We start from the raw sequence: 144,179 nt of genomic DNA, 5'->3' as shown, positions 1-144,179 counted from the left end.
ATTGTGTGTTTAGTGATCATAGCAACTAGAATTGTTGGATAGGTGGCTTGCAACCCTTGTAGAGCTAGAGTAAGCTTGTATTTCCCCATTTGTTATACTAATCAAATTGCTCTAGTTGGTTTGTAGATTTTTAAATAGGCTATTCACCCCCCTAGCCATATTAGGACCTTTCACAGGGTCCAGGATCAATCTTTTTCAGACAAAGATGATGAAAGTCCCTATTCCTATCGCAGAACCGACCAATTTATAAGAATACAAGTACAATGGCAATCCGCAAGCGGTCGCACTGTCATACTTGAACCCATATAAACCCGGTAGTCCGTCGAGTACCACGACGGGTCTTGATAAACGATTTACAACAACCAAGATCGTACAGGATTCAACATACATGCCACATATTACATAAAGTTCACAGATACTTTTCATCATCAGAGTACGAATAAAAGTTATTACAAACCGAGTTTGATAATTAAAGCAGAAGCAAATAAGTTCGAAGATAAGTTTCCAACATAGTTTGATACAGTGCCAAACCAGATCATGGTCCACAAAAGCAAGGATAGGAATTACTAAAGAAGCCCGCCCAAGGCTTACTCCTCATCCACAGCGGGATAGAAGCAACTCTTGCAATACCCATGATACATAGTGCCATCTGCAACAATAGGAAAATAAACCCTGAGTACGAGAAGGTACTCAGCTAGACTTACCCGTCATGAACCAGAAATAAAATGACTCCAAGGATTATGCAAGGCTGTATAAGTGGACGTAACTCGACAACAGTTTGCGTAAAAGCAATTGAGTCATGGTACAATTACAATTTCTTTATCAGGTTAATTATAACTATCCATTTCTAGGTTAGCAACTATCCTGTGCCAAACATGTGGTATATTATTTAGAAGCATACAATAGTAACCATAGCAGGTATTGTAATTCCATTTTCATCCGAACCATCATGTTTCATAACACAGTTACTACGATGTTGGGACTAGCCAAGTTTCTCACTATCCGGGAGAGACGGCGATTCGAATCAATTTCTACCAGCTGGGAATTTATTCCTAACACAAACCCAGATCTACCAGTCACGATACTCTTAGGTCACCTTTGGTACAACTCAGGTACACATTTCACGGGTCTGTACCATGCCGCATAATCTGGAACACCAGATGCCAGGATGCTCAGGCCAAGCCTGCCCTTGGGCTCAGTCTGATCGTTCCCCGAAAGGAGCGCACAACAGAACGGTTCCCGGCCTGAGTTGAATTACTTGGCTTCGCGGTCGGAATGAGTTATCCGGCCAGCTAAGTGAGAGGCATGCGTTCAATCTTGTCAGAAGCGCCAACAATAGTACGGTCCTTAATCGACACAGACGAGGATAAATCCACACCCAAGACCTCCATGTCTTGTTGCTTCTCTATCTACTTCCCGTCCGGTCTCGATTTACTTTTACCACATGGTTCTGTTCCACGATAGCAGATATAGCCAACCGTGCTTCGGTATCCACCTACCTCTCACAGGTGACAGGACATCACCCGACTTCTACCAGTCTAAGCATGGCTAAGCATATATTCGATCCTGGACCTATACCGGTTAAAGGGTTAATATCTGGACAAGGAATTGACATGCATCAAGTGGTTTCATTCAACTCTTATAACCTAATGCATCAATCATAAGTACGTAAGTAAACATTTGTAAATTACTAGGAGACCTATAATGCTCCAGGGCTTGCCTCGCAGAAAGGAAGTAGGGTGGTGGTCAGGACACTCCAGAAGCTCTTTAGGGTTCTGCTCCACGCCTTCGGGAGCTGCGGCTTGCGGATCCTCCTACTGGTTCCCTTCCTCTGCTTCTTCGAATTCTAGCAACGTGATCTCTTCCTCCGATCCTAGATGCATGAGTATGGTATAAGTATTACGAATGCATGTATGTTAACAAGTGCATCATGTTTATTGAGTAGGTGCATATCTCTTCTCGATTATTACTTAACTACTTCTACAATGCATCGACTATGCCACAACAGTAGCTACTTGTTTCACTTATAACTGGAGTTCTACTAATCCAAAAATAGTGATCCTAGACTTTCTAGAAAGCTTATCAAATTCTCTACAACTTTGTTATTAACCATTTTTACAGTACACATTAGTTTCAACATGCAACTCATCAAACTCTAGAATCAGTCCGGAAACTATTTAATATGCAACATAAAGTAATAATACTTCTACTTCATGTAATCATGCAAAATTTGACAACATAGAATCCACCAACAGTTTCAGCATACCAAATACATTTAAGATAATATAATGATGAAGTCCAAACTATTTATTTAATTGCCTTTATTATTTTATTTAGATATCTAGGTTAAATAATAAACATATATCAGATGTACTTCATAAATTCTCAAAAATTTACAGTGCCTTACTAATGCTATCAAATGACTACTATAGAAATTTCATGTCATTTTACTAAGCAGAACATTCTATACAAAAAATGACAAGGAAGCAAGGCTTGAAATAGCATAAATGGAAAACCCTATTGAAAGGTGTCAAGCAACAGATTTCCTATTTTTATTAACATCCCTATGGTACTAGGATTACCTCCAACAAATTTCATGAATTTTGGACTCATAAATAATTTATAACAATTCATGCAAGGATTGACTAGCCATAAAAGAAAAATCTATAACTATAAATCAACCCATGCACTGGTCCTCAAATTTTTACCAGAGCTCAATTATGCTAAGACTAGCTTACCACAAAAATTTCATAATTTTTGGAGCCTAGGAACTCTAGATACAAAATAAACAAATTTGAATGCATTCAAAAGCACATTTCAAATCCCTATTTAAATCTACAAAACTTTCTACTGTAAATGTTAAAAACATATTTTTCCTAAATACTACACCTCCTAAGGAACACTACAAAATTTATTTCACAAATTTAGAAGCTACCAAATTGGAGGTATGAAAATCACAAAAGAAATCAAAAATTGGAATCAAATGAGTTAGCCTTCAAACACGGAGTCGCTGACCGGTGGGACCCGGTGGTCAGGGGACCCCACATGTCATCGACTCGAAGCAGGGCAGCGGCGCTGCTTGGCACTGCGCGGCTACGGCTCATCGACGGCGAGCTTCGCCGGCGATGACAACTACGCTACGTGATCTACGTGACCTAGCGAACCTATTGAGCCACTTGGCCGGACCTATTGCCGACTCTAGAGACGACGACGGTGGCAATGGCAGAGCGGCGGGGCTGGACCACGGTGGTACGCCGGTGTGGGCTACGGTGGCTTGAATGAACACTGCGCTAAGCATCACCGAGCTGCGGCGGAGCTTTCTAGTGCCCTAACGTGGCCTGGGATGGACGGTGGCGACGTGGCCACGGAGACGGGCCTCATGGCGGAACTCCGATGAGCTTGCATGCGCTGCGGTGGCTTACCAAGTGCTGTCAATGGGCATGGGAGGAGTCAGTGCGCTGCTGGGGTGGTGGTGGAGCTATGGCGGTGGTGCTGGAGTGGCTAGGCGCGAGCTGTGCGTGGCTATGGCGACGGCGGAGCTGCGAGAGCTCGGCGGCTGCTGCTACGAGGAAGAAAGGCCGAGGCGAAGCGACAAATGGAGCGCGGCTGAGTGCGGGCGGGTGCGGGGGTGCTAATGCCGCGCTCTAGCTGGCCTAGCCACGGTGGGCGGGGTGTTGGCGATGCGTGGCCAGCCACGACATCCACGTGGTGGCTCTGTCCTGTCGGTGTCGGCCACTGATGACTGAATCGAATGGCCAATTCAGCTTAATCAGTTAAGCGAAGCCGGCCTGACGACGAGTTTTCACGGTTGTTTAACTGCAAATCCGTAGCTCCTAAGCGAAAACGATCTACATGATTTTTGTAGCCCGAAGTACCAGCTCCAACTATTGTTCAATAACCTCATGCTAATTCACAACCGAACTGAGAAGAAAACATCCCCAAAGTGAGCCTGTCAGTCGATCAATTGAAAAAGACTTGGTGAAATTTGCTAAGTGTGGAAATCAGTGATTTGATGATTTTTGAAATCCAATTTCACACATGTTAGGAGCTGAATCAGTCAAAGGCCCAAAGATCAAAGTTGTTCCTTATGTCAAACACTACAACATTGCTATAGTGAACTCCTCCATGCAAGGTTTCTAGCATCTAGTTCAACTTTAGTCAAACATGTCACTTTGAAATCATGATACATACTCAAACCATGACTAAATGACCAAACTAGCCCTAGCCCTAAATACCAAAGTTGTTCATAATGATATCCTAAGTATGTTTAAGCAATTTGCAAGGCCATTTAATCATTTCATGTAGTAGTCACTCATAGAGCTATTTAAAGTAATCACATGAAATATGCCTTAAAGACTTGACCATGAAAAATGACATTCATGATCCATGCTTCATTTGTGAACCTAAGCATTGCCAAATATTTTTGGTGACTCAAATCTACCAAGTACATGTTTACATTCATGAACATTTGCATATGTACAAAGAAACATGCAATAACAAGCAACGTTGCATATGTTTCAATTCAATGTTCCAAGTGTAAATGCTTGTTTATGAATGCGTGATGATCATGCTCATGTTATGCAAGTCAAGTTATGCAAGGCTAACACCCGAGGTGTTACAGCCCCTCCCCCTTATAAAAATCTCATCCCGAGATTTGCAAGACCTACCATTCTTGGAAAAAGGCAGGATAAACTTCTCGCAGATAATCTTCTCTTTCCCACGTAGCATCTTGTTCACTATGATTGTTCCACACCACCTTATAAAACTTAATAATCTTACTCCTTGTCACTCTCTCCATCTCTTCTAATACTCAAATTGGCTTTTCTTCATAGGTCAAATCCGATTGAAGCTGCACGTTGGTGGGTGCAATCGCTTCCTCAGGTACTCGAAGACATTTCTTTAACTAAGAAACATGGAACACATCAAAGATTGCACTCATCTCTGGTGGTAGTTGTAGCTTATATGCAACATTTCCTTTTCATTCCAAAATTTTGTATGGCCCTACATATCTTGGTGAAAGCTTCTTTTTCATCCCAAATCTTTTCACACCTTTCATGGGTGATACTCTCAAGTATACATAGTCACCCACTTCGAAAGTTAGTGGTCTTCTTCTTCTGTCGGCATAACTCTTCTGTCTTGATTGAGCTGCCTTCATATGTTGTTGGATGATATGTACTTGCTCTTCGGCTTCATTAACAAAATCAATACCAAAGTATCTCCTTTCCCCAGGCTCAATCCAATTCAATGGAGTTCTGCACTTTCTGACATACAAGGCTTCAAATGGAGCCATTTTGATACTCGCTTGATAACTGTTGTTATAGGAGAATTCAGCTAAAGGTAACCATTTCTCCCATGAACCTTTTGAAGATACAACACAAGCTCTAAGTAAATCTTCTAGGATTTGGTTCACTCGCTCTGTTTGTCCTGAAGTTTGCGGGTGATAAGCTGAACTTCTGATTAGCTTGGTTCCCAAAGCCTAGTGTAAGTGCTCCCAGAAACGAGCTATGAACTATGGTCCTCGATCTGAGATTATAGTCCTGGGTACTCCATGCAGTCTCATGATCTGGGAAACATATATCTCAGCGTATTTCCCAACTATATACCATGTGTTCACGGGTATAAAGTGTGCTGACTTGGTGAGACGATCAACAATGACCCAGATTGAATCGTGACCTTTCGGCGTCATTGGAAGGCCTGTGATAAAGTCTATGCTGATTTCCTCCCATTTCCATCCTAGAATAGGCAATGGCTGAAGTAATCCAGCGGTTTTCATATGGATAGCTTTCACTCTACTGCAATTATCACACCTAGCAACATAGGCTGCGATCTCTTTCTTCATCTTAGTCCACCAAAAACGGGTTCTTAAATCTTGATACATTTTACTACTACTCGGATGGATAGACAATTTGGATGAGTGAGCTTCTTCTAAGATTTGATTTCTTAGCTCATGGTCTTTTGGTACCACTAATCGGTCCTCAAATCATAATACACCTCTTTCGTCCAATCTAAAATGTTTGGTTTCCTGCTCTTGCATTTTTCTCTTGATGTGACTTATTCCTACATCTGTCTATTGTAGCTCTATGATTTTGCTCTTAAGTGAACAACTAATCATGATATTGTGTAGCACAGCAGGGTGTAGTAAGTTGAATCCATCTTCCAATAGTGCTTCCACAGTGTTGTAATGGGACTTCTGACTAAGTGCATCGGCTACTACATTAGCTTTACCCGGATGGTAGTGCACTTCTAGATTGTAGTCCTTAATCAATTCTAACCATCTCCATTGTCTCATGTTCAGTTCTGGCTGGGTAAAGATATACTTGAGACTTTTGTGGTCAGTATAGATATAACATACATTGCCCAACAAGTAATGTCTCCATATCTTTAATGCATGCACAACGGCTGCAAGTTCCAAATCATGTGTAGGGTAGTTGACTTCATGTTTTCTCAATTGCCGTGAGGCATATGCAATTACTCTCCCTTCTTGCATAAGCACACATCCCAAACCTATTCTTGATGCATCACAAAATACATCAAAAGGCTTTTCAATGTCTAGTTGTGCTAGCACAGGCGCTGTAGTCAACAAAGTTCGGAGGGTGTGAAAAGTTGTTTCACATTCTGGTGTCCATTTGTATTTCTCATCTTTCTGAAGTAGTCTGGTCATAGGCTTAGCTATCTTTGAGAAATCTAGAATAAACCAACGATAGTACCCTGCTAACCCTAGAAAACTCTGAACTTCATGAACTGAAGTTGGGGCTTTCCAATCCATGACCTCTTGTACTTTTGATGGGTCTACAGAGATTCCATCTCTTGATAAAATGTGACCTAGGAAAGGTACTTTGCTCATCCAAAATTCACATTTGCTAAACTTGGCATATAGCTTATGCTCCCTCAGTCTGGATAGGACAATCCTCAGATGCTCTTCATGATCTGACTCATTTTCTGAATAAATCAATATGTCATCGATAAACATGACCACGAACTTGTCAAGTTCGGGAATGAATACCGAGTTCATCAGGTACATGAAATAGGCTGGAGCATTTGTTAGTCCAAAAGACATAACCAAATACTCGTATAAGTCATACCTAGTAGAGAAAGCAGTTTTAGGTATATCCTCCAGTCTGATCTTTATCTGATGGTAACCTGATCTCAAGTCAATTTTGGAGAATACCTTTGCCTTTGCTAACTGATCGAACAAAATGTCGATGCGGGGTAATGGATATTTGTTCTTGATGGTCATAGCATTGAGTGGTCTATAATCTACACACATTCTCAGTGACTTATCCTTCTTTTTCACAAACAAGGCTGGACATCCCCACGAAGATGAGCTAGGTTGGATAAGACCTTTGTCCAATAGATCTTGCAATTGAACCTTAAGTTCCGCTAACTCATTGGGTGGCATTCTATAGGGCCTTCTGGATATGGGTGCGGTACCTGGCACTAATTCAATCTTAAATTCCACATCCCTATTTAGTGGTAGACCTGGTAATTCCTCTGGAAATGCATTCAGAAACTCACAAACCACGGGGATATCACATATGGTGGTGGCTTGGATAGCACAGGCTAAATGTTGGGGTTCGAAATCGCGGGAGAGTGGAACTAGAAAAGCATTCCCTCTCGTGGGTTCTCTCAACATAATAGTGCATGTGCTAGTGTCAATAAGAACACCATGATCCTTCATCCAATTCATGCCTAAGATTACACTTATCGACAACCCCGGCAATATTATCAAATCTGTTGTGTACTCCCTCCCTTGTATCAAGATGAGTACATTTTTTACTATCTTTTTGGTAGTAACAGTACCCCTTGCTGAACTTATGTTATAACCCCCTTTACTTACTTCTATTATTTCTTGATCATGTTTAGATGCAAATGCTTGACTCATAAATGAATGAGAAGCTCCCGAATCAAATAAAACAACAGCGGGATGCTTGTTGACGAGAAACATACTAGCCGTGACAACTTCTCCGGCGGGCACTTCCTCCACAGCGGTATAATGCACTTGTCCCTGACATGCCCTGGCATTCACCTACCTCTGATTATTCTAATTTGGGTTGCCATTCCTCTTGGGGTGGGGGCACTCCTTGGACCAATGACCCAGTTGGTTGCAGTTGAAACATGGTTGATTACTTCTGAATCTGGTGGAGCTGTCCTGATTGCCATTTCCTTTTGGTAAGGCAATAGTGAACGCCTTACGGAAAGGTTTCTGTGGCCTATTATTCTGAGCTTTCGGTGGTGGAGGCCTAAACTTGGGTGTAGGTGGACGGAATTGTGGCCTAGCTATGATAGGCGCTTTTGACTGGAAAGATCCGGAAGCACCGGCTTCATACGTCCTTTTGCGACCTTTAGCAACTGCATGCATGTTGTTGTGGTTTTCTTGGGTCAAGGCATCACTAATAAACTCATTGTACGTGGCACATCGAGAATTTGCCATAGTCTTCATCAGTTTGGTACCCAAACCTCGCTTGAAACTCTCTATCTTTTTCTCTTCAGTATCCACGAAACTGGGAGCATATCTTGACAAGTTGTTGAATGCGTGCATATATTCTGTGAGTGACTTTGTTCCCTGAGTGAGCCACATAAATTCGGCTGCTTTCATGCGCATTAGGCCCGGGGGAATATGGTGTCCCCTAAAAGCCATCTTGAACTGTTTCCAGGTAACTCGCGCATTAGCAGGCAGAGACGACAGGAAGTGTGTCCACCAGATCCCTGCCGGTCCTTGCAATTGATGAGAAGCATACTCTGCTTTCAGATGTTCTGTGACCCTCAGCAGGCGGAATTTCTGCTCAATGGTATTCAGCCACTCATCGGCCTACAGTGGTTCCTCAGCCACCTTGAAGATCGGAGGCTTCGTGTCCAGAAACTCCTTGAATGAACTGTGCTGATTTGGCTCGGGCCCTGGTTGATGTGGGTGGCCACGAGCAGTGTTTTGCGCGATAAGGCGCAAAGCCTCTTCCATTGTCCTCTGGCTACCCAGGAACTGGGTAAAGAATTCCTGAGCAGACGGTGGCGGTGGGGGTGGCAAGTCATCCTGGTTGCCATCCTGGCTGCCACCAGCTCCAGCACGGGTGCGCGTCATCTGCGAATTTGCAACAATAAGCGATTATTGGTTGATGTCAAGAGATTGCAGATGAATTAGGTACTCATGCCAAACTGAAATTACTGGAGAAAATTCTCAAAAGCACAATAAAAATAGAGGCATAATAATTCATTCTCGCAACATGACATCCCCAATTTGACCACTTATCGTGCTCATAACGCATGCAAATTTAATCGTGATTACCAACAAAGGACTGGAATTGCACTGATATTCATCCAAACGTGTGATTAATCGATATTACATGATAGTCTGGTTACTAATGCCAAATTCGAACTACAGGTCCATTACATGAATAAAGGTGACACATTAGTCCTTCCACAAAGTGCTAAACGATCTAATCCTCATCATGATCACTATCGAGGTCAGACGCAGAATCATCTCCTTCCTCAGGTTCTACTTCTTCTTCAGGCTCCACTTCTTCTTCCTCGTACCCTTCTAGATCCATTTCTATAGCTCCAGGTGGGACATAAGGGTGGAGCTGATTGTTCAGTAGATGAACCTCTTCATGCAGATTATCATTGTATTCTTCCGCATTGGCCAGCTATTGTCCTAGCTCAAACTGTCGAGCTCTCAGGACATCTTCTCTGGACCAAGCTACATTTCGCTGGTGAGTTAACCGAGTCATTTCTTCAGTGAGCCTTTCAATCTCGGCGTCATGCTCCCTCTGAAGCTGACGTCGGTCCTCGCGGGCATGACCAAGAGCACCAGACACACGTCTGAGGCTACCTTCAACTCCATCTAACACTCTCATCATTGTGAACATGGCGCTCATTGCAGGGTTATCACTGTTCTACCCTTCTGTTGCACCAATCTCCAAGGGTCTTCCTCTTGCCTGCTGCCATGAGTCAGTGGAGGGATTGCCCCTCGGAAAAACTCCAACCAAAGTGGCTGCCAGCTCCTAAGGAAAACGATCCATGATATCCCTCAGGATCCCAAAGGCTGCCCTGCCAGCTGCTTCTTCAGCAGTCCTGCCAGTTGACTCATAACACCAGCCTGTCCACTCAGAATCGTCACCTCGGGGATGAACAACGGCCTCCACAGTAACTAAGAGACCTTCTCCCAACCGCTCATTCGCCCAGAAGTAGCGGGGTTCCATTCCATCAGGATAGCCTACATAGCTGAGCACTCTCCACAAGAGTGTAGGCATCCCAAACTCTCCAAGGAATGTGTGACATTGATGGGTACGTGGGGCAAGCTGACGGGTAGGAGCTCTGCCTCCGATGGACTTGCGAGCAGTCTGCTTGGTGCGTGCCATCTGCACCATCAACATGTACCCTTTGGTGAGACAATGCCATAATGGATAAGAGTTACATAACTGAGTAACAATTTTATAAGGGGAGGAACAATGTAATTATGTGAATGGTAATTTAACATGATGCATGCTCGTTCCGTACGTCCTCACAAACTTAGGAAAAATTTGTTTCTAACGGTAGACACGGTGGCATACATACGTTCTCTCATAAATAGCATAACTAGTCGAGCTACATGTTTCATTGTTAGTGTACCTGCATAAAATTTCATTTCAGCCCTAAACCCATACTGAATATGCAGAATGTAATTGTAAATACTTCCATATATGTATACCCATACATATACTTCCGTATCAATCTACCCGACAATAATTTAAACCCACAATTAAATACGTACCATATACACATGCAAGCATGCATACATAGCCGTACCAAAGCTAACTCTTCCCGACCGCATGCTCACATCTTGCGGTCATACACTCATCTTACCTTGGCGTAGAGGCATTTGATCCATACATTACCACTTAAGTGAATGGCATCCATACTATAGCACGCCGTATGGACGACGAAGTAAAAACCCCCATGTTAGTACTTAAATAGCCACCTAATAGTCCTTAATTTGGGCATAAGGAAAGTGATCATTGGCACACTTTAGATTTCAAATACCTATTATATAACTATTAGTTGCTAGAGAAGGGTTTTTGGAAAACAAAAACTTTTGTTTTTAATTACACTTGTGACAATTAACGTTGAATCTTGCTCTGATGCCAGCTGTCGCAGAACCAACCAATTTATAAGAATACAAGTACAATGGCAATCCACAAGTGGTCGCACTGTCATACTTGAACCCATATAAACCCGGTAGTCCGTCGAGTACCACGACGGGTCTCGATAAACGATTTACAACAACCAAGATCATACAGGATTCAACATACATGCCACATATTACATAAAGTTCACAGATACTTTTCATCATTAGAGTACGAATAAAAGTTATTACAACCCGAGTTTGATAATTAAAGCGGAAGCAAATAAGTTCGAAGATAAGTTTCCAACATAGTTTGATACAGTGCCAAACCAGATCACGGTCCACAAAAGCAAGGATAGGAATTACTAAAGAAGCCCACCCAAGGCTTACTCCTCATCCACAGCGGGATAGAAGCAACTCTTGCAATACCCATGATACACAGTGCCATTTGCAACAATGGGAAAATAAACCCTGAGTACGAGAAGGTACTCAGCTAGACTTACCCATCATGAACCAAAAATAAAATGACTCCAAGGATTATGCAAGGCTGTATAAGTGGACGTAACTCGACAATAGTTTGCGTAAAAGCAATTGAGTCATGGTACAGTTACAATTTCTTTATCAGGTTAATTATAACTATCCATTTCTAGGTTAGCAACTATCCTATGCCAAACATGTGGTATATTATTTAGAAGCATACAATAGTAACCATAGCAGGTATTGTAATTCCATTTTCATCCAAACCATCATGTTTCATAACACAGTTACTATGATGTTGGGACTAACCAAGTTTCTCACTATCTAGGAGAGACGGCGATTCGAATCGATTTCTACCAGCTGGGAATTTATTCCTAACACAAACCCAGATCTACCAGCCACGATAGTCTTAGGTCACCTTTGGTACAACTCAGGTACACATTTTGTGGGTCCGTACCGTGCCGCATAATCTGGAACACCAGATGCCAGGATGCTCAGGCCAAGCCTGCCCTTGGGCTCAGTCTGATCGTTCCTCGGAAGGAGCGCACAATAGAATGGTTCCCGGCCTGAGTTGAATTACTCGGCTTCGCGGTCGGAACGAGTTATCCGGCCAGCTAAGTGAGAGGCATGCGTTCAATCTTGTCAGAAGTGCCAACAACGGTACGGTCCTTAATCGACATAGACGGGGATAAATCCACACCCAAGACCTCCATGTCTTGTTGCTTCTCTATCTACTTCCCGTCCGGTCTCGATTTACTTTTACCACATGGTTCATTTCCACGATAGCAGATATAGCCAACCGTGCTCCGGTATCCACCTACCTCTCGCAGGTGATAGGACATCACCCGACTTCTACCGGTCTAAGCATGGCTAAGCATATATTTGATCCTGGACCTATACCGGTTAAAGGGTTAATATCTGGACAAGGAATTGACATGCATCAAGTGGTTTCATTCAACTCTTATAACCTAATGCATCAATCATAAGTACGTAAGTAAACATTTGTAAATTACTAGGAGACTTATAATGCTCCAGGGCTTGCCTTGCAGAAAGGAAGTAGGGCGGTGGTCAGGACACTCTGGAAGCTCTTCAGGGTTCTGCTCCACGCCTTCGGGAGCTACGGCTTGCGGATCCTCCTGCTGGTTCCCTTCCTCTGCTTCTTCGAATTCCAGCAATGTGATCTCTTCCTCCGATCCTAAATGCATGAGTATGGTATAAGTATTACGAATGCATGTATGTTAACAAGTGCATCATGTTTATTGAGTAGGTGCATATCTCTTCTCGATTATTACTTAACTACTTCTACAATGCATCGACTATGCCACAACAGTAGCTACTTGTTTCACTTATAACTGGAGTTCTACTAATCCAAAAACAGTGATCCTAGACTTTCTAGAAAGCTTATCAAATTCTCTACAACTTTGTTATTAACCATTTTTACAGTACATATTAGTTTCAACATGCAACTCATCAAACTCTAGAATCAGTCCGGAAACTATTTAATATGCAACATAAAGTAATAATACTTCTACTTCATGTAATCATGCAAAATTTGATAACATAGAATCCACCAACAGTTTCAGCATACCAAATACATTTAAGATAATATAATGATGAAGTCCAAACTATTTATTTAATTGCCTTTATTATTTTATTTAGATATCTAGGTTAAATAATAAACATATATTAGATGTACTTCATAAATTCTCAAAAATTTACAGTGCCTTACTAATGCTATCAAATGACTACTATAGAAATTTCATGTCATTTTACTAAGTAGAACATTCTATACAAAAAATGACAAGGAAGCAAGGCTTCAAATAGCATAAATGGAAAACCCTATTGAAAAGTGTCAAGCAACAGATTTCCTATTTTTCTTAACATCCCTATGGTACTAGGATTACCTCCAACAAATTTCATGAATTTTGGACTCATAGATAATTTATAAAAATTCATGCAAGGATTGACTAGCCATAAAAGAAAAATCTATAACTATAAATCTACCCATGCACTGGTCCTCAAATTTTTACCAGAGCTCAATTATGCTAAGACTAGATTACCACAAAAATTTCATAATTTTTGGAGCAAAGGAACTCTAAATGCATTCAAAAGCACATTTCAAATCCCTATTTAAATCTCCAAAACTACTGTAAATGTTAAAAACATATTTTTCCTAAATACTACACCTCCTATGGAACACTACAAAATTTATTTCACAAATTTAGGAGCTACCAAACTGGAGGTATGAAAATCACAAAAGAAATCAAAAACTGGAATCAAATGAGTTAGCCTTCAAACACGGAGTCGCTGACCGGTGGGACCCGGTGGTCAGGGGACCCCACATGTCATCGACTTGAAGCAGGGCAGCGGCGCTGCTTGGCACTGCACGGCTACGGCTCATCGACAGCGAGCTTCACCGGCGATGACATCTACGCTACGTGATCTACGTGACCTAGCGAACCTATTGAGCCACTTGGCCGGACCTATTGCCGACTCTAGAGACGATGACGGCGGCAATGGCGGAGCGGCGGGGCTGGACCATGGTGGTACGCCGGTGTGGGCTATGGTGGCTCGAACGAATGCTGCGCCGAGCATCACCGAGCTGCGGCGGAGCTTTCTAGTGCCCTAGCGTGGCCTGGGATGGACGGTGGCGACGTGGCCATGGAGACGGGGCTCACGGCGGAACTCCAGCGAGCTTGCATACGCTGCGGTGGCTTACCAAGTGCTATCAGTGGGCATGGGAGGAGTCAGTGCGCTATTGGGGTGGTGGTGGAGCTATGGTGGTGGTGCTGGAGTGGCTAGGCGCGAGCTGTGTGCGGCTATGGCGACGGCGGAGCTGCGAGAGCTCGGCGGCTGCTGCTGCGAGGAAGAAAGGCCGAGGTGAAGCAAAAAATGGAGTGCGGCTGAGTGCGGGCGGGTGCGGGGGTGCTAATGCCGCGCTCTAGCCAGCCTGGCCGTGGTGGGCAGGGCGTTGGCGACGCGCGGCCAGCCACGACGTCCACGCGGCGGCTCTGTCCTGCCGATGTCGGCCACTGATGACTGAATCAAATGGCCGATTCAGCTTAATCAGTTAAGCGAAGCCGGCCTGACGATGAGTTTTCACGGTTGTTTAACTACAAATCCGTAGCTCCTAAGCAAAAATGATCTACATGATTTTTGTAGCCCGAAGTACCAGCTCCAACTATTGTTCAATAACCTCATGCTAATTTGCAACCAAACTGAGAAGAAAACATCCCCAAAGTGAGCCTATCAGTCGGTCAATTGAAAAAGACTTGGTGAAATTTGCTAAGTGTGGAAATCAGTGATTTGATGATTTTTGAAATCCAATTTCACACATGTTAGGAGCTGAATCAGTCAAAGGCCCAAAGATCAAAGTTGTTCCTTATGTCAAACACTACAACATTGCTATAGTGAACTCCTCCATGCAAGGTTTCTAGCATCTAGTTCAACTTTAGTCAAACATGTCACTTTGAAATCATGATACATACTCAAACCATGACTAAATGACCAAACTAGCCCTAGCCCTAAATACCAAAGTTGTTCATAATGATATCCTAAGCATGTTTAAGCAATTTGCAAGGCCATTTAATCATTTCATGTAGTAGTCACTCATAGAGCTATTTAAAGTAATCACATGAAATATGCCTTAAAGACTTGACCATGAAAAATGACATTCATGATCCATGCTTCATTTGTGAACCTAAGCATTGCCAAATATTTTTGGTGACTCAAATCTACCAAGTACATGTTTACATTCATGAACATTTGCATATGTACAAAGAAACATGCAATAACAAGCAACGTTGCATATGTTTCGATTCAATGTTCTAAGTGTAAATGCTTGTTTATGAATGCGTGATGATCATGCTCATGTTATGCAAGTCAAGTTATGCAAGGCTAACACCCAAGGTGTTACAATTCCCACCTAAATGAGTTTGAGCAAACCTGTGCATGCCTACGCATAGCAAGCATGTCAGATGAAACCTTACGATGGAAGCTCTTTCCTTTCTCTTTGATGGGAAAAGCCAAACGTTGGTACACGCTCACCATAGGGAGTAGACAAGGAGATTAGGAAGCCCAGTGTTCTAGCTTTTCCCTACATTTCTTTCCCATCTCTAGAGTAGTCAGCCTTTGTTTAGAGGTTCTATCTTTTAAACAAGAAGAAAAAGAATCTCTAGGCATGGCATGGGAACGTTTTAATGCCCTCATTAATACTGGCCCTGATCTTGCCATTCAAGACCCCATTCTCCTTCAACACTTTTATATGGGCCTTGATAGAAAAACATCGAAGCGTCTTGATACGGCCTCAGGAGGCTCGTTCCTCCATGTTTCTGCCAATTCGGGGAGAAGCATTCTTACTAAAATTCTAGAGAACACCCCTAAAGAAGTCGAAAAGAAGCCGCTAGAGGAGGAACACCAGATAGCTAAACCAGAACCTTTGCCTAACCCATCACCAACCTTAGCTATCCCAAATCCCAAACCACCGGAAAAAGGAGGAAACTCTAATTTTGGATTTCATGCTTGAATTCGAGGATGAACTTTTTGATGAATACAGAGATACCTCGAATTACCATACTATGAGGAGACCCCAGAAGCCTAGGAAATCATCATCCAATGAAGAACCTTTAGACCCTTCTGAGGAAGCTTTTCTTAAAAAGACTACAAAAGAGCTACTGTCCATAATAAGCAATGAATGGTTAGAAGAATCAGAGCTTTCCTCTGATAAGATTTGTCTAGATTCACCTTCTATTTCCATTCATTACCAAATCAACAAAGCTCCTTTCGATGCTCTTTATAATCTAGTTGTGGGTGTTAACATCATGTCTGCATCTTTTGCTCATGATTTATTGAAACACATGCCATTAACCCCAACAACAAAGTTATTGAAAAGTCTTTCAGGACACATTCTCCCAAGAAAACTGCTCATGGTTGTTAATGTCAATCATAAACCATCAATATAACCTACATATATGCTAAATTCCATCACCAAACATAGGTCTAGGGGTTTAAACTAATGAATTCCATGAGCTTTGGTGAACATGTAAATGCAGGAGGATTTAGCCAGAAAACAGCTCCCGGGACCACTGCCATACACTCTAAATAGGCAAACTGACATCAACAAGTGATTCAACCCATGGAACCTACAAAAGATGACTCAAGACGAAGCCCAAGCCTTGCCACCAGAAGAAGGAGCCCACCTAGCACCATAGTGGGCCAGCCGGCCCAATAAGGGGGCTGCCCGGCCCATGAGGGTGGCCCCTCACCCTCCACCGCCACGTACACCTTCCTAAGCTCTGGACCCTTGATTTTAAGGCGGTTTTAGGTCGGATTACCCAATGGTGATCAAGGGAGTTGACGCAGATCGATGATGTGGCAATTCCTTGACCCCTACTCCATCTCGATTCCTTGCTCCCTACTCCACCTCAGCCTATATATAGCAGCCCCTACCCCCCTCCCTGGGGGCATCCCTGAAACGCTAATTCATATCCTCCTCGTCAAGATTAGAGCCAGCTCTCAAGATGTAAAAGTAGAATAGCTCTAGTTTAGAGTTAGGGAGAGTTGAGCCATGCTTAGGTTCTGGAGAAATCTTCGGAGGTCGGGTATATCTTTGTATCTCACCTTTGCAAGACCTATGCTTTAATATATTTATCTTCTCTATCTATTTTTATGCCTTTCATGTGTATGGTTAGTATAGTTATCATACCTTAGCATGGGATCTCCACTCGCATCGAGTGCTTTAGTTAACATATGTGACTAGAGTAGTAATCTATAGTATAGACATGGTGTCTAGACTATAGGTTACCTGAGATTGTGCTCAATCCTATGGTTAGTTGTGGTAGCCCTAGGGGTGATAGCTCTGTCAGGCCATTGTAATCCACCATATTAGGATTGATGTTTGTAGAGCTTAGGCAGCCTTCCCCCAACTATGCTTTCTCATCCCCTCGAGAGTTGGAAAGGTACTATTGCTCCAAAGTGTTATTGTGTATTATCGCTATATTTACCCATGATTAGTTATACCCTATAGAACAAAAGTAATAGAGAAGTATTTATGAACCTTGAACTCTCCTGTTGTCCTCTCAACTTAGCTAGACTACTCATTTATTATGTAATTCTCTTAAGTGTGAGTCATTATTCATAACTCTTATCATAAACAACACTTGCCCCTACTTTAGTTTAGTTAGTATAATAGTTAGTAGATACATGATGGTGAATTATCAACTTCTTTAACCATTGTTTCCTTGTGGATAAATACGATACTCTGGAATACTCCTGGGTGAAAGCTACAACGGTATCCGTGCGCTTGTGGATTTATCTGTGTGCATTTAAAATATACCAACAAAAAGCACTTAGTCCTTAATTGGGAAAAATGTTATTTCATGGTTAAAGAAGGCATAGTCGCTTGGACACTTGGTGTCCGAACGAGGGATGGAGGTAGATAGAGCTAAAATTGAAGTAATTGAGCAGTTACCTCCTCTCGTAAATATTAGAGGGATCTGTAGTTTTCTTGGCCATGCGGGGTTTTACCACCGCTTTCTAAAAGATTTTTCACACATTGATAGACCACTTGCTAAGGATGTTCCCATTGAATTTGATGATGCATGCTTGAAATCTTTTAACATTCTTAAGAAAAGCACTCATCTCTACACCAATCATTCAACCCCCTGATTGGTTGCTACCTTTTGAAATTATGTGTGATGCTAGTGATTATGATGTGGGGGCAGTCTTGGGACAAACAAGATAAAAAGCATCATGCAATTGCTTATGCTAGCAAAACTTTGACAGGACCTCAACTTAATTATGCAACAACTAAAAAAGAACTCATGGCTGTTGTTTTTGCTAATGATAAGTTTAGATCTTACTTAGTAGGAGCTAAGGTGATTGTTTATACTAATCATGATGCTTTAAAATACCTGCTCACTAAGAAAGATGCTAAACCACAACTTATAAGATGGATTTTGCTACTCCAAGAATTTGATTTAGAAATAAAAGATAAAAAGGGAGTAGAAAATTCTGTTGCTGATCACTTGTCCAGAATGCTATTAAAAAGTCCATATGAACTACCCATCAACGATTCGCTATGGGACGACATGCTCTTCAAGATCACAAAATCCGACCCCTGATATGCAAATATTGTTAATTTTATGGTTATAGGTTATGTACCACTGGGGGAAAACAAAAGGAATCTCATCTATGAAAGTCGCCTCCACATATGGGATGAGACGTACCTCTTCAGAGTCTACTCTAATGGCCTACTTAGGAGATGTGTACCGATAGATGAAGGCATCAAGATTATAGAATGATGCCACTCATCACCATATGGAGGACATTACGGTGCATTCCGTACTCATTCGAAGATCTAGCAAAGTGGATTCTTTTGGCCAACCATGTATGAAGATACGAAGGACTTCATCTAGAGGTGTGGAGTGTGTTAGAGGCATGAGAATATTAATTCAAGAGATGCCATGCCACTCATTAACAACCTCAAGATTGAACTTTTCGATGTTTGGGGTATTGACTACATGGGACCATTTCCAAAGTCAAAGAACTATGAATACATCTTGGTGGTAGTTGACTATGTCTCCAAGTGGGTTGAAGCCATGCCATGCAGAGCTGCTAATACTAAGAACTCCAAAAAGATGTTTGAACAGACAATATTTCCAAGATTTGGAGTTCCGAGAATGGTGATTAGTGATGGAGGCACTCCACTAACAAAAACTTTCACAATTACTTGTTAAGACATGGGATCCGTCACAACATCGCTACTCCATATCACCCTTAGACAAGTGGTTGAGCAGAAACATCGAACAAACAAATCAAGAATATTCTACAGAAGACTGGTCAATGAGATGAGGACTGCATGGAAGGATAGATTACCCGATGCACTATGGGCCTACAGAACGGCCTATAAAACACCACTTGGGATGTCACCATACCAACTCATCTATGGAAAGACCTATCATCTACCTGTTGAGCTAGAATTCAAGGCTCACTAGGCGATCAAGTGATGGAACTTGGACTTTGAAGCTGCCAGAACTAAGAGGAAGATGCAACTCTTTGAGCTTGGTGAATGGCATGAAAAAGCATATCACAACGCCAAGATATACAAGGAGAGAACAAAGAGATGGCACGATAAGAGGATCAAGAAGAAGGAGTTTCGCCCTTAGAGATAAGGTATTACTTTTTAATTCTAGGGTAAAATTATTTGGGCATGGAAAACTTCAAAGCAAATGGGAAGGACCATTCAAGGTGATAAGCACTTCGTCGCATGGAGCGGTAACACTTCAAAATGATGAAGGTACGTTATTCAAGGTAAATGGTCACCATCTCAAGATCTTTCTAGAACTTAAAAAACCACTTGAGGATTTGGATGAGGTAGATTTTCTGATTTTATCATAGATTTACACCATTGACATCCTCTTTATGTTTCATAACGGATAAATATACTTTTTGGGATTAGAAACCTCCATGAGAAAAATCTCTGCAGGGGGGCCACCATGTGGGACTAGCCAGTCCCACCTATAAGCCACCTCATGTGCGGTCGATTCTCTCGTGTATTCTAGAACCTTCCCCTCCACGATCCTATAGTTTTTGCTGCATTCGTTTTTCCTTCATTACGAGACCCTAATAGATAGATCTTGACCCCTGCTGCAAGTTTTTCTACCCTATATAAGTGAGCCCCTGCCTGCCTCCATAGCCATTCCATCAAAGCCTTCCATCTCCAACAGCACCAAAGCTTTCCACCTCCCTAGTTCCATCGCCAGAAGAGAGATCGTTCCTTACAGAGTCGACGAACCCATACCGCTAAGCATCATCCCACCGTGAGGAGTAGCTCCTATTTCCTCCAACCAATCTTACTTCATCCAAGCCATCTGTCATCCGGTCCTTGCTCCACCACCATCGTGTCTACTTCTCTAGGACAAGCCATGTTAACCAGACCCACCACCGACGATCAAGGTCCTGAAGGAGATCAACCTCCTTCCTCCAAGGGCAAATGAGACACTGACTGGAGTCAAGACCAACAAGTTTGGAGATGTCACATGTGTGAAGTACAAGTTGGTCATCCCTCATTTGAGCATAGATGGAGTTCACGCTGCACCAGAACAAGTGAAGGTTGTTCTGCTAAAAGAGAAGAAGAAGAGGGCGTGACCCTCTGTTTTAGAAAACAACGAGAAGCACCAACGTTCGACCATTACCATGTTGCATGACAAGATCAAAACCATCACCAATTATACCCAAGCTCTGTAGTTTAAGATAGATAAGGAGCATATTTATCGCAAGAACCTAGAATATGAGCATAGTATCTTAAGTCACTATATCATCAACAAAGAGAAGTATAAGAGTTAAGAGTTAGGTTGTGGATCAATAGGGCACAGTTAGGTTAGTGTTTAGGTCATTTACTTAGCTCAGATTGTTAGAGTGGTTGAAGTTTGTGTTAGCTAGTCAAAAGTTTGAGCTTAGGTTGGTTTTGTGTAATAAAGTGCCCTATGATATTAATGGAATCTTGTTATTATTACCTGCTCTCTATTTCTTTTGGATATGTGTTTGTCTCCACATGTTGTGCATAAAGGTAAATAGGAAACAAGTGTGGGGGAAGCACACCACAACAACAGAACGGAATTTGATCGCAAAAATTGCTAAATTTAGGAAGTAATGGACCAAGAACCACGTTGACCAAAGTTGGACCTGAATGGGCTTTGAGCCAGGCCGCCTGGTCTCCCCTATGGGCTGGCTAGCCCACTACAGTGCCTCCTTACCTCGTGCTTTGTCCACGGTCAGGTTTGTGGCCCATATGTTCTATTTTCACATGTTATACTTTCTATTTCGAACTAGATTGAAAATCCTTTAATAAAACTACTTAAAACCTAAGGAAAAGATTATTTTAGTCATCACTAAAGGATAGACTCACATAACACTTTTCCTAGAAGTCTTGCTACTATTAGAAACTTATTATTAGGGACCCCATGTTACTTAAGTTGTTGTGGAATGAGATATAGTAGAATAATGAGAACTTGATTCTTCATGTCTTGTTATTGGAGAATTTTATTTCAAAAAGTTAAAAGTGTCATAGAACTAACCAATTTATAAGAGTACAAGTACAATGGCAGCCCGCAAGCGGTCGCACTGTCATACTTGAACCCATATAAACTCGGTAGTCCATCGAGTACCACGACGGGTCTCGATAAACGATTTACAACAACCAAGATCGTACATGATTCAACATACATGTCACATATTACATAAAGTTCACAGATACATTTTCATCATCAGAGTATGAAACAAAGTTATTACAAACCAAGTTTGATAAACAAAAGCGGAAGCAAATTAAGTTTGAAAGTAGCATTTGCCAACATAGTTTGATACAGTGCCAACATACGATCACAGTCCACAAAAGCATGTAGAGGGATTAAATAAGAAGCCTACCCAAGGCTTACTCCTCATCCACAGTGGGATAGAAGCAACTCTTGAAATAACCATGATAAACAGTGCCATCTGCAACAATAGGAAATAAAACCCTAAGTATGAGAAGGTACTCAGCTAGGCTTACCCATCATAAACCAGAAATAGAATGACTCCAAGGATCATGCAAGGCTGTATAAGTGGATGTAGCTTAGCAACATTTTGCATAAAAAGCAATTAACTCAATTATACAATTATAATCATGTTATCAAGTTAATTATGACTATCCATCTCTAAATAGCAACTATCCTATGCCAAACATGTGGTATATCCTTTTAATAGCATACAATAGTAACCATAGCAGGTATTATAATTCCATATTCATTCGAACCATCATGTTCCATAACACAGTTACATGATGTTGGTACTAGCCAAGTTTCTCACTATCTGGGAGAGATGACGATTCGAATCAACTAGCTGAGAATTTGTTCCTAACACAAACCCCGATAGACTAGATCATTAGTCACCTTAGGTCACCTTTGGTACAACTTAGGTCCACATTTTGCGAGTTCGTACCGCGCCGCACAATCGGGGACACCAAATGCCAGGACGTTCAGGCCTAGCCTGCCCTTGGACTCAGTCTAGCTCCCTACAAGGAGCTCACAATAGAACGGGGCCCGGCCTGAGTTGAGCTACTCGGCTTTGCGGTCGGAATGAGTTATCCGGCCAGCTAAGTGATAGGCATGCGTTCAATCTTGTCAAATAGCGCCAACAACGGTACGATCCTTAATCGGCACAGATGGAATCACATGAGTCAACCTACGCATAGACTGCGTCTAGCCTCGATTTACATCACCCCATGGTTCTATTCCACGATAGCAAATATAGCTAACCGTGCTCCTATATCCACCTATATCTCGCAGGTGACAGGAAATCACCCGACTTCTATCGGTCTAAGCATAGCTAAGCATATATTCAATCCTAGACCTACACAGGGTTAACGGTGTATATATCTAGACAAGGAATTTATATGCATCAAGTGGTTCCAATCAACTCTTATAACCTAATGCATCAATCATAAGAACTTAAGTAATATTTTGTAAAATACTGGGAGACTTAGAATGCTCCGGGGCTTGCATTTCAGAAAGGAAGTGGGGCGGTGATTAGGGCACTTCGGAAGCTCTTCTGGGTTCTGCTCCTCGCCTTCGGGAGCTGCAGCTTGAGCATTCTCCGGCTGGTCCCCTTCCTCTACTTCGTCGAACTCCAGCAATGTTGTTTCTTCCTCCGATCCTAGATGCATGAATATGGCATAAGGTATTGCGAATGTATGCGTGCCGACAAGTATAATATGATGATATGTGATGAGTGCATTCTTGTATGTATTCTTAACATCATGGTGCTGAAGTAATAACAAGTGTATCGTGTTTTACTGAGTATGTGCATATCTCTTCTTAATTACTCAATCAAACACTTCAGCAGTTCATGCACCACACTACAAAACAGCAGCTAATTGTTTTACTCATAACTGAAGTTCTACTTATCCAAAGTGGTGATCTTGGACTTTCTGGAAAGCTTATAAAATTGTATACAACTCTTATTTAATCACCAAAAGCTGATTCACAATTTATCTTAACCAAAATAGACAATCGACCCAGTGCTGTCCGGAAATTCCAGAGAGCAAGCCATTCGGAAATACTAACTTGAAACAGCTATAACTCCTAAACCTTTTGGCCTATGGTCCTGAAATTTTAACACAAGATACATGAAGAAGTTATCTATAACTTTGTTATTAACCATTTTTACAGTAAACATCATTTTCACTATGCAAAACTTGAAACAGCTATAACTCCTAAACCTTTTGGCCTATGGTCCTGAAATTTTAACACAAGATACATGAAGAAGTTATCTACAACTTTGTTATTAACCATTTTTACAGTAACCATCATTTTCACTATGCAACACACTAAACTACCAAATCTGTCTGAAAACCCTCCCAAGTTGAATTATAAAGCAGCAATACTTTTACTTCATGTAAGCATTCAAATTTTGACAACACAAAGTCTACCAACAGTTCAAGCATACCAAATACACTCAAGAAAACATAATGGTAAAGCCAAAACTAATTATTTAAATGTCTTTATTATTTTATTTAGATACTTAGGTTAAATAATAAACCTATACAAATGTGCATCATAAATTCTCAAAAAATTAAGTGCCTTACTACTGTAAAAGTTTCATGCCATTCTACTAAGTAAAACACCCTATGCAAAAATGACAAGGCATAAAGGATTATAATAACATAATTAGAAAACCCTAGTGAAAAGTGTCAAGCAACAGATTTGATATTTTTCTTAGCATCCTTATGGTACTAGGACAACCTCCAACAAATTTCATGAACATAGGATTCATAATTAATTTATAAAAATCATACAAGGATTACCTAATTATAAAAGGAAACTCTATAACTACAAATCTATACATGCACTGACCCTCAAACTTATACCAGAGCTCATACATGTCAAGAATAGCTTGCCACAAAAATTTCATAATTTTTGGAGCACCGGAACTCTAGATATAAAATAAATAAGTTTACATACATTCAAAAACACATTTCAAGTTTCAATTTAAATCCTCCAAAAACTCTACTGCATATGCTGATATCATATTTTTCCTAAATACTACACTTCACCAAGATCCTATCAAAATTGGAATCACCAAATTTGGATCTACACAACTGGAGATATAAAATTTACAAAACCGCATGAAATCAGGGATTAAATGAGCTATCCTAATACTCTTCAGTCGATGACAGGCGGGACCCGCCTGACAGGGGACCCCATGCGTCAGTGACACAGAACAGGGCAGCGGCACTGCTTGATACTACGCGGCCATGGCTCATCGACGGCGAGCTTCACCGGCGATGGCATCTACACATCATGACCCCCACGACCTCCCAGACCTATTGACCTACTTGACCGAGCCTATCGTCGGAGCTAAGCATGGTGGCAGCATTCATGGCGGCACGATGGAGCCGGACAACAGCGCTACGCCGGCGGTGGCCACGGCGACGCAAGTTCAAGCTCGGACGAGCATCTACTACCCAAGACAAACTCAACGCACAAGCTAAAGCATGGAAAGATGGACGGTGGTGCTCTAGCCACGGTGACGGGCGCGGCGGTGATGCTCCGGCGAGGTCAAGCGCGGCACGAAGGCTTACCGAGCGTGGTCAGCGAGCACGAGTGGATGTAGTGAGGCTTGGGGATGGAAGTGGAGTGGTTGTGGTGGTGGAGAAGCGGCGAGGGAGAGCTGGTGCTGGCAATGGCGACGGCGGCGAGAACTCGGTGCTGCGGCTACTGCTACGGGCGAGTGCTATGGCGACGGAGGGGCAGAAAAATGAAATGGGTGTGCGGGGCTTGAGCGGGCGAGGGCAGGGGGTGATAAGGCGTGCTCTGGCCTAGCTTGGCCACACGGGGTAGGGCGCCAGCAACGCGCGGCGTTCGCCTCCTCCACGCTGCAGCCCTGTTCTGCGTCGGTCGGCCACTGAATCGCCCGATTCAGTTCAACAGTAGCGCAGCAAACCAAGCCTGATAGCGGGTTTTTGCGGAGCTAGATCTTCAAAACCGTGAAGTATTAGTGCCCACAATCTAAACAAAAGTTGTAGCTCTAAGTATCAGCTACAATTTCTCTTCAAGAATTGTGTGCTAACTCGCAACCAAAACCGAGTTAAATCATCCCCAAGGTCAGCTCGTCAGACTATCTAAGAACCCAGACTTAGAAAAATTTTCTAAGTGTAGAAAACAGTGCATTTGTGATTTTTGTGAGCTCCAAAAGACTAAGCTATGCACCTTTTCATCACATGACCCAAAAATAAAAGTTGTTCCCCATATCAAATACTACAACTTTGCTTTAGTGACGACCTACATGCAAGGTCTCTAGCATATGATTCAAACTTGGTCAAACATGCTTCCTTAAAAAGATGACTCATACATGAACTATGACTTAGTGACTCATTTAGCCCTAGCCATGAATACCAAAGTTGTTCATAATGATACTCTAAACATGTTTAAGCTATTGGCAAGGTCACACAATCATTTCATGTATTGGTCACACATAGGGCTATCCAAGTCAACACATGTAACATCACTTAAGTGCTTGATCATGAAAGGTGACCTTCATGAACAATGTTCCATTTGCTAACCTAAGTGTTGCTAATATGTTTTTGTGACTCATATCAACCAATTACATGTATACACTCATGATCATATGCATATATACTAGGAAACATGAAATAACAAGCAATGTTGCATATGTTTCAATCAAATGTTTCAAGTGTAAATGCTTATATATGAATGCTTGATGCTCATGCTCATGCTATGCAAGTCAATTTATGCAAGGCTAACACCTAGGGTGTTACAAAAAGAATAGCTACACCTCTCCTTTGTGGTAAGCAATATCCCACCAGAGCCAAATATGATATATAGACTAGGAAACCTTCTATATATATTACTTGTCATTGTATTGAGTTTGGTCAAACCTTGTGACCCTTGTTTGAGAAATTTATCATACTCTTAAGATCAAGATCATGTACACTCCACATATATCTGCTACTCCTACACTAGGGGTACGCAACAAAATGTTTTCCATCCACCCAAAAATGTTCTACTCTTATACTAGGAATAGACACAAAAATATGTTTCTTAGGATAAATGCTCCAAGCTCTTGTAAATACCTCTCTTGAAAGGTTTCAATTACAGAAGAAGAGGCATGGGCTATGCAAGAGTTATTCATGAAAGAAAAAGAAAAGTATTGAAAAAATGGACAAGTGTCTGAGATATCTAAAACAATGGGTACTCAGATGCCCGCCATAAAAAAAGAGAGATGAATAAGATAGCTCATCTTTTCTTGCAAAGTATTTTCAAGTTTAAAACAAGATAGACGTGTTTCAAGGAGCATAGTAAAATTAGGTTAGCCACCATATACATATCCGCACACATGCACATCTTGATCTATGAAATACGTCTGGCAGTCTACCAAGGGGTATGCCTACGATAGTAGATGAATTAGTGGAGGTGCGCATGAAGGAACCGGATGGTGGCACAGAACATCGAGAGACGGCGATTAGATAGGTTCAGGCCATTAGCTTGCCAACCACCCCTAACACAAAGGGCAGGTGCTCGTGCATGTGTAGGGAGAAGACAGAGATAGGGCCGTCCCTGGGAACATCTGAGCGTCAACATGAGTGTTCAGGGATTTATTGAGTCGAAAGTGTGTGTCATCTTTAAGATGGTATACGCGGAGAAAAAAGTCGTTTGGAGAATAATTATGGAGAAAACAGCATAGAGAGACATCAGAGACGTATGAAGATTAGAGAATATTTAGAAGAATATTAAAGTGTGACTTAGCTTGATTGACGCCGAGTGGAGTAGAGGAGCTAGCGAGTCATGATGTCCGCATAGATGGATGTGATTTGGATGGCTCGCTTGATAGCTCAAACGGCTTGCTTGATAGCTTAGACGAGTATGCGGAGTCATAGGTGAATGGGCGTAGTCGGAGCCTGACGGAGTCAATCGGCATGGGGAGGCGAATCCCTTAGGCGTGTCCGATCGAGACAAGGTGCAGTCCGAGATCTTCCTTGCATGTTTGACATACGTGAGGTTGCTTGCATGGTGGTGTAGATCTAGATGCATATGTGCTTGTATATCTCTTCAATTACTCCAATTAGCTTGTATGGTCGATCAGCATCTTCAGTGGAAACACTGCTCCACATCATTTTATCGCCAACCGCCTTTCTTGATTGCTAGTCATCATGATCTGTGGTAATGATCTTGCATATCCGATTAGGTTGCTGCCAATAGAAATCATGCAGACAAACGGATATATCTAGGAGTATAACAATAATTAATTAGGAAGCGACTTGACTTAGCTTTCTTAGATTGTTTGATTCCACCTTGCACGTATTCCCACTATTGTTGTCGCATGTTGTGTCTATTGGAGGCGCATGGCAAGGCGTTGAACTCCAGCACATGTAGCTGTTCGCCAAGGAAAGCAATCTACTGTATGCCAGCATCGAATTGTCGCCGAATGCCGAGGTGTCAGCGATTTCGGTTGAAGAAGAAATTCTCATATGGTTCGCCATGGAATCAGCACACACCCCCTATCTAGCGTGCCACTATCAACAAAATACGTCCGGCAGTCTACTAAGAGGGTATGCCTATGGTAGTAGATGAATTAGTAGAGATGCATGTGAGGGAATCGGATGGTGGCACATAACGCAAGAGACAGCAATTAGATAGGTTCAGGCCATCAGCTTGACGTAATACCCTACGTCATGTGTCTTTGTGGATTGTATTACGTATGATCCAATGCCTTAGGCTAAGCCTAGGATCTATATGAGGATGTCGACTAGGGGACCCCTACCCCTCCTTATATACTCTAGAGGGGTAGGGTTACAAGGAAAATATCCTATTTGGTATTACAATATCTTATTATAGCCTTGCGGTGTACGCCGACCAGTGTTGTTCGCCGCATGCCTTAATCTTGTGGGTTGGGCCACTTCTGATGGTGTGGCCCATGTCTTGTCCTATGGGTATCGGGGGTCATACCCCCACAACCACAAAAAGGAGAAGGTAAGCTATGTTTTGTTTTCAAAAATATTAAAATGTTTCTCCAATTGACTTGACTGAAGGAAGATGGTGATCTGTTTCAAGCTGTTCCATTCTTCAACCACTAAAAATTTCATGGTAGACACTTGAATCCTATAGTGCATGTATGACAAGGAATAGTTTTATGTTGATGACTTATCGTAAGGTTATGTCTTGAGTAATCCATCCTTTTATCAAGGACGAGTAAAAGACTAAGTGTGGGGGAGTTTGTTGACGGTAGTTAACATTCATTACAAACCATCAATGCACCTTGCATAAATGATTAAAATGGATCACCAACATAGACTTAGGTGTTTTAATTAACAAATTCCATGAGTTTTGGTGAATCTGTATTTCCAGCAGGATTTAATCATGTAATTCCGTAGGATAAACAATGTGGGAAGACTCTAAAAGACTATAGAGGGTACTCCAAAGAAGCAAGCCATGTGACACTGCCATGTGGGGTAGGCTAGCCCCATTATCAGGCCGGTCGGCCTATGGGGCCACCCAGTCAGTCTTCCATTGCTATGTTAGTTCTCCACTACCTCAATGATCACATCAACACCATCAATTTAAGTCGGTTTAATCCGAGGGTTTAGGATGCTTCAAGGGCCCTATATATACCTGCCTACACCACCCCTCTATGGCAGTCCATGCATTTGATGCTGAGAGCCTAAGGACCAAAAACCCTAATCCATATTTCCACCAGGATCAGAGCTAGTAATCAAGAGAAGATTAGTCCTTAATAGGATCTAATCTTATATTAGAGATAGAGAGATAGAATGATCGAGAAGAGTTTCGAAGGAGTCTCAGCCTGTTAGTGCTCTTTCTATGGCTTGTACCTTGGTGGAATCAAGTTCTTCTCGAGCTTGCTTCTAAGATTCTCTGGTAATCAACTTCTAATTCAAGTAAGCATCTTGTTCATATTGTTCTTTAGGTTTGCGATTCTCTTTGAGTACTTTAATCCTTGTAGCTCCTGGGTTAAAGTAGTATTCATAGTGTAAGCATGGTGCTTAGACTCGCTTACTCGTGGATGTCCCCTAGTTTCCAGATCGGTGGTAGCTCGTGAGGGTGACTCTTATAGCCTCGCTGAATCCTTTGTAGTCCACCTCCCGTTAGTAGGCCTAGCAGGACATTGTTGCTATAGGAAATATACTCTGCATGTGTTTTCTTTAGTAATATCCCAAGAATTGAACAATAGAAGACAAAGCTTACCAAAGTTAAAACTAGAAGACTTTAGCAATCTCCTCTACACTCCTATTATCTAGCCTTGATTGTGAAGTTGGGTTAAGTTAGATTGGTTATTCTCACACACGTTTCCTTAAGATCGATATAAAACTAGGTACTCCCGGTGAAGTGCTACATCGGTATAATATCCGTGCGCTTGTGGATTATTCTATGTGCATTAATTTATACCAACATTGACCTCCTCTGGGGGAAGGCATCTTGCCCTTTGACCGCTGCGGAGGTGGTCGGGGATCGATGGGTTCGACAGCCGATGATTTATGGGACGTCTCTCGACAAGGCATAGCCGAACTCCACATCGATTGGGGGAATATCGGGTCCCGCTCGAATTACCCATTGACCTCGATGAGGCGCACCTCTCCGACTACGTGGTTATAGTGGACATGACTCTCCCCACATGGGGCAAAAACAAACACGCCCACAACAGGGCATCATGATCCCTCGAGATCAAAAAGGGCATTAGAGAAAAAGGAGATGGGCACGTGCAATCCTACAAAGGTATCGAGGCCAAGCCTCGACCGTCTCTTCTTGGGAGCCTTGACCCTCAACCAATGTTGATCCTTCCAAGAGGTCAACAAATCTAGTGATCAAAAGGATAGCAACGTATCCTACCAGAGGCTACAACCTAAATGCACCGAGATGAAACAACGACCCCTGGTCAAGGAATGCGTCCCAAAAATCCCAACACCATTTGAAAAAGGGGCAGGACCCCACAATAAATGGTAGAGGACACAAGCTGGTATTCGAAAAACATAGCTCAAATCCATTACGAACGAACTCCGGCACGAAAACTCGAATGACCCAAAGAAAAACCATAGACCCTCAATGAACGGGCATGGCCAGTGCCACACTAAGAGCCTGACATCCCCAGCACGGTAGAAGCGACCCAAGCTCCAAAAGTGTAAGTGCAATCAAGCCTTAAATATGGGTTTTTGTGATAATAACCACATGATTAGAGGACTAATGAGTTTTATGGAGATGATAAGCAAGTAAAATAAGAATGATGATAATACATGTCATGGTGGAGCCTTAGATTACAAAAAGACATGGTGATGAACTCAAAGGCATTTAAATTCTTTGCTATTTGATCTTGAGTTTAGGCCATGACACACTATAAAGATGGATGCAAATCTAGGTGGTTTGAGGAAGATAGAGTGCTCAAGAATTTAACTAAATTAAACCAAAAAGGGGCACACAAGCACTACACTACTCACAATAGAACCCTACGAAAGTCAAAAGTTCTGGTCTCCTATCAGAAGTTCTGACTTTGGGCATAACCCTATGAAAATCAGAAGTTCTTGTCTCCTATCAGAACTTCTAATTTTGGGCACAACCCTACGAAAATCAGAAGTTTGGGTCCCCTATTAGAAGTTTTGATTTTCGCTATAACGGTCATTTTTGAGCTGGACCTTTATATACTCATCCTCTCTCAATCTAACCATTGCCCACTCATTCCAATCGACCAAAGCTTCAGCCAAAGTGCCTCCAAGCTCCAAAAAGCTCCCCTTTCTCTCCTCTTTGCTCCTAGCTTCAAATCTTGCAAGAGATTGAGTTGAGAGAAGGGATTTGGTGAGAGAAACATCAAAGCAAGCTTGAGCACTCGATTTCATCGCCAAGCCAGTTGGATTAGCATTTGTTACTCTTGGGGCTTTGCCCCTAGCTGACAAGGCGTTGCCCATCGAGCTTCCAACTTGTGTGGCAGCCCCGGGAGGTTTGTAATCACCCCAATGATCTAGTGAAATCAACCCTCATCTCAAGAGATTGCTCTCTTGACTTGAGAATGAGGATAGGGTTGAAAGAGACCTAAAAGCCTTTGAGTCTTGCTCAACAATGTGGACATAGGCAAGCCTTAGTTGTGAGCTGAACCACGGGATAAACACCTTGTCTCTCTTGTGTTCTTGCTTTGTATTATTCTATACTTGTTCTTCGTTGTCTCTCTCTCTCTCTCTCTCAAGCTATTTCTAGGGTTTGGTCCCGATCTACAAATTGGTGACACTCCAAGGGCAAGGAGGTACTTGGGCACCTTCATCTATCCATAAGGAAGTGGGGTAATTTATAGATCTGAATTTCATATTGTTTTAGGCATAGATTTCAGAGGTACCTCGGTGGTCAGAACTTCTGATATTTCACGTGGGAACTTCTGATCTAAGTCAGAAGTTCTAACCCAAACTTAGAACTTCTAACCCTGAGACTAATCCAATGTTTCAAGTCTATGTTAAAAGAAATTTTAGGTATGCCTATTCACCCTCCTCTAGGCATCTCGGTCCTTACAGGAAGCTATAATGCCAAAAGGAGGCTTGCAGGACACTCTCCTCTGCCATTGCGAACAAACGCGACAGAGAGGAGCACCTCACAAACCTCCTCCTAGCACCACAACTAATGGGAACGGGGATCCCAATCTTCCATCAGGTAGAGGTAACAATCGTTGTGGCAGAGAATGACACATGGATCTGGCTTCAGATTGAAAGATCGAACCCTACAATCTTAGCACCACAACTCCACTGGTTATCAACCGAGACATGGATCCGGTTGATCTTGCTAAGAAGGCTAATCCCTGCCTGCGCAACAAAGAACACAAGCAAGAACAAGAAAGAAAGCAACCAAATTGCAGATGATTGATTAATCTCACGAAGTTGGGGTCTCACAAACCGATAAACGGTGAAACTGTTCTTGACAGATTAATCTAAGCAAAACCCAAAACCTAATAGTGGCAGTGGCGTATGATTATAAAGGTCTTAAGGTCATCACCTACCCTAGACACGCCCCCTAATGGGCCCAAACACGATACACGGTCCAACAGACCAAAAGACGGTGTCGCAGCACCCTGGAGGATTCTGGATGCTGACTTGTTTCGACGATTCCTATTGATTCTGAAGGGCTTTTGATGTAATACCACTTGGATTGGCTTCCTTATCAAACTAGCTTTCCAACCATATGTGGATCATCGAAAACAGAGTCCAGATGCATCCTGGGTGACCAGGTTAAGGCAGACTAGTCCTAGAGGCCGAGGCAGACTCGAAATCATGTTGGATCGGGCCTCCAATTTCCGTTGGACATCCTTGCTGGTCATCATCGCCTCCACCTCTTCCTCTAAGTCCCTCATGACACTCTCCAATGTTCCTAATTAATATAACATCATTAGGTAGCAATCTATTCTCAAAAGTATGAAAAGGATCACTTCAGAACGAGCTCACCTCTAAATTAAGTTGTCGCCGACTGTGGAGCAGCACCCTGATAGATTCTGGATGTCCACTTGTTTCTACAATTCCCATTGATCCGATTGAATTTTAAGGTGGGACTAGTGCCATTGGAAGCTCCATGAAATTATCTTTCCATCCTTATAAAGAACGCACAAAACGGACACTATATGCGACCTGGGCATCATTTTTAGTACATGCTGCTCCTGGACTCCGAGATGGGCTCGAACTTTAGTTGCTTTGGGCCTCCACCACAGAGACTCAAACTGAATTAGCCTCGGGCCTCCTTCTTGACTTGGACACCCTTGTTGGCCTCCTAACCCTCCATACCATATGCCAAACATGGTCATATGCATGGGTGTCATGTCCTCATCATCTTCCCCTTCTTGACGAAAAGCTGTCCTCGGCGTCGATTGTGCGTGAAATTGATCCTGCACAATATAAAGGAGAATGGGGTTGTGAAGACAAAGAGAACTAAAATAATTGTGAGAAGGAACATGACCATGTTTCCAAGTTTCTAGCATGTCATCTCGCATAAAAATTTCAGCAAGCATGTAGACTCCATGATCCGAATGCACATGATGTATGTCAACACTATCCTGCAAAAGATTAGAACTAACCAAAGACAATGCAGGAATAGATGGTCTAGCAGACATAGGTAGCAACAAACAATGCTCCCCTTCTTGGAAGTGAACTTGTTTCTTTGAGAAACATGAGAAAATGTTTGTATTATTATGGCTGCCCTCTAAACGTTCATAATCTTGTACAACAAAAGGAAAATTCATATTACTACGAATATATACTCGATGTATCAAATATTGTCCCTTGTTGTTATATTTTCCAATAACATGATATGTGTGTTTAGAAACCCAAGGCAAATCAGCATATTTAAAAAGGCTCTCCTCCAAACAATCTAGGTTACACAAAACATCAAATTCAATGTAACCCAAAGTATGTAAAGAAGACAACAGTTTGAGCTCATCAGTTTTAGTACCAATATGAATAACATGTTTATTTTTAGCACAAGTGACTGGTTCCAAAACATGTAAATCTAAAGTATCATCAACCAATTTATCTTTATCATAAGAAACATCAAGCAAATTATCATGGGACAAAGAGAAATCAAGAGAGGATTCCACTAACAATTGCTCTATGATAGCATGGTTTGTGAAAAAATTAGTACATTAAGACAATTTTCACCTTCTGTGAGTGTAGCACCATGGGCATTACCTGTGTTCTTAGCAGGAGTAATAGGTGCATTGTGAAGTGATGGTTCTGAATTTGCATATGAGGTTGTGAGATCCTCATTTTCCTCCATGTCATCCTCTCGCTTATGTACATTATCCTTCAGAAGGTTAGTCATAGCAAGAGGAATAACAACAGACTCTTCCTCTAAATGGTGCACCTCATCATATGAAGTCAAAACAGGAGGTGGATTAAGAAAGGTTTCTCGCATAAGGAGTTTCATATCATTCCAAGTTTGAGGTTTATTAGAAGGATCTAAAGACTCCCACCAAGATAAAGCAGAATGTCGCAAAACACTAGCTGCATTTTTTACCTTCCTCCTTAGACACATAAAGTGAGTAGCAAATATGTTATCTATGGCAATTTCCCACTCCATGTACTCATCATCACCTATACCATCATAAGTCGGTGGATACGAACAACCTATCATTGTTAGAAGACAGCAAAAGACAACACAAAAGTATTATCCCTATCAAATGACTATGTGGTTGTAGTGGTGTCACTTTTCACAGCAAGTGGAAGCGTCTTACCAAGCTCTTACAAAGTTCTTACCAATGCAAGCAGTGGATGGTACAACTGATGGCTGGTTCGTGATACCTATGAGGTAGTGGTACCGAGATTGCAAGGGCCTTTATCTATACTGATCTTAAGTATATATGTGGAGCTTGGGAGGCTTAAAATATGGTAGCAAGGAATAGCAATAATTTAATTTAGAAATTGCAAGATTGAAAAGTAGTCCTAAGCTAGTCTATGTTGTCGGCCTAAACTCATCCTGAACCTAGTTCAAGAAAGCAAACACAAAAACTCAAAGGATGCAAGCACTTCTAAATTGTTTTTTTTTTTACTTTCTTTTTTTCTTGCTCTTTTTTCTATTTTTTTAGGGTGTGGATTTTTTTTTGCACCTTTGCCTTTTATTCTTTTTTTCAACCAGAGAACCCAAACTGCAGCAATACAACCTGACAACAAACTGCACTCTATAGGCGAGGAATAGCTAGAAGATTTTATGCAATAGGACAGGTTGAACTACGCTGCTCAAACACAAGGTTATAGGCAGTTCAAAGCTTCCAGCACTGAATGTAGAGTTACTGGCAAACGTGAGGTAGGCTCCCTGCTATGCTTTTTCTGAAAATGCCTCCTTGTTTTTAATTAGTGCATTAGCAGATTGGAAACTTCAATGTAGAGTCAAAAAGATTATAGGACTCTCTAACCAAGTAAACTTCTTCTTTTGCAAAAAAATATGCTGACCAGCAAACTCAAAGCGTGAACCAGGAACCAGATATGAACGAGACCTAAACACAGCGAAACGATGACACACGAGGGATGACCGTTCAATAAAGCAAACTAAAATTAAAATATTGCAACGGCACAATGGGTGATAGGATAAGGAGAAAACAAAGATTAACACAAATATTTTTGTGGGGCAATTTTCGGGATTTATAGGACAAAGACAAAACAAAACTAGGGTAATGATAAACCTGATGGTAATACCTAAAGCTCTGATACCACTTAATAGGAACGGGGATCTCGATCTTTCGTCAGGTAGAGGTAACTATCGTTGTGGCAGAGAATGACACACCGATCCGGCTTCAGATCGAAAGATCGAACCCTGCAATCATAGCACCACAACTCCTCTGGTTATCAACCGAGACACGAATCCAGTTGACCTTGCCAAGAAGGCTAATCCATGCCTGCACAACGAAGAACACAAGCAAGAACAATAAAGAAAATAACCAAATTGTAGATGATTGATTAATCTCACAAAGTTGGGGTCTCACAAACCGATGAACGGTGAAACTGTTCTTGATAGATTAATCTAAGCAAAACCTAAAACCTAATAGCGGTAGCGGCATATGATTATAAAGGTCTTAGGGTCGTCGCCTACCCTAGATGCACCCCCTAATGGGCCAAACATGATACACGGTCCAATGGACCAAAAGACGATGTCGCAGCACCCTAGCGGATTCTGGACGCTGACTTGTTTCAACGATTCATGTTGATTCTGAAGGGCTTTTGACATGAGACTACTTGGATTGGCTTCCTTATCAAATTAGCTTTCCAACCATATGTGATTATAAAGGTCTTAGGGTCATCGTCTACCCTAGACGCACCCCCTAATGGGCCCAAACATGATACACGGTCCAACTGGTCAAAAGACGGTGTCGCAGCACCCTAGTGAATTTTGGACGCTGACTTGTTTTGACGATTCCTATTGATTCTAAAGGGCTTTTGACGTGAGACTACTTGGATTGGCTTCCTTATCAAATTAGCTTTCCAACCATATGTGGATCATCAAAAGGATGCATCCTAGGTGACCAGTTTAAGGCAGACTAGTCCTGGAGGCCGAGGCAGACTCGAAATCATGTTGGACCAGGCCTCCGGTTTCTGTTGAACCGGGCCTCCGGTTTCTGTTGGACGTCCTTGCTGGTCATCATCGTCTCCACCTCTTCCTCTAAGTCCCTCATGACACTCTCTAATGTTCCTAATTAATATAACATCATTAGGTAGCAATCTATTCTCAAAAGTATGAAAAGGATCACTTAAGAATGAGCTCACCTCTAAATTAAGTTGTCGCCGGCTGTGGAGCAGCACCCTGATAGATTCTGGACGTCCACTTATTTCTACGATTCCTGTTGACTCCAATCAAATTTTAAGGTGGGATTGGTGCCATTGGAAGCTCCATGAAATTATCTTTACATCCATATAAAGAACGCCCAAAATGGACACTGTATGCGACTTGGGCATCGTTTTTAGTACGTACTGCTCCTAGACTCTGAGACAGGCTCGAACTTTAGTTGCTTTGGGCCTCCACCTCGGAGACTCAAACCGAATTAGCCTCGGGCCTCCTTCTTGACTTGGACACCCTTGTTGGCCTCCTAACCCTCCATACCATGCGCCAAACATGGTCATATGCATGGGTGTCATGTCCTCATCATCAGCTCCCGGAGCATAGGACACAAGGGAGAAAGCGGCTGTAGTGCCATCATCTCACAAGGATAGGGATGGCTTAGCGGAACCATCCATAGCAAGGACCATCTCACACATCCAAGCCACAGGGACCTAGAGAACGAGGAGGTCACAAAGCTACGATTCCGATAACCATGCCACCTCATCCTACCCTGCTCGCAAGACTCCTTCTAGAACCAGTTGTTGAAAGGGGCAGCATCGGTTTCTGACCATCACAAATGACCCCTAGCGGGTAGCATGCTTGGATCCTCACGATTCTCTTTGAACTTCTCTCCCTTCACCTTTTTCAAACTCAGCCTCTCATAGAGGCTATGAGCAATACGTAGACGTGGTTAGAGGTGGTTCAAATAATAGGAAGGTTCCTATTTATAAGCCCAAGGGTGGACTAAGTAGCCTGAAGCCCCCATGTCGTGTGGCACACCATGGGAGGCCGCAACCAATGTCAGATGCTTGCATGAGGTCAGGGAAATCAAAACCTTAGTAGTCACGTATCGCATCGTCAGGACATCCTGATAGGGCAAAACAAAATAGTCACCTACCGCATTGAACGCACTAGCCCGCAAGGGGTCGAGCAATGAAGCCTGAATAAGCCGCGACTACAAACCTATACTCAACACACATGCATCTCAGCGCTTTCATAATCACTTTGTGATCACAAAAATGCTCGGGGGTTACTGTTGTTATGATCTCCGGGTGTCTCAAGCCATTGACTAGCCAGTAGTCCGAGCGGCCCACAATACCGAAGCTAAGCCTGAGCCCAAATGATTGAGGCCTAGCTAAGCCAAGTGGACTAGGCCAACCGCTGAGATCGAGGTCGGCCACGACCCCTCCCTCCTACCTTAGCCACACACTATGCAGCAGCTCATGACCTCTCACCATCCTGACCCCTTGGAAGAGATGGGAGAGATCGAGCCCACCAAGCACGCCTACTCTAACAAGATCATGCCGCCACACTGACCCCGCAAGGACCGAGGGGATAGCAGTCACCTCAGTCCGGTCAGACACCATTCCTGCGACACACAGCGTAGACAAGACAACACCACCAAGCGATGATGGCTAGTATGGAGGACCACCATCCAAATACAGCTCAACAAGACGCATGTACGATCCCACCCACTATGGGATGGGATCCACGATGATGGCCTTGATTTAGAGGACATCCAAGCTGAAGAGGGCCACTACCCTAGAGCACAGGATCGTGGCCATCAATTCCACAGGCAGCAAGACAATCAGTGACCAGGGGCGGCTACCAACTCATGTATGATGCCCCCAGAAGACCAGGAAATGATGGCGAGGGCCATGGCGAGACCACATCACATAGGACGGCTAGCGTAGGGCTCTGACCTAAACTAGTATAAATCCTCGTGTCTTTTGGATACCACTATCGTCTTTCTAGAGCAGCATGACATTCATATAAATCTACTAGTCCGGTTTACAAAACACAGACAAAGAGGGACTATGGCAAGATGCGTTTTTTAGAAGGAAATATATGAGAAACAAGAATCTTTCTCAGGCTGTTAAAAATGCTGGTGATTCATATTTTTGGAAGTTAAAGATCTTTTCCTAGAGAAAGGGAGATTCAAGGTCAATAATGGAAACCAAACTAGATTTTGGGAGGACCTTTGGATTGGTGAGGAGCCTTTAATGTTGAAATACCTAGGTTTGTACAATATTGTGAGAAGAAAGAGTGCTAGGATAGCTAGTGTGTTGGGTAGCTCTCCTATAGGGATGAAAACGGTCGGAAAACCCCTCAACCATTTTCTATTTTTACATTTGAATACAAAAACAAAAGCGAAAGCAGTAAAGTCAGAAATAAAAATGAACACGAACTTATGGAATATCGAGAATTTCAAAAATGAACTAATTCGAACGGAATTATGTCGAACACAACCGGTATACGAAAAATCCATACGGAATATTGACCCGTAGGACCAAGTGCATAACAATTAACAAGTGCAAGATACAAAGTGCATAACAATTAACAAGTCCTACAACTTCCATATAAAAAGTATTACATAAGAAAGATATGATTTTTCTAAGACAACAAGCGCTTGTTTGCGATTAATATACTACTGAAACTTTGTTTATTTTTTGAACATCTTAACAACCTCAAATGAAAAAAACTAGAAGTTGTAGATCTCGTCGAGAACTACAATTTTCATATAAAAATCATCTTCATCCGAGATCGTACGAAGAAGATACAATTTTTCTAAGGCTGGACTTCTAGTGGGCCAAATTCGATTTCAAACCGAATTTCAAATTCGGGATATTCAGAATTAAAAGTAGAAAAGTACAAAACCATCGAAAAATGTCTAAACTGTTTTCACTCAGATTTCAAATTTGGTGTTCCGTATTTCGAAACAATTTTGAATTTATCCGAAAATACGAATTTGATCGGGTCAAATGTAGAAAATGTCGTGGTTCAGTATGGGATATTTCCATACCGTTTTCATCTCTACTCGCCTCTAAACATTTCTTTTAGAAGAGCATTGGTTGGGTAAAAGTTAAAGGACTATATTAGTCTTGTCGCTTTATTTTTACCTGTCACATTGAATGATAATAAGGATGAATTCATTTGGCTGCTGAATAAGAATGAGAAGTTCTCAACACAATCTCTGTACAGAGATATTATGAAGAAAGAATGTCTCCCAGGGAAGAATGAGTTTTGGAAGGCGAAATTGCCTTTAAAACTAAAGGTTTTTCTTTGGGATTTAAAGAGAGGTGTAGTTCTCACAAAAGATAAGTTGAAAATGGAGATGGAAAGGAGACACTAGATGTGTTTTTTGTGGTCTCGAAGAAACAATACAACATCTCATTTCATTGCCATATGGCTAAATTCATTTGGAATTCTTTGTTTACCATTTTCAAGTTTCAACCACCTAGCGATATGACCCATCTGTTTGGTCCTTGGACAAAGAGTTTTGATCCAAAGATTAGGAACCAAGTAATAGTGGGTGTAGCGATGATGTGCCGAGCTATTTGGTTGAGTAGAAATGATACTATTTTTAATAAAGCAATCACTAACTCTTTCATGCAGGTAATTTTCAGAGGGACGCGCTAGATCAGACACCGATCTTAGTTATCTAAAGGGGAAGAGAGACATGCTTTGAAGGAGGGATGTAGACGTTTGGAAGTAATGGTGATCGAATTCTTTGGGAAGATGGAGTGGCGATGTTTAGCTAGAATAGAGAATTGTACTGTTTAGGTTTCGAGGAGTCTGAGTTACCTAGTTTTTTATTTGATTGGTTTGTGTTTAGCGAAGTTGGGTCTAAGCACCTTGGAGTTGTAAGAATTGGCTATACTCATTCACCCATGAATGGGGAAGGGTCGGAATACTTCTTTATTCCTTAATCTAAAAAAAGTTTTTAGGACCCCTTAAGAAAACATAATAATTATGAAAAACATAGTTGTTTTTCTACTTGTTGCAGGTAGGACGCCTCTTACATCAATGGTCAGGAGACTGGTCTAGGCATTTGCATAAAATATCATAGGGACCAGTCCTCCTAGGCATTACACATTCAGACAAAACTTCTCAAGCTAATTCTCCTCTTCGTGTAGAGGCCTTAATCCTTTTCCTTGGTCTACGTCTCATTGATTTCCCTGCAGGTTTATGAGTATGATTTTCTTGTTGATAGTTTTGAACTCATGTCCTGTATGAAGGATCAATGTGATACTCTTCCTTACTAGAGAATAAGACACATCATTAAAGATATGAAGGAGTACTACAAGAATATTAGAGGAAAGTTCTACCACATTCTAAGAAATATGAACTCCACAACATATCAATTAGCAAGAAATTCTTCTACTATGTGGTTGGAAAGCCCTATTTTCATATTTCCAACTTGAATCATTGTAGTGATTGTCCTCTAAAACAAAAACTTTGTTACTGGCTTTATGGGCTGATCTATGTACCTTTTTAATGCATATGGATCAAAGTGCATCCCTTATGGGCATTTACCTCTAAAAAGTAAAGAGAGGATCAATTGGCAAATGAATTAGCAAATTTATAACTAGACAAAGTGTCAATTTTGCGGTTTGGTTGTGGTAGAGACATCTGTGCACATTTAGGACCCATCAATATTGATTGAACAAAATACACATAACTTTAACTAGATAAAGCTCTCTCTCCACCGAGAAAAAAGTAAAAGAAAACCATCGATGATACTATGTGGTTGTTTTATGTCAAGTGTGCTCCCTTAGGAGAAAAATGACCAGTACAAATCAAGAATCGGACCTGCTAGCGTCCGAACGTCTAATACGGGTGCTAGCGCCGGACGGTGCCCACATAGGGAGGGAGCGAGCACCTCGTGCGACGGGCTCGGCGAGCGAGTGCACCAGTAGTGGGCCGGCGCTGCCCCGGACATCGTTCGTGCCGCCAACCGCTTCCCACGCGCATCCCATGTGCAACACCGGACTACTTTTGAAACATCCAGATATAACTGTTGCAACATACAAAAAAGACTGATGAAACACTTGCGAAAACGCCTGAAAAATATTTGAAAAACATTGCAAACTTATGCAACATCGAGATGAAACACTTGCAAACATACGTATGAAACACTTGAAAACACTTTAAAACATATGCTTGCAGCAAGCATGTATATGCAACATCCAGATCTAATTTTACAATATTCAGATAAAACACTTACAACATACGTTTGGAACATATGAAACATTTGGAACATACACTTGAAACATGCGTGTATAGCCATTACAAACATCCTGATTTACTTTTGTAACATCGATATACAATACTTGCAACATACATCTGAAACATCTAAAACACTTGAAACATATTCCTGCAACATGCACTAGTCAGTGGACGTCAATGGACCAGCATACCCTCAGGCGTAGGCGTAGTCCTCCCCTTCATGCCGACGTGCGAGGTTGATGGGAGCGCAAGCGCATGCCTCCTCTTCCACGATGGGCAAGGTGGATGGATGCACGGACCATGGAGTAGCTAGGAATGGGGTGTAGAGCAGCCAGGGATAGGGCACGGGTGCAGTGCCGTTGCGCAGGAGAAGGCCACGGTGGGCAGGTGCGCTGCTTGCGGCGAGCAGCCCTACCCAACTACGTTGAAGACAAGCGGTTTTTTCTAGAGATATGGTGGCAGAGTCGAGCGGAGCGCAGGACGCCCCTATCCTATCGTTACCTGATCAAGAATTTCACCTCTGATGACTTGTCGTGGGTCCACTTTCTCTTCCGGTTCAAACCGAGTGGAAAAGATGATCGCGAAAAGATTCCGCCACTCTGCGCCTCATTTAAGCAAAACTCAGTCTCAGGTGGTGTTTAAATCGAGGGGGTAAAGTTTAGGAACGTCATGTCAGGTATCACATTGGGATATCACATCGGGGTGTTCGAATAGTAATAATAAAATAAATTACAGAAGTCCTTAGTAATCATCGAGACAAATTTATTAAACCTAACTAATCCATCACTAGCACATGTTTACTGTAGCACCACATTGTCAAATCATGGCCTAATTAGGCTTAAAATTTATCTTGTAAATTAGTCGCAATCTATGTAATTAATTTTTTTTAATCTATATTTAATACCCCATGCATATGTTAAACATCTCATACTGTGATATGGAGTAAGAGCATGTTTGGTTCCAAATAAGTCACCTACTTATAAATTAAAAAGTGAAATAGGTGACTGATTTTGTCAAACACCATCAACTTATAAGTCACCCCTGCTTATAAGAAATAAGCTGGTTCACCTCTACTTAAAACTTATAAGCCACTCTTTTCCACGTGGGGCCCACACCTTTCACTTAACAGGCATGAGCTTATAAGTCATCTACAACCAAATAGACATGACTTATAAGTCACTGATTTTCAGTCACCTGACTTAATAAGTCATCTGACTTGTAGAAATCAGGGCCTAAACTTTAGAAGGTAGGCCTGGTTTAGATTGGGGTTAGGAATCAGTATTTGGCACTGTAGCACTTTCGTTTGTATTTGACAATTATTGTTCAATTATGGCCTAACTAGGCTCAAAAGATTCGTCTCGTAATTTACAATCAAACTGTGTAATTAGTTATTTTTTATCTATATTTAATATTTCATACATATGTCTAAAAGTTTAATGTGATGAAAAGGGTAAAAAAACTTACAATCTAAACAAGGCCGTAGAACTAAACACTGCCTCAGTACATAAAGCCCAACTACTATCCTCTACAGTCCACACACTCATTTGTACAGTGCGATACGCTACCCGAAAAGGAAAAAGTAACTGAGCTCAGGCTCAGCCGAACTGACGCCATTAAAACCATGGCCACCATGCCGCCGCCTTCTCGCCTCGCTGCACCGCCCTTCAGAACCCATCGACCTACATGTACCACTGCCAGCTTCTCAACGGCGCGCTCCAGGGGTATGCGTCGCCGCGCCACGCGCGCGCGCGGCCCCCTCGGGAGCGGGAGCGGGACCTCGCCGCTTCCTACGCGCGTGAGATCGGCGCCTGCGTCCGCGAGCGGCGCTGGGGCGCAGCGTGCGAGGCGTTTGCGTCCATGCGCACCGCGGGAGCCGCGCCAGACAGGTTCCTCCTCCCGCAGGTGCTCCGCCGCGCACGCGCTCGCCGCCAAGGGCGGGGCCGCGCTAGCGGGGGACCCCGTCGTCGGGAACGCGATCGTCGCCATGTATGCGGCGCTGGGGGACATGGCCTCCGCGCGCGCCGCGTTCGCGTCGCTTCCCGACCGCGACGTCGTGGCGTGGACCGCGCTCATCAGCGCGCACGCCGACGCTGGGGAGCTGGAAGAGGCCTTCGACCTGTTTGAAGAGATGCAAGAGAGCGGTGTTCGCCCGGACATGATTTCGTGGAACACGCTGGTGTCTGGATTTGCAAGAAGTGGTGACCTCGTTGCTGCTCTGCATCTGTTTGACGAGATGCGGCAAAGAGGTGTCGACTCGGGAGTCAATTCTTGGAACTGCATCATCTCGGGTTGTGTGCAGAATGCACTGTATGACGAGGCTTTGGAGGTTTTTCAGGAGATGTGTGAGAGTGAGAGGCCTGATGCGGTGACTGTGGCTTGTATTCTCCATGCTTGTGCTGGTTTGCAGGCACTAGGCATTGGAAAGCAGCTGCATTCTTATGTTTTGCGGTGTGGAATCAAGATCAATGTTTATGTTGGAGCATCTTTGATTAGCTTGTACTCTGAGTGCGGAGAATTTGATGATGCGAGAGTTATTTTTTCCACCATTCAGGAGAAGAATGTCAATGTGTGGAATGAGTTAGTTCAATCATATATCAGAGAGGGGAGGATGGACAAAGCTTGGGAGGCTTTTAACTTGATGCAGGAGGATGGATTGGAGCCTGACATTGTCACCTATAACAATTTCATTGCTGCATATGCTAAAGTGGGTCAGAATGAACAAGCATATGAACTGTTTTCACGCATGGCTGATGTTGGCTTAAAGCCTAATGTGGTCTCAATGAATGCATTAATTTGTGGTTTGCATCAACATGGCCTTTACACAGATGCACTTGAAGCTTTCAGATACATGCAGCGTTCCAGTGATGGAAAAGCAAAGGGTTGGACATTTCTTGATAATTGTGGCCCAATTCAACCAACTGGCACAACCATTACTGGTGTCCTCTTGTTATTGGCAGACCTCAAATTAGATCGTCTTGGGAAGGAAGTACGCTGCTATGCTTTAAAGAATGGTTTCACATCAAACATCTATATTTCAAGCAAACTAGTCGACCTTTATGGTAAGACTGGTGACATGGCGTCTGCTGCTAATGTCTTCCAGAGAATTGGGAACAAGAATGTTGTCACATGGAACAGTCTGATGGCAGCCTACAAGCATAATTGGTAGCCAGAAGTAACACTGAAGCTGCTCGGTGAAATGCTCCAGTCCAATTTGCATCCCAATTTGGTTACAGTACACATAGCTCTTATGTCATGTGGTATGACAATGGTATTGGGATATGGTAGAGAACTGCACAGCTACATCACAAAATGCTGGTCTGGTGGTTACCCAGCTACTCTTGCAAGTGCTTTTATAAATATGTATGGCAAATGTGGTAATATTGAGGATGCCAGGTTGGTTTTCAAGTCTACGGTTCCAAAGGACATAGCAGTATGGAATGCAATGATGAGTTGCTACTTGCTTCATAGGATGCCTAGGGATATTATAGATCTGTTCAATTATTTGGAACAGTCTGGTATTCAACCAGATCACATTACTTTCATTTTACTTCTTTCAGCTTGTAAGCAAGAAGATCTGTTCGAGGAAGCTCAGAGCTATTTCTACAATATGGAAGATGTATATGGCATAAAACCATCTTTAAAACACTATACTTGCATGGTTGACATCATGGAATCAGCCGGGCTACTGGCGGAGTCACTGACACTTATCCAGAGATGCCGCTGAAACCAGATGCATGCCTATGGTCTACTGTGCTTAAAGCTTGTAAGCTGCACTCAAATCTAGAGATTGGGGAAAAGGCAGCAAAAGCTCTTTTCGAGCTTGAACCAAATAATCCTTCAAACTACATGGTGCTTTCGAATATATATGCAGACACAGGCTTGTTGGATGCCACCGAGGCTGTGAGGGATGCCATGACAGAGCAAGGATTACATGTTGAGAGACAATGCAGCTGGTTATACAATGGTACAGCTGTGCACTCTTTCGAGGCTGGAAATTTGTCGCATCCTGCAATTGATGCAATTTTGAGTACATGGAAACATTTAACTATCAGGATGGAGCAATCTGGGTACTCCACTGAAGATATTGGCCCCTATTACAATGTAGAAGCTGATCCACTGTCATGCCACCACACAGAGAAGATTGCGGTGTGTTATGGGCTTATTTCCACATATGATCACCAACCAATACGCATCTCAAAGAATTTTAGAATGTGCATGGAGTGCCATTCATCCATCAAGTTCATCTCAAGGGATAAAAACCGGGAAATAATCGTTTCAGATGGTTGCACCTATCACCATTTTAAGGATGGTACATGCAGCTGCAGAGATGCATGGTAAAAGAAGGGAACTGACTAAAATTGTGGATCATGTATGCCATGAAAATTGTGTTTAGGTACACCAATATCGGCCTGGTGACATTTGCACACTTGCACTATCAGTTATGGCTGGTATCAGCAATCAATGTCACCATCTTGAAGCATTCAACACTTCGGTGTATGTCCAGTTTGCTCTCCTGGGAGCCAGGGCAACAGATATGACCAGCTTCATGTGAGAATCTGGATCTTTTTACTGTGAAATACTGATTTTTGCAGTATATTTCCACAAATTTGCAAGAGACGAAGGCTCAAGTAACAATCTAACAATCAAGACTGGACAAGGTACACATCTTTCCCATGTTATTTAATGTTCTATAAGTTTCATTATTGCGTGTTTTGAGTATATTGATTTGCTAAGAAAACACTGATTTCAAATAAAATAGAGTGTGCATCCTTCATATTAGAGACAGCGAAGATAAAAAAACTACTGATAAGTCTACAGATAGAAATTCCAATGAAGAATTCTTTTTTTTTGTGGAGAAATATTACGACCTCCCCTCAGTATTTCCTTATTTTTTGTACTCTATATTTATTCTATAAACTAGGATTACAGGCAATAAGTACTGTTCTACTATGTTTCTTCCTGTCACCATTCTAGAGGACTTGAGATACGATTTATGTTCACCTTATATAGATAATACACCCCTTTCAGTTCTTACAGATTTATGTGAAGCAACTCATGGGATACATTTTTAATTAACTTCGCACCGACTTCAGTCTTGCCAATATTTTTTTTTCTAATTCATGCTTCTAAGAAAAGTTGTTTGGGACTTAAAGGCTTTGTTGTTGTTGTTGTTGTTGTATGCTTCTAAGAAAAGTTATTGATTTTATAATGCAGGTTCCTCAAGAGATCCAATCAGAGGCCAAGTATTAAAATTATTTCATATCTTAGCTATCAAGTTTTCGAGAAAAAAAATATCTTAGCTATCAAGTAATTATTTTTACTAATATTTTGGGGGCAAATCAAGCTCAATGCCTCATTGATTAGACTTATGCACTTGTAGTCAATTATCAACACACATATATTTGAAGGTTCCAGTCACCCTGTTGTAATACAAATGTATAAATAGGTTGTTCTAACAAGCTTCTAAGTTCTATGACCTTGCATGCACATTTTAATTGGAATTTCAGTAAAATTTGGATTGTGATCACCCGCTTTTGGTGCAAGATTCTTATTAAAGAGATTATCTGATAAATATTACAATATGCAACCTCAGACTGGTTGCACTATTTCTGAAAATAATGGTTACGACCATTTGTTCAGTTCTTCCTTAATTGATTTCTGCAATTTGTTTGAACATAGTGCCATTGAAACATTCTTTGCTCATTTATTGGCATTCATATGTGAATGCATTTTTGCCTTTTTGCAGTTTCAGCTTTTTTTTTTTTTTTTGTACCACATTTTCTTGGTGCTCTTCACTCCAATTATGATAAGTGAGGCTCAACCTTTTTAGCGAATTAGTCTTTATTAATACCATTTTCAGTTAGTTATGCACCAAACTGCAGATGTTGCATGACCATTCTCCATGATTGGCCTAGGTAACATTGTAACACCTGGTTGGTAATAAAGGTTCCTTCAAATGCATCTGCTAGGGAAACAATCTTTTACTTCGAATTGGTTATTGAATCTGAGCTCAAAGCATACCTATCATCCCTCAAGCTTCCTTACCTACAAGAAATTTCAGAGTACACCATTGTAATTACACAAGGGGTCAGTAATTCAGGGTCACCCTGCTACAAACAAAAAGCAGCAGCACAGAGCACACCCAGTACTAAGTGATTTACCCTTTTCTTTTGATTTCCTAATTGCACTTCACACTGATGGTGCCTTGACAAAAATTCTGATCTCTTTGCTGCTGCTACTGCCTTTTTGGTTATCATCTCCCTGACTTGCTACCTACCTGTGTCTGTTGATGCATCTGTATGTGATTCTACGAACCAACCTGCACAAGTGGCCTCCATTCAATACACCATAAAAAAGGATTAGGCTCATCAGCTCTATTTTTTTTTTCCAGTTGTCCTTGCTAGTGAGCAAGAAAGTACACTTGCAAGCTTTGAACTCCAGGAGTTTCCTAAATGAACTCCCAATTTAGATTTTTTTTGGCAAAAAGATAAAAAGATCTTTCCAACAGTTTGGTAAAGCTACTCCTTAAAAGTAAGGACTTGGTAAATCGCCTCTCCAACTCGTAATTTTCCTCAGTCGATAGGAACTCTATATCCGCTCCCTGTTCGGTGTTTTTCTCGGAGTAAATTGGACACATGAGTAAATTAAGAAAATAAAAGGTATCAGGTGAAAAAGTGGTAAGAAAAAAGAAACTATGAAAGAAGCTTTGGGTGGTTAGAAATAGTTCGGAGCTATCAACGCAAAATCATTGGAAAACTAGTATAGGAAACTTTTGAAAAGGGAAATAAATTGAGGTTGCTATTTGTTTTGTTAACTCGTTAAACTTATTGGTTTAACAAGTTAATTATAGGAAACACCTAGAATTGCTCTTAGAAAGGGCAGGACAATGCCTTTTACATAAAACAACTTGTTTATTCTTCTCTTCTAGTTACACTTCGTTTATTCTTCTCTTCTCAGTTACAGACACACCTTGAGTCAATGCTTCAGTTTTTCCTTGCTCTAAAATTATCTGTACCTTTTTCAATAAATTAGGTAGATGCATTATGAACTTTTAGCGCCACTTAGTTAGAGTTGTCAATATTTTATTTTCTTCTACAAATAGAACCATCTTATATTTACATCAACAAACAGACACATCAATGTGTATGCAATCATTTCTATCCAAGAGATACTGGAGGCAAATGGGCTGATCCCACACCCACACTCCGTATAAACTCACTCACGCATGCGGGCTGGCCCAACACAGGCAAGCGTTGCCGCGCATGATTTCTAGTGAATGCCTTATAGGTGACAAGACTGGTTATGCTCGCTCCTGTAGTCCTGTGGCGTCCTTAGTTGATGCCAATTCAGGAAGTCTTAAAGTTCTACACAGGCTTTCTGTAAAAAGGAAAAGCATGGGCATGCATCTTACTAACTATGGCTGGTCCATAGTGTAGATACCGTCATGGCTGAGACTTGAGACAGTCTCACTCTTCAGTTGTTCATCTACTGGTAGCAAGTAGTCTAGATGTGTTTGTAGCTGCTTTTATTCAGCCAATTGGCCTTCTGTTACATAAACATTGGCCTCACGTACACAATTGTACTACATCTGCCGTCAGTCTTGGTACGAGGTCACCACAAATGACAGATTATATGTCAATGTTGTTGCAGGGACCAAACCATTCTCTTACTTTGTCAGAACTCAATTTGCAGAGACTAGTCTTTCATTTGTTTGTTCAAAACCTAATCAGTGTAATCAGATTTACTTGATAAGACCGCCAAAATTTTCATGATTTTATCCTCCTCTTTCCAGCACCTGTGGCGAATCTACTTACATTTGAGGGGGTGCGGATGCTCTTACGAGAAAACGAATATAACAACAATTACAACCAATTCTTCAACTGCACCACGTATGGCATAAATCCATGCAACCACAGGACACCTTTATCCATGCAACCGCCCACATGAAGTGCTCTCCCAGTTGCGATTTGCACATGAGTAGTTTCGAGTTGAGGACCCGCAGCCTTAAGGCTCTAGGGCAAAGCACATATCCCAAAATGTGCGTACAGTAGTTCTTTCAAGTAAACACTAAATAAGACTACAGCAGACTTCAATAAATGGGCATGAAACACCTAAATGAGCCTCAAGCTTAAAACGAAAAAGAACGTTTATTTCCTAACCAAACTAGAGAACAAACATCAATCCCATATCTGTAGAGACAAAAAAAGGCCTTGTTTTAATCCAAGCCTGCAACATATTTGCCGTATCCTCATAAATAATCTATCTTCATGTGGGCGGTAGGGCTAGAAATCATGACTGGACTCTATCTCAGGAGCTATGGTGTCGAATCATTTCGGATGGTGCAGCTGCGCCTCGCTTCTTGGCTTCTGAGCTGCAGATGCTGGGAGAGGAACAGGGACTCGAACGAAAGAATTACGTGCTGGAAACATGCGAGCCTGCTTCTGGTAGCCACAACTTCTTCCGGATTATCAAGATCATTTCGTTCTCCTCTGATTCTGGGCTTGGCTCAGCATCTACAACAGTTATTGCTTCCCAGTGAAGTGCGTGGAGGTACTTCTTGATGAATTCAATGATAGTGCTCTTGTCCCTCACGATGACAAACCCAGTTGGCCTGAGGATACGATCCATTTCAAGGAGCAGGTCTTCAGCACTGCAACCTCTTTTATCAAGGTCAGAGAAGACTGCCCATGCATGGAGAAGATCATATGTTCGAGGATAGGTTGAGAAGGCTTCACACCTGCAAACAAATTATTGCATTAGACTAAATTGTAAATGTGGAAGCACAATGTCCCCGCTTCTGCGGAAACTTGCCAATAATAACAATCTTGATTGCAAACAATGCGGGCCTAATGATTAACATTTGCAATGGCAATGCAACAAAACCTTCACTCAAACCAAAACAGGAAATGTAACTCAAGAATATAGTTTCAGTTGCCCAACCCTGGATCTGGCTCTTTTTTATAGAGCTTTAGAGGCCTCAACCATGAGGCTCATGATCGTACTGCTAAACTTCATACTAATTTTCACAACAAAGAGTACAGCATACAAGGCACAGCACAACACATTTGGGAGGGACCAATAGACATACAATGTTAGCATTATGGGCCAAATACCATTGCAGCAATCAAAACAGATTTCCTTTAACACAAGACACCCAGTATTTTCAGATGCATCAAGGGTAGAACAGTAGCAGAATGGTTCTAATGAGCCTCGTCCTAAAGGTGCTTGTTATGTCTAAAATACCAAGAATAAATTCTAACAAGGAAACACTCCTTACAAAGTATTGAAGGAATTCACTCTTAAGTTAAGTTGCATAGGTCAGCACAGCCAATAGGTTCAACAGTGTTTCATCATAAAATTCATCCGTGATCTTGTAAGTTGTAACCTAAAGTCTGATCAGAATATAGCTGTGAGATACAGCATTCACCATCAATATAGAGTTGTAATTTGCACTTTTAATTACCACTAAAACATAAGGGCAAAAGGCATGGCAAACTGGTACCATGTTGATATCTCTTAGCTGTACAAAATTCAATAATAACAATGGATAAATTTATAGGTGCTTAACACATACCAGTCGTGATTGCTGCCTATCAGCCCTCTATCATAGATTATCTTGAGGGTGCTTGGTCCATCATGTGGCACAACATTCATCACCCATACGTCTTTTTCCTTGAGTGCAGCAGCAAATGACCCAAAGTTTGCTTTCATGTCCATGATGTTTCTAATAGCGTCTGGTTTTACCTTTGGGCCCAACAAACTCCAATAATTTTCTACTCTTTGCTGCCACATTTCCTGCACAGCAAGAATTACATCAGCAATCTTTATGCAGTTCTTATGAACTCAAATAAGAAAGTTCTGAATGTAAATGGTATGTCATTATCATAAAGACATTGTAAGGTCAACTAACCGTGTCCTTTTCAAATGTGTCTGCAGTAACATACAAATCAGCAAGACGGGGAGGCGGGGTTGTTAATCGAGCAGGCCAGGGAGCTAGCCCAGTTCCCCCATCTCTGTGCATTTCTGAAAACATAAAACGACTTGTTCAGTATTCTTCTTGCATCCCAAGGTTAGAGAAAGTGAAAATAATAGGGGCAAAGGGAATTTCTACCCTATGCCTAGCTATTACTGATAAACATGAAAAGTATATATTGAAAAAAAATACAATTGTTTCCAGAATTGTTTATCTACAAAAAAGGAATCATGCCTTGACATAGCAAAGACCATGAATCAACAAAGAAACTAATTTAGTGTTATATTCACATCCCAAAGTCAGAAATCGTGTATGACCAATGAGAGAAGCAAAATGTCACAAGTACGTTCTTTTTTTTTCTCAGAAAAAAGAAGGGTACACCTTTAGTATCAAACGACTAGGTGGGAACAGGATAATTACTCACGTTCAGGATACGGAGTAATGCAAGCTTCCATTGGCACTCCCCATACTGAATCTGGATCATCACCACTTTTGCATAGAGGTGGCTTTGTACCATGTGCTCGTCTCTTGTAACAATCATTGTTCAGAGGTTTCACCCAAATAACAGTTTGGTTTCTTTTCTCTGCAATTTTCCAGCACATCCTTTCCACAAGGGCACTCATTTCTTTCCAGATTCGGAGATCCTCCTCATCCTGTGCATATGCTTCAGGAGAGGAGTAAGCAAAATAACCTCCAGGTCGTAGCAATCTGTCTAGTTCAAGCAGAAGAATCCCATCTCTTTGAAGCCAATCGATCCTACAACGTGAACAATGGGCTAGTTCAAATGATCTACTTGGGTACGGAAGCCTTTTTGTTCCCAAAACACCAAGATATGCAGGGATCCCTCTTTCAAGTGCAAACTGAATCTGATTCTGATGCACATCGTTTGGTGCCAAAGACATTGCTATCACATTAGAAGAAAGTAGGTATCCTCCGAAACTAGCAACTCCACAACCAACATCAAGAACAGTACGAAGCATCCCCTCATTGTTTATATTGTTATCTTTGAAATTTAGCATCTGCCAAATAGTAGAGATGGGTCAGATAAAAGAATGTCAGGGCAACTTACAAAGGAGTCAAGGCAGACGGCTTACATTTGCAATATTTGATATATATTTGTCAGCTCCATGGTGAAAATGGGTCCCACCACCTGGAAACTTGATCTTTTCACCGGCTTCAACCATCCAATTCTGGTCTGACTTCTCTTTTGCAAGGTGAGTGTGTGGAATGTTTGCTTTCCACACTACATCACGACTTTTTGGCCATTTTATACGAACCTGAAAAAAAATTGTGGATCTGATACAGCTCAGCAAGGATCCAATCAAACAGAACTAATTTCAGATAAGTGTAGATTGGAAGGTCAGTGCACGTGTTATTAACAAGAAAAAAATATGAATAAACCAGAAAAGCACAGGGAAAACATATAACCATGTCTTGACAACGAAGACAAAATCATCTTAGTCAACTTGCAAAAGAGCTTATATTATTGATTGAATGAAGCACACACTACTATATACAAGATGCAGTTGCTGCAATTATTACATTAAAAGGACTGGTTGAAAGCTTGAAATGGTCAGTCTATGAACTCAAGTCAATTGAGATATATCTCATGCAAGATCTAATTAGAATAAAAGAACACTTTGAGAGAAGAATTAGATCAGTAATGACCTTATAGCCATGTGGTGGAGGAATCAAGCAATTAAAACGCCTTTCGGGTGGAGGGCAATGCCTCTCATAGTGCTCCATCAGGTTTAAATCCAGCTTCAGCCTCATTTGATATATCAAGTTCCTATCCAAGCAGGGGATCAGCTCAGAGTGCCGGTCATCACACACCTAAACACCCAAGAAAACAAACAATTAAAATCATGAACAGACAATCCACAAAAGAAAAGGACTGATCACTTGTTGGGAACTTACAGGAAAGCTCTTGGGCTTGACATCATCTGCATCCCCAGTTCCAAAAATGGACTCTTCAGAGCCATCCTCACCATCATCACTGCCCCATCCAAGTGACCGTGAGAATTTGGTCCCGTACTCAAATGCGGTGGTCCCAGCCTGTCCATTGGAGCCCGAGAAATACAAGAAGAGGAGGCATAGGCACACAATCATCACACAGCACAGCACAACCGGCCTCTTGCTGTGCCCCGAGTCATTTCTCCCCCTCATCTCGGATCCCAACTTGCCTTGCCCTCCCTCTAGTATGCACAGGCCTCAGGATTCATAAAGGACTGACTGGAATTCCTCCCCTCTCAGTCACACTGATCTGCAAAGGAGAACACCAGTCCTTAGAAACAACCCTATCACTATCAGAAGCTATCAGTAAGCAGGAAACCCTACCACAAACACACAGCCTGCAGAACTGAAACCAAGATGGAAGCCCCCCAAAGAACGGAAATCGTTAGGAAGAATTAAATTCTCCCACCAAACGCCCCAAGACTTGTACAAGATGCAATTAAACGGGGAATTTCCTGTCCAAGTAAGCCAACCTTCAGTGCCCAAAGGTGAAAAAGAAACAGCAGCAGCAGTGAAGTGAAGTGGGGGACAGATCACAAAGAGGGAAGATCACCACCCCTTTAAATAAAGCTCCCTTTTGCGGCTTATTTTACTCGCGGATTCCGATCTCGGGGGCTTTTGTTGGAGGAAGCGGGCTTGGAATTCGGTTCACCCGCACCGAACCTTAAGAACTTGGATTAGGCGGCCAAGCATACACGGAAATGGATTAGGCAGCCAGACACACAACAGACGCATAAAAGGCTTTGAATTTGACGCGGTTCAAATGCGCGACAGCGACGGTCACCACTGCGGCAGGGTGTGGCAGTGCGACGCGTGATGGGAGTGGAATACGTCCGGCGGAAAAAATTAAAAAAATGACACTCGAAAGATTATGATGATACTCGGTGAAGTGGATCATGTGTCTATGAATGTGGGTCCAAACCACCGATGTTTCTAGTCCCATTTTTGTCCGGCGCGAGAGCGGAAACAGATTAAAAAATCGAAAACTAACCACTATAACGGGGCAGCCTACTCCCAAAACACACGAAACCAACAGAATCCTAACAGACGAGAAAAACACCGAACGGAAAGCAATCGCAGCACGGGATAGACCTCCGCCGCGACCGCTGCGTAGGCACCGGGCTGAAATCGCGCAAGCGAGCGCGCGTATCCACGGCGGCTGCTCCCTCGGGCGAACCCCGGCGGCTCTGAGGGCACGCCGGGCAGTGCGAACGGCGGCAACAGATCGAGTAAGGCCGCCCTGCCGCCGCCTGGGCCGAGGCGGGGACCCGCATTGCGGCGCGGGTCGAGAGGAGGGGAGGGGTGGAGGGACGGAGCAACGCACCGCAGCGCCACCGCGGGGCGCGGTCGCCTCCGGTCGCAGGGCAGGGGCAGGGCGGAGAGGCAACCGGTCACGGAGCGAGAGCCAGCGGAAGGCCTCGACTTGCGGGGTAGAGCGAGCGAATGTGCAGAGGAAGAGAGAGAGAGAGAGAGAGGGGTGGGTATTGGCCTATTGGGTAAAAGCTGGGCCCCGGTGAGTTAAGGTGGCAGGATGACGACGACGCGGGGATTATATGACAATTAACTGAGCCCAGCAGATTTTCACTATAGATGGCCATGCAGCCCGCGGGCTCGCGGCCCGGCCCATGGCCCGGCGTTTTGGCCCGGTCCGAGAACGGCACGGCACGGTGCCCACCGGGCCCGGGCCGGCCCGGCCCGAGCGACCAGGACGGGCTTGGGCCGCTACCCTAGCCCGTGGCACGGCACGAGCACGGCCCGGTCCAAAGAGGCGGTCCGGTGCCCCCACGGCCCATTAGCTGGCCCAACAAGCCCCCTCCCTGGCTCCCCCTCTTGATATAAAAGGCAGGCGTCGCTGTGGGCCGCCCCTAACCCTAACCCTAGCTTCACATTCCAAATTTCCAATCGCCTCGCCGCTGAGTCGCTGACCGCTCTCCACTCTCGCCTCGCGTCTGGTGCCTCGACGCCTCGACCTCGATCTGTCACCGCCGTTCGCCTGGTGCTCGCCGGCCCTGCTCTGGTGACCTCGCCGCCGGTCCTGCACCTCGCCTCCCTCCTTTCCCTCTTCTCCTTCTCCTCCCTCCTTTCCCTCCTCTCCTCCTCCGGTGTACCATACTACCATGTGAGTGGCTTGTGCCTGTCAGTCGTTCCGCTGCCGCTCACCGTCGTTCTAACCGGTGTCTCTCTCCTCTGGTTCAGTCTTAGGCTCTTGGCTCCCTGGCCTCTTCTCCGGCACTGGGCTCCGGTGGCGTAGGTGAGTCGAAACCCTAACCCTAGATCCGTCTCTCTCTTTCACTCACTGTCACTCTCTTGTCTCTGTTCTTGTAAGTTCTAAATTTGTAATCTTCTTCTTCGTAGGTTGGTGCCTGACGCTGTGTCGTCCTCCTTTGGAGGCGCCATGGCAAGCCCACCAGTGTCAAAGCGCCCCTGTCCACCGTCGAGGGGCGGTGCTGGAGCTGGAGCCAGGGGCCAGGGCCAGGCTGGCCGGCCGTCCCCCTCCCCCCCTCCCTCGGCCTCGGATTGGGAGGAGCTGGAAGTGGAGAACGACGACGACATCCATGAGGATGCAGCCGGGTTGTTCCGCATCGATCTCGGTGACGGTGATGGCACCCATCCGATTGATCTCGATGCCGGCGACGACGACGGTGGGGTGGCAGCCTCCACTGACACTCATGGTACCTCATCGACTGGTGGTGGTGGTAAGCTCATATCTGCTGTTTGGGAGGATTTCACTGAGATTAAGGAAAATAACATACGAGTAGCTGCTATCTGTAAAATGTGTGGCAAGAGGTATTGTCGGATACCATAAGAAGGGGTACCCTAAGCAGAAACCAAAAAGACAAACGGGGTCTCAGCCAAAATCTCCGATTCGCTCGAGGCCCCCTCGCCGAGGCCCCTTCGCCCGAGGCCCCCTCGCCGAGGCCTCAGAAGTAGTACCGATTCTCCGATTCGCCCGAGGCCTCCTCGCCGAGGTCTGCAATTCTCCGACTCGCCCGAGGCCCCCTCGCCGCTGACCTCGGGCGACCCCCTACCAAAGGCCTCGGCCGACCCCCTCTCTCGTCGCAGGCCTCGGCCGGGCCACCGATCCTCCGTCTCGCGCGAGGCGGGCACGGCAGCACTCTGCTGCCTCTTCCTCCTCCCGTCCCTCTGACAAAACGTCATGTCGTATTAACTCAGCCAACTGCTGCCCCTGACATCAGCCGCATGCTCGGCACAGTACAGCAGAACGACTGACGGGACAGGAGGCAGGACTGGGCAGGGGTTACCCGCCACTGTGCTAACCACCATGCACATGATTGACGCCCGTACCTCACTGTGCTGCCAACTCCCGCTCCGAGAACAACGCGGCGTGGGGAGCCACGTCTGGGCTACTGTGGCCTCAGAATCAGTACCCAGGACTAATAATTCCCTTCAGAGCCTCGGCAGTTAGCCTCAGGGGCTCGGCAGCCTGAGGATCCATGCCCGCCGAAGCCCCACGATGGCTCGGCCTCGGCATCTGCAGAGCCACGGCCCCCTACGACATCATCACACGATGACCAGCACGTCGCCCGCCATGTCCTGCGTCAAGCTGTACGGGAGTCCCACTATGCACAAAGCCGAGTACGACCGGCGCGTCACTTCTCCACGACAAGGATGGGGGCACTCCGTCGACCATGCCACGAACAGTGGCCGGCTACAGGGCTCGGACACGCCAACCCTGTTAATAAAGCGCTAGGTAGTAATATGTGTACGTTCCGGTTTCTCCCTTAGAGTATAAAAGGGAGGGACTGGGGCCATTTCTAGGGGAGGAGGAACAAGCAGAAAGACGAACACACCGATAGAACTACACACCTCTACGCTGCTTGGGAACAACGTCTCAAGCAGCCCGCACCACCCTCGCCGAGACCTGGGGCTAGCTCCCTCTCTCACCTAGCTTGTAACCCCCTACTACGAGCACTCCGGTGCAAGGAATACAAGATCGATCTCTCAGACTGGACGTAGGGCCTCGATTGCCCGAACCAGTATAAACCTTGTGTCTCTTTGCATCACCATCCGGGATTAGGGGCACGCAGCACAAATTCACTCGTTGGTTGAGGGACCCCCGGTTCCGAAACACCGACAGTTGGCGCGCCAGGTAGGGGCCTCTGCGTGTCAGCTTTGTCATCCTAGCAAGTCCCGGATGGCAGACCCCGTACGACCATTGCGTCTCGGCACCAGTAGTTTGGTTCGGGAGCCTGGAGTTCATGTCTCTAGGGCATGAATACGACATGGTGCTCCTCACTCCTCGAGCCCCACCGTCCGACGATGAAGTCACGCCCCGGCAGCCCAGGCGCAGGCGGCGTCCGGGCGGCCGCTCTCGCCGCGCTCGCCAGGCACGGCGCGAGCAATGCCACCCCGACGCTACGCGAGCCCGGGGCGGCACGCCACTCCCCGCCGATACCCTACGACCAGCTGTTGGTACGGGGTCCCTGACTGGGGACCTACCTGGCCTGAGCATGGACGAAGGAAAATCGCCGGTGGCTTACGGCGATGCCCAGTCATCTAACCTCGCTCCGCCACTCCCTGAAGAGCCGACCCTGGTGGGGCAGAATCTGGAGACGGCCCCGTCCCCATACCCCTTTGGGTTGAGAAATGCCGCCACCTCTTATGCCTACGCTTACGCTGCCGCTCACGAGCACCCCTCGGAACGCCGCCAGCGCTTCGCTCTCGACCTAAGCACCCACTCCGACCCCTCGGACGAGGACGAGGCATGGCCCGGGGTGGATTTCTCCGAACTCCACAACCCTGGGGCTTTGCGCCAATTCTTGGCCACAACCGACTACTGCCTCGGCTATTCTGACTCCGACGATGAGGGACTCACGATCCATCCCGTGAGTGCTTCCACGTCGGGCTCGGGATGCCAAGGGCGGGCGAAGAGGAGGAGAGGATAGGCAACCATTCCCCGCCCCGAGCAGGGGCGGGCGACGCCACACCTCCGCGTCCCGAGGCCCCGACAGCACGGAACGAGAATCCCATTCGCGGGGGGCATCGTCGCCCAGACCTGGAGCAGCTCCGCGAGCTTCAGGCCAAGGTCGAACAGGACTCGACTCCTTCTGCAACAGCTTCGGGACACTCTCGAGCAGGAGCAGCGAGGGCGCGGTGAGGGCAGGAGGAGCCCGAGGGAGGGCCCGCGACGTCCATCACCGCATCAACGACAACGAGGGGGGAGAGCCACCCCCAATCTTTAACCGCGCTAGCCAGAATGTCGCAGCTGCTGCGATGCTGGTCCGAGCGAATGCCCGAGCCCTCCACCACCGAAGGGCGACGGGTCCGCGGAGAGCTCCGCGACCTCCTCGAGACCGCAGCAGTGCAGCAGGCCGAAGAGTTCCGCCTCCCGCCGGCGCGGAGGCACTTCGGAGCAACCCACAGCGCAACCTCGCCGGGGCCAGGATGCCTCGGTCCGTCCCGAGGCCGCTCGCGCACCGACGGTCGACAGGGCCCCCTCGGTGCGTGACCGACTTAGGGACCAACGCGAGGCACAGGGCAACCACGAAGTAGTTGGCAGGCGACGGCGCCACGACGACGGAGCCGCCCGAGGCTACCACCCACACCGAGGCGGTCGCTACGACAGTGGAGAGGACCGCAGTCCTTCCCCTGAGCCGCCAGGACCTTGGGTCTTCAGCAGGGCCATCCGCGTTGCTCCTTTCCCCGCCCGGTTCCGACAGCCGGCCAACCTCGCGAAGTACAGCGGCGAGACCAACCCGGAACTTTGGCTCGCCGATTACCGCCTGGCCTGCCAACTGGGTGGCGCGGACGATGATCTGCTCATCATCCGCAATCTCCCTTTGCTCTTGACGGACTCGGCGCGAGCCTGGCTTGAGCATCTCCCCCCCTCGCAAATCCACGACTGGCGCGACTTGGTTAGGATCTTCGTCGGGAACTTCCAGGGCACTTACGTGCGCCCTGGGAATTCCAGGGATCTTAAGAGCTGCCGCCAGAAGCCGGACGAGTCTCTCCGAGACTTCATCCGGCGCTTCTCCAAATAGTGCACCGAGCTACCCAGCGTCGGTGACTCGGAGATCGTCCAGGCTTTCCTCTCCGGCACCACTTGTCGGGACTTGGTCCGAGAGTTAGGACGCAACGTCCCGCGCTCTGCCGCCGCGCTCCTCGACATCGCCACCAACTTCGCCTCGGGCGAAGAGGCGGTGGGGGCCATCTTCCCCAACAACGACGCCAAGGGGAAGCAGAAGGACGAGGCCCCCGAGGCCTCGCCCACCCGCGTCCCTAAGAGAAAGAAGAAGGGTCGCCCGGGGAAGCAGGAGGTCCTCGAGGCCGTTCACGTCGCCACAACAGATCGCAGGAATCCCCGAGGCCCCCGCGGCCCCGGGCTATTTGACGACATGCTAAAGAAGCCCTGTCCCTTACCATCAAGGCCCGGTGAAGCATGCCCTCGAGGAGTGCACCATGCTCCGGCGTTACTACGCCAGGCTTGGGCTCCCCGACGACGATGAGGCCAGGAAAAGGGGCGCCGGCGAAAGGGACGGTGATAAAGATGATGGGTTTCCCGAGGTACGCAACGCCTTCATGATCTTTGGCGGACCCTCGGCATGCCTCACGGCGCGCCAGCGAAAGAGGGAACGCCGGGAGGTCTTCTCGGTCAGGGTAGCCACCCCCCGGTACCTCGATTGGTCTCGGGAAGCAATCACCTTTGACCGGGATGACCACCCCGATTACGTTCCAAACCCCGGGCAGTACCCGCTTGTCGTCGACCCGATCGTCGGCAACACCCGGCTCACCAAAGTACTCATGGACGGAGGCAGCGGCCTCAACATCCTCTACGCCAACACTCTGGAGCTCCTGGAGCTCGACCAATCACGGCTTCGAGGTGGTTCCGCGCCCTTCCACGGCGTCGTGCCAGGGAAGCGCACACGACCCCTCGGACGCATTGACTTACCCGTCTGCTTTGGCACTCAATCCAACTACCGTAAGGAGGTCCTCACCTTCGAGGTAGTTGAATTCAAGGGGGCTTACCACGCCATCTTGGGGCGTCCCGTGCTACGCCAAGTTCATGGCGATCCCCAACTACACCTACCTCAAGCTCAAGATGCCAGGCCCCAACGGCGTCATCACCGTCGAGTCCACGTACGAACATGCATACGACTGCGACGTCGAGTGCATCGAGTACGCCGAGGCCATCGTGGAGGCCGAGACCCTCATCGCCGATCTCGACCAGCTTGGTAGCAAGGTTCCCGACGCCAAGCGGCGCACCGGGACCTTCGAACCCGCGGAGGCCGTCAAGTTCGTCCCAGTCGATCCCACCGTCCCCGACGGTCGGGGACTGAAGATCAGCGCCACCCTCGACAGCAAATAGGAGGCCGTGCTCGTCGACTTTCTCCGTGCGAACGTCGATATGTTCGCATGGAGTCCCTCGGACATGCCAGGCATACCAAGGGAGGTCGCCGAGCACGCCTTAGATATCCGGCCAGGCTCCAGGCCGGCAAAGCAGCGCCTGCGCCGGTTTGACGAGGAGAAGCGCAGGGCCATCGGCGAAGAAGTGCAGAAGCTCGTGGCAGCCAGGGTTCATCAAGGAAGTATCCCATCCAGAGTGGTTGGCTAACCCTGTACTAGTCAGGAAGAAAAGTGGCAAGTGGAGGATGTGCGTGGACTACACTGGTCTAAATAAAGCATGCCCGAAAGTCCCATTCCCACTACCACGAATTGACCAAATCGTCGACTCCACTGCAGGATGCGAAACCCTCTCCTTCCTTGATGCGTATTCCGGTTACCACCAAATCAAGATGAAAGAGTCCGACCAGCTCGCGACTTCTTTCATCACCCCATTCGGCATGTACTGCTACATAACCATGCCGTTCGGCCTCAGAAATGCAGGGGCCACTTACCAACGGTGCATGATCCAAGTCTTTGGCGAACATATCGGACGAACCGTTGAGGCCTACGTGGATGACATCGTAGTCAAGTCCAGGAAGGCCGGCGATCTCGTCGGCGACCTGGAGGTTGCCTTCACATGTCTCAGAAAGAAGGGCATCAAGCTCAACCCCGAGAAGTGTGTCTTCGGGGTCCCCGAGGCATGCTCTTGGGATTCATAGTCTCAGGAACGTGGGATCGAGGCCAACCCGGAGAAGGTCTCGGCCGTGACCAACATGGGCCCGATCCGAGACCTCAAAGGCAGTGCAGAGGGTCATGGGATGCCTTGCGGCCCTGAGCCGCTTCATCTCGCGCCTCGGCGAAAAAGGCCTACCCCTGTACCGCCTCTTGAGAAAGTCCGAGCGCTTTTCTTGGACCGCCGAGGCTGAGGAAGCCCTCGCCAGGCTCAAAGCACTGCTCACCAACCCCCCCGTCCTGGTTCCGCCCACCGAGGGCGAACACCTCTTACTCTACGTCGCCGCGACGACCCAAGTGGTCAGCGCGGCCGTAGTCGTCGAGAGGCAGGAGAAGGGACACGCTCTGCCCGTCCAGCGACCTGTCTACTTCATCAGCGAAGTGCTCTCCGAGACTAAGACTGCGTTACCCCCACATCCAGAAGCTGGTTTACGCCGTAGTCTTGGCTCGACGCAAGCTACGTCACTACTTCGAGTCCCACCCGGTGACTGTGGTGTCGTCTTTTCCTCTGGGAGAGATAATCCAAAACCGGGAGGCCTCGGGTAGAATAGCCAAATGGGCTGTCGAACTCATGGGGGAGACCTTGTCTTTCGCGCCTCGGAAAGCGATCAAATCAGCAGGTCCTGGCCGACTTTGTAGCCGAGTGGACCGACACACAGCTGCCACCTCGTTCAAATCCAATCAGAATGCTGGACCATGTACTTCGACGGGTCTCTGATGAAGACCGGGGCCGGCGCGGGCCTGCTCCTGGTCTCGCCCCTCGGAATACACATGCGCTACATGATCCGGCTTCACTTCGCCGCCTCCAACAATGTCGCCGAATACGAGGCCCTCGTCAACGGCCTGCAAATCGCCATCGAACTTGGAGTACGACGTCTCGACGTACGGGGTGATTCGCAGCTCGTCGTCGATCAGGTGATGAAAGAGTCAAGCTGCCATGACCCCAAAATGAGGGCGTACTGCGCGATAGTACGTCGCCTGGAGAACAAGTTCGACGGCCTCGAACTCAACCACATTGCACGAAAGTTCAACGAGGCCGCGGACGAACTGGCAAAGATGGCGTCGGCACGGACCCCGGTCCCCTCCGAACGTCTTCGCCCGAGACCTCCACAAGCCATCCGTCGACTACGCCTCGGCGACGGAAGAGGACCCATCGGCCGAGCCCACCGTAGGGCCCGAGGCCCCCTCTACCACCGAGACCCCGCCTAGCCGAGCCCGAGGCCATGGCGATTGACGCAGAGCCTCCCAAGGCCGACCAAGGAATGGACTGGCGAGTCCCTCTCCTTGATCGCCTCGTCCGAGGAGAGCTTCCTGCTGACAGAACCGAAGCCCGACGGCTTGCGCGACGCGCCAAGACTTACGTCCTCTGTGACGGCGAGTTATATAGGCGCAGCCCATCTGGTATTCTCCAACGATGCATCACCACCGAGGCTGGCCAATCCTTACTTCGGGACATACACGCGGGAGTCTACGGGCACCACGCGGCGCCTCGGACGCTCGTGGGTAACGCCTTCCGCCAAGGTTTCTATTGGCCAACAGCGGTGGCCGACGCCACAAAGCTAGTACGCACCTGCGAGGGATGCCAGTACTACGCTCGACAGACGCACCTCCCGGCCCAAGCCCTCCAAACCATCCCCATCACATGGCCATTCGCTGTGTGGGGGCTGGACATGGTTGGGCCTCTGCAGAAGGCACCCGGGGGCTATACCCATCTGCTGGTAGCTATCGACAAATTCTCCAAATGGATCGAGGCTCGTCCGATCGCTCAGATCAAATCCGAGCAAGCGGTGCTGTTCTTTACGGATATCATCCACAGGTTCGGGGTTCCTAACACCATCATCACTGACAATGGGACACAATTCACCGGTCGCAAGTTCCTAACGTTCTGCGACGACCACCACATCCGGGTGGCCTGGTCGGCCGTAGGGCACCCAAGGACGAATGGCCAAGTAGAGCGTGCCAACGGCATGATCCTACAAGGCCTTAAGCCAAGAATATTCAACCAGTTGAAGAAGTTTGGCAAGAAATGGCTTGCCGAACTCCCGTCAGTCATCTGGAGCCTAAGAAATACCCCGAGCCGAGCCACGGGATTCACACCGTTCTTCCTGGTCTATGGAGCCGAGGCCATCCTCCCCACTGACTTAGAATACGGCTCCCCGAGGCTACAGGCGTACAACGAACAAAGCAACCGCACTGCCCGCGAAGACGCCCTCGACCAACTGGAGGAAGCCCGAGACGTCGCGCTGCTACACTCAGCCAGGTACCAGCAAGCCCTACGACGCTACCAAGCCCGGCGCGTCCAAAGCCGGGACCTGAAGGTGGGCGACCTGGTGCTGAGACTGAGGCAGAGCAACAAGGGCCGCCACAAGCTGACCCCACCCTGGGAAGGGCCGTATATCGTCGCTCAAGTGCTGAAGCCCGGGACCTACAAGTTAGCCAACGAGAAGGGCGAAATCTTCACCAACGCTTGGAACATAGAACAGCTACGTCGTTTCTACCCTTAAATTTCCAAACGTTGTTTATATTGTTTCTCGAAATACAATAAAGAAGCGTTCTTTAGTTGTTATAATCTTTCGAGGAACCCCCTTATAGACAAATCGATTGTATAGAACCTAAGGACCGAAAGATCGTCTCAAAGGCGAAAAGGCCGGCCGAGCCGTGAGAACGGCCTATGCCTCTGGGCTACGGCAGCTCCCTCACCACCGTTTCAGCCCAAAGGACAGCTTAGGCTCCGAGGAAGTTCTTTGCAGAGAGGTTGTCTATCGATAGGGGCTCGACGTCACTATAACGCAATAAGGGAGACTCGGCTCTGCCTCTGCAAAGTCGAGCCTCCCTCGGGGGCTAAAAAGGGGGAACCCCCCTAAGTCCCGGACACCATTTCTCAACCGTTTTCCGAAAATTTCCACGCCAAACTCTCTCGCGCTCCGACGGGACCTTCGCAAGAAACCCAGAGACCAAAAGCTTGTCTGGAGGCCAAAGGGCCGGCCGAGTCGTGAGAACGGCCTACGCCTCTGGGCTACGGCAGCTCCCTCACCACCCTTCACCGAAGGACGGCTTAGGTTCCGAGGGATTTCTTCGCGATCGAGACAGAGGGCACAGACTTAGAAATAGAATGGAAAACGGTTAAGAAACACACATACGCAAATACTTTAAGGGCCTCGACGGCCACAAAAAACGTCACGATTCGGCAACTAACTCAATCCGGTTACATGGCCCCTTTTGGCCCAGGTCAAAGCTCAAGGATCGGCGGCTGGCGCGGGAGGGACCACCTCTTCTTCGAACAGCTTGGCCAACGCAGTGCCAGGCGCCTCGGCCGCCTCCAACAGCCTCACGACCTCTGCATCAGCCTCCTCGTCTTCTTCTGGCAACACATAGCCGTCACTGACAGCCTCAAGGTTGATGGCGTAGTGCGAGGAGACGACGGCCAGGGCGCGCTTGACACCCATGTGCAACGCCCCTCGGAGTCTCTCGCGGACGTGGCCGCTCAACACGATCAGGCGGCTCCCAAGGGAGCTAGCTGATTGGACCTCCTCGATGTCCAGAGCCTCGCAGGCGGACCGGACAGCGCTGCGCAGCGCCTCGTGCTCCCAGACCTCGACATCCAGCGCCGCTTGCACCGCGACGGAGGCCTCAGCCGCCTGGGAGGTTTCTTTCTCCAGATCTACGTCGCAACAAGGGGTCAGGAGTCAAGCGTGAACCAGGACAAAAAGAGCAAATGGAGCGAGGAACATGGTTCAGCGGAACTTACCCTCGGCCTTGCTCTTCCAGGCTGAGACCTCGACCCGAGAGGCCTCGGCCGCCTTGGTAGCCTCTGCCAAGGCGACTTTCGTCGCCTGATGCTCGCTCTGCTCCGCACCCAGCTGCCCGGCTGTGACCTTAGCAGAGGCCGTCGCTTCTTGGGCCCAAAGCCTGAAGGAGTCTCACTCCTCCTCCAGTTCCTTGATCTTGGCCACCAGAGGGGCGGACTGCTCCTTAGCCGTGGCCAACTCCGCCTGAATATCAGCACAACGAAGGCGGAGGTCCTCCACTTCCGCACTCCGCGCCGACAATAGCCCCTGGGCATTGGCAAGCAGGCCCTTTTGGCGCCGGAGCTGGTCCCAGATATCCCTTTCATTTCGCAGGAACACTGATTTCCCAAGGGATCGGGTCTCAAGCTCCTAAGGAGGCAAAACAAAAAACGCACGTCAAACACTGCGAGGGGGCTCGGAGAGAGAAACAACGCGGCACGAGAGAGGAAAGTACTTACCCGCGTGACGCCGGGCAAGTCCTGACCCATAATAGTCATCGCTGTCTGCAGCGACTGCACTGCCAGTTGGTGGTACTGCTCGAGGGTGCCCCAATGCCCCCCCTCTGTGGTATCTTCAAGGGCGAACATGGGCTCCCCCTCGGGGTCAGCCCGGTTCCGCCAGAAAACACGCGGGAAGTTCCACCCACGAGGCTCGGGCCGTAGCCGGACAAGAGCCGAACTCCCCTCGGCGGGATCTGGGGCTGGCTGCTCCACGGTACTAGCCGCCTCGACGTCCGCCGCCTCCTTCCCATGGGAGAAATCATCAGACGAGATTGCCTAAACCAGGGGCGGCGCCAAAACTTGCTCCGTCTCCATCTCCATCGCCTCGGCCTCGACGGACCCGGGGGCTCTGGCCTCCGCCATCTCTACCTCGATGGCCCCGGCATCCACCGCCCTGACGTTGGAGGTCTCGGGGGCTTCGGCCTCGCCCTCAATGGCCTCGGCAATAGCAGACGCCCCAGCCTCCTTTTCCTGGGCAGCCGCCTCCTCCGAAACGGCTTCGCCCGATGCCGCGCCGCGTCGCACGCCAGCCTGCGCCTCCGCTGCCTGATGGGCGGAGGAGCTAACGTTCACCTTGAGCGCCTTACGGGGCGCCAAGGGAGGATCTTCCACCAGAAGCGTCTGGCTGGAAGAAAAGACACTCCCAAGGTCAGCATGCAACCAAGGGGCAAACAAGAAGTACTACGGAAGACGCTTACCGCGAACGGGGATGCAGCCGCTTCGACACCGCCAGCCTCCTCTGCAACGGCGGCGGTGGTGGCAGCAGCGCGGCCTCAGTGTCCACCAGTGCCAGCTGGCCTCCGTCGGACCCCGGTCCCTCCTCGACCCTTCGCGGAGATAATGGGGTCACCCCCACCGTCACCCGCTCCACCTCCACCGTCGAACCCATCGGGCTGACGGCACGCTCCTCCGACACCCGCACCTCGGGTGTGTCGGCCCCGGCCCCGGGACGGGCCGCCACTGGCCCCAGGACACCTCCTCCTTCTCCTAGGGGCGTCGGGCTCCTTGCCGGCGCCCCAGGCAACAGCTCCCTAATGTCGGGGAGGTGTTCCAGGCAGGCCGTCCCCACCTCACGCCCGCCGCCGTCGCTCGAAGAATCCGACACCGACGACGAGGGAGACGGCTCCAACGGGAGACCGTCGAGACTCTGACGCCGGCGACGGGCGTCCAGCTTTTCACGCGCGAGGAGCTTCTTCGTGCGCTTCGCCTCCTTGGCATCTTTCTTCTTCTTCGCCTCCTCGGCGCACGCCCTGTTCACGGATCGCCGCCGGGCGTCCTCGGGAACGGGCGGCGGGGAGCCTCGCACGTCTCTTATCCCCTATGGGAACGACGAAGTGAGACGACAGACAAAAAAGGTGAAAAAACAAGAAGGCCGCGAGAGCCTCGACAACATCCAACTTACCAGCGAGACATACCCCCGCGACGGGCGCATCGGGAACGGCACCAAATCGTCAATCTTCGGCTTCCCGTCTACCGCCTCTCTCACCCGACGCAGGGTCTCGTCGTCGGTAAGAGCGAAGGCGGACATCTTGACACCGGCGATCGAATCGCCCGGGGTCATCTCGAACAGCCGCCGCCGCCGGGCCATCAGAGGCAACACCCTCCGGCGGTGAAAAGCCGCCACAACCACGGCCGCCGAAAGGCCGTGGTCACGCAGCTTCCCCAAGGCCCTCAAGAGCGGTTCCAGCCTAGGCTGATCGGCCTTGACGACGCCGTATCCCCATTTTTCCGGTTGACTCTCTACAACCCGCCCGGTATAAGGGGGAAGTCCTCCGCCGTCGTTGCGGAGGTAGAACCAGCCGTCATACCAACGACGGTTGGACGTTGACAGCTGGGCCGGGATATAGAGGGACTGCCGGTCTTGGCGCACGTGAAGGGTGCAGCCGCCGGCCCTCTGCGCCTTCCGGGCCCCCCTCGTGCCCCCCGGCTTGGTGGTGAACGTCGCCCGGAACAAATGGAGCCACAACTCCCAGTGGGGAGCTATCCCCAAGTACCCCTCACAGACGGCGACAAAGATGGCCGCCTGCGCGATGGAGTTGGGACTGAAATTCTGGAGCTCCACGCCATAGTAGTGCGGGAGCGCCCGCATGAAGCTATCCGCCGGCGACCCGAGGCCTCGCTCATGGAAGACGGTGAAGCTCACCACGTAGCCGTCGCGCGGCCTCGGCTCCGACTCGCTCCCCGGAGCAATCCACTCCGGCTCGTCAGGATCGGTGATCGGGCGAAGAAGACCAGCCTCCACGAGCGACTGCAGCTTCTCCTCGGTGACATCAGACCGCTCCCAGGGATCCGCCGGAAGGATGACGGGACCACCTGCCATTGCGCGGCGGGGGACGCTCCTACAGCGGTAATCTCTCTCTCTCTCTTTCGTTCGCTCTCTCTCTCTCGCCCTTCTCCTCCCCGCTCTATGCTCTCAACGACGGCACGGAGGCAGCAAAAGCAAACGCAGAAAAGGTAAGGAGGGGGAGGGCGAGGCTGTTTGCGCATTTATGCAGGGACGAGTCGAAACCGACGAGCGACGAAATCGGGGAAGTTTTCCCAAAAAATCCGCTGCGGTTACCCAGATCCGGTCTTACCGCCCACACGCCCACTCCCTCCTCATTAATTGCGCGTGCAGTTACGTCCCGTCGACTGACGCCACGTCGCGCCCAACCGCAGCAGCAGCAGGCGCCGTTTCACCTCCCCGAAAAAGCTGCCTCAAAAGGCACGCCTGCCGTTGCTAACCACAGGGAGAGAGGTAACCCCCACCCGATTCCTTTCAGGCAAAGGAACTAGGCACCGAGCCTACTACGGTCCAGGGGTTCGAAGGCTGGGCCCTCAGGGGTTTCGACAGCCGCCCCAGGGCAACAGAGTCAGGGGCGACTACGGGCGAGCCTATGCGAGGCCGAGGCCCAAGCAAGCGAAACGCTTGGGACGCCCTGTGTCATGTCCGAGACCGGCAGGGAAGTCTCCGAATGGGATCCCACCGTAGGGAGGCACCGAGCCACCGAGGCCCAGCGAACGGCCTCGGCACCCACTAGAGAAACCCTCCGGTACTCTTGGAGCGCGTCTCCGGACCGCTAGCCGACCCCCAGCGAACGGGGTACGGGCCTCCACTCGGACTTACCCGATAACAGCTCACCGGAAATGCCGTCGCTCGCGCCCACCGAGGGTAGCGTGGCATCTTCCACCCCTCCTTCCGAGCGAAAAGGAAGCGCGAGGGTCAAACAAAAAGTCAAGAGAATCCCTGACGGCCCTCTTGCTCCGCGCAGAGGCTAAGGGACTCTTCCTGCAAAACATTGCCGAGTCCCAGCGACTTGGGCTCGCACACGAGGGGGCTCGGCAATACAAACCCTCCTTCCGAGCGAAAAGGAAGCGCGAGGGTCGTTCAAAAAGCCGGAAGAACTCCTGACGGTCCTCTCGCTCCGCGCAAAGGATAGGGGGCTCCTTCCGCAAAAGACGCCGAGACCCCGCGACCTAGGATCGCACCCGAGGGGGCCTCGGCCGACAGACCCTCACGCGCGAGGGGCGAACCAAAAGCCAGGGGGACCTCTGACCGCTCTCTCGCTCCGTGCGAGAGACTCGGGGGCTCTTCCTGCAACTTTGCCGAGACCCAGCGGCTCAGGCTCGCACACGAGTGGGCTCGGCAAACAGCCCCCGTCCGAGCGAAAAGGACGTGAGGGAGACGGACAAAAAAGCCGGGAAGACCCCTGACCGCCCTCTCGCTCTGGGCGGAGGCTCGGGGGCTCTTCCTGCACCCGAGATAAAGACAAGCGACCCAAGCCCGTTACGGTCCAGGGGTTCGAAGGCTGGGCCCCCAGGGGTTTCGACAGCCGCCCCAGGGCAAAAGAGTCAGGGACGACTACGGGCAAGTCTATATGAGCGCGCCCTGTGTCGTGTCCGAGACCGACAGGGAGGTCTCCGAATGGGATCCCACCGTAGGGAGGCACCGAGCCACCGAGGCCCAGCGAACGGCCTCGGCACCCACTAGAAAAACCCTCCGGTACTTTTGGAGCGCGTCCCCGGACCGCTAGCCGACCCCCAGCGACCGGGGTACGGGCCTCCACTCGGACTTACCCGATAACAGCTCACCAAAAATGCCGTCGCTCGCGCCCACCGAGGGTAGCATGGCATCTTCCACCCCTCCTTCCGAGCGAAAAGGAAGCACGAGGGCCGTACAAAAAGCTGGGGGAACCCCTGACGGCCCTCTCGCTCCAGACGGAGGCTAAGGGGCTCTTCCCGCAGCATCGTCGAGGCCCTGCGATCCGAACTCGCACCCACGGGCCCGGAAAACACAATGTAAACCCCTCACTCAAAAGAGAAAAAAGCCCCTAGAGAAGTGAAATCACTCCTCCAGGGCCTCGGGGGCTACACCCGGCGGGTGCGCTCGCGCGCACCCACCAAAACCTCGAGTACGAAACACCATCCCGACAGGAACTATCAAGGGCCGATTCTCGTCAGAACCTCAGGGGGAGTGCCTCCACTCCCCCCAAGGCTCGGGGGCTACTATCGGATACCATAAGAAGGGGTACCCTAAGCAGAAACCAAAAAGACAAACGGGGTCTCAGCCAAAATCTCCGATTCGCCCGAGGCCCCCTCGCCGAGGCCCCTTCGCCCGAGGCCCCCTCGCCGAGGCCTCAGAAGTAGTACCGATTCTCCGATTCGCCCGAGGCCTCCTCGCCGAGGTCTGCAATTCTCCGACTCGCCCGAGGCCCCCTCGCTGCTGACCTCGGGCGACACCCTACCAAAGGCCTCGGCCGACCCCCTCTCTCGTCGCAGGCCTCGGCCGGGCCACCGATCCTCCGTCTCGCGCGAGGCGGGCACGGCAGCACTCCGCTGCCTCTTCCTCCTCCCGTCCCTCTGACAAAACGTCGTGTCGTATTAACTCAGCCAACTGCTGCCCCTGACATCAGCCACATGCTCGGCACAGTACAGCAGAACGACTGACGGGACAGGAGGCAGGACTGGGCAGGGGTTACCCGCCACTGTGCTAACCACCATGCACATGATTGATGCCCGTACCTCACTGTGCTGCCAACTCCCGCTCCGAGAACAACGCGGCGTGGGGAGCCATGTCTGGGCTACTGTGGCCTCGGAATCAGTACCCAGGACCAATAATTCCCTTCAGAGCCTCGGCAGTTAGCCTCAGGGGCTCGGCAGCCTGAGGATCCATGCCCGCCGAAGCCCCACGATGGCTCGGCCTCGGCATCTGCAGAGCCACGGCCCCCTACGACGTCATCACACGATGACCAGCACGTCGCCCGCCATGTCCTGCGTCAAGCTGTACGGGAGTCCCACTATGCACAAAGCCGAGTACGACCGGCGCGTCACTTCTGCACGACAAGGATGGGGGCACTCCGTCGACCATGCCACGAACAGTGGCCGGCTATAGGGCTCGGACACGCCAACCCTGTTAATAAAGCGCTAGGTAGTAATATGTGTACGTTCCGGTTTCTCCCTTAGAGTATAAAAGGGAGGGACTGGGGCCATTTCTAGGGGAGGAGGAACAAGCAGAAAGACGAACACACCGATAGAACTACACACCTCTACGCTGCTTGGGAACAACGTCTCAAGCAGCTCGCACCACCCTCGCCGAGACCTGGGGCTAGCTCCCTCTCTCACCTAGCTTGTAACCCCCTACTACGAGCACTCCGGTGCAAGGAATACAAGATCGATCTCTCAGACTGGACGTAGGGCCTCGATTGCCCGAACCAGTATAAACCTTGTGTCTCTTTGCATCACCATCCGGGATTAGGGGCACGCAGCACAAATTCACTCGTTGGTTGAGGGACCCCCGGTTCCGAAACACCGACAGGTATACTGCTAGATCTGCTACTGGCACTGGTCATTTGAAAAGGCACCAGAAATCTTGCAAGGCTAAACATGATAACGATAAGAGGGTCCAGTCTAGGCTTGCTCTGAATGCTGATGGTTTGCACAACTGGGTGTATGACCCTGCTATTGCTCGTATTGAGTTGTGCCGGTTGATTGTTAGGCTGGACCTTCCATTAGGCATAGGTGAGACACAGGCCTAGGAGGATTACATTAAGCGTGCTCATAACCCTAGATTTGAGAAGGTTTCCAGACAGGCCACTACTAGAGATATGGGTAAATTGTTTGTTGAGCAACGTTCTATGCTTATGAATTCTTTGTTTCCTGCTTGCTCATCTATGTCTTTGACATCTAACATTTGGTCTGGTAATGCTAAGGAGGACTACATTTGGTCTGGTACTGACTGTCTATCTCAACTAAATACTATGACTCAATCAACTCAATACTTTTGGACTGATTGGATTCTTCTATTTTTGCATGTACTTTTGGAGTTTTGGTCTTTTGCTGGTGGCTGGTGCTGTGCTGGACTTGCTGGTCTGCTGTGCTGTGCTGTGCTGTGCTGTGAAGCTGTGTGTGTGACTGTGAGTCTGTGTGTCTGTGACAGTAAGAAGAGTGAGTGACTGAGTGTGGACTCTGATTCTGTCATTCTGTTTCTGTGAACTTTGCCACAGTCATTCTGTGAACTTTGCCATAGCTGTTGGCTTTTGTAATAACACATTAAGACTAAGACTTTGAGCTGGCTGCACTCTTTTTTTCTTTTTAGGGTTTCTCACAAGGGTGAGTTTTACCTAGAAAGGTTTTTAATGAGGCGGCATTGCATAAAACAGCTTCTTTTGATCATCATTTTCATATAATCTAGTCTCTTTTTGTCTTTGTGCTGTGATCTGTGATGTGAACTGTCAGTCTATCACTGTGAATGAAAATGATAACTTGATCAGTTGATCAGTTAACAGTTGTGTGAATGTGAATGTGAATGTTGAATGTTGATCAGATCAGTTCATAACTGTGTATGAATGTGAATGTTGATAACTGTGTGTGAATGTGAATGAAAATGTGATCTTTTGTTTGTTGAAATTTGAAAATGAAGTGTTTCAGCACTTATGGTTTTTTGGAGGTGTTTTTTTTGCCTGTCGGGCTGTAGGCCGGCCCGGCACGGTGAAAATGGCCGTGCCCAACGGGCGGCACGGCACGGCCAAACGGCCCACGGGCCGTGCCTTGGGCCGAAGGCCAGGCACGAGCACGGTGCAGGCACAGCCCGACAGGCATGGCGGCCCGTTGAGGCACGACACCGTTCCGGGCCGGCACGGCCCGATGGCCATGTATAATTTTCACTGCTCGGTTTGGTTGTTAAAGTAAATAAAGTATAGACCAATGATGCTAAAAAAAGTAAAGTAGACCAATGCGGAATTACAGCGTGCTGCCGTGAAGGGGGAGGGAAGGGAACCTAGACCAACCGCGAGGACGAGGAAGGGCCGGATGCGGAGAGGAACAGAACAAAAATATTAGATTAGCACCAGATTTAGCGGCGTTGGGTTGGGATTTTGGATGGACAAAGATCTCTGTCGGCGTCCGTCTAGTGGGGCCACTACAATAGTGACGCTACTGTTTGCCGGTGCGTCATCCAGTGTCGCTGCCGTGCTCTTGTCACGTGAGTCTCAGATTCCACTATTCATGCTGTATCGTTTTTCAATTCTAATAAAAAACGAACTGTTCTTCCACTTCGACATGCTGGTATCAAATCGCACGCCATTGCTACAAGAATCAGCGGGGGACATTGTTACAGAGTAAAACTTTCTAGTGCTTATAAATTATTATGGCTTTATCCCTTTCATAGAAAGGAGATAAAACGAGAAATCTTTGCTATCCAATCTTTTTAGAATATCATAAAGTTTAAGTGGCAGAATTTTTTTCTAGGACTGTTTTATCAATTCATTTTTATTCCATTTCGACCCCTGCTAAATTCGAACTTTCGTCGAAATCGCCTGTTGGCTTGCTGGCCGGGGCTTATCAACCATGATATAGCGTTTTCCTCTTACAACAAACCAGCACCAATCGAATTTATCAGTCCAGAAACCAACCAACGAACAGGCTAAACAACTTCAAACAATTGCGCAGAAATGGATCTTCGAGGAGAGATATCCGACCGACCAAACGCAGGCATGCGAATGGACGGCCAACCAATCGCATCCCCCATCGAATTCAAAGAGATTGGCCCCAAGCCTGCGTGCACACAGGAATGTACGATCTGAGATCTGGCCACAGCTTGTGCACGCAGGCACCGACGCACAGGCTGCCCAGTGGTGAGGTATGGACTGGACTGGAGTGCTGCTGAAGCCTGGAGATTCTCACACAAGGGAGCATAGCCGCACCCGCACAGGACCAGACGCCAGTGCAGCAGTGACCCCCACCGAGACACATGTGGTGCCCGCCAGTTTTGGCATGCCTCATGCCTGTATCTGCACTCGGTGTCATCATAACTGCAGGCCAAATTTGGTACAAAAGGTTGAAAACCTCTCGCAATCATACTGTTCATCATTTGGCTGCAAATACCCCAGCAAAAACTTCTTTGGGGATCCTATGCCACGAGAAAGAGTAAAAAACCCATCTAGTTACAGCAAGCTGTGACGCTTTCTCCTCCTGCGAACGAGACACGTTGAAGTCAGGCAGTATTTTACATCAACTCAACATCTCGAGCTAGCAAGCTACAACCAATTCTACCTTCTCCTGCTTGTGGGAAACTGCCGGACATGACAAAACGAGTCGCCACAACAAAATTCCCACCGTTTCTCTATAGCACATCTAACCAACGCATTTACACGACGATCTCATGGCCAGAGACGCCTCCATCTTGTCCAGCAAATGGGTTATGAATGCCAACCCTAAGACTAGCTCATCTCCCTATCTTTTCTGGTGACACTAGCCCTTCAAGATCTACTGGACCAAGGCTATTGTCATGGCAGTCCTCGCTCTCATCAATCCACCGCCATGTGGTGCCTACATGCACCCCTACCACAATGGTGCAGTGCTTCCTCATGGTTTAATTGACCGGTCAAACATCACTGGTTCCATGCCATCACATCTACTTGATCTGCATGAAGCCCGAGACATCTGCCAGGAAGCTAAGGAGGTTTTTCCTAAATCTCTGCCTGTTTGGCCGGTCGAGCGAGCTTGAGAGATTGTTTGAACTAGTGAGGTTATGGAACGCAGTTGCCAGCCTTGATTTCACGGTCGGATTCTTCTGTTTCTCGAGCAATTCATGGACCAATCTCTGCAGATAAAAGCAAGGTGAGGATATGTAGCAAAGAACACAACAAGTATCAGGTTTGCGCATGATGTGATGGCTATTAGTCCATTACAGAATAAAATGGATGTAATAGTTCTGAGTTCAGTATTAGTTTCCAATATTATTGGTATAACATTTTCTTCAGGGCATTTTATCGTAAAATATTGGAAGGGACCTGAGATGTTACTGAGATTATAATATGCAAAGGAGAACCAATGTTCATGTTACTTAGATTATAATAATATGCATAATACAGTACTTATTTTCAGATCAGAGGGAAGGGTGTGTGTGTGGGTGGGTGGGTGGGTGTGTGGGGGGGGGGGGGGGGGGGGGGGAGGGTTGGAGGGGAGGGACCTGATATAACTCCTGTTCACAGAACAATAAAGGAAGCAAAGCATCTGCAGCGTAACCTGCTAACTCCAATCTGCAAAAACAGCATGCCAGCTTAGAAGTTTAATTTACATAAAACTAGAGCTACTAAATGATTGGCAAATTATGCCAAATAAAATTTACTTGGCTTAAGATTCAAAGCAGTCAAAATCAAATTACCGATACGCAGAGCTCACCTGAAATCTTCAAAAAGAAGTATTTGCAATAGAAGTCTCAAGAAGTGACTTGATATGCTTTCCTGCAGTTTGCCATTTGATCCTTCAGATTCCATGAGCTGCGAGTTCAGTCCTCCTCTCCCTCCTAATCTTTCTTTAAAATGGTATGAAGCAAGAGCATTTACTGCTGCCAGGCACCTCTCAACAACATCGCTATCCTGCAACAGACAAAATAAGTCTGAACTATATCAGCTTGAAGAACAGAAATTCGCACTAGAGGGTAAATATTGTGGAACAGCAAACAATGAGCATATGACACATAGTTCAATTTATAAGAGACGCCAGAAGTGAATGGAGTATGGGGTGAGTTGCATTTGACTGAAAATATTAACATGAAAAGCACATGGTCATAATTCAAATAAAAGGTGACAAAAAGCATGAAAAACAACACCAAAATGTCTAAGGTTCCATTCGTTTTTAAATATATGACATTCAGGGCAAGCTAATCTTTTTCATTCCTAAATGCCATTCAAAAACGAACCAGTTGTATCACTCACAATAAACGGAAGGCCACAAACTAATTGTCTAGCCTTCCCTAGCACAACAGTCAAGTTTTGAAGTGAAACAAAGGATCAAGAGCTACCAACTCTTCTGTGGCTGCAATCAATATGCAGAAACTATACCATGATTACTGCAAGCTATGCTGCTGCAATCCGAAACCTTAGAAAATATAGGAGTGATTTTTGTTCCGTTCAGCAAATCCCTGAACTTACTGGTGCTAACCAAAAATCAACTTATGACACCCAAAAAAAAAAAACAGAACAGAGTTAATGCAGATTTAGAAAGTGCACATGCCTGATTACGGAGCCCGAAGTCAAGACTTCCAATAATCCTCATAAAAGCGTCTCTATTTAAGTGAGCAACCTTTTCCGGGTACACTTCCAACAAGTGTGACATAAGCACAAAATACTGCAAAGAAACCGGACTAAAGATTAGTATTTGATTGCTATTATCCTCTATTACAAAAACTAAAGGAGAAAACTCAAAAGGACTTACATCACGACTAAGTTTAGGGTATTTCAGAAGGTCCAAAGATATCAAGGGGGTCACAATATCAAGACCAACGTAGATAACCTGTGAAGGTAACATCTCAGTTATTATTTTCAAACTAATTAATGTTAGTTCTCGATGTGAATAAATAGCAATACACTTGGCTAAATAAATAAGTTATATGACCTCAGTAAGTTTTCTTCCCTGTATGGAAAATACAACAGCTAGCAGAATGCAACACCTTACGGTTTCAAAACAAGCAGAGTTTGACCCTTGTATTGGTTTGTCAATCTGTATCCTCAAGGTTTTTTTTATTATGAACCCAAGTACAGAAGAGTTGGCTAAAAATGCCATGGACGAATGAAAGCTCTGGTGTTTGCTGTGGGGATTCCAAGTCTCAACAACCCGACACGCAACAGGGAAGATAGAAGGCCAGTAACTACATACTTTTTTTTGCAAGAAACATCAGCTGCATACCTCTGCAATATCAGGTGAACCTTCACCGTTGCAATCAGACAGAAAGCCAACCTGCACTTGACAACTGTGTCTATTAGTTATGCAGAACTTTTGGCCAAATTAAACAAACAGGGTGTAATGGAACAAAAGTTACCAAATCCTTCGAGCATATATTTGTCAGAAGACGAAGCAAAGCTCGCAAATCCTTATATTTTTCTGCTTGTGACTCACTACGCAGACTTGAAGAAAGAGAGAGCATTACCTAGAAAATAGAGATACCATAGGGTCAGTCCCTGAAGAAAATTATCTACAAGCTCCACAAAAATGGTAGCATTGCTGTTGGGAAACTATACAAACTGCAAGCCATATTTAATCTTTTTAATACAATATTGCTCACTCGGCACTTGCGTTAATTTCTTTAATTGCCTTTATTCAAGTTCAAGGCATGCCCTTAGTTATCAACATTAGATGACTAAATGAATCTGCACTAGTGTCACTTGAACATATCCAGTTAGATCTTTTCTATGTCTAAGTAGATTAGCATTTCTGCAGAAATTAGCACACAAAGCACCAGAGGCCAAATAAAAATAAAAACAGAAAAATATCTTTAGCTGACTTTATTTAAGGAGCGTCCTTACTTAAGTTATCAACATTAAATGACTATTTAAACCTGCACTAGCACCACTTGGACAGTCTCATTAGATCTTTTCTATGAACAGAGTCCACTAAGGAGATCGGTATTTCTGCAGAAATTAACAAGAAAAGCACGAGCACAAGCTTAAAATGTTTTTTGGCATAGGGAAGCTGTGAATGGTGAGATAGGGGTAACAACAGAAAAGAGAAGGAAAATGTAATAGTATCATGAAGTTACTACAATGGCTGACATCATTTCTTTGAGAATAGTAATAGTCAGAGTCATCAGTCACATTGGCAAAAAAAAAAGGAATATTACGATACAGAATAAAATAGAAGTACTCATATTCTGACCTTCCCAATGTTATGAGAGGAGTATATCTGGAGCAGTCGCAAGCAAAAGTTCACCAAAGCTGATGTTTCTTTAGCATCCAGGAATACAGCTTGACCATCAACAAAGTCCACCACAAACTTGAGTATCATGTATACGACTGAGGACTAAAGGGATGGGGAAAAATTAATTGCATGATCTTCAACGTTCACTTGTGGAGTGATAGTATGATGCATGAAAAATAACATTACATGATTTCTGTAGACCTCCAGAAGAGTCAAAAGTGGGTTCATCACAGTACGACCCATCTCAAATAGAACTTTTTGAGTGCGGGGTTGAGTAGCTCTAGCAGCGCCTCTTAGTCGTTCCAATAGGCAACAGACCTACAACCATTGACCTATCTCCTTTATTCTTCTCTAAAAGAGCACAAAGCGAAGACCATACATACTTACCATGTAAACAACATCTGCTTGCTGTGCCACAGATTTTAGATCACTCCTGCTAGCATTTTCTACCAGGCACCCCGCCACTGGTCCCATGAGATCCCTCAGGTACCTTTAAAGGAATCAATACAGGCACTGTTAAACCTCTCATCTCTGTTTCTTAGAATAACAGCCAGAAGTAAACAATAGTCTTACTGTGCAGATGCTTCAGGATCTTTGATGCAGGAAACAGCACAGGCAAGTGTTTCTGCTAGAGATCTCTGTAAAAAAATAGCAATAGAAGCATAAGATCTTCAAAAATATAAAGCCATAGGGTAGAACAACATGATTTGCACATGGTACATCACTTACTTGTAAACGTCCACTCAATGAAAGCAAAGAGCGTCCACTTGCAAAAGCTCTTGTAAGATCACGCCATGAATCCTAAAAGGGTACATGGAACACCACAAAGATTAGGAAAACAAAACAAAGAAGTTTTAGCAATCAATACAACATAGTATGTTTTTCTTGTTCAGGCAGAAACAAGCAATACGTACAAAGATATTCCAGGTAACACATTTAATGCAGTGCATGTGGAAATTGAAAGTCACAGCTTTGTGACCATTACCAGCATAGTCCTTTCTTTACAATTATTAGTATCTTCTTGGTCATTAATATTTTAATTTTTAAAAATATAGCAATTAGTATAAGAACCAATAATTTCTTCTAAATATAATGATACACAGCTCCCCTGTGTCTTAAAAAAAAGGATAAGAATCAATAATTGAACTGGAGTGTGTTCACTAAAACATGCAATTACTGTACATCAGATGATACAAATGCTACCAAACTTTTTTATGTGCACAAACTAACGTGCATTGTACTATATGAAAATGCAAGCATCAGTAAGATGTCATTGGTTGTAGAAGTAGATTTGGGCTTACCAGTTGAACAAGATAAGTGCATGTGTGTTTCCGGCGAACAACTGTAGCAAGTAGCTTCTGGCATGTCAGTGTCTGTGAACAGGAATCAAAGCAACAGATAAGGGATAACCGAAACTTTTATCTTGTCTAACACTAATGAAACAATCTAGTGAGAAATCTTGAAAGTTGTGGGCATTGTTGAGCTTGGTCAAGTTATGCAGTATTTGGTATTTTGGATCAAACACGTAGCATGATGGAATGATAAGGCTAAAGTCACATCAAAGATATCATGAAATCAAAAGATCAAGATGTTTTACAAGAGCAATTTTTGCATTAGGCACTGCAAATTGAACTGGGCCAAACATGTCTGGGCACTCTGCACAATTCCATCATGATTAATAAGTAAAAACGAAGCTTACCTGCAACTCAGTTTCTCCCTGATATGTAGTAAGTGCTAACATTGAAATGAGAACAACAAAATCAAGAACAAGCTCTCCTTGGTTATTTTCCCAAGCAAAACTGTTTAGCAGTTTTCTGGAATGTTGGGATCCATTTGTACCCTCACTATCAATTTCTCTGCTTACTTTTCCTCTACTCACATCAAGTGGCACTAAGTAGGTTGCAACCCATCTGGCCAAGAACCAGATCACAGCCTGCCAACATCAATAAAGAACTTAAGACAACCTCTTTTTAAAATAAGTATAAAACAATGTCTAAGAACCATTCACAGAAAATAACGGTTAGCTTAGGTCCAGAGCAAAAGAGGCTTCTTTTACATAAAGAAAACGAGGACGATAGATAACAGTACAGAGAAGTACCTCCATTAGTCGTGGACTGAAGTATTTTGCCCTAATTCCTGGATCTAGACACTGCCTGGAAAAATTTATTATAGACCTGCATTATCAAGAGACAAATATTCACATTATATTGCTACAACAGTATTAATACTGTTAATACAGTCAAATGGGTTATCAGAGCTGCAACTGGCGACAAAACTGCAGGTCAACCGATTGTCTTTCCACTAAAAACAACCGGATTCCTGATTTTCAATGAAATAAAAAGGGGAATAGATTGAGGTAAGATTTTTCACCAGGAGAGTGTAACAACAGGATGCTGTGCTGCTTCAATCACATTAGGGAATCCAGCCTGTAATGCTTCAGGGATCTGTTCAAAATTAATTAACAACAGTGAGAACTTTTAACTTTAAGACATATTTCTTAGCTTATAGAAGTAATAAATGACACAAACCATAAAAGAATGCAGTGTCAATATAGTTTGCAAAATTACATGACAAATGGTGCATTATGTTAGTAAGTGGCAACTCAGTGTATTCACAGGTCCAAAGGGATGTACAAGTGTTACATATGTAGAAAAAAAAACTCCAGCTAGAGGGGAAATACATCAAGGAGACACACAATAAGCCAAGAGGGAGCGATGATCAGAGTGATCACTATCCATTTTCGCATCAGAGTAACCTGGAGTGAGGAAAGAGAAGGCGGCGAGAGGTAGTTCCACGAAGGTGTCACAGAACCCGAAGGAGGTGAGCATAGTGGAGCTGGGTAGGAGCCGAGACAAACTGGATATGAAGAGTGAGAAATGTCAGGACGAGTGATCCCAAGATAGACAAGGCTCCCAACTAGCTGACAATAGCGAGTTGCATCATTCAGTGGTTCAGCATCAGTGAGTTGTGGAAGAAAAGAGGTGAAGGGAGGACATTGCCTAGTAGCTTGGGGAAAGGTGACGCGCCCTCGAGAGCTTGGAGGACTGGGCATCTCAGATTCTGAAAAGCTTAGGATGGGCACTCCGAATGCGCTGGTTATGGCTGGAAAAAACTGAGTCGCACTGGCCATGGGGCATGTTTCCAATCCAGGTAGGTTAGAGTGTTCTTTGCAATGGCCATTGTGACTGAAGTGGGGGATGGAACTCACACTTTTTTGGAAAGATAGATGGTTACATGGGCAGCGTATCATAGACATCGCTCCTTGCACTCCGTGGTGGTCAAGAGAAATATCAAGAAAAGAACGGTCGCAGAGGCTCTCAATGAACACCTAGGGATTTCAGATGCATGAGGAGCTTCGTCAATTGGAGCTCTAATGGAGTACCTCGGTCTTTGGGATCTCATCATGGATTTCTCGCTGCAGACTGATGTAGAAGACGCGCACATATGGCGCTTATCCTCCTTTGGTCAATATTCAACAAAATTGGCATATGAGTATCTTTTTCAAGGAGCAATTCAGTCTAGGCCATGGGAATGAATTTGGAAAAGTTGGGGTCCTGGAAAGTGCAAGTTTTTTCCTGTGGCTTGTAGCTCATGATAGATGTTGGACGGATGATCAACTTGCGCTCATGGTCTGCCCCATCCTGAGCGATGCCTCTTATGTGACCAGGAACAGGAGACAACAAAAAAACTCGACCTCTGGGGGGTAAGACAGGCCCCGGATTGGTCGGGGTTGTATGTACTAGGAGGGTTATCCCCCGCCCCAACCCCCCCCCCCCCCCCCCCCCCCCCGCGCTCCTCCTTTTTTTATGTACCTTTTCTTCTTAATGAAATGACACGCAGCTCTCCTGCTTTGTTCGAGAGAGAGAGAGAGGAAAGACAGCCCCTGGGCATTGCATTAAGAAGACCTTCTCACGCAGATCGAGAAAACTCCCAAACCCCTAAACCATCTCCTAGTATCATGCCCCTTTGCCAGGCAGCACTGGTACTCCATCCTTCGTCATGTCGGGTTACAACAAATTGCACCTCAGCCAGCTGATACGGAGTTTGATGAATGATGGGATAGATCTTGGCGCATAATTCCAGAACACCAAAAGAAGGGATAAATTCCCTGGTCGCGCTAGGGCTTGGATTATCTGGACACATCGCAATGCTTGTGCATTCGATGGAGTGACTCCTAGCTTGTCAAGAGCTCTCAGCGCTACTAGTGATGAACAGCGTATTTGGGAGATAGCAGGCGCACAGAGCCTCTCTTCTTTGACTGGTGCGTCTCATGAAGAGTAGTAAGTTGGCGTCTAGGTGTGTTGGTCGCTTGTTTCAGTCCTAACAGGCACACATGTAATCACGAGGCTTTTGCCATTATAAAAGTTTGAAATTCCATGTGAGCCACTGAAAAAGTTTGGGCGACTCTAGTGACATTCGTGAAAACTTTCTTGCCCTCCATGCTGCTTCCATCACATTTGCCACGTACCGGAACTTGGGCAGGAGCGACTCGATCAGTTTGGCCTCATGGGGACACACACACCGAGTCCGACAAGGAAGGCGGGAGCGGCTCATGGAACGAGGGTGTCGTCTCCAACAAGGAGCTGTCCGAGGGTGTCGAGGGCGCTGAGGAACCAGCGTCTATGATATCCATCGCAGCATCTGCTTGGGGACGAAGCGCATCTTGATCGGAGGAACAACATCTGCTTGAGGACGAAGCTTTTCGGTAACTAGCTACAGGTACTCAGCATTCATGCATCAAATTCTATGTACTCTAATCCGAAATACTGCTTACATGCAAGCAGTTTTTGGTGCCAAAACTTTTGCATCAAATTCTGTGTACTTTGTAAGCAGGTTTTTGGCACCAAAATAGCCGACCGGCTAGTGGCACCGGAGGGACCCAGAAACTTTTGCACAGCATTAAGACCTGAGGGCATTTCGGATTTTTCCCACCGCAGTTTGACACCATTAGAGGCAAATGTGACGGAAGCGGCATGGAGGGCAACAAAGTTTTCACGATGTCACTTGAGTCACCCAAACCTTGCTAGTGGCTCATATGGAATTTGAACTTTTATAATGGTACACAAGGAAAAACAATAGAGTGGTGTGTGTAGTGTGTGTGGGTGTTCATGTTTGTTTGTGGTTGTGTTTGTCTGTGTCTATTCATATGGGTTCTTGTCCTATTTTTCTTCTTAATATAATGATACGCAGCTCTCCTGTGTGTTCGAGAAAAAAAAATAGTGGGTTGTAGGTGAACACCAAGCTCCATAGGAGTATCAACAGTGGGTGATCATTGAGAGCAGCAAGAGAAAGGTGTCCTGAACAGATGTGGAAGAGACCTCAAGACCCAGGAAGTAGTTGAGGTGATCCAAATCAGACATCAAGAACTTATCACCGAGGCGCTGCTTCACAAAATCAATATACTGAAAATCAACGTAGAGAGGAAGTGTGCGACCACGAGGGGAAGTGTGGACAAAGAGAGCACGGGCAGGGGCAGGCGCAGGTGGACGCGGGGCGGGCACATGGGCCCGTGGGAGGTAGCGTGTGGCGACGGCCAGTGCCATGCAGGGCGTGCACGGGGGCACTGGGCAGGCGGCCACGAGTGTGGGTGCACGGGTAGGCACGTGTTGACGTGGGGCCACAGGGAGCACGGCAGATGCAGGTGGAGTTGCTGGCTGGCGAAGCTCACCGGCAGCGCGACCACAACAAGGTGCGAATCTAGCTAACTCTAGGCTGTGATACCATGTTAGGAAATGGCAACTCAATGTACTATTCACAGGCCCAAAGGGCTAGATGTACAAGTGTTACATATGCAGAAAACCACTCCAACTAGAAGGAAAATGCGTGTGCGTGTATACATCTAACACATGAAACCATGTGAAATAAATCAAACTGAGCTACAGAAATAATGAAGAGATGATATGAAGAACAATGAGGACATTCATGATATGCTAGTAAAGAAAGAGAAACATGACAATATTCACAGAAAGGGCTTTATAAATGCTAGTAAAGAAAGAGAAGCTTTAGAGTAGTTACAAGTAGTGTTTCTCCTTCGCCTGAGTCAGTTAGGACATGACTAGTAACCAACAACAGCCAATATAGCTCTTCCAGTGTTTGAGTAGGATCACTTTCACCATTTCTCTGCTAAGAAAAATCTATTAAATGTGAACTACAAAAACAGCACCACTTCAAAACAGTAGAATGTACAAGGCTACAGTAGCAGGGTAGCGTAGTAGCTTCTCCTTTCTTAATAAATGAGGTAAATTACAAGATAACAAGAAGACCTGATTTAGCCGGGCAAATCGTTCTGAAAACAACTGTGCAAGAAATGGAATAGTAGTGTCTGCAGCAGCACGTGCTATTAGAGCATACAAGGCTAACTGCTCATCACGTTCTGGAAGAAGTACTTCATTAGTATGATGAATCCAAAAGAGTTAAAGAGATACTAGAACAGATGAACTGTCTGTGGAATTTAAGCATACTTGAAACAGAAACATGAAAATATTCAGTATCATCAGTATCCTCGAACGCAGAATCAGCAGCAGCTATGTCAAAGAAAATAAGAGTAATCAGTATGCAGGACGTAAACAAAATAGAAAATCTTTTACAACATCTGTAACATTCTTCAAGTCTGAGGTTACATTTAAATGAGAATATAAAGAGATTTGTACCCTTCAAGTGTGACTCCACAATGATCTTAAACAAACTTGAAGCTGCAAGTGCTCCATCAACTGAGATTGGACTTTTGTCGGCATCTACGTCCTACCAAAACAAAAACTTTATGTTGTAGTTCATGGTGATGTAGTAATAAACAAAGGGCTGAATGAGCTTTGCAAACAAAAAGGATGAAACCCAATGAACAAAGTGCAATATAAACTACTCCCTCCATTCCAAATTATAAGACGTTTTAGCATTTATAGATACATAACTTTTGCTATGCACTTAGATATACACTATGTCTAGATACATAGTAAAAGAAATGTATCTAGAAAAGCCAAAACATCTTATAATTTAGAACGGAGGGAGTACTTGACATGAACTGAGATCTTCCGTGAATAAATAAAACATTTTTTTATCAAAAAGCAAAAGTACAGACTCATAAGGATCAGGAAGTCGACAATTATACAACCTTTCATTGTTTTCATGTGCAGAATTGATGAAGAGGATTTGTTTTATCTGATGTATGTACTCAGACACATTTTCTACAAAGTGAAATAAAACATTCGAGCATATAGTTGTTATGAATAACACTTGTATTGAATAACAGCACCATGGGTGCTAAGGACTCTATACTCCTAATAATAGTTACTGAAATATTTTGAAGAGTGTTGATGCAATAGTTGTAACGGGATAAAAGATGTGCATATAACTATGTAAACGGGTCCAACTAAACATGTTAGCATACATATGGCCAAGGGGAATTAATCATGTAAGCTCAATTTGCTACAATGGTTTTACATTAACTTCTTAATGCAATGATACGCAACTCTCCTGCATATTCAACAAAAAAATGGTTTTACATTAAAATATAGCCATAAAGGTAAATCCTCTGGTTTTAAATGCTAGTTGAGTACAGTTTATATTAAAGTCGTCAAATTATAGTTGAAACAATCCAGCACACTCATCTCGTGTGTGTTCATTCAGCAGGTATGGACACTGATTTTCCAAAGGTTGGGCCTGAAAGCAATCGCCCCTCAACCTTCTGAAGCTTGGTTCTCAAGCTGGCGGTGCAATGATATCAGAAGTGTTCGAAAAGAGAAGAGGAAAAGCCTCAATTCCCTTATCACTTTACTAGCTCAGGATATTTAAAACCACCTAAATGCATATGTGCATGAAGCGGCAAACCCAAATGTTATGGTTGTTGTTATGGTCGGCAAGACGTATGAACGTCGAGCCAGGGACCAACGTGCCTGAGCACGGGCACCATCGGTCAGGGGCTAAGGGTCCAGACTTGGTCAGCTATCAGTTTGTTTAGATTTGATTTGGTTACAAGTTTCCTTAATTCTAGCGTCAGGTTGTTGGGTCAGATTGTATAAGAGTCAAACGTTGCAACTTAATAAGATTAGCCTGGGATTGTGTCACCTTGACACCCTTGGGCGCCTGGCACCCTAACCCTAGCTCTCTCTATTCCCCTCGCTTCCTCCAGCGCAGCCACGGCGTCTCAACGCCGCCAGCGCCAGAGTCAGCCCCTCCACTCTCCTCCGTACGCATTGCGTAGCAAGACCAGGCGCCATACCAACCTGGTATCAGCTCCATTGCTGCCCATGGAGTCCCCCGCTTCCACCACTGCTCCATCGCCGTCGATCCCACCCGCATCCACCACCAGCCCCACGTCGAGCGTGTCGCTGCCCCTGGTGAACACGACGCCGGCCCGCGTCGCCACCCACCCTGGTCCTCGATCGCTGAGATGTTGGCCAGCATGCAACTTCAGATGACCGCCATGAACAACCACCTGGCGGATCAGGGAGCGCGCCTTTCGGCCCTCGACGGCAGACCGCCGTTCCCTCACTTCGGCTTGCCAGGGTTTGGGGGCGTCCCTCGCCTGCCCGCGTCCTCCTCACCGGTGATCACTGGAGATCGCGGCCGCCACTGCGGACTCCTCCGCCTCGGCACCGGTGGCACCGTCCATGCCGCTGTCCCTTCCGGCGCCACCACATCCCCAGCACCCGGCCGCGGCACCGCCGGCTTACCACCAGGCGCCAACGCCACCGCCCGGGGGGGTGCCGATCACGCAGATCAGGTTTCCGCCCTCCCCGTCGCCAATTCCAGGGTTCGGGGCTGTGGCTCCTATGCCGCTTCCGGCCTCCGCTCACATGGCCCCATCACAACTGTACCCGCCGCCGCCATCGGAAGGGGAGTCTGCAGTTGTGCCGAAGTACCACAAGATCACCTTCGACACATACGATGGCCGCGATGATCCCTTGGGGTGGCTCAACAAATGCGAGCAGTTCTTCCGCGGACAGCTCACTCGGGAGGTCGACAAGGTGTGGATGGCCTCATATCACCTGAAGGGAGTCGCCCAGCAGTGGTACCTTGTACTGGAGACCGACATCGGCCGTCCAACGTGGCCGGATTTCCGTCGATACTGCCTGCAGCGCTTCGGCCCTGCCCTCAACACCAACCACCTGGCCGACCTGGCCAGGCTGCCGTTCGGCGCCAACGTGGACGCATACATGGAGGCGTTCCAGGCCAGGGCAGCGCACGCGGGGGACCTCACCACGCTGCAGCGCGCCAAGCTCTTCACAGGTGGCCTCCCCTGACTACATTCGGGTGGATGTGGAGATGCACCAGCCCCAGAACCTTCAGCACGCCATGTATTTGGCTCGAGCCTTCGAACGCCGCAACGCGCCACAACGTCCAGCCTTTTCCGCTCCCCAGCGGGCCGCACGCCGTCCGGGGGGCGCTCCGTCGACCATGCCAGCTTCCGCGCCGGGGACCACGGCCGACTCCACCAAGGCATTCAAGCGGCTCACACCCGAGGAGATGGCGGAACGCCGAAAGCTCGGCCTCTGCTACAATTGCGACGAGCCATTCGCTCGCGGGCACAAATGTGCCCGTTTGTTCTACCTGGAGGCTCCCGATTACATCGTGGAGGAGCCGGAGGACCTCGATGACGCGCCGCACCCGGCTGAAGAGGCCCAATTCGACCCGGAAAAGCCGATGATCTCTCTGTCCGCGGTGACGGGAATTCGGGCGCGCGACACCATGCAGCTGCGCGTCAAGATTGGCGCCCACGAGCTCACGGCACTCTTGGACTCAGGGTCGACACACAACTTCATCAACCCTGAGGCAGCACGCAGCGCCGGCCTTCAGTTCTCCGACAGCGCAGGGCGCCCACGTCATCGTCGCGAATGGCGACCGCGTCGACTGCCAGGGCCTCGCGCGCGGCGTTCAGCTGCGGATCGGCACCGAGCGGTTCACGGTGGACTGTTTCTCCATTCCCTTGGCGCCGTACGACATGGTCCTCGGCCTCACATGGTTGAGATCGTTGGGGCCCATCCTCTGGGACTTCGCCACACTGCGCATGGCGCTCTCCATCCGTGGTCGCCGGGTGGTGTGGACCGGCGTCGGTGCGCCGGCCTGCGGCGTCCCCGACGGCCCTGTTCACCACAGACCTCTGCATCGACAAGGGCTCCGAGCGCGCCCTCCTCGACCTGCTGCTAGACGCCTACCAGGACGTGTTCGTCGAACCCGAGGGGCTTCCACCGGCCCGGGCGTGCGACCACCACATCCATCTGAAGCCCAACACCGAGCCAGTGGCGGTCCGGCCGTACCGCTACCCCCAACTCCAAAAAGACGAGCTCGAGCTGCAATGCGAGGCGATGCTCCGGCAAGGGACCATCCGGGCCAGCACCTCACCCTTCTCCGCGCCCGTGCTGTTGGTGAAGAAGCAGGACGGCTCGTGGCGCTTCTGTGTCGATTACCGGGCCCTCAATGCGGTCACGGTGAAAGACAGGTTTCCAATCCCGGTCGTCGAGGAGCTACTCGATGAACTACACGGCGCCAAGTTCTTTACTAAGCTGGATTTGCGCTCCGGCTATCATCAGGTGCGGGTTGCTGCTGCAGATGTCCACAAGACGGCGTTCCGGACACACCACGGACACTTTGAGTTCCTGGTGATGCCTTTCGGCTTGTCCAACGCACCGTCCACGTTCCAGGCGCTGATGAACTACGTCCTCAAGCCGTTTCTCCGCCGCTGCGTCCTCGTCTTCTTCGACGACATCCTGATCTACAGCTCCTCATGGACGGAGCATCTCCGACACCTGCGCGCGGTCCTCGACGTTCTCCGCGCGCACCGGCTCCACCTCAAACGGTCCAAGTGCGCGTTCGCCACCTCGGCGGTCCACTACCTAGGCCATGTCATCACTGGGGAGGGGGTGGCTATGGACACGGCCAAGGTGGCAGCTGTGCAGTCCTAGGCCGCGCCCTCGCGCCGCGCGCGGCCTACGCGGTTTCCTCGGGCTGGCCGGGTATTACCGGCGGTTCATCAAGGACTACGGGATCATCGTCGCGCCACTGACGCAGCTGCTTCGCTAAGGACGCGTTCCAGTGGTCCGACGCGGCTGACACCGCCTTCTCCACCCTCAAGGCTGCCCTCACCGCCGCACCAGTCCTGCACCTGCCGGATTTCGCCGCCACATTCGTCGTGGACTGCGACGCCTCCGGATCGGGCTTCGGCGCCGTGCTGCATCAAGATGGCGCGCCCATAGCCTTCTTCAGCCGGCCGTTCGCCGCACGCCACCTCAAAGTGGCGGCGTATGAGCGCGAGTTGATCGGGCTTGTTCAGGCGGTGCGCCATTGGAGGCCCTACCTTTGGGGGCGGGCGTTCGTCGTAAGGACGGACCACTACGCCCTCAAGTTCATGCTGGACCAGCGCCTATCTACAATTCCGCAACACCAATGGATTAGCAAGTTGTTTGGATATGATTTCAGGGTGGAGTTTCGTCCCGGCCGCTCCAACGTCGTCGCTGACGCTCTCTCCAGGCGGGACGGCGAGGCTCCGCTGCTGTCCGTCCTTTCCAGGGCGCACACGGCCTGTTTTTCAGCCTGTCTCGGTGCCTACCTTCCGGCTCTTCGACGATTTGCGACGAGAGGTGGACACCGACCCCGCCCTGCGCGCACGTCGTGACGCCGTGGCCGCCGGCGACCACGGTGACTCCTGGTGCGTCCGCGAAGGGCTGCTGCTGCACAAGGGGCGCGTCTTCGTGCCCAGCTCATCGCCGATCCTCGACGACGTCCTCCAGCTAGCCCACACGGGGGGCCACGAGGGCATCCAGAAGACGCTGCTCCGCCTCCGCACGGAGTTCTTCGTGGAGCACGACCGCCGCGTCGTCGGCGACTTCGTGCGGTCCTGCGCGGTGTGCCAGCGGAACAAGACGGAGACGCTACACCCGGCCGGGTTACTGCAGCCCCTGCCGGTGCCATCGCGTGTATGGGCGGACATCTCCCTCGACTTCATAGAAGCCCTGCCCAAGGTCCATGGCAAGAGCGTTCTGCTCACGGTGGTGGACAGGTTCTCGAAGTACGCTCATTTTATTCCACTCGGCCACCCGTACACAGCCTCGTCGGTGGCCCGCGCCTTCTTCCAGGACATCGTTCGGCTACACGGCTTCCCGGAGTCCATCGTCAGCGACCGTGATCCGGTGTTCACGGGTCATGTGTGGCGCGACCTCTTCCGTCACGCCGGCGTCAAGCTCCGCATGAGTTCTGCGTTCCACCCGCAGACAGATGGGCAGTCCGAAGCTGTCAACAAGACCATTACCATGTATCTCCGGTGTCTGACAGGTGATCGCCCGCGTGACTGGCTGGATTGGCTACCATGGGCCGAGTTTTCCTACAACTCAGCCTACCACACGGCGCTCCAGACCTCCCCGTTCCAGGTGGTGTACGGTCGGTCGCCCCCGGACTTGCTGCCCTACACCCCGGGACAGGCGCGCACGGAGGCGGTGGACACCCTGTTCGCCAACCGGGAGGAGTTCCTTGAGGAGGTGCGTGCTCGTCTTCTCCAAGCTCAAGAGCACGCTCGCAGGTTCTACGACGCCAACCACCGTGAGCTCGAGTTCGCCGTCGGCGATTGGGTGCTCCTTAGGATGCTCCACCGCCACACGAAGAATCTGGTACCTGGCGGCCGGGGCAAGCTGGCGCCCAAGTACGCCGGCCCGTTCCAGGTGACCGGCCGCATCGGCGAGGTGGCCTATCGTCTTCAGCTTCCCGAGGGCGCACGTATCCACGATGTCTTCCATGTAGGCGTCCTGAAGCCATTCAGGGGTACACCGCCCTCCAGTGCACCGGCCCTGCCTCCTCTTCGCCACGGTCGACCGCTGCAGAGGCCAGAACGCGTTCTCCGCTCAGAACTTCGCCGCGGCGTGTGGCACATCCTCGTCGAATGGGCGGGCATGCCGGTGTCAGAAGCAACTTGGGAGCCGGTACCGGCGTTTCGCGAAGCCCATCCCTCCTTCCAGCTCGAGGACGAGCTGTTTCCCGAGGGGGGGAGAGATGTTATGGTCGGCAAGACGTATGAACGTCGAGCCAGGGACCAACGTGCCTGAGCACGGGCACCATCGGTCAGGGGCTAAGGGTCCAGACTTGGTCAGCTATCAGTTTGTTTAGATTTGATTTGGTTACAAGTTTCCTTAATTCTAGCGTCAGGTTGTTGGGTCAGATTGTATAAGAGTCAAACGTTGCAACTTAATAAGATTAGCCTGGGATTGTGTCACCTTGACACCCTTGGGCGCCTGGCACCCTAACCCTAGCTCTCTCTATTCCCCTCGCTTCCTCCAGCGCAGCCACGGCGTCTCAACGCCGCCAGCGCCAGAGTCAGCCCCTCCACTCTCCTCCGTACGCATTGCGTAGCAAGACCAAGCGCCATACCAGTTGTTTTACAAACCGTGACTAATGAGAGCAGTTTATGGTGCCTAACTTGAACCTCTCCATACATGAGCTCCTTCTTTGGTCACTCACCCTGGACGCATAGTATTGTGGAGGTGGATAGGTCATGGTCGTTTTAAGTCTCAAGTGTGGTGTGTCTGCATTTCTGTTTCTTTGTGTGTGTTGGGGGTGTTAGGGAGTGGTCTCTGCCTCTCTGGCCTCTTCGTTTTTATTCTGTTTTTAATAAAATGGCACATACCTCTCCTGTGTTGTTCGATAAAAAAATATTAGCACCTATAACTCTATTTTAACTTTTCATAGGGAAATTTTTCTTCAACTCAAGGTTACTAAGAGGAAACTGGTATTAAAACAGTCCAAATATCTTTTATAATCCAATAAAAGAGTAAAAAATGTGACCTACAGTTATTACATGCTAATTACTACCCAAGCTTATAAGAGAGAAAAAACAGAGGCAACAATCATATCACACTGGAATTTTGAACTGATTATTGCAAATAAGTGTTTGATTAAGTTGTGTAAAAGGGGAATGACACAAACATATTTCAAATTTGGTGCAAAGGTCAAGGGAAGTACCCCCAGAATAACATTCCATGTTTCTAACAAAATATCAAGGGAATCTATGCCCCATGTTTCCTCTTCACTCTGGTAATTCAGAATGGACTTGACAGCTTCTGACGTCAAAGCAGAAAGCAGATTAACTGTACCGTAGGGCCTGCAAACATGTCCCATGTTAAACAAAAGAGAATAGCAATCTCAGTCTACCTGATATTGTAATAATAAATGGCATGAAGTGTACAAAATATTCTGAATATACTCACAATAAGCATTTTCACTATTACAAAAAGCGCCAGATACATTAAGGAAAAATGAGAGATGTAGCTATGGTATCTTGGTCATGATACCATCTTACAAATGGACAGACTAGTGTGTAGTGTCACATCAAGGGCCAATTGACTAATATGTAGGAGTACAAGGGACGAGTTAAGTTACCAAATTTGCAATGTGGAACTAGACAATGTACAACAAACTGACCTTATTGACTTTAGGAGGTTGTCAAAAAGTGAGCCAGTAGCTAAAGACGCCATTGAAAGAAGGGCATGGCAACCATCTATGAACTCACTGCAAAACAGTGAATATCTCGCTCATCAGCATTTCTCAAAGTTTTTCCTCAGGTTAAATCAAGATTGCAAAGATGGATCCTGAGAGAACCTTTCACTTCCCCCATTTCGGATTGATGCTGCGATTACATCAGGAGGTTCAATCCATAGAACAACAGCAGATAATATCAGCATAAGGTGTTTAATCTGTGCATCCCCATTATCTGGCAACAGAAAGAAAAGAGGAAATATTACGTAAAAGAGATCACATGTAAATCATTAACATGCGTTCCAGTGATACGTTGAATATGTAAATTCTAAAAGAAAAGATTCAGCTTTCAACCTTGAACACTAGCCTCCGTTCTTCAAACCCAAACTTAGAAACAGTCTAGTTTGCAACCTCAAACTATTAGAATCAACCACTCCCTCCCATCCCCACCCACCACACATGCAACCCCCCAAGGTGTTTCTGTCTGACAATAGCACCAAAGTGGGCAGTTGTGGGCGTAAATTCTACTTCCTTCAGTCACAAATATAAGTCCATCTTGGTTAGCCCTAAGTCAAACTTCTTTTAAATTTGATAATCAATATCTAACAATTTATATAGGTTGACAACACACGATTGACATCAATAGATTTATTATAGAAACCACTTTTTTATAATATACGATTCTTTTCATTTAAGATGATATATTTTCATAAATATTGCGAAATCAAAGTTAGAGAAGTTTGACTTAGACAAACCTAGATGGATTAATATTTGCAATTGGAGGAAGTAGCGTGTTCATATTTTTATTTCCTCATTGTATGAGGAACCACGCCTGCATATTTCTGTATACACTCCCCCAAACCTCATAATGTGTATGCAGGTGCTACTGGTAATGGTGGTCTAACTAGGATACCATCTGTGATAAAAATATATATATAACAAAACTGCTGAGGTCTAGTATAAGGATTGTGTTTCGTAGTAGTCTGAGATTGCAGTCAAATCAAGCTGATGCCAGAATTTATGGATGGAAAGGGAACATTTCACAGATCTTCAATAAATAATGACCGTTTGGAATAAGTATATACCATTAGGAAACACAGAGCCTGCCAAGGAGCACAACTGCACTATAAGCTGTCTGCAAGAGACAGCAATTGGAGAATCACCCCACAATGTATCATATGAGTACTTTTGGCGCAAGGTGGTGTAAAAGTTCAAAACCCAGGTAGGGTGTCCGCTTGATATTAGAATCTCTCTCCACATAGACCCTGGCTACAATAGAAAATGCAAACATTATAAGCTGAAATGGAGCAAACATGCAAGTAATTAGGATATACCTTCACCAACGAACGTTCAAACTTCTTCAGATTTATCGTATCAATCCTCAAGCCAGAATTTATCTTAGCATCTGAACTCTCATGCTCCACAGTATGCTTGAAATTCCAGCTTAGTATCTGAAACATCAGGCGCAATGCTGCTGAACAAGCTCTCTCGTCAGGTATTGTTACAGTTGAATTCAAGATTTTGTCCGCAGTATTGAACACAGCAGCTTGTGCCCAGCAGTAAAAATCCTTGCAAAAGACAATAGCGTGTCATAATGATAGGGTTCAAGACTTCAAGTGACATGACACAGCTGTAGTATTTTCATGTAAGAATGCCTGCCAAAACTTCTACATAATTGGGAAGATCAATACCTTCAAAAACTGCACTTCGAGTGAGTATTCACATTGTTCGTGAAATTCCTTAGGCAGGCTCATAGCAGAAGCAGTTGAAGGGGAAAATTCTGAAACCTACGTCAGACATAAAATGTAGTATGAGATCAGTTGGAAAAGGATAGAAAAAAATGTTAGAACCAATCACATCGGCCTCAAGAAATTGGCATACCAAGGTTTCCAAGAAATTGATTGCAGCAAACTGTCGATTAGGCCCATGAATACCCCGGATGGATTGCTCAACCTGAAAACATTATCAGACATACAAATACAATGTTATACAGGAATTTAGTGTGCGACTTGATTGATTAAAATTCAAATACGAAGGACAATTTGAAAAAAAAAAGAAACAGTGATGAAGTTGGAGGTTCTATGTTTGCTAAAACGTTCAAGGGTCCCAAAAAAATCATATAAGAATAACAACATCTTATCCATCAAGTTGATCCACTTATAGTTATAGCAGCTTGGATTTCTTCATGCTACATTTTTTTATTGTTGTTTTATTAAGTGTTACCAATGAAGAAACAAGGGATGAAGTATACCAATGTTGCATAAAGATCCACAACCACAAAAATCTTAGGCTAATCCTGATTTGTAAGGCTGTAGCTGCCAGCTGACAGAGAAGTACATACCTCAAAGAAGATAGCTGCTTTCTCTTGGTCCGAAAACTCAACCCTGCAGACATATTCCGTGTCAAAACAAATATATTTGAATATCAAAAATCTTTAACAACCAAAATATTGGGGCAATCAATCGCCTTCAAGTGCACTAGCTAAAACACAGATAGTTTATTTCATCATCTGGATTCAGGGAAAGATGTCTCCTATTGTGTATATCATCTTGGACAATCATGTGCAAACAACCCAGCCAAACACCAATCCAACCTTTGTCCAGTCTGAGATAAGCACGAATAAACGAATAAATAAATTACTAAAATAACAAATCAGCCCATTACTATGTGAACTCATCTTAAGGAAAGATTGTGTGCATGAGTTGCAAAACACTCCATGAACGAAACCATGTCCAAATCAGCAACCCAAGCAATGAAAAAGTATACAAGTATGAATATGAATGCAGCACGCCCATCATTTTCGTACCCATGTCACAGAAATTCAGGGAACAAAAGGCAAATAAAAAAATATGAGTAAACTGAAGCTAGCAAACATGTTATAATAAGACACAAGAGATCTATTAGACATTACACTTCTAAACTAGGTAGAAACATAGAAACTAACCAGCCTCTTTTCAGTAATCTAGCTGCCACGGCAGAAACTTTCGATTGCACATAGCCATCAGGAGAACTTGCATGCTCCATAACATAGTTTAAACAATATCTACAAATGATAGAAAAAGTTATAGTAAGCGCTAAAAACACGATGCTCCCACATTAATTGCAAGCTTTCACCCTCAAAAAGAAAAACTCACATTATTAGGCTTCTTTTGTTGTCATCTGTAAGGATTCCCCACTCCCTTACTGCAGCATCACCAATTGCACCAGCAGCTTGGAATCTCGCATTAGGCATTTGCGATGTCTCTGGGAGAATATAATGTTTTCAGCTCTTTTCGAGTATCTTAACACTAGAGAAGAGCAAGGCTTAACTACTTTTTATGAGAAAAAGAACAGAATAATTATTTTTTTAGGCACAAAAGCCCCAAAATAACAAATAATAAATGAGGTAAATTATTATTACTTGCAGTCTGCGGGACAACAATTCAGACAAACAAATAAAAATGTATCTCCCTTCAAAATGGAAACAACATGTACACAGGTTATATGGAAACAACATAACTAATACATCTTGCGATATGTTTCTGCTAGTATGTTTCTGCTAGTAAGTCCTAACCTTACTCAGTTGTGAGATTAAAAATGGATATATCTGCTCTGTTGAGAAATAGTTCTGGTTCATCATAGGTGCATAGCAAGAGAACAGCATACCAAGAATGAATCTGCATGCTTGATAAGGCATCAGACACAAATGCAGCGAAGTTATCACCTTTTCCGCCTCAGATGGATTCACGTGCAGCTGCAAAATTACCCATTGTCAAAAGGATAGATGCTAAATCGACACAGATGCAATAGATGGCATTCTACAAGAAAACTGGCGTGTTCATTAGCACCATGACAGTTCCATATATTAAGCTAAGCACAGATACCAGGAAGACACTCCTGTAATAAAACTTCACATAATGTGGGCAGATTAGTTAATGTTAGGGAATAAACTAAGGATCCATAGTCAAAATAAAAGAATATAATCACACAAGAAGTGGAAAAAGTTGAGAACAGCTTGGGGATAGATTAACAAGGGTCAGCAAATGCTATTCCGACAGTGTCTTTCTCTGCACAGCACAGTTCTACTAGGCCCTCCTAAGTCCTAACAGATAGCTCAATTGCTACACGCAGATTCCCAAATCTGAAATGAGGAGCTTCAGGTTATCCAATGAATAAATGTGTCACCAAATATCACTAAAGCCACCCTATAGAACCAGTACTATTCCCTAGCGTATAGATTACATGCTTTAGAAACGCAATGTCAAGACAAAAAAACTTTCAGTTAACCAGCATTTACGGGATTCATAGCCAACTTTCAAATGCGTTAGAAATCATTAAGGCACTAACATAAAATGTGTTAGAACTCATTGAGGTACTAACATCTCACTCCTAAGCAATCAATTAACGTGCCCAAAACAAACAAATTAAGCAAGCCATTCAAAAATTCAAATGCCCAACAAAACAACCAATCCGTGGCGAAACCTCATCTGACACGCATCAAACGGGATCCCGTCACCAAATGCACAGAGAAGCACTGATCAACAGACAACAGAGCACGCCACACACGCTCAATCAAGTCCCCCAGGCAAACCATCAAAGTGCAGTAAAATCTGCATAACCTAGGCAAATCATCAACGGCGTGAGCACAATCAAGGCAAGCACAAGTCCGCGCGCGCTCTCCGAATCTAACACCGGGGCACCGAGAGCAAAGTGCTAAATGCACGGAACACGTGGAATTCAAGCTCTTCAACGAGGGTGTGGGCTGCGGAATGGGACCTGGATGAGGGAGCAGGCCTGCTCGATGGCGAGCATGGTGGCCTGGAGCTGCTGCGGATCGGGGGCGCCGCCGGGGAAGCCCTGCATGGCGGCGGCTGATCGCTCCTGAAGCGTGGTTGGCTCTCCGCGATCGCCTAGGGTTTGGCCGCCGGCAAGCGGCCACCCCGCCGGGCGTGGAGTAGCTGCGGAGGGCAGGGAGGCGGCAGAGGTGGAGAGCAGCAGGAGAGAGGGATGAATGGTGGCTGGATAGTTTTGCGGTTTTGGGTCTTCTGGGGGCCCTGGGTCCGGGTGCGGAGGTGGAAGTGGAACAGAGACGACGCAGCCGGCGTGCTTTGCTGGCGCTGTGAGCGCTGTGTAATCATCGATCCAAGTGCTAGCCAATTTCCTCTTTTTTTTATGCCCCCTCTGTTTCCATTTAATCTGATATACTTTTCTAAAACATAATAGTGCCTTAACAGTTTAATTTCCTAAACTGTCAAACAGTGTATTTTAGGAAATTAAACTTCCATTTAATCATCGATGCTTTAACAGTTGTCGTAAAAATACACTTTTGATTATGTGATGAAAGTATTTTAGTGCGAGATGAATCTGCTGCAAGCATATATTATCCATCTATATAACTTTTTATGTATAACATGATAGTTGTTTACGTTTTCCAAGGTGTTTTATATAAAGGTAGGATGTGTGTGCGTATCTCTTATTATCAAACCGGGAAGGTTTGGCCACCAACCAGCCTGACCACGTCGGTCGAATTTTCCCTGGCCGTCCGATTCGCCGATCCACGGCCCGTCTTCGCTCCAACACCCGCTACAGTAGGCCCGCCCACTAGGAAGCCCTCGGCGGCTGTCCCCGACCCCGACGCCCTCCTCCTCTCCGCTCTCTCTCTCCTCCCTCCCTCGCTACCGGCTCGCTACGCAGCTCAGGCGACGGCGCGAGACGAACTCGGCGGTGGCCCGCCCTCCGCGCGGCGGCGGCCTCCCTCCTCCTCCTTCTCCTCCTCCTCCTCCACCGCCACCGCCACCACGTCGCTTCCTCCTCGCGACGCAACGCGGCGGGTCGCGCGGCCTAGGGTTTCGCCCCTCCATCGCCGGTCGTCCCCACGGCCCCGCGGCCAGCCAGCCGACGCCATGACACGCCGGAGGCCTCTGGCGGCGGAGGAAATTTCGTGGTGGCCGTGCATGACGGTGGGGAGGTCACATCAGCAGCCTCGGCGGTGGATCTGGAGCGGCTGCTCGCGGGGCCCCTCCCGGCGGCCGATCTGAGGCTGGACCACGCCGTCGACCTCGCGCAGCCAACGGAGGCGGTGGATCTACGGCGAGCAGCCGGATCCAGCGCGAGCCCTCCCCGTCTCCACTGGATCCGCCTGCATGGCCTCCACCGATGACCGGTGCGCGGCCGCCACGGTGGCGCGCGGCCGCGAGCTGGCCCCCGCTGCCCCCGCAAGTGGCCGGGATGCAGCTCCTTCGACCTCGCCTCGCACCCGGACCTCAGGCTCGCCCGCCGCATCGGCACCGGCCATCGGTATAATGGAAGTAATTAGGAGGGGGGTTTGCTGAGTTACAAAGAATTACTTCCTGGCCCGAATTTCTCGGTTGGTTATCGCCCAGCAATTGGCAGTTTGTGGAATCCTGGATGGAAAAGCTCAGAAGTGTTCATAAACTCATGTTATTTCAATTGTTGTACATATAGCAATAAGGTTAAATACTTGCTCACTTCTTTTATTTAAAAGCCTTGATCTGCTTCTATGAAATTCCAGTACTGCACTTCCTTGGTTGAAGCTAAAAAATATGCATGCACGCTGCTTTATGCCATGTACGGTAGCACCGTAGTGAAGTTTTCCCACAAGTACTTAGGCTCATATATTATCTTAGTTGACCTGATAAATCAGGTTTCTTGCTTGTGTTTAGCATCTTTTTTAGACTTCTGTAACAAGAGCCTCACAACTCATCTTGGAAACGCACAATTGGCAGAAGCATTGGATAGTTTGATATATATATTAAGCTGGGGAAATAAAATGTTTTTAGCTGTATCTGATGAAGCTGTATCTCGTATATGTGCAGGTTGCGACTGCCCAAATTGAAACCACTGGAATGGTTGCGCTTAGTTATGTACACAAAGTATCTGAAAAGGTGAGTGTTTTTCATGTCATATTTAGTGCTTACATCTTTTTTCACTTTTATAGCAGCTTCGTTACATAAGCAATTGTGTGCAGGTTTCCCTTGCATCTGATTTCATGTACAATCAAATGACAAAGAATGTAACAGCAAGGTTTGGTTATGATTATATGCTGAGACAGGTATCCTTGTTAGTTTCACCCATTTGTTAATTTTTCCATGCTTCAAGTTGTTATTGTGATGCACGTGTTAGATAAAACGCTTGAGGGCCTCCATTTTTCATGAGTTGGGTTATGTCACATGAATATCAACTGGGTCTTTTTGGCTAAGAACTTATATTGTTCTATGGGGTTACGATATTCAGGTTAAGTGAATATTAAGTCAAAATATATTGATTATCGAATTTGCAGTGTCGATTGAGGGGGAAACTAGATACCAATGGCGTAGTTTCTGCTCTTTTGGAGGAGCGATTGACTCCGGCCGTCACTTTCCAGTTGTCTGCAGAGGTCAGTTTGAGAAACTTACTCTACTATTTAGTACTCCGTCTGTTTCTTTTTATATGGCGTGTGACAAATTAGTGAGCTAATTTCCTGTCTTACTTGCAAGGGGAACTTCACAAACGTTGTTTCAAACTGCCCTTGCAAACATAGTGGAACCAAATGGAGACGACAGGAAGTGGGAGAAGAGACCTTGTTTATTTAGTATAGTGTTAAATGTAAGGGCTACAATAACTGGTGAAAAGTGCACTCCATGCCCAGCCCTCCTCCCCTCAATCTCTGTTAATTAGAGTTACTTACAGTTCACTTAGGAAAGGATGTTGGAGACATCCAAAATCTTTGCTTTCCAGTTTTTTAGGAGTCTATATGGCCACTCGGCAATTTTAGCCGACCACCCGAACTTTGAACCATTGAGTGCGCAGGTAGTTTGGTTTCATATTCCGGGTTTGCTGACTCTAACCAACAGTTTATACCTGGTTGTCCAGAGACCTACATGCTTTATATTTTATATGCAAGTGGACTTATTTGCTTCTTGTGTGCTCATCAGTCCCAGTAGGAGGATTTGTGATGCTGTGAAGCCTACGATTAGTCGCATGTGAACATCTTGCCAAAATTGTGAACCACTCTGATATTGCTCAGAATGACTTGCAGTTTGCAATGGAGGGAGTATCAGGTATACTCCATCTGTTCCAAATTATAAGATGTTTTGGCTTTTCTACATATATTGCTTTAAATGTGTATCTATACAGTGTGTGTCTAAGTGCATAGCAAAAACTATGTATATCTACAAAAAAACAAAACATCTTATAATTTGAAATGGATGGAGTAGTAGAGTTCAAGGAATGAGGGTTCCTCGCAGTCTGATACATATCAAATGATGAACAAGTGGTTGTTTCTTTAGTACACCTGTTTACATAGATCCTCATTTTTTTTTAGTATTCTATAATAGTCAGTTAGTCATTTTTTTTGTACCCAGACACCCCACAGTCCTATGTATAACAGATTTACTGCAGTCATACCACTTGCAATCTTTTATGAATTCACTGAAATAGCGTTAGATGATACAAGTCATTTAGTACAAGAGAAATAGCATTTTAGACGATAGAAGTCGGTTAGTACAAGAAAGTATGCTTGCAACAGAGATGATGTGCCTTTATTGTTGTTTTCCTGCAAGGATTTTAGCATGCTTATTTTTGTACTAGATTAACCAGTTTTGCAAGACTTCTTTCTTCTGAACCAAGCCAGAAAGGTGGTTTGCGCTGTATATAGTCTGTTGACCTGATTTGTTAAGTTACTAAGCTTCTACCAGGAAGGTAGCACGCTCTTGTGGATTATGAAACATTTATATTTATTTTAACAAGAGCTTAAACATTCTATATAAATGAAAAAGGTAGGATGTTAAGATCTGGAAATAGTTAATTAGTTGCTTCTATATGGATTTACAATATTCAAGCAAGTTGAGGTGCCTCATCACAATTCACAAATTGGCTATTTTTATTCCTAAATTGTTTTTTCACACAGCTGCTTGTACCTAGACTTAACACTAAATTTATGGCTGATGGCTGAAATGCAGAATTCATGGGTGTAGGCCACAAAGACGCAAATACACGGGTAAGGTAAAGGCCATTTTCTTACTTCTTCGAATTTCTAATCTCTATGTGACTCTAGAGAAAGAAAAAAAACTCATGCTTCATGGTCGGTGTGAAAACAGAAGCTTTAGAATATTTCTCATGCAGTGTGAAGACCTAAAATAGTTTATTGCATTGGCTCCTATGTTTTTGCTATGAAATGTCATCTACCACATCAATCATTTCATGTTTACAATTCTAAGTAGTTTTACCATGTTAAGTATAAAAAGACATCCAATCGTTCAGTTCTTGTGCATGACATATCTACATTAAACACCTAATATTGTTTTCATTCGAATATTAAATATCTTTTTTACCTGCGTCCTAACCAGGTGATTTGCCGGCGCGCGCGATAGCGCGCGTGATGGACTAGTACTCATAAACGTAAGTGCACGTATGTATATGAACTTTATGTATCGATACTGTGGTTGAAAAGGGCTAAAGAAATTTGAAACCAAAAGGAGTATTTGTTTTTAGGTCTTATTACTCCTCTATTCTTTTTGTAGGTTTTGTTTGGATCTATTAACACGTCTATCTCTTACACAACGCACATGTCCCACTCAAGGGGGTGACAAAGATTTAATAATACTAGTGGAAAACGCACGCCCTCGCGGGCGCGAGGGTTAAGGACCATGGTGAGATTTATTCATGTGTGCTCTCGTTTGGAATTAGCAGGCAAATCTATGGGCAAAAGATGAGTGTCCAGTGCTCCAACGGTAATAGCATCAGGGCAAGAAAGTCAACATGGCCATGTTATAGATGGGTTCATACATCGTACAGAGCGATTATATATAAACTATTTATTATAGAGTAACTGGGAGCAATCCTGCTTCTGAAGTACTTTGGGTAATAGCAAACGTCATTGGAGCATATAACTATTGCAGACAATGGTTCCTGGAGGACCTGCACATTTGGATTTTCCATTTGCTGATGTTGAGGAGGTGGAGACATAGTGTTTTGAAAAATCCTACTCGCATACTCATTTATTACCGCAAAAAGGGGTAACACACCCTAAGGGCACCTGGATATATAATAAGAAAGTAAAACACATTAGCAAGTATTTTAGGGAAAAAAGAAGTACTCATTTAGATTCGTAATAAAACCAGCATGCACCTAAGCTCAAGTAATCTCGGCACTGAAAAGAAAAAAAACAGATTAACTTATGTTTGTGTGTTCAACCAATTAAATAGTAATAAGAAACTTAGTCATCTGGAGAAGGCTTCACTACAAACAGTTCGTTTTAACTATGAAGTAAAACCTGCAACGACCGAATGAATAGCACACTATTGGTAAAGATGAAGATTTGTACATAACAAACATAGGAGTTCCTGACTCAACTAAAGATAGAGGCAATGAGGTTTAATTCTGACAATCCAAATAACAAAGTTGATGTTATGAGAATCTAACGAAGCTGATGTGCAGAAAAGAAATGGAACATGGTGGCATCATATTTTCCTGGATAATTGGTTTATGTAAGATCAATGTAGAAATAAATCACTACGATAAAAGCCTAGACATTTGGTTCTAACCATACAATATGTTGAAATTATTGTATCTCACAAAAAATAAACCTCCATGGACTCACATAAATTGGAACGTATCCCTGGACCCTGGGTTTTTTCTTGTGCTGTTCGCCAAAATGCAGTGCCCCTATAGGTGGCTTTTATTTGAGAAAGGGAAGGTGAGGACGGAAGGGAGAGCAATAGTTTTAACATGGGTTACCAGGAGGGAAAATTGCTAGAAAAAAAATTAGACAAGAGAAAATAGAATGTGTGGAAAAAGGGAGCAAGAAGAAAACTACATGGATCATCCATCGGCCAACTAAAAGAGAGGATTTTTTTTGTTTGCCTCTTTGCTTATCCTTTTATTAAATATCAATTACAAAAACCATAGACCGCTCTGAGTCGCTCACATCACAAGGGCCAGGCAGAGTATTTAGAAAGCAAGAGTCTTGATAGTCGATACATACTTGCACAGGGGGGCACGCCGATGACAACAATAAAAAAAAACCTCAGCTACACAGAACCAACATTCAGACAGAAACAACTTACAGTTCAGTAATATGATTCTGTAGATAACATTTTACCGTCCCATAAATTAGCAGAAGCATCAGCAGTATTGCTTGAACTACTTCAGCAGTACTTTTCAGTGAACGAACAGTGTTTTGCTCTCACAACAGATCAGCATAAGCTTCAGCATAAGCCAAATTTCAGCGAAACAAATAGTTCATGTCTCGATAGCATTATAAGTCTATTTGCAAGTGTATATATTTTTTAAAATACATTTACCTGTATATGAGAATGTGCGTGAAAGAGTACTGGAGGTCTACTATGACGCTGTCAGCTCTGAACCTTAAATACTTAAGCCCCGTTGCAATGCACATGGGCCGGGTTTTCTCTCAAGAGGTTTAAAAGAAAATATAAGAATATGGACAGTAACGAGATTGGAAAAAAAAGATAATCAATAGAACTACTGTGAAATGTCGATAGCAGACTATCAGCACACTCTCTGGGGTTAAAAATTGCCACGCGAAAAAGTTAGCTTTGTATTATCATCGGCAAGTGTACCACCGAGACATAAAAAGAAACTAAATCACATAATGTGATTCAGAGTAATAAAGAAAATTTAGGGTTCAGATTTGAGCATCCAATCGATGGTTCAATAGGGACAGTCTATAATACATCAATTTAAACACCAGGTATACAATAGTATTCCTCCCTATAGATGCTTTGTAGAATAGTTTGAACAATATGAATTTAGAGCAGGTAGCTACCCTAAGCTTAGAGGCGCCATGTAATCATTGCAATAGAAACTGACATGATTTTCAATTGGGTCAACCACGAATAATCCATGGTTTTCTTGCTGCTAGAACACTAAATCTAACCCAAAAAGGAAAACTAAATTTCATATATTTACGAATGATTATAGGTATGGGAGTTTTAACACTAAATTTAACCAAAAAAGGAAACTAAATTTCATATCATAGCGGGATGATAATAGGGATGAGAGTTTTACCATTAATTTCATATTTTCACTTCCTTCAGTGCTCTCTTTGTTGGCAAACAGTCCAGTGCTCTCTTTCAGCAATAAGAATCAAACCCTTGGCCATTTGCTTCATTTTATATAAGGTTCAGATGACCTGGTGAGCAGGAAGGACTGTAGATGGCAAGGCTACATGTATAGAACAATATTTGTGAACATTTAGCAAATTAAAAGGTGATATGGAAGCGTTAGTTATGACTATTATACCAATTAAGGATAAAAGAGTACGGTTAAACATTAAAGTACTTATCTCTAGAGCACATGATGAAGCTGCTTAGGGACTTGGACCAAAGAACTGAAATATCTAGCATCCCGAGAACAAATCAGAGTGCCTACAGCGAGCACAAATCTATTCAAATTTGACTGAGGATGAAACGCTAAATGATAAGCAACTCATTTTTGCTGTGCAAAATATGATGCATAATACAAGGGTACATAAACATTATATTAAAGGGAAATTTAACTCTCTCCATCCTCTATTTGCAGCCAACAAAATTGTGACATGAATTATTTGGGGCCATTTAATTTAGGAGGAATTCTATTCAACTGTTCATAGTTTGCTGAAAATATTTTTAGCATAGCTGGCAGGTGTTTACCTTTTTAGAACATCTACACTCTGATGATGGCATTCCAAATGCTTGATTCTCTTCGTCCTCCATTTGCAGCCAACAAAATTATTGCAAGAATTGTTTCGGGCCATTTAATTTAGGAGGAAATCAATTCAACTGTTTATAGTTTGTTGAAAACATTTTTAGCATAGCTGGCAGGTGTATGCCTTCTGAGAACATCTACTCTCTAAGAATTATGCACACCTCCCTATTTTTTCCAGCAAAGCAATATCAAATTCCAAGATCCAAACAAATAAGACCAAATATGCATGACTATCTAAAAATTTACCGCAGTGAGTCAAATATAATTGAAATTAGAGCAAAGAATAGAGGGAGAAAGTACGTAACAAGATTGTGATACTGTGGCTCCAAGCAACATTGCTCTATTTGGATCAGTGAACTAAAATATCACAGAGGTTTAGCGATGACCATAATTTTCCCCTTAACCTATAAAAAGAAACACTTCTTTGACAACTCTAGACCAGGGAAGAGCAATATTCCATTTCTTGCAGACTTACCAAAGTTTCTTGTTTTTGGGGACGCAAACTATTTGATTTCTGAACTGTGTGGACCATTGAACTCCAGACCTGATAAGTATAACAAAGTATGAGTCTCAGGTTTTATCACCATATAAATCTACCTCACTAGAATCTAGCAAAGGTACACATTGCTTTATTTCTGGTAGCAGCACAGTAATGCATTCAGGGCAGAGAAGTCATCACAAATGAGAAAAAATATAGTTATGCTCATTGAGCATGTGCCCTGATTTAAGTTTGGATCATAAACAGTGTGTAACCTTTTTTGAAAATGAGGAAAGCATGAATTGGGAAGTACACAGAGAAGAAATAATGGAATTTACATACAGATGTAATCCACGTAGGCCTAGCCGTAGATCTGCATTGAGTCTGCCAAACAACCTTAGAGAGAAGGGCAAGTAGCATAAACATGGGGACGAGCTACAGTGGCAGCACCTGTGTGTTATGCACCATAAAAGAATCATCCACACAGCCATAACACCCTGCTGGAAAGGGTAGCATAACTCGAGGACTACCAAGGAGCCCTAAAGCACACAGTAGCATCGGCAAGGCTAGAGAAGGAAGCTGTAAAAATGGAATATCAACAGCTCCTCCTAAGAATTAAGATTATGTTTGTTTTCATTTTCTATTACATGTTTTGTCTTCTCTGTTTCATTACACAAAGTACACTGGTTGGTAAACATATTTCGAAAAATATTCAGTACAGAAAAACACATGACATGAGTCATATCTAAGTTTTGGTCAATAATCGCTCGAATGGGTAGAGAGAAATACATAGTTACTAAACTTATAGCAGGCTATTGTTACGTTGTGGGCATCCATGAGTTAAAATACTATGAGGCATGAATAATAAAAAGTTATGGACTAAGGAATGCCCTTGCTTACCTGAAGCTCTAAATCGTCCACTATAAGCACTGCTGCTGCACATGGAAGCTCATGTTTTAGAACTCTGAACTGCAGTTTAGGACACACGAAATCAAGGTGCTGAATTGAACAAAGATACCTCCACCCAAAACTGAGTACACATTCACAGAATTAAACTCCAAGTTTGCCGATTCGATCAAGGAAGCACAAAATCGGACAAAAAACAACGTTTAACCCTAACTCTAAAGCACATCGTGGACATCACCTGCGAGCTAGTTGCTCGGGGAGGACAGGCTGCGCTGCTAGGCCCGTGGCTGGCACGAGCCGCCGACGCCTGACTGTGCCAAGGTGGCCTGGGGGGCACGAACATGGTTAGCACAAATGCAGAATATAAAACTAAAGGTTCATGATTACACCAACAGAATAATATAAAATCATAGTTGATGTAAAGTAATCATGCAATTAACCAAAAAGCTTAAGTTTGCTTGTAACAGTAACTGAATAAAGTGGAACAAATACCCTATGTGGCCTGGACATATGACAGTAAGCAGTTCAAATAATGCATTCTAACAGTTTTAGGGGCTCAAATTTCTCCTTCAGCAAGCTATATTAGTGACATGGTAATTTGTGTCATCTTAAACAATAGATGCTTCATCTACGCAATGGAACCTAAAGTCCAAATATTTAGAAAATTATTAGATGCAAGTGCAAGTAGGTGATAAGTTGCATATTTCAGTAGGCCTAAGTCCTAACCTGTGTTTCTTGCTTGAAAAATAATATAAATCAGACACCTCAGTTTTTATCTTAGTAGAAGAAATGAAAACTACATGCAATAATTCAGTAAACATGAATTAAAATGTAATCAAAGAAGATGTGTACTCACTCTGTATAGGCCTGCAGTCGAACATGAACTCTGGTGTATTTAAGCATGGGTTGAGAAAAAATGGACATCATCACAGTGAAGTTCAGAGTGGTTTGATACATGGCAGCTTTCATGAATAAACTAGCCACTTCTGTCCGCGCTTCACTGCGGGTGATGTGCTTGGTATAGGAAAAATCTTGGGAAATATGGCTCATATGTCTAATATATTTTCTCATCGCGTTCCTACGAAAGGTTGGTCTATTTGGTACATTAAATGGAAAAATATGAGAAGGAAATGTAGCATGGCTTTTTTCATTACAATGTTTTAAACGAACATAGAGGTTGATTGGCATTATTGGTGCCTATTCTAGGCCAGCAAATTAATGACATGTTAGTGAAAAGAAGCATTTGATGGAGTTAGGCTCAAGCAACTAACACGCTTAGATTCAAAGCACAACATTAGCTAGGATTACATTATAGGTAGAAAGAGCAAAAACTACAACACAAGTATATCTCCTAACACGAGGGTTTACAAAAGAGTGAATTAGAATCCACTCCCCTTAGGTGAAACTACAACACATTTCGTAAATCTGGAATTACATGAAAGATTACACGACGCCGAACACTAAATTACACCGGGATTTAAAGTTACATGGTTAAGAACAACCTAGTACAATTAAGGCTTACTCCAGAAGTCAGGATAGACGAGGGCAATGGAGAAACAACAAGATAATGATTATCCAAAACATGACGTATGACCAACAGATCCAGAAACAGGAGACTGAGAAGTCAAACATTGTATGTTATTTGTATATACTCCTGTATTTATCGTATTTGTTGATTAACATATAGAAATATAATAGTAACCAAAAAGTGTACATGTTCTGAACATATAGACAACATTGGAACTTTAGTGAGTTTTGAGAGAGACAATGTGTTGCAACCTGATGTACTGATTCTTCTTCACGCTTCACTAATAGCGGAGGCCACAACACTTACATTTTATACAGGAACAGTCTCGAAGCATAAACTCGGAAAGATCAGTCCACGGTGGCATATACATAAAATCAAATACACATATATAGTGAGGAATGGAAAATTTGAGATATCATTTAGGAGCTAATTGTCCCATCGTGTTCCTGTAGAATTAGATTAGGATAACTAATTGCAAAGTGTTTGGGCAATAGATCATAAGAATAAAGGAAATGGTGAACTAAAATATTACATGGGCTTCGCTAGAACTAAAAATAATTATAAAAAAAAGAAATCACCTAGAAATTTGCAAAGAATAAATAAGGCAAACAAATTAAACGATTGTTGTAAAGAGAACATGAAGAAGCCAAAAAACAAACATCAATAAATTTTCGAGTATTCACTAATTGATCTCTAGAAATTTGAGGTTACCTACCTGCCAAAGCGATCCTTGTACAGTTGTACTCATGGGTTTTAAGCAACCAACCAATATGGAAAAAGGGAGCAAATCAAAATTATTTATATCAACTTGTGGAGACTGAAAGCGGGCCACAAAAATGAAACTGGTTTCCAGTACCATTTTTTCTTGATCAACGGGAAATAAAGAGTAAAATTGATTGAAATGGAGGCCACGAACATAAGAAGGCATGCGTCAGTGGGCAACCACGAACATATATAAGCCCAATATCCTAAAGTAAAGACGATCACGCCTTATCAAATCGAGTCAGCAAATATATGAAAGAATGTCTAGGAAATACCAGCAGCAGACCAGTAACTCAATACCAAACAGGAAAAAATGGCCTACCCTAGTGCAGAGAGCTCCCGCTCTGTGCGGGGTCTGGGGAGCGTTAAGAAATGCGTGAACAAAAGCAAATAGGCTAGAGGCACCTGCTCTAATCCGCATAATGGTATAATCCTATAGGGAGAACCACAGGATGTTTAGTGCTAGCAAACCTTTTCGTATGAAGGCCATAATTAATCGAACTATTCTGTTGAACTGCGATGCTGGAGAAAGTTGGGAAGCTCCTTGTTAATCTGGTAGGATGTTGTCCACCATGGAATCTGGGAAAAAATGATTTGCAGTCAATGTAGTTAATCTTTTTTAGATAAAATTTGCACTAAGCTATCTATATGTCCCACTGGTAAAATAAATGCATGGTACTATATGTAGTGTAACTGCAGGAAACATGGTCTATGGAATATGGTCTGCCAGTGGTGTAAGTTCCAACCTCTTATGCCAACTGTATAATACGGCATGTGATGAATATGTAAAATTGATAATTTTTGTGAAGAGGTTAAAACTTTGCTATAGATTATGCCGAAAGGAATGTCCAATATAAGCAACTGAGTCATATAGAGTATTAGGCAAAGTAGCAAATTAAAAGCATGACGTGAAGATTCATGTGTGCAGCTTAGTAAAAATGGTGGTTTGGAAGAGGTGTCATGCTTTAGTCTGTATGGCAGTAACCGTGGAAAAAAATCCATGATACATCTGTAGTTATTATAATTTTCAGTAACTTAATGTGGGCACGGTAAAATAAGTCCATCATTGGATGGTAAAAGCGATAAGTGCAAACCATTGCTGAATTATGAACTTTATTGCTTTCATTAAGGTCGCATTTGTTCATCCTAGGATTACCAGGAACTGGCCTTAATCTGGTGTCCATGTATTCAGCCATAGCATTGTTATGGAATTTTAAGTTCAATGACTGATGTGCAAAGATGACTAATAGCTGTTATGTTTAACTGATCCTTTGGTAATTAGTTTCAACCATTGGTGCACTGATATAAAATATGGATGTACAGTCTTGTTGTTGCTATTAATGCTATATATGGTAAACAACTAAACATACATGGTATGTTTCAACCATTTGATAAACTTAGAATATATGGTACTAATGCTATTATTTGGGTACAGTTAAGTTGATATACCTGATTATATGATAGTAAATATATTAGGAAGAATATTATGCAAGAAATGTCAAGTGAGGCAAAGCGTATGTAGCATGAATACCTTTGGAGTAGCATTAACATCGCCAGGTTGAGATGTCCTGAAAATATTCATGTCCAGGTGGGTTATTTTCAATGAGCATACAACTGATTTAGTACTATATATCATTAGGAAGAAGAACCGCATGTAATGATGTGGATTCGCAGTCAGTCATGAACATAAGGCCACACCTAATTTTTCGGCGCGATGGAAGATGGAAGCCTGAAGGGAAGCTCTCCTGCTCAGAGTCACACGTGTATTTTCGATTGGGGTGGTCGCTCATTGATGGAAGCACCTTGCATAGTTAAGAAGAGTGCTATTTCAGCTTTGGGTGCATAAATAGATTGAGTAGAACAACAGAGAACTGAATGGTAGAAGAGGATCATTGCAAAAAAAGTACTATATGTAAGGCGGTAAACCATATGAGTCGAGGTGTGATGAACCTAGAATGTTCATACATTTGACCTTCTAAGCAAACCTATAAACCGTACATATTGCATATCAATATGGATTGTAGCATAGGTACTTATACCACTAATCCTTTATGTAAGCATATGATGAAGGAAATTGAAAAAGGATAGTGAAAATTATAATTTGTAGGAAGAAAGCAAAGAAGTGTCTTTACTGAACCATGTAGTGGAAATGGGCGTGGTGTACCTGCTACCTTATGGTGTTCAGACATGACGCTTTTACTGAATCGTTTACTATGTAGATGGATTTTTAACTGAAGGTGTAAGAATCCCCGTAATAGATCAACCTCAAATCAGCATGAACATAGTTCTGAACATCAGGAGAAATTGTATTTGTGTGTTGGCATCACAGCAGGCTGAGTCGTTTCTCCTAGAACAAATAGTAATAGCCAAACGACGTTCTAAAAATAAGTAAATAATTAGGATAGTATGATTCAATAATGTATATATGTTTGTACCTGTAGCTGATACAAATATAGCCAATTTCACTGGCATGCTACAACCAAATGAGCTGTTGACTTTCATCTGGCACCAAAAAATACAGTACACAGTCTGATGAGATCGAAAGATGGGTATGTTGAATAGACCAAGAAAATATCAGATCGGACCAAGAAGATAGTGGTAGGGACTGTCATGTTGGCGGCGTTCGTGAGGGCGGACAGCCCTAGAGCACGGCGGTAGGGGTGAGGCCGACCATCCGTAGGGCAGGTCAAAGAGGCAGCGTAGATCAGTGCGAGCATCCACGCGCGTGAGGAGAGGGAAGGAGAGAGGCGAAGGTGGGAGGCAGCCACCGCCAGGTATTGGCCGTGTGGTTGTGCCATGCTACGTCCGCGACAACTTTGTGGGCCTCGCCCGCACCACGGCATGGTAGGAGGTGGCCACCGCCGGTGCGTGCTCGTGCGGCTGTGCCCTAGACGTGGGGTGCCCGCGCCCAAGCTGGCACGTCGGGCTGGCCGCGCCGCTACGTGGGGAGGGGAGGGCAGACCGTGGGCTATGACAGGGAAGGCGAGGAGAGACTTTTTTCCCTAGTCCGACGAAAGGAGAAGAAGGATCGAGAGAGGGCAAGAAGAAGGGTCGAGAGAGGGATGTTTTTTTTAAATTCGCCGGGAGGATAAGGACGCGACAACAGGGGAGGAAACACAAAAATGAACAAGGATAACAGTACCCATGCGGCCAGTACATCTGCAATGGATGTCACATGCTTATACAAGCAAGAGTTGGAGGAGGAACAAGCGCCTCTGCATGCATGGGTGTAGATGCAAGTATGGTAGCCATATTAATGGCGACCAACCCTAACCATCGACCACCTCGGGAGCAACGTGCACGCAACCCAAGTTGTCTCTTAGATGCATGGATGCATGTGTAAGTACAAATGTTCCTGCATGGTCGGTGAATTATTTTTATCTGATGGTAAAGAGGAGAGGCATTAAATGTGTCCACCTGCCCCACTTGTTTTTATCTGATGGTAGCATGGAGGGGAGGCATTAAATGTGTCCACCTGCTTTCGATTCACCCTGCATAGGTGAATATGTCCAGTGCTTTCAAATTTACTGAGTGAATTTCTAGATAGCTTAGGGAGGCACTCGTGCATGCATGGAAATTTACTGCCTAGTATCTATTGATAGTAAATTCATTAATGTCTCCTGTCATAGTTACTTTTTTATGTAAATGACATATGAAAGCATAGTGATGTAAATCCTCCTACCATAGTAACTTTTTGCATGCAAAGTACACCTACAGTTTATATTGTCCTTGCATACATAGTCATTCAATTTTTCATCTACTTCATTGAATGCTCCACTTGCTTCATCTATCCACTGCCGAATGCATAGAGAAAGGCTAGTTGTGACGCGCTTCATCTGAGTTGTGGAATTTCTATCTAACGCACCAACTAAATGGAACATACTGTGGACACCCTAGGAAGGCCGCCTAGACGGCGTGCCTTCATATCTCTAATAAGAAGCAAATTTAAGAATGAGATAATGACACAACTAAACTCACTGGTATGTAAAAGGCATTTTTTATCCATTAATCTATGTCAGCGCGAAAAGCAATTGAGGCTTGAACAATGCAAAATAATTGAGGCCTGAACTAGTACAAAGTAATTGAGGCCTGAACAAAGGCAATAGTCCCATTAGTAACCTAAGTGAAAATAGCTAATTAAATTGGCAAAGTTTTTTTTGTTGAATATAGTACCTGCTCGGTACCACGAGATCCGGACGCTGAGCTGGGCCGCTGCCTGCCGGCGGCGGTGAGGAAGAGGGCATGCCCAAGCAGGGTCGACTGTGCTGCGTGGTCGCGCCGTGGCCGAGAGCGGCTCACGATGTAGCTGGGGTCGTCAAGCACACTTCACTTGGGAGATGGCAAGAAGCGAACAGAGCAGAGGGGGCGCCACCGTGCACACGCAGAGCAGAGGAACCGGCTGTGGGCGCCGCGGCGAGCACCGTGCCGGTGCGTAGCCGTGCTTAGGGGCGGGCGTCGCCAGCGCGCCGGTGGCAGCCCGCGCCGGGTCATGCGAGGGAGAGGGGATCTAGGGTAGAGGAGCCATGAGACGAGGGAAGAGAAGAGGGTGGCGTACCGCCAGATGTGGCCGCTGAGCGGAGCCGTCGGTGCGACCAGCGAGGAAGAAGCAGCTAGGGTTTAATCGAGCCCACACGGATCAGCTGGAGAAGTCAACGTCGAGGGGAAGCCATGCCGGCGGCCACAGGCTAGGCCCGGTCGCGCTGCTTCGTGGCGGGGGACGGCTGCCGTGGGGGCGGGCGGCGCTGCATGGCAAGGGCGTCGTCGCCACCGCGCATCGGGGGGAGAGAGAGAGAGAGATCGAGCGAAGAGGAGAAGGGTCGGGAAGCAAAAGTTTGGGGAAGGAGAAGCAGAAGCCGTTGTATATATTTGTCTGATCGGATTCGAACAAGCTGCTGCTGAAGCGAAACATAAGCAGAAGAGAATCCACGGAAGTGAAGGAGTAGACTGGGAAGCCGCTCTCGGCAGAATCCGCTCTAAGAGATCTGGGTCATCGAACTGAAGATCTGACGGTGGTGAGAATTCAGGGTGACATGGAGTGGTGTTCTATTGAGGAAGCGCTATGGGTATTCTAGGGGTTAACGCTAAGATTTTGCCTAAGCAAGAAAGGGGTTCGAAGGGTAAACAAGAGAGGGCAACATTAATAAGAAAAAAAACTAGAAAATGGTCCCGTTCGGCTTGCTGAATCTTGACTGAAATTGGCTGAAAAAACATTATTCTGACTGAAATGTTATGAGAGAAAAACACTGTTTCGGCTGAAAAAAAAATCGAACAAGCCGGATATGGGATAAGCCGAACGGGGCCAATAGGGATGGAAGAGGAGGACACTAAGTGTTAGTATATTGGCCTCGTTCGCTTGTCTTAAAATCCGACTTGTTCGACTTATTTTTTCAGACGAAACAGTATTTTTCTCTCACAACAATTTAGACGGAACAATATTTTGGCTTTTTTCAGCCAAATTCCAGCCAAGCGACCGAGGGCCTTGTCTAGGCCAGGCTACATTGAAATCATTGTAGCGATGACCTGCGCCAGCCACAGCTATAATACCGAGCACATCCTAAAGAGAATAAAATAGCTTAATATCCCTTCGCTTTGTCTTATCGGCTTTCTACATTTGCACTAAATTATGTATCTTCTATTAAATCAACAAAAAAGTGTATAAAAGATGATATTTCCAGCTGTCCAAATAGTTTAAGGCAAACCATCAAATCAATCGTCTGTTATCGGAAGGATTTCCGTTTGATAAATTACCTCCAAACCTGACAAATCGCATTTGACATATTGTCTCCAAGAAAGAGTCGTCCCAAAAGCAAAGCAAAGGTTACCAGAAAAGAAAGCCGAAAAAAAGTGAAGCCAAAACTTTCATGTTTCAAGGAGAAAACGCAGAAAAGGCGAGGGACCAGCCAGACACAAAAGCTGAGAGCTCCAGGATGCGGCTCAAAAGCCGGGAAAGACCAAGCGCAGTGGCAACCTGTCGGCCCATATAATAGGTTCCATGCTCGCTGCCAAAACCCCACGGCCCTAGCCAGCACGTCAGATGCTCTTGGGCTGGCAGCGTGCATACGGCAAGCCCAACCCGACTCGTGCTCCCTGGCCACCCCGGGCCGAGCCCCTCGAGAGCGCAGTTACACGCACCGGACACGCGCGCGGCGCGCAGGCCGGCCCACTCCCCGGATATTACACGTCGCTTCCACTGGTGGGCAACAGTGCGACACGCTGGGCGGCCGTGCCAGTCCACCAAAACCGCTTCTCTGCCGCTACTGTCCGGCGTCCCCGCACTTCTTCTCTCAAACAAAAACCTCGCTTCGTGTGCTTTCTTCCGGCCCGCAACGCCGGCTTCCGCCGCGCCGCCACCTCTCCTGCCCGGGAGCTCGTCTCGCACGGGGAATCTCAGATCTTCGGGCCGTCCTCCACGTGGAACTCCGTTCCAAGCGTTGTGCCTCTGTGCGCCAGCGTCGCAGGTGCTCCCGCTGTAATCCGCTAGAGCTCGTAAGCATCTGTGGAGGCTATCTTTTACCTTTCCTTCCTCGCATTTTATAGTTTGTGCCAACACTGGTGTACCCCTGTCAAAGAAATCTTACACGCTTGTCTGAGCGAAATTAGTTGGGTTTATTTGCTGCTTGATTGTGCTTAGGGCATGTTTTCCCTTGATTCGGAGCTAATGTCGCCTTATCTACTCCGTGCAGGAAGGAATTTGAAGGATTGCTTGGGAATTCCTCTACTTCGAGCGAGCTATGAAGAGCGGAGTGCGTGGTTTCTCAAATTAAATTCAGTGCAATTAGATCTTGCCATGGTTGGTTGCTCCACAAGGAAATGGCACATTTTGTGGATATAAGCTGCTGCGGATGCGGTATTTGGTCTGCTCCAGTTATCATAAACGCGTCTGCGCGCTCTTTGCGGATAAGAGCACGTGCTGTCTCTTTGGATTATCCCAGTAGGACTGAGCAGAAGAATGAGACTAATCTAGTGGTGGTACGACCAGACCGAAGATTGCGGGATGTTTTTGTCGATGCAAGTGCAGACCATGGAAGTGGCAGAGCAACTGCAGATTTCAAGAAGATTGTTCCATCCTTGGATGCTAATCCGAGAAAGCTGTTGAATGAGCAACTAAAACCAAGAAGGCCCTTGGATCATAACTCGGACAAGGTGGCAAACGGGGCATGCTTTTCAAAGCATAAGGCCGAGTGCTATGCGGACAGCCTCCGCAGGCACTGCAACAATGGGAAGCTCATTCAAGCTTGCCGCGTCATCGATGAGATGGTGTTACATGGCCAGGTTCCAGATTCAAAGTGCTGTGTTAGATTAATTCGTGGCCTTGTGAGAACTGGTAAGACAAACAAAACTAGGCATGTTCTTGAGGTCATGGTGCTTTCGGGTGGGGTTCCTGATACCATCACCTGCAACATGTTGATTGCGCGACTTTGCTGTGAAGGGCAGCTGAGTTCTGCCATGAAAGTATTGGAGGATATGAGGTTTACTGGTTGCTCTCCTAGTGGCATCACTTTCAATACTTTGATTAGGTGCATGTGCAGCCATCATATGTATGACAGGGCAGTCTCCTTTTGGAAAGAGCAGCTAAAATTAGGTTGGCCACCATATGAGATGACGAGCACCTTGCTTGTTGACCTTATATGCAAAAAATGTGGCCCTATGCGGGCTCTGGAAGTATTAGATGAACTTGGTTTGGAAGGATGTCAACCAGATGTTGTCAGCTACAATACTCTTATCAGTGTGTCATGCAAAGCAGGCTGTTTGAAGAATGCAAAGTTGATATTAGCTCGTCTTTCAGCTGAAGGCCTTGAGCCAAATGGTACAACCTATTGCATCTTGCTTCATTCCCTCTGTGACAAGAGAAGGTGGTCTGAAGTAGGTGATTTGCTCGCACACATGAAGCAGGCAAATCATAAGCCTGATGTTACTGCCTACAATATCTTTATAAACTACCTTTGTAGGTATGGATATCTGGATCAGGCAATTGATGTTCTAGAGATGATGGTGAACGAGAAATGCTTTCCTGATATAGTGACATACAACACACTTCTGAATGCCATCTCTAAAAGGGGGATGGTTGAAGAAGCTCTTGGGATTTTTCATTCCATCAGAGAAAATGGATGCCAGGTGGTTCGCATTACATACAACACCCTCATAGATGCTTTAGCAAAGAAGGGTGAGGTTATTAATGCTATGACTCTACTCGATGAAATGATTGTTGATGGGATCAGTCCCGATGATGTCACTTATGGTTCACTTGTTATGGGTTTCTGTAAGAAGAACATGGCCAAAGAAGCACTGGAGCTTTTGAATCAGATGCTTGCTCTTGGCTTTGAGGTTAAAGCAACTACATTTTCCATGATGATCCAAGCATTGTGCAAAGGTTGTAAAGCTGAAGCTGCTGCTGAAATACTAAGAGTAATGGTATCAAGAAATGTCAACCGCAGGAGTGCATTTTATCTGTCTATAGTCACAAGGGTTGCCAAGTCAGGTCGGGTTAAAGAGGCTCAAATTCTACACCAGGAGCTACTGCAGAGCAAGGTCCTTAAAGAGGATTCCCAATTTATTTTAAGCAGCTAGTTGCTGGATTGCAAGATCCTCATGTCAGAGTCATGGAAGTGATAGAACACACGAGTCAGTTGACATAGCAAATAATTCCTGGAAGTTTTGCAGCGCACAATCTGCATAATGTCTTTGGTAAGGTACATTGCTCCTGTTATTTTTGTTTTGGTGGTTTTTTATATTGCAAACATAATGGGTATGGATGGAACGGTAGTTGTGACATGGTTCCTGCCTTTTCAGTCTCATATGAGACTTCAATAGCATTCCTTTACAAACATTTTCTAGAACCTCATGTGCTATCAGTGACTAGGCTCGGATGGTCGGTTCTATACAATAGCACAATTTCTTTTTATCAGTATCATCAGCGCATGTCTCACTTCTGTTTTCACCATTAGAATATGTGAATCAAACTTACAAGACAATTTGCACTGGTGAGGTATCATTTTTTGCAAATATATTTATTTCTCAACCACATTGTGTATTTGTGTTCATTGTCACTAGAACTGAGTTATTATATTTAGTCAGGCTAAGCCATATTTGTTACCATGCTATATCTAAATCTGTTGCGTTTTGCATGCACTGCTGCACTATATTCTTTTTTTAGATGGTTGTATTTCTCGCTGCATTTGAGTTACATGTGACTATGTAATGTATATGTGAAACATTAAGATCTTACAAATGCTTTACCCATGCCTGTCATTTTTCTCTATTAAAGTAAAATCAGCTGATCGTGTTCCAGAAAGAATAAGCACTCTTGATACTTAGAAAAAAAGAGGATGGGCTTCCTGATAGCTTCGACACTTCTGTAGCATAATACTCCATGACTCCTTTAGAAAAGAAAAAAAAAAGCCGGTACATATCTTCATTCAGGGTCACAGACTATCGTGCTATTGTTTTCAGGTCCATGTTTTTGAAGATGACTGTTGGCCAGAACCAGATCATGATGCATTCTTGATGGTTCATGCCTTCATGGCATAGACTGGACTCCGCGAGGTCATGCTCCGCATTTCTTTTTTTGTCTCAGCCAGCAGCAGCATTGTTCAGATACCAAGGTTCTGTGCCATAGTTCTGCACACGTTCACTAAACATGGTTATTGGCTGATGATGGATTGCAGAGTAAATTCCCTCAATGCCATTCGAAATTCTTCGTTTGTGCTCGTTAAGCAACCTCAACTGAACCTTGATTCTCTAAATAAAGATGGCCTCCTCCTGTATTTCTAGAGGATTGACAGCAATCAGTGCTTCTTGCAAAGTTGTATAGGGTAGTCAGGTTGTCCTCGCGTTGTACCTATAGCCTTCCTCCTAAAAATGCTAGATCTTGCAAATTGATGCCCAAACATCTGCCTTACCTGTCTCCACTGCACAAATTTGTCGTAAAGATCGGCTGCAATTGCACCTCCGTGTCCAGATGTCCAGATTCATTCCTATCTTCGCCAAACATTGGTTGCTCGAATATCCAACGACTGAGGGTCTATTTTATTGTAACTTAAAGTTATCAGGTGAGGAAAGTTTGCTAATAAACTTCCTAAATACTTTCTCTATTCCAAATTACAAGACATTTTAACTTTTCTATTACTATGTATCTAGACATAGTGTTTATATCTAAGTATATAGCAAAAACTATGTGTCTAAAAAAACTAAAACGAACCAAAACATCTTATAGTTTAGAATTATATGAAGTATTAGCCAGTGAAATTGCTACCAATTAGTTTATTGATGAAGGGGTACTAGTAGAGTAATAGTCCATATATGCACCTCCAATGAACTATCTAAATCTATTAACAGGTAGATCTAAATGTCCCTGCTAATAATTAGTTAATAATTAGCAGTTACTCCTATTAACTAGCTAGTAACTATATTAGCATTGGTGGATCCAAACAAGTCCTTTTATGCTGAAAGTGCATCTAACCAGTTGTGGGTTTTATTATATTAGCACATGCAATTAAAGGGACAATATTTGTGCCAAGTTTTGGATAGGTTATCTCTATCTACAACTAAAAATACTAAGATGTCATCGTCTACCCGGAGCTACAACATTTCGCCTGAATTCCCCCCTCCCCTCTCAATCGAATTTTTGTGTTGACATGTGGACTTGGTAGGACGATTCGCCTTTCTCGTGTGCATCCTGCGACCCCATGCTCTCCCCAAATCCTAGCCAGCTTGGCACGCCACCAACAAGCCAGCAAGTCGTGCCTCCCTGCCCTGCCCTGGTGATGTCGTTCGCCTGGTGATGTCTCTGTCTCAGCCGTCACTTCCCTCTTCCACACATCAGCCTCAAGAACGCCATAAAGGACAAGACTCGGCGCCACGACCTTCTTTTTTACAACAGCTTTTAATATATAGCGTTAAAGCAAAGTACAACAGTGTGAGAAAAAAAATTCCTAGATTACAGAGCACAGATAAGTAAAACTACCTGCTAATATGCTTCTATAAACATATGTGATGCTTCCGTCGAGGGCATGGGGCCCGTTGGAGAAGTGGCCACGATAGAAACATTCAGGGTCCTCATTCTCGCACTCCGATAGCATAGTCGGCGCTCCCCTCGATTGTCTGATCGGCTCGTGTTTTCGAGTATTAGTAGTCTTAGGATGGAGGTTTCACCAGGCTCAAGAACATGGAACCACACCCACCGATGCCAAATCTGAGGACCTGCATCAACTGACGTTGGCGGTCAACCCGAACACCAATGGCTGTGTTACCACTTCCGTGTCTGCAGATAAAAAAAATAGGTTGACAGAGAATATAGACTTATTGTGTCTGGTGGACACACGTAGAGCAAGAGATGGCCACCAATTGGACATGGAACCGCCCATGAAAGGGAAGCCTCCTGCATGGGATGCACGTTGCACTTCAGGAGGTGGACCCCACAGCGCAGTAGGCAGGGCCCATCCGCACCGAACAGATCAGAAACGCCGAGGAAGGGACGGATGCAGGAAGCCGCAGTGGCGAACAGCACCGCTGCAAAGGTTCCAACTGCGGACGCTGAAGCCGGTGCAACCTCCTCTGCTCGGGAGTTGTAGGCGACCTTGGCCACCATGGATGCAGGCAGCTGGAGACGAAGAAAGCCGAGAAGGCGCGCCGATGCACGCATTCCACGCCTCCAACCTTCGCCCTCGTGGTGGCTCTCAGTGGCCACCAAGTCACCCTCGCCTATTGGCGTGGAGGAGGTGAGCTCCCGCTGGAGCCCCCATGATAAGCAGCCGCACCGATGGGGGGCGCGCTGACGGGAGGCGCGCCATCGCTGAGGACGTCGTCGTCCTTCTCGCCTTTCCGTGATGTCCAAGACCGAGATGGACGGGTCGTGGTCGCGCGGATACGTAGGGTTGTTAGTCGAGACCAGCCATGCCTTTGTTAAGTTATGTCGGTCGCACCTTCGAGATTCCGCCACGCTTTCTCAAGATCCCTTTCTTTGATCGAGGCAGGCCATGCTGCCCATGCACCGCTCATAGCCATGGACACTAGTAGAGAACAGACCTTTGATCCAAGGGCCAAACCAGGCTCTAGTCCCGGGAAATATTGCGCCCGGGACTAGAGAGACCTTTAGCCAACCGGGACTAAAGGTCCATGCCCAACGGCTCCTGCGTCAGGCCGTTGTGGCAGGAGACCTTTAGTCCTGGTTGGAGCCACCAACCGAGACTAAAGGTCGACCTTTACTACCGGTTGGTGGCTCCAACCGGGAGTAAAGCTCTTGTCCTGGCTAGTGGCGTGGCCCGGGACTAGAAAGTGACCTTTAGTCCCGGTTGGATCCACCAACCGGGACTAAAGGTCCCCCCTATAAATCCTGCTGGCCGTCTTCTTCCTCCCCGAGCCCGTCCGAGAGCTTTAGTTCAAATTTAAGCAGTGTTCTTGCTCTTTCTCCATCCATTCTTCGATTCCTCCATCGATTTCTTCGATTCCTCCATCGATTCTTCGGTTCTAAAGGTTACCAACTTCATACTCTCATGTTTCACCATTGTCTTATCTCATTTTGTTCACTATATATATATGGTTCTTTATTATGGTTTTTTCATTTGTAAGCATTTTGAGCTCAAAATCACTTCAAGCTTGCATATTTACATGAAGGAAGGTTAAAGTAGCTATTAAAAACTAGTATTCACCGTTCATTTGTAGCATGCATAGCACACTTCATTGTTTAGAGATATAGAGAATTTTAGAGTTTTTTTTAATTTTATTTGTTTATAAAATGAGAAATTTATAGTGTATTAAAAATGAGTATAGGGACTAGTGCCTCCGACTGGTATGACAGATGCAATGCAAGGCCGTGCAATAGGAAGCAAATCCGTTCTCTTTTGACGATACGCCCGAACAGCCGGGCCTGACAGATTTGGTGGTTGAACGGGTCCGTCGGCCGTCGCCAGTGCGACTGTACGATAAAGAACGTCATCGATCGACCATAGTATTTTATTGTCCGGAGTCCGATCCGGGGCGCAATGCAACGCAATGACAATTGACAATGCGTTGCTAGGTCAAAATATGGTCATTTCTATGGACTCCGCGACTAAACATTTTATTTTAACTTTTTATGAAATGAAAAACTTAGAAAATAGTTAGAAAATTATAGAAAATCCGTACTAGTTGAACTTGCGGACCGTGTTCAGCTCGACGAGCATGTTCTCTGTCGAGCGGTAACGGACATCAAGGAGGAGCTTTGATTCTACGAGGGAGAGCGACAACGGTCGTGGAAGACCGTGTTCCCTTCCTCGTAGAATCGGAGCTCTTCCTTGGCCAAGTATGGTGTCGTCTGGTAGAGAAATGCTCGCCTGAGATGATCACGTAAGCAAGGTCAACTAGTACAGGATGGTTATTTATTTAATCATGTTTTTGAGCTATAAATCCTGCTGGCTGTCTTCTTCCTCCCCGAGCCCACCCGAGAGCTTAAGTTCAAATTTAAGCAGTGTTCTTGCTCTTTCTCCATCCATTCTTCGATTCCTCCATCGATTTCTTCGATTCCTCCGTCGATTCTTCGGTTCTAAAGGTTACCAACTTCATACTCTCATGTTTCACCATTGTCTTATCTCATTTTAGTTCACTATATATATATGGTTCTTTATTGTGGTTTTTTTTATTTGTAAGCAATTTGAGCTCAAAATCACTTCAAGCTTGCATATTTACATGAAGGAAGGTTAAAGTAGCTATTAAAAACTAGTATTCACCGTTCATTTGTAGCATGCATAGCACACTTCATTGTTTAGAGATATAGAGAATTTTAGAGTTTTTTTAATTTTATTTGTTTATAAAATGAGAAATTTATAGTGTATTAAAAAATGAGTATAGAGAGTAGATGGCAACTGCTTCTGGGTCCTCGGCCTCTCATGGGTTTCCAAAGCGACTTAGGCTGGGCCTCCCACTTATTGCATGCGGCAAGTGTTGTGATGAGACGAAGATTGTGATGGAGTACCGAGTGAAGAAGGAGGGTCCCAACAAGGGTCGCATTTTCTACAAGTGTCCGGATCACAATGTGAGTTATTTTATCGTATTTAATGACTATGGTTAGTTTATACCTATTTTCATGATGGTTGTGATTAAAGTTCTAATTTTCTGTTTTAATTTCAGTGGGATGGCACTGGATGTTCAGGCTTCTACTGGGAGGAAGAGTATGTTGAACTCGTGCAAAAATATCTTGCACAACAGGCAGATATGGCGGCTAATGAGGCAGTGATCCAGCCGAAGAAGTCCAAAGATGTTGAACAAATGGGGGATCTGTCTGTTTTAGTTGGGATTGGTCGCGAAATCCTTGTGCCGTTGAAGTGCATTTTAGCTTTAGTGTTTTTAGTGGTAGTTGAGATTAGTCTACATTGTAGCGAGGCTTTCTTAAATTTATAGCTTTTGTGGTGGTATGCATGTTGTATAATTAACTAATTATGTTCTAGGTTTTAATACGGTATTTATGTCATGTAATGCAGATGAGTCGGCATTGGATGTACAATGCTAATCGTCGCTCCCAAGAGTTCATGGACGGCGTGCATTCTTTGTTACGTGCGGCCGAGGCAAACAAACGCGATGGTTTCATGTGCTGCCCATGTGCCGTATGTAAGAATACGATGGAATATGCTAACTCAAAGACTCTTCATTCACACTTGTTCAAGTCGGGTTTCATGCCAAACTATATTTGTTGGACGAAGCACAGGAGAAACCGGAGTTGTAATGGAAGAAGGTGAAGAAGAACAATGGGGCGATGATGACATTTTTGCTGAATATGGTGCCTTCAATGATACTGCAATGGGGGAAGCTGAAGAAGAGGTGGGGGCAAATGAGAAGCCCACTGAAGAAGAGGTGGGGGCAGAGGAGAAGCCCGCTGAAGAAGAGGTAGGGGCAGAGGAGGAGCCTGCTGACGATCTTGGTCAGGCCATTCGTGACGCACAAAGAGAATGCGAAAGTGAAAAGGAGAAGATCAAGTTCGACCGCATGCTAGAGGATCACAAGAAATTGCTATACCCAACTTGTGATGCGGGGCAGAAAAAGTTAGGTACCACATTGGAATTGCTGCAATGGAAGGCAAAGAATGGTGTATCTGACAAGGGATTCGCGGAGTTACTAAAAATCCAAAAGAAGATGCTTCCGAAGGATAACGAATTGCCCAGCACTACGTACGAAGCAAAACTAGGTAGTCTGCGCTTTAGGATTAGAAATCCAGAAGATACATGCATGTCCTAATGACTGCATCCTCTACCGTGGCACGGAGTATGAGAAGTTGGATGCATGCCCTATATGTCACACGTCGTGGTATAAGATCAGGCGAGATGACCCTGGTGATGTTGAGGGCGAACGTCCCAAGAAGAAAATCCCTGCCAAGGTTATGTGGTATGCTCATATAATACCACGCTTGAAATGTTTTTTAGAAACAGAGACCATGCAAAGTTGTTGCGATGGCACAAAGAAGACCGTAAGGTAGACAATATGTTGAGACACCCTGCTGATGGGTCCCAGTGGAGAGCAATCGATAGAGAATTCCCCGAGTTTGCAAGTGACGCAAGAAACTTAAGGTTTGCTTTAAGTACGGATGGTATGAATCCTTTCAGGGAGCAGAGCAGTAGTCACAAGCACTTCGCCTGTTACTCTATGTATCTACAACCTTCCTCCCTGGTTATGCATGAAGCGTAAGTTTATTATGATGTCGGTGCTCATCCAAGGCCCAAAGCAACCTGGCAATGACATCGATGTGTACCTGAGGCCACTAGTTGAAGAACTTCTACTTTTGTGGAACAAGCCAGGTGTACGCATGTGGGATGAGCACAAGTAGGAGCACTTTGACCTGCGAGCATTGTTGTTCGTAACAATCAATGATTGGCCAGCTCTAAGTAATCTTTCAGGACAATCAAACAAGGGATATAATGCATGCACGCACTGTTTCGGTGACATGAAAGGTATATTCTTGAAAAAGTGTCGCAAGGTCGTGTACCTTGGGCATCGACGATTTCTTCCTGCAAATCACCCCATAAGAAAGAAAGGCAAGCATTTTAAAGGTAAGGCAGACCACCAGACCAAGCCTTGCAACCAAACTGGTGAGGACGTCCTCGATATGGTCAATGATGTGAAAGTAATATTTGGAAAGGGACCTGGCAGCCAACCTATTTCGAAGGACGCCAACGGTCACACACCCATGTGGAAGAAGAAGTCCATATTTTGGGAGCTACTCTATTGGCAAGTCCTAGAGGTCCGCAGCGCTGATCGACGTGATGCGCCTGACGAAGAATCTTTGTGTGAACCTGCTAGGCTTCATGGGCGTGTATGGGAAGCCTAAGGACACAATTGAAGCACGATAGGACCTGCGGTGTTTGAAAGAACGAGACAACCTGCATCCAGAGAAGACAGATGATGGACGCCAGTACTTAAGTCCTGCCAGCTACACTCTTAGCAAAGAAGAGAAGGACAGCTTGTTTGAATGCCTAGATAGCATTAAGGTACCATCTGGATTCTCCTCGAATATAAAGGGTATAATAAATGTGCCAGAGAAGAAATTTGGACACTTAAAGTCCCATGACTGCCACGTGCTCATGACTCAATTGCTTCCAGTTGCATTAAGAGGAATTCTACCGCCAAATGTACGTCTAGCCACCGTGAAGCTATGTGCATTCCTCAATGCAATTTCTCAGAAGGCAATCGATCCAACGGAATCTAGCGAAACTACAGAATGATGTGGTTCAATGTCTTGTCAGCCTTTGAGTTGGTGTTCCCTCCTTCCTTCTTTGATATCATGACACACCTCCTAGTTCATCTGGTTAAGGAGATTACTATTCTCGGTCCTGTGTTCCTACACAACATGTTCCCCTTTGAGAGGTTTATGGGAATCCTAAAGAAATATGTTCACAACCGTGCTCGGCCAGAAGGAAGCATCGCCAAGGGCTACGGAACAGAGGAGGTTATTGAGTTCTGTGTTGACTTCATTCCCGATATTAACCCGATTGGTGTTCCTGAATCGCGACACGAGGGGAGACTAAGTGGAAAGGGGACACTAGGGAAGAAAACATATATTGGTAAGGGTGATGATTATTTCAATAAAGCACACTACACAGTTCTATAGAACTCCTCCTTGGTAGATCCGTATATCGAGACACACAAGAACCTCCTCCGATCTGAGTTCTCAGGGAAGTCTGAAGCATGGATTACGCGTCAGCACATGGAAACTTTCAGTGACTGGTTGCGAAAAGAATGTCAGGGTGATGAGAGTATTGATGAGGAGCTGTATTTGTTGGCTAGGCAGCCAATCGTGGCATATCCTCACATACAAAGGGTACGAGATAAATGTGAATACATTTTACACAGTAGCACAAGATAAAAGGAGCACCAACCAGAACAGTGGTGTCCGCATAGGATGCCACCGACCCTAGTGGGAACAAGCAAACATACTATGGCCTGCATAGAGGAGATATGGGAACTAGACTATGCATCTCATTTTAAGGTACCTTTGTTCAAGTGCCAGTGGGTAAAGACGACTGGAGGCGGCGTAGCAGTCGACAACCAGTATGGAATGACAACAGTGGACCTCAACAATATTGGGTACAAAGGCGAACCGTTTGTCCTTGCGAAGGATGTGACTCAGGTGTTCTATGTCAAGGACATGTCTATAAAACCGAAGAGAGGGAAAAACGACAACCACCCAATCAATGATGAGCCAAAGCGCCACATAGTTTTTTCAGAAAAAAGAAACATCGTCGGAATCGAAGACAAGTCAGACATGTTAGAAGATTATGAAAAGGATGACCGAATTTCACCCTTCACAGTGAACAAAGACCCTAGCATCCAGCTAAACGATAAGGATACTCCATGGTTACGGCGCGATCATAACCAAGGGACATACGTCGAGAAGAAGTTCATTACTGTGCCCGCTTGATATATATATTGATGTTCAATAGTGTGTATTAGAGATATTATGTAATAATTGTGAATTTATGTTTGATGTTGAATTATGTCACGTTGAAATGATGTGAAAACAAATTTATGTTTGATGTTGGGATTATGTCACGTTAAAATGATGTGAAAACAAATTTATGTTTGATGGTGGGATTATGTCATGTTCAAGATGTGAAAACAAATTTCCAGTCGAAACACAAGAGTTTTTCTGAATTTAATTAAACACTATATTTTTGCATTATCGAAATAGTAATTTAAACACTATATTGTGTTTTAAAACTTGTTAAAAAATTAAAACTTTAGGTCACATAATTTTCCTATGTGCAATAAAGCAAAATAGAATCTATATTTTTTTAAATATTTTTATGTCTTTTATTTAATTTTCTGTGCAATTAACTATCCTTTTATCATTTGTGTAAAAAGAAATATATTAAAATCCTAATGAATTGGCGGGCAGCGAAACTGCAGTTCGGCTGCTCGCCAAAAACCTTTAGTCCCGGGCGCCACCACCAGCCGGGACTAAAGGTGTGACCTTTAGTCCCGGGCGTTAACTAGGGCCCGGGACTAAAGGGCCTTTAGTCCCGGCTGGTGGTGGCGCCCGGGACTAAATGTCCTCTCCCTTATATAGCCTCTGCGCCCGCCTCGGCCTCTCTTCTTCCTCCTCCCCACTGCCGAGCGAAGCCCTAACAGCCACCGCCGCTCGTCCGATCCGCCACCGACGCCGCACCTCGCGAGCGCCCGCACGCGCACCGCGCCCACCTCCCCGACGTCGCGCGCTCGCGACGCCCGCCCCCCGACCACCCCGGCCTGTCCCCACTCCGCCGGGCCGTCCCCACCCTGGCCCCGCTCCATCACGGTCGGCCCAGCCCCCTCCGCCGTGGCCGTCCCGGCCCCGCTCCACCGTGGCCGTCCCCGGCCTGCCCTGCTCCCCGTAGGGCAGTAGAGGAGAGAAGGGAGGTGGAGGAGAGAAGGGAGAAGGAAGAAGGAGAAGGGAGAGAGGAGAAGGAGAAGGAAGAAGGGAAGAGGAGGAAGAAGAAGGGAGGAGGAGGAGCCTCGGCCGCCGGCCAGCCCCTCGCCTCGTCATCACCGCCTCTGGACGCCCATCACCGCCGACCGTGATCGTCACCGCACCGACCCCTACGTACGTCGATATGTGTTTGTATGTGATATATGCAGAGGAACGCCTCGTTGTGTTGTATGCAGAGCAACGCCGTCGTTGTGTTGTATGCGGAGCAACGCCACTTCGTTGTGTTGTATGCGGAGCAACGCCGCCTTATTGTGTTATATGCAGAGCAACACCGCCTCGTTGTGTTGTATGCGGAGCAACGCCGCCTCGTTGTGTTGTATGCGGAGCAACATCGCCTCGTTGTGTTGTATGCGGAGCAACGTCGCCCCATTGTTGTATATGCGGAGCAACGCCGCCCCGTTGTTGTATATGCGGAGCAACGCTGCCTCGTTGTGTTGTATGCGGAGCAACGCCGTTGTTGTGTTGTATGCGGAGCAACGCCACTTCGTTGTGTTGTATGCGGAGCAACGCCGCCTCGTTGTGTTGTATGCGGAGCAACGCCGCCTCATTGTGTTGTATGCGGAGCAACGCCGCCTCATTGTGTTGTATGCGGAGCAACGTCGCCCCGTTGTTGTATATGCAGAGCAACGCCGCCCCATTGTTGTATATGCGAAGCAACGCTGCCCCGTTGTTGTATACCCTAGCGAGAACGATGATTCGCCCTAGCGAGAACGACGATTCACCCTAGCGAGAACGACGAATTCGCCCTAGCAAGAACAACGAATTCGCCCTGTCGTTCTCGCTAGAGCGAATCGTCATTCTCGCTAGGGCGAATTCGTCGTTCTCGCTAGGGCGAATTCATCGTTTATATGACTTGTTTACATATATGACTTGTTTATATATATGACTTGTTTATATGACTTGTTTACATATATGACTTGTTTACATATATGACTTGTTGACATATATGATTGTTTACATATATGAATTGTTTATATATATGACTTGTTTATATGACTTGTTTATATATGTGACTTAGATTTATTTTGTTTATGGCTTATTGTACATATATGACTTGTTTATATATATGTGACTTAGATAAATTTGTATATGACTTATTGTATATATGACTTGTTTATATATGTGACTTAAATTTTGTTAAATTTGTTAGATATGGCTGCCCCGGGAGACAACATGGAGGAAGAAATGATGAATATTATTGCCAATGTTGGTGAGCAGGATGTTGATGACGGAAGTCAATACCTAGCTCTTGAAAATGAGCAAGAAAATGTTTTGCAAGAAAATACAGGCGAGGTATATATACTAAATATATATTATATGTGAATATTATATATATTTCTGTGTACAAAAGATATTTATTTATTAATTTTTTTATATGTAGCCCTCTGGATCGGCGACCACAACGGCGAAGAGCAAAAATGTTCGAGGACCGAAGAAACCACTGAAGGGCCGGTACATAATATTGGAATTCAACATCGAGACAGGCGAACCACTTGGTCCACATAAAAGGAAATTCATGGAACACTGTGGGTACCTTGTAAGGGATAGAATTCCGATCAGTATCCGTGAATGGAAGAAAAAGATCAACGAGCCTGATGTTAGTTTTGTCTCTGATGTTGACAAGAATTTGCTCTGGAATGATATCCTTGCCCATTTCACGTTGCAAGCGGATGATTATGATGATATCAACAATGATAAATTGAAGGAGCTAGTTCGATCGTGGGCTATGAAGAAGATGGCCACACAATTCTAGACTTGGAAGAAACACCTATACAACACATACATCAAGAAGAACGAAACGCCGAATTTCAATACTGCTACAGGCCCGATCTCGAAACAGAGGCCCTATTGGAATGATTTCGTAGAGTACAAGACATCAGCAGAGGGTGAGGCACAGGGTGAGAAGGAACCAAGAGAATGCCCAAAAAAAGGTATACCACCATGACATGGGATCAGGTGGCTACGATACTGCCATTCCGAAGTGGCAAAAAATGGAAGCGGACATTATTACCAAGGGGATCAAACCAGAATCAGCCAAGTGGCCCCCACGCTCGAAGAATTGGTTTTTCGGTCATGGGGGAAGACTCGACCCATAGACCGGCCTGGCAGTGTATGGGCAAAAACTCAAAACAGCAGCACGCCGATTGGCTTTTGCTATAGAAGCTAAAGAGATTGGTGTGTTCAAGCCCAATAGAGAGAAGGATGAGCTGACGTATGCCATCGGGACTGCTGAACACACTGGCCGAACCAGAGGCTTAGGACGCAACACTCCATGGGTTCATGGTTTCCCTAATGACAGGGAAACCTACCGAAGCCGCTAGAGAAGCAAGGAGGAGCAAGCAGCGCGGGTGACAATGTTGGAGGAAATGGTGCTTGAAGCAAAGGAGCGAGAAAAAGCAATGGAAGCAAGAATGCAGGAAGAAATCAGAAAGCAAGTGCAGATAGCAATGAGTGCCCAGAGGCAGGCATCAAAGCCAGGAATGAATGTTAATATTAGCCCCCCTAGTCAGTTGAAAAGCAGCTGCGCTTCCACTGAGCTGCCAAAGCAAGATGACGCAGCGCTACGCTTCCCCGTGGATGATGTCACTACTCCAATGACATCAATTGAGCTACATGTTCCAAGGGGGAATGACACAATCAAGGTCGCTGTCGGTGTTTTTACTCCTCCAGACCCTACCAAGACACCAAGAATCCATGGGGCACCAATACAACCTGGATATGCTAGGGTCGCAGTGGATAAATGAGCAAAGGTTATGAGGATCTAGCTCTTGACATTCCTGGAGGTGATGGAGAGAAGACTCTAGGAGAAGCAGAGAAGGCATATATACTATGGTGCAAGCGCTACATCATTATCCCTGGGGCGTCTGCTCCACCGCCAGCAGACATTAGGTGCGGACAAAAGTTAACAAAACAAATTTTTGATAATTTTCTATGGGCATGACTAATAATAAGCATTTACTTATATCTCATTATTTTTTGTACTCACAAAGCAGGGCCTCCGCCAACCAAAGTCCAGCTGTTGCTTCTCTCCGACCATCATAGTGCTCAGGGCAATGATGACGCCTTCGAAGGCACTGCTGCATCCCCACCATCTCCAACTCCTCCGCCGCCTCCAAGGAAGTCCACAACTCCTCCACCGAGGTCTCCAACGCCTCCACCGCCTCCAAAGTCTGCACTGCCTCCAAGGCGGTCTCCAACGCCTCCCCCGCCTCCAAGGAAGCTAGCCCCTAAGAGGTCCGCCCCGCAAACGAAGCCGTTGCCCTGCCCACTGGCAAAGAAGCAGAAAGCAAATACTCATCCAGTTATTCCCCAAAAACTATCTTATGAGAAAAGTGAACAGGAATTAAAGGATGCAGTACAAAAAGAAGTGATAGATTTCTTTGAAGGTGCAAAATAGGCACGACGAGCGAGAGAGAACCCGGAGCCATCATACTTCTTCCTACCTCCAGATCAGCTAAGAAAGAAGTTGGAACAAAAAAATGGGATTCTCTTAAGAGCGCCGCGAAACAACCGATATCGGACTATGACCGCTCTCTCACCAAGTCATATGAGGTGGCGCAAAAAAAGAAGAGAGTAGGAGAAAGGTGTTGCACAACTCGGACAACAAACGCAACAATCAATCCCCCCCTTGTCGTTCCTAACGAATATGGTTCAAACTTAAACTTAGTGGCGGAGGTAGGCGACTATGAGTCGTTTCTTCGGTTTTATGAGGAAACTGGTTTGAACCTTGCCGAAGTGCTCGCTGAAGGACCATTTGCTCCGGAAGTGGATCCTTACAAGAAATTTGTACCAGGCCAGAGTCTATACAACCCAGAGAAATTAGGTGAACTAGGTACGCAAATGTACCTGCTAAACGGGTGGTACATGTTGTCGTCTGATGCGGGACAAATCTATCTTTCTGTCGGAATTAGAAACCACCATTACTTCCGTGGCAATGACATTATTTATGTTGAGCTTACAGAATTACACCAACTATGCCACCTGCACTCTCTCGACAAAAGTCTCATTAGCTGCTATTGTCTGTAAGTGTGATTATTTTCTACTATATTCACAATTTCTTTATTATATATTCATAATATATATATTCACAATTTTCATGTATGCAAATATGAGATGACAGAACTTAGAAAGAGAAAGGATAATGATGTTGGGTTCGTTGATCCGTATGTCGTATACAAACACCCTAACCCTCCGAAGGATTATAAGCCTCAACCTAAGAGAAATCTCATGAATTTCTTAGTGAACCAACGCGACAAGAAGGAGATACTCTTCCCCTACAACTTCAAGCGAGTGTTATTATAAGTAATTAATGTCGATCATATATATGGGACATATATTTCCTTACTAGCTAGTTACCTCTCTCTCTCTCTCTCACACACACACACATATATATATATATATATGTTTATGCAGCAATCACTGGATATTGATGGTCATCGATATGGTCAATAGTAGATTGAAAATCTTAGACTCGTTGAGAAAACCGCAAACGGGGTATCAAGACATGATAGATATTATACAAGGGTAATTAATTTAGTTTCTCTATAACAACGTATATATATAATGGCGCCGATCTCTCAACAATTATTAAAGGTTAAATTATTTTTTTATTTTATTGGGAGCAGGGTTTGGAAAAGGTTCATTGAGGAACAAAAAATGAAACATTGCAAAGCGTCACTGGGTGTAATCGCACACAAAGTAAGTACTATAACTACACATTTATATTCAATTAACACCATATGATATTTCAATTCACCCTAATTGATTTTTTTGTCGTAAAAGTGGGTTCTAAGGCAGGAGCAGGGTAACAACTACTGCGGATACTATGTTTGCGAGTTCATCATGGCGTACTCAAAGAGAACTCCTGAAGAGCAACTCAAAGTACGTATATAAATACTTTTTCCTTTATATTATTTCGATCGTATATTTACAATTTCTTTATTGCTCTCATTTGTATAAGTAATTACATGAGCAATACACATACATATATATATATATATATATATATTAATACTTTTTCCTTTAACTTTTATTGAAGACTGAATGGTTGAGGAAAAGAGTCATACGACTTGACCAACTTAAAACAATTCGAGAGACTATAGCAGGATTTCTAAATGACCAGGTCATCAATCCCCAACGGCGAGTTCTACAATGACCCGAACGAAACGTGGATGCCAAATCTGGAGGAGTGAATTGCTAAGGACATAAACAATTTATATATCAAATATTTGTAATATATATATATGTATGCACTTATTATATGTACATAAAATAACGTGTGTATATATATGATTATCATATATATTTGCATGTACGCGTATATTCGTTTGTTATTTATGTACAAAGTTCGAACGAAAACTTATGCGTGCGAAGTACACATATATATTATTATTAGCAGCGTATTCGAAAATGTATTTTAATATCAAAACTAATCATTAAATGAAAAAAGAAACCAAAAATAGAAATCAGAAAAAGAAAAAAAGAGGGACATTTAGTCCCGGTTGGTGTTTACAATCGGGACTAAAGGTCCTGCCCCGTGACGGTCCCTGGCCAAGCCGGGAGACCCCGCTGCAAAGGTTCCAACTGCGGACGCTGAAGCCGGTGCAACCTCCTCTGCTCGGGAGTTGTAGGCGACCTTGGCCACCATGGATGCAGGCACTGGAGACGAAGAAAGCCGAGAAGGCGCGCCGATGCACGCATTCCACGCCTCCCACCTTCGCCCTCGTGGTGGCTCTCATGGCCACCAAGTCACCCTCGCCTATTGGCGTGGAGGAGGAGAGCTCCCGCTGGAGCCCCCATGATAAGCAGCCGCACCGACGGGGGGCGCGCTGACGGGAGGCGCGCCATCGCTGAGGACGTCGTCGTCCTTCTCGCCTTTCCGTGATGTCCAAGACCGAGATGGACGGGTCGTGGTCGCGCGGATACGTAGGGTTGTTAGTCGAGACCAGCCATGCCTTTGTTAAGTTATGTCGGTCGCACCTTCGAGATTCCGCCACGCTTTCTCAAGATCCCTTTCTTTGATCGAGGCAGGCCATGCTGCCCATGCACCGCTCATAGCCATGGACACTAGTAGAGAACAGACCTTTGATCCAAGGGCCAAACCAGGCTCTAGTCCCGGGAAATATTGCGCCCGGGACTAGAGAGACCTTTAGCCAACCGGGACTAAAGGTCCCTGTCCAATGGCTCCTGCGCCAGGCCGTTGTGGTAGGAGACCTTTAGTCCTGGTTGGAGCCACCAACCGGGACTAAAGGTTGACCTTTACTCCCGGTTGGTGGCTCCAACCGGGAGTAAAGCTCTTGTCCTAGCTAGTGGCGTGGCCCGGGACTAGAAAGTGACCTTTAGTCCCGGTTGGATCCACCAACCGGGACTAAAGGTCCCCCTTATAAATCCTGCTGGCCGTCTTCTTCCTCCCCGAGCCCGTCCGAGAGCTTTCAGTTCAAATTTAAGCAGTGTTCTTGCTCTTTCTCCATCCATTCTTCGATTCCTCCATCGATTTCTTCGATTCCTCCGTCGATTCTTCGGTTCTAAAGGTTACCAACTTCATACTCTCATGTTTCACCATTGTCTTATCTCATTTTGTTCACTATATATATGGTTCTTTATTGTGGTTTTTTCATTTGTAAGCATTTTGAGCTCAAAATCACTTCAAGCTTGCATATTTACATGACGGAAGGTTAAAGTAGCTATTAAAAACTAGTATTCACCGTTCATTTGTAGCATGTATAGCACACTTCATTGTTTAGAGATATAGAGAATTTTAGAGTTTTTTTTAATTTTATTTGTTTATAAAATGAGAAATTTATAGTGTATTAAAAATGAGTATAGGGACTAGTGCCTCCGACTGGTATGACAGATGCAATGCAAGGCCGTGCAATAGGAAGCAAATCCGTTCTCTTTTGACGATACGCCCGAACAGCCGGTCTGACAGATTTGGTGGTTGAACGGGTCCGTCGGCCGTCGCCGTGCGACTGTACGATAAAGAACGGCATCGATCGACCATAGTATTTTATTGTCCGGAGTCCGATCCGGGGCGCAATGCAACGCAATGACAATTGACAATGCGTTGCTAGGTCAAAATATGGTCATTTCTATGGACTCCGCGACTAAACATTTTATTTTAACTTTTTATGAAATGAAAAACTTAGAAAATAGTTAGAAAATTATAGAAAATCCGTACTAGTTGAACTTGCGGACCGTGTTCAGCTCGACGAGCATGTTCTCTGTCGAGCGGTAACGGACATCAAGGAGGAGCTTTGATTCTACGAGGGAGAGCGGACAACGGTCGTGGAAGACCGTGTTCCCTTCCTCGTAGAATCGGAGCTCTTCCTTGGCCAAGTATGGTGTCGTCTGGTAGAGAAATGCTCGCTGAGATGATCACGTAAGCAAGGTCAACTAGTACAGATGGTTATTTATTTAATCATGTTTTTGAGCTATAAATCCTGCTGGCTGTCTTCTTCCTCCCCGAGCCCACCCGAGAGCTTAAGTTCAAATTTAAGCAGTGTTCTTGCTCTTTCTCCATCCATTCTTCGATTCCTCCATCGATTTCTTCGATTCCTCCGTCGATTCTTCGGTTCTAAAGGTTACCAACTTCATACTCTCATGTTTCACCATTGTCTTATCTCATTTTATTCACTATATATATATGGTTCTTTATTGTGGTTTTTTTTATTTGTAAGCAATTTGAGCTCAAAATCACTTCAAGCTTGCATATTTACATGAAGGAATGTTAAAGTAGCTATTAAAAACTAGTATTCACCGTTCATTTGTAGCATGCATAGCACACTTCATTGTTTAGAGATATAGAGAATTTTAGAGTTTTTTAATTTTATTTGTTTATAAAATGAGAAATTTATAGTGTATTAAAAAATGAGTATAGAGAGTAGATGGCAACTGCTTCTGGGTCCTCGGCCTCTCATGGGTTTCCAAAGCGACTTAGGCTGGGCCTCCCACTTATTGTATGCGGCAAGTGTTGTGATGAGATGAAGATTGTGATGGAGTACCGAGTGAAGAAGGAGGGTCCCAACAAGGGTCGCATTTTCTACAAGTGTCCGGATCACAATGTGAGTTATTTTATCGTATTTAATGACTATGGTTAGTTTATACCTATTTTCATGATGGTTGTGATTAAAGTTCTAATTTTCTGTTTTAATTTCAGTGGGATGGCACTGGATGTTCAGGCTTCTACTGGGAGGAAGAGTATGTTGAACTCGTGCAAAAATATCTTGCACAACAGGCAGATATGGCGGCTAATGAGGCAGTGATCCAGCCGAAGAAGTCCAAAGATGTTGAACAAATGGGGGATCTGTCTGTTTTAGTTGGGATTGGTCGCGAAATCCTTGTGCCGTTGAAGTGCATTTTAGCTTTAGTGTTTTTAGTGGTAGTTGAGATTATCTACATTGTAGCGAGGCTTTCTTAAATTTATAGCTTTTGTGGTGGTATGCATGTTGTATAATTAACTAATTATGTTCTAGGTTTTAATACGGTATTTATGTCATGTAATGCAGATGAGTCGGCATTGGATGTACAATGCTAATCGTCGCTCCCAAGAGTTCATGGACGGCCGTGCATTCTTTGTTACGTGCGGCCGAGGCAAACAAACGCGATGGTTTCATGTGCTGCCCATGTGCCGTATGTAAGAATACGATGGTATATGCTAACTCAAAGACTCTTCATTCACACTTGTTCAAGTCGGGTTTCATGTCCAAACTATATTTGTTGGATGAAGCACAGGAGAAACCGGAGTTGTAATGGAAGAAGGTGAAGAAGAACAATGGGGCGATGATGACATTTTTGCTGAATATGGTGCCTTCAATGATACTGCAATGGGGAGAAGCTGAAGAAGAGGTGGGGGCAAATGAGAAGCCCACTGAAGAAGAGGTGGGGGCAGAGGAGAAGCCCTGCTAAGAAGAGGTAGGGGCAGAGGAGGAGCCTGCTGACGATCTTGGTCAGGCCATTCGTGACGCACAAAGAGAATGCGAAAGTGAAAAGGAGAAGATCAAGTTCGACCGCATGCTAGAGGATCACAAGAAATTGCTATACCCAACTTGTGATGCGGGGCAGAAAAAGTTAGGTACCACATTGGAATTGCTGCAATAGAAGGCAAAGAATGGTGTATCTGACAAGGGATTCGCGGAGTTACTAAAAATCCAAAAGAAGATGCTTCCGAAGGATAACGAATTGCCCAGCACTACGTACGAAGCAAAACAGGTAGTCTACGCTTTAGGATTAGAAATCCAGAAGATACATGCATGTCCTAATGACTGCATTCCTCTACCGTGGCACGAAGTATGAGAAGTTGGATGCATGCCCTATATGTCACACGTCGTGGTATAAGATCAGGCGAAGATGACCCTGGTGATGTTGAGGGCGAACGTCCCAAGAAGAAAATCCCTGCCAAGGTTATGTGGTATGCTCATATAATACCACGCTTGAAATGTTTTTTTAGAAATAGAGACCATGCAAAGTTAGTTGCGATGGCACAAAGAAGACCGTAAGGTAGACAATATGTTGAGACACCCTGCTGATGGGTCCTAGTGGAGAGCAATCAATAGAGAATTCCCCGAGTTTGCAAGTGACGCAAGAAACTTAAGGTTTGCTTTAAGTACGGATGATATGAATCCTTTCAAGGAGCAGAGCAGTAGTCACAACACTTCGCCTATTACTCTATGTATCTACAACCTTCCTCCCTGGTTATGCATGAAGCGTAAGTTTATTATGATGTCGGTGCTCATCCAAGGCCCAAAGCAACCTGGCAATGACATCGATGTGTACCTGAGGCCACTAGTTGAAGAACTTCTACTTTTGTGGAACAAGCCAGGTGTACACATGTGGGATGAGCACAAGTAGGAGCACTTTGACCTGCGAGCATTGTTGTTCGTAACAATCAATGATTGGCCAGCTCTAAGTAATCTTTCAAGACAATCAAACAAGGGATATAATGCATGCATGCACTGTTTCGGTGACATGAAAGGTATATTCTTGAAAAAGTGTCGCAAGGTCGTGTACCTTGGGCATCGACGATTTCTTCCTACAAATCACCCCATAAGAAAGAAAGGCAAGCATTTTAAAGGTAAGGCAGACCACCAGACCAAGCCTTGCAACCAAACTGGTGAGGACGTCCTCGATATGGTCAATGATGTGAAAGTAATATTTGGAAAGGGACCTGGCAGCCAACCTAGTTTCGAAGGACGCCAACGGTCACACACCCATGTGGGAAGAAGAAGTCCATATTTTGGGAGCTACTCTATTGGCAAGTCCTAGAGGTCCGCAGCGCTGATCGACAGTGATGCGCCTGACGAAGAATCTTTGGGTGAACTTGCTAGGCTTCATGGGCGTGTATGGAAGCCTAAGGACACAATTGAAGCACGATAGGACCTGCGGTGTTTGAAAGAACTGAGACAACCTGCATCCAGAGAAGACAGATGATGGACGCCAGTACTTAAGTCCTACCAGCTACACTCTTAGCAAAGAAGAGAAGGACAAGCTTGTTTGAATGCCTAGATAGCATTAAGGTACCATCTGGATTCTCCTCGAATATAAAGGGTATAATAAATGTGCCAGAGAAGAAATTTGGACACTTAAAGTCCCATGACTGCCACGTGCTCATGGCTCAATTGCTTCCAGTTGCATTAAGAGAAATTCTACCACCAAATGTACGTCTAGCCACCGTGAAGCTATGTGCATTCCTCAATGCAATTTCTCAGAAGGCAATCGATCTAATGAATCTAGTGAAACTACAGAATGATGTGGTTCAATGTCTTGTCTCCTTTGAGTTAGTGTTCCCTCCTTCCTTCTTTGATATCATGACACACCTCCTAGTTCATCTAGTTAAGGAGATTACTATTCTCGGTCCTGTGTTCCTACACAACATGTTCCCCTTTGAGAGGTTTATGAGAATCCTAAAGAAATATGTTCACAACCGTGCTCGGCCAGAAGGAAGCATCGCCAAGGGCTACAGAACAGAGGAGGTTATTGAGTTCTGTGTTGACTTCATTCCCGATATTAACCCGATTGGTGTTCCTGAATCGCTGACACGAGGGGAGACTAAGTGGAAAGGGGACACTAGGGAAGAAAACATATATTGGTAAGGGTGATGATTATTTCAATAAAGCACACTACACAGTTCTATAGAACTCCTCCTTGGTAGATTCCGTATATCGAGACACACAAGAACCTCCTCCGATCTGAGTTCTCAGGGAAGTCTGAAGCATGGATTACGCGTCAGCACATGGAATCTTTCAGTGACTGGTTGCGAAAAGAATGTCAGGGTGATGAGAGTATTGATAAGGAGCTGTATTTGTTGGCTAGGCAGCCAACGTGGTATATCCTCACATACAAAGGGTACGAGATAAATGTGAATACATTTTACACAGTAGCACAAGATAAAAGGAGCACTAACCAGAACAGTGGTGTCCGCATGGATGCCACCGACCCTAGTGGGAACAAGCAAACATACTATGGCTGCATAGAGGAGATATGGGAACTAGACTATGCATCTCATTTTAAGGTACCTTTGTTCAAGTGCCAGTGGGTAAAGATGACTGGAGGCGGCGTAGCAGTCGACAACCAGTATAGAATGACAACAGTGGACCTCAACAATATTGGGTACAAAGGCGAACCGTTTGTCCTTGTGAAGGATGTGACTCAGGTGTTCTATGTCAAGGACATGTCTATAAAACCGAAGAGAGGGAAAAATGACAACCACCCAATCAATGATGAGCCAAAGCGCCACATAGTTTTTTCAGAAAAAAGAAACATCGTCGGAATCGAAGACAAGTCAGACATGTTAGAAGATTATGAAAAGGATGACCGAATTTCACCCTTCACAGTGAACAAAGACCCTAGCATCCAGCTAAACGATAAGGATACTCCATGGTTACAGCGCGATCATAACCAAGGGACATACGTCGAGAAGAAGTTCATTACTATGCCCGCTTGATATATATATTGATGTTCAATAGTGTGTATTAGAGATATTATATAATAATTATGAATTTATGTTTGATGTTGAATTATGTCACGTTGAAATGATGTGAAAACAAATTTATGTTTGATGTTGGGATTATGTCACGTTAAAATAATATGAAAACAAATTTATGTTTGATGGTGGGATTATGTCATGTTCAAGATGTGAAAACAAATTTCCAGTCGAAACACAAGAGTTTTTCTGAATTTAATTAAACACTATATTTTTGCATTATCGAAATAGTAATTTAAACACTATATTGTGTTTTAAAACTTGTTAAAAAAATTAAAACTTTAGGTCACATAATTTTCCTGTGTGCAATAAAGCAAAATAGAATCTATATTTTTTAAATATTTTTATGTCTTTTATTTAATTTTCTGTGCAATTAACTATCCTTTTATCATTTGTGTAAAAAGAAATATATTAAAATCCTAATGAATTGGCGGGCACCGAAACTGCAGTTCGGCTGCTCACCAAAAACCTTTAGTCCCGGGCGCCACCACCAGCCGGGACTAAAGGTGTGACCTTTAGTCCCGGGCGTTAACAGGGCCCGAGACTAAAGGGCCTTTAGTCCCGGCTGGTGGTGGCGCCCGGGACTAAAGGTCCTCTCCCTTATATAGCCTCTACGCCCGCCTCGGCCTCTCTTCTTCCTCCTCCCCACTGCCGAGCGAAGCCCTAACAGGCCACCGTCGCTCGTCCGATCCGCCGCCGACGCCGCACCTCGCGAGCGCCCGCACGCGCACCGGCGTCCCTACCTCCCCGACGTCACGCGCTCGTCGACGCGCCGCCCCCCGACCACCCCGGCCCGTCCCCACTCCGCCGTGGGCCGTCCCCACCCTGGCCCCGCTCCATCACGGTCGGCCCAGCCCCGCTCCGCCGTGGCCGTCCCGGCCCCGCTCCACCGTGGCCGTCCCCGGCCTGGCCCTGCTCCACCGTAGGGCAGTAGAGGATAGAAGGGAGGTGGAGGAGAGAAGGGAGAAGGAAGAAGGAGAAGGGAGGAGGAGGAGAAGGGAGAAGGAAGAAGGTGAAAGGAGGAGGAAGAAGAAGGGAGGAGGAGGAGCCTCGGCCGCCGGCCATGCCCCTTGCTGCCTCGTCATCACCGCCTCTGGACGCCCATCACCGCCGACCGTTGATCGTCACCGCCGACCCCTACGTACGTCGATATGTGTTTGTATGTGATATATGCAGAGGAACGCCTCGTTGTGTTGTCTACAGAGCAACGCCGTCGTTGTGTTGTATGCGGAGCAACGCCACTTCGTTGTGTTGTATGTGGAGCAACGCCGCCTTATTGTGTTATATGTAGAACAACACCGCCTCATTGTGTTGTATGCGGAGCAACGCCGCCTCGTTGTGTTGTATGCGGAGCAACATTGCCTCGTTGTGTTGTATTCAGAGCAACGTCGCCCCATTGTTGTATATGCGGAGCAACGCCACCCTGTTGTTGTATATGCGGAGCAACGCCGCCTCGTTGTGTTGTATGTGGAGCAACGCCGTTGTTGTGTTGTATGCGGAGCAACGCCGCTTTGTTGTGTTGTATGCGGAGCAACGCCGCCTCGTTGTGTTGTATGCGGAGCAACGCCGCCTCGTTGTGTTGTATGCAGAGCAACGCCGCCTCGTTGTGTTGTATGCGGAGCAACGTCGCCCCGTTGTTGTATATGCAGAGCAACGCCGCCCCGTTGTTGTATATGCGGAGCAACACTGCCCCGTTGTTGTATACCCTAGCGAGAACGATGATTCGCCCTAGCGAGAACGACGATTCGCCCTAGCGAGAACGACGAATTCGCCCTAGCGAGAACGACGAATTCGCCCTGTCGTTCTCGCTAGAGCGAATCGTCGTTCTCGCTAGGGCGAATTCGTCGTTCTCGCTAGGGCGAATTCATCGTTTATATGACTTGTTTACATATATGACTTGTTTATATATATGACTTGTTTATATGACTTGTTTACATATATGACTTGTTTACATATATGACTTGTTGACATATATGATTGTTTACATACATGAATTGTTTATATATATGACTTGTTTATATGACTTGTTTATATATGTGACTTAGATTTATTTTGTTTATGGCTTATTGTACATATATGACTTGTTTACATATATGGACTTGTTATATATATGTGACTTATGATAATTTGTATATGACTTGTTTATATATGTGACTTAAATTTTGTTAAATTTGTTAGATATGGCTGCCCGGGAGACAACATGGAGGAAGAAATGATGAATATTATTGCCAATGTTGGTGAGCAGGATGTTGATGACGGAAGTCAATACCTAGCTCTTGAAAATGAGCAATAAAATGTTTTGCAAGAAAATACAGGCGAGGTATATATACTAAATATATATTATATGTGAATATTATATATATTTATGTGTACACAAGATATTTATTTATTAATTTTTTTATATGTAGCCCTCTGGATCGGCGACCACAACGGCGAAGAGCAAAAATGTTCGAGGACCGAAGAAACCACTGAAGGGCCGGTACATAATATTGGAATTCAACATCGAGACAGGCGAACCACTTGGTCCACATAAAAGGAAATTCATGGAACACTGTGGGTACCTTGTAAGGGATAGAATTCCGATCAGTATCCGTGAATGGAAGAAAAAGATCAACAAGCCTAATGTTAGTTTTGTCTCTGATGTTGACAAGAATTTGCTCTGGAATGATATCCTTGCCCATTTCACGTTGCAAGCGGATGATTATGATGATATCAACAATGATGAATTGAAGGAGCTAGTTCGATCGTGGGCTATGAAGAAGATGGCCATACAATTCTAGACTTGGAAGAAACACCTATACAACACATACATCAAGAAGAACGAAACGCCGAATTTCAATACTGCTACGGGCCCGATCTCGAAACAGAGGCCCTATTGGAATGATTTCGTAGAGTACAAGACATCAGCAGAGGGTGAGGCACGGGTGAAAAGGAACCAAGAGAATGCCCGAAAAAAGGTATACCACCATGATATGGGATCAGGTGGCTACGATACTGCCATTCCGAAGTGGCAAAAAATGGAAGCGGACATTATTACCAAGGGGATCAAACCAGAATCAGCCAAGTGGCCCCCACGCTTGAAGAATTGGTTTTTCGGTCATAGGGGAAGACTCGACCCATAGACCAGCCTGGCAGTGTATGGGCAAAAACTCAAAACAGCAGCACGCCGATTGGCTTTTGCTATAGAAGCTAAAGAGATTAGTGTGTTCAATCCCAATAGAGAGAAGGATGAGCTGACATATGCCATCGGGACTGCTGAACACACTGGCCGAACCAGAGGCTTAGGACGCAACACTCCATGGGTTCATGGTTTCCCTAATGACAGGGAAACCTACCGAAGCCGCTAGAGAAGCAAGGAGGAGCAAGCAGTGCGGGTGACAATGTTGGAGGAAATGGTGCTTGAAGCAAATGAGCGAGAAAAAGCAATGGAAGTAACAATGCAGGAAGAAATCAGAAAGTAAGTGCAGATAGCAATGAGTGCCCAGAGGCAGGCATCAAAGCCAGGAATGAATGTTAATATTAGCCCCCCTAGTCAGTTGAAAAGCAGCTGCGCTTCCACTGAGCTGCCAAAGCAAGATGACGCAGCGCTACGCTTCCCCGTGGATGATGTCACTACTCCAATGACATCAATTGAGCTATATGTTCTAAGGGGGAATGACACAATCAAGGTCGCTGTCGGTGTTTTTACTCCTCCAGACCCTACCAAAACACCAAGAATCCATAGGGCACCAATACAACCTGGATATGCTAGGGTCGTAGTGGATAAAATGAGCAAAGGTTATGAGGATCTAGCTCTTGACATTCCTGGAGGTGATGGAGAGAAGACTCTAGGAGAAACAGAGAAGGCATATATACTATGGCGCAAGCGCTACATCATTATCCCTGGGGCGTCTGCTCCACCGCCAGCAGACATTAGGTGCGGACAAAAGTTAACAAAACAAATTTTTTGATAATTTTCTATGGGCATGACTAATAATAAGCATTTACTTATATCTCATTATTTTTTGTACTCACAAAGCAGG

At 45.6% G+C, this 144,179-nt stretch overlaps 4 protein-coding genes and 1 pseudogene across 10 annotated transcripts; 3 read left to right on the top strand and 2 right to left on the bottom strand.

The window, feature by feature from the left end:
- The first annotated feature begins 43,585 nt into the window (after positions 1-43,585).
- On the top strand, positions 43,586-47,413 carry LOC136484719 (pentatricopeptide repeat-containing protein At1g08070, chloroplastic-like; annotated as a pseudogene).
- Positions 47,414-50,041: 2,628 nt separating this feature from the next.
- Positions 50,042-55,364, bottom strand: LOC136525843 (probable methyltransferase PMT3). Of its 4 annotated transcripts, XM_066518754.1 has the most exons (9): positions 54,456-54,806; positions 54,224-54,354; positions 53,804-54,149; positions 53,555-53,719; positions 52,981-53,163; positions 52,311-52,905; positions 51,824-51,936; positions 51,488-51,708; positions 50,042-50,650 (listed from the first exon to the last, which is right to left on the bottom strand). In XM_066518754.1, the coding sequence occupies exons 3-9, from the start codon at positions 54,050-54,052 to the stop codon at positions 50,326-50,328; spliced, it is 1,851 nt and encodes a 616-aa protein (XP_066374851.1). In that variant the 5' UTR covers positions 54,053-54,149; positions 54,224-54,354; positions 54,456-54,806; the 3' UTR covers positions 50,042-50,325. The 4 variants fall into 4 exon arrangements, with proteins under 4 accessions (XP_066374851.1, XP_066374929.1, XP_066374813.1 ...); XM_066518832.1 differs by lacking the exons at positions 54,224-54,354; positions 54,456-54,806 and adding an exon at positions 55,224-55,364; XM_066518716.1 differs by having other exon boundaries at positions 54,224-54,806.
- Positions 55,365-55,869: 505 nt separating this feature from the next.
- On the top strand, positions 55,870-72,355 carry LOC136484710 (uncharacterized). Its single transcript, XM_066481654.1, has 3 exons — positions 55,870-56,150; positions 56,255-56,686; positions 72,058-72,355. The coding sequence occupies exons 2-3, from the start codon at positions 56,295-56,297 to the stop codon at positions 72,275-72,277; spliced, it is 612 nt and encodes a 203-aa protein (XP_066337751.1). The 5' UTR covers positions 55,870-56,150; positions 56,255-56,294; the 3' UTR covers positions 72,278-72,355.
- Positions 72,356-74,048: 1,693 nt separating this feature from the next.
- LOC136525700 (uncharacterized) lies at positions 74,049-97,946 on the bottom strand. 2 transcript variants are annotated; one of them, XM_066518618.1, is made up of 32 exons: positions 97,647-97,946; positions 96,537-96,624; positions 96,026-96,134; positions 95,836-95,934; positions 95,233-95,275; positions 94,773-94,844; positions 94,583-94,678; positions 94,226-94,459; positions 93,977-94,160; positions 93,015-93,126; positions 92,838-92,924; positions 92,379-92,517; positions 85,088-85,178; positions 84,899-84,961; positions 84,701-84,810; positions 84,453-84,560; positions 80,808-80,881; positions 80,536-80,611; positions 80,137-80,370; positions 79,739-79,810; positions 79,167-79,238; positions 79,011-79,075; positions 78,825-78,927; positions 78,624-78,755; positions 78,396-78,539; positions 77,563-77,670; positions 77,430-77,480; positions 76,959-77,036; positions 76,758-76,871; positions 75,924-76,120; positions 75,712-75,781; positions 74,049-75,342 (listed from the first exon to the last, which is right to left on the bottom strand). In XM_066518618.1, the coding sequence occupies exons 1-32, from the start codon at positions 97,731-97,733 to the stop codon at positions 75,154-75,156; spliced, it is 3,501 nt and encodes a 1,166-aa protein (XP_066374715.1). In that variant the 5' UTR covers positions 97,734-97,946; the 3' UTR covers positions 74,049-75,153. The 2 variants fall into 2 exon arrangements, with proteins under 2 accessions (XP_066374715.1, XP_066374752.1); XM_066518655.1 differs by having other exon boundaries at positions 74,050-75,342; positions 84,453-84,557.
- A 17,595-nt stretch (positions 97,947-115,541) lies between these two features.
- On the top strand, positions 115,542-119,332 carry LOC136484685 (pentatricopeptide repeat-containing protein At1g08610-like). Of its 3 annotated transcripts, none has more exons than XM_066481647.1 (3): positions 115,542-115,710; positions 115,936-117,937; positions 118,703-119,332. In XM_066481647.1, the coding sequence occupies exon 2, from the start codon at positions 116,063-116,065 to the stop codon at positions 117,818-117,820; it is 1,758 nt and encodes a 585-aa protein (XP_066337744.1). In that variant the 5' UTR covers positions 115,542-115,710; positions 115,936-116,062; the 3' UTR covers positions 117,821-117,937; positions 118,703-119,332. The 3 variants fall into 3 exon arrangements, with proteins under 3 accessions (XP_066337744.1, XP_066337735.1, XP_066337739.1); XM_066481638.1 differs by having other exon boundaries at positions 115,542-115,738; XM_066481642.1 differs by having other exon boundaries at positions 115,542-115,738; positions 115,936-117,942.
- Positions 119,333-144,179: the final 24,847 nt, after the last annotated feature.

This window comes from Miscanthus floridulus, chromosome 1, assembly GCF_019320115.1.
Source record: "Miscanthus floridulus cultivar M001 chromosome 1, ASM1932011v1, whole genome shotgun sequence".
Classification (NCBI taxonomy): Eukaryota; Viridiplantae; Streptophyta; class Magnoliopsida; order Poales; family Poaceae; genus Miscanthus; species Miscanthus floridulus.
This window is presented reverse-complemented; position numbering and strand designations above follow the sequence as displayed.

Coding starts and splice junctions, on each gene's coding strand:
- LOC136525843 (XM_066518832.1), bottom strand. CDS start 54,052: ATGAGGGGGAGAAATGACTCGGGGCACAGCAAGAGGCCGGTTGTGCTG. Junction 53,720..53,803: donor TCAAGCCCAAGAGCTTTCCT/GTAAGTTCCCAA, acceptor TTGGGTGTTTAG/GTGTGTGATGACCGGCACTC. Junction 51,937..52,310: donor CATTACTCCGTATCCTGAAC/GTGAGTAATTAT, acceptor TTATGTTTTCAG/AAATGCACAGAGATGGGGGA.
- LOC136484710 (XM_066481654.1), top strand. CDS start 56,295: ATGGCAAGCCCACCAGTGTCAAAGCGCCCCTGTCCACCGTCGAGGGGC. Junction 56,687..72,057: donor TGTAAAATGTGTGGCAAGAG/GTATTGTCGGAT, acceptor AAACACCGACAG/GTATACTGCTAGATCTGCTA.
- LOC136525700 (XM_066518618.1), bottom strand. CDS start 97,733: ATGCAGGGCTTCCCCGGCGGCGCCCCCGATCCGCAGCAGCTCCAGGCC. Junction 80,882..84,452: donor GCGAAGGAGAAACACTACTT/GTAACTACTCTA, acceptor AATTTTGAACAG/ATCCCTGAAGCATTACAGGC. Junction 80,371..80,535: donor TCAGTCCACGACTAATGGAG/GTACTTCTCTGT, acceptor TGATGTTGGCAG/GCTGTGATCTGGTTCTTGGC.
- LOC136484685 (XM_066481647.1), top strand. CDS start 116,063: ATGGCACATTTTGTGGATATAAGCTGCTGCGGATGCGGTATTTGGTCT.